General features: G+C 35.5%; 17 protein-coding genes and 1 pseudogene across 32 annotated transcripts in view; 11 read left to right on the top strand and 7 right to left on the bottom strand.

Annotated features, from left to right (window-relative positions):
• The first annotated feature begins 588 nt into the window (after positions 1–588).
• On the top strand, positions 589–11405 carry LOC114721808 (uncharacterized). The gene is made up of 11 exons (XM_028907677.1): positions 589–798; positions 2185–2274; positions 3646–3716; positions 3813–4055; positions 4258–6833; positions 6931–7073; positions 7399–9147; positions 9355–9403; positions 9501–9748; positions 9852–9956; positions 10804–11405. Exons 4-11 carry the CDS (start codon positions 3863–3865, stop codon positions 11036–11038), a joined length of 5298 nt encoding a protein of 1765 aa, XP_028763510.1. The 5' UTR covers positions 589–798; positions 2185–2274; positions 3646–3716; positions 3813–3862; the 3' UTR covers positions 11039–11405.
• A 2961-nt stretch (positions 11406–14366) lies between these two features.
• On the top strand, positions 14367–17884 carry LOC114721800 (protein Asterix). The gene is made up of 3 exons (XM_028907664.1): positions 14367–14604; positions 14689–14789; positions 17520–17884. The coding sequence occupies exons 1-3, from the start codon at positions 14449–14451 to the stop codon at positions 17581–17583; spliced, it is 321 nt and encodes a 106-aa protein (XP_028763497.1). The 5' UTR covers positions 14367–14448; the 3' UTR covers positions 17584–17884.
• A 928-nt stretch (positions 17885–18812) lies between these two features.
• LOC114721836 (plant intracellular Ras-group-related LRR protein 7-like) lies at positions 18813–24308 on the top strand. Its single transcript, XM_028907715.1, has 9 exons — positions 18813–19124; positions 19753–19822; positions 20016–20062; positions 21295–21403; positions 21545–21630; positions 21813–21903; positions 22393–22478; positions 23717–23803; positions 23902–24308. Exons 1-9 carry the CDS (start codon positions 19026–19028, stop codon positions 24010–24012), a joined length of 786 nt encoding a protein of 261 aa, XP_028763548.1. The 5' UTR covers positions 18813–19025; the 3' UTR covers positions 24013–24308.
• A 1337-nt stretch (positions 24309–25645) lies between these two features.
• LOC114721814 (uncharacterized) lies at positions 25646–29987 on the top strand. Its single transcript, XM_028907681.1, has 3 exons — positions 25646–26380; positions 27520–27670; positions 28160–29987. The coding sequence occupies exons 2-3, from the start codon at positions 27526–27528 to the stop codon at positions 29557–29559; spliced, it is 1545 nt and encodes a 514-aa protein (XP_028763514.1). The 5' UTR covers positions 25646–26380; positions 27520–27525; the 3' UTR covers positions 29560–29987.
• Positions 29988–33642: 3655 nt separating this feature from the next.
• LOC114721826 (zinc finger protein ZAT1-like) lies at positions 33643–35165 on the top strand. Its single transcript, XM_028907692.1, has one exon. It carries the CDS (start codon positions 33649–33651, stop codon positions 34966–34968), a length of 1320 nt encoding a protein of 439 aa, XP_028763525.1. The 5' UTR covers positions 33643–33648; the 3' UTR covers positions 34969–35165.
• Positions 35166–36843: 1678 nt separating this feature from the next.
• On the top strand, positions 36844–40574 carry LOC114721832 (SNAP25 homologous protein SNAP33-like). 6 transcript variants are annotated; one of them, XM_028907707.1, is made up of 7 exons: positions 37025–37504; positions 37820–37841; positions 37930–38441; positions 38604–38697; positions 38782–38912; positions 39985–40082; positions 40257–40574. In XM_028907707.1, exons 3-7 carry the CDS (start codon positions 37944–37946, stop codon positions 40354–40356), a joined length of 921 nt encoding a protein of 306 aa, XP_028763540.1. In that variant the 5' UTR covers positions 37025–37504; positions 37820–37841; positions 37930–37943; the 3' UTR covers positions 40357–40574. The 6 variants fall into 6 exon arrangements, with proteins under 6 accessions (XP_028763542.1, XP_028763538.1, XP_028763539.1 ...); XM_028907709.1 differs by lacking the exons at positions 37025–37504; positions 37820–37841 and adding an exon at positions 36844–36952; XM_028907705.1 differs by lacking the exon at positions 37025–37504 and adding an exon at positions 36844–36952 and having other exon boundaries at positions 37820–38441.
• Positions 40575–42867: 2293 nt separating this feature from the next.
• LOC114721838 (LYR motif-containing protein 4) lies at positions 42868–43410 on the bottom strand. Its single transcript, XM_028907717.1, has one exon. It carries the CDS (start codon positions 43397–43399, stop codon positions 43112–43114), a length of 288 nt encoding a protein of 95 aa, XP_028763550.1. The 5' UTR covers positions 43400–43410; the 3' UTR covers positions 42868–43111.
• A 1355-nt stretch (positions 43411–44765) lies between these two features.
• Positions 44766–46306, top strand: LOC114721821 (remorin 4.1-like). The gene is made up of 3 exons (XM_028907687.1): positions 44766–44772; positions 45688–45817; positions 45946–46306. Exons 1-3 carry the CDS (start codon positions 44766–44768, stop codon positions 46304–46306), a joined length of 498 nt encoding a protein of 165 aa, XP_028763520.1.
• Positions 46307–47209: 903 nt separating this feature from the next.
• On the bottom strand, positions 47210–50947 carry LOC114721829 (uncharacterized). 3 transcript variants are annotated; one of them, XM_028907695.1, is made up of 2 exons: positions 50593–50947; positions 47210–49529 (listed from the first exon to the last, which is right to left on the bottom strand). In XM_028907695.1, the coding sequence occupies exon 2, from the start codon at positions 49496–49498 to the stop codon at positions 47441–47443; it is 2058 nt and encodes a 685-aa protein (XP_028763528.1). In that variant the 5' UTR covers positions 49499–49529; positions 50593–50947; the 3' UTR covers positions 47210–47440. The 3 variants fall into 3 exon arrangements, with proteins under 3 accessions (XP_028763528.1, XP_028763526.1, XP_028763527.1); XM_028907693.1 differs by having other exon boundaries at positions 47210–49559; positions 50594–50947; XM_028907694.1 differs by having other exon boundaries at positions 47210–49549; positions 50594–50947.
• Positions 50948–54517: 3570 nt separating this feature from the next.
• On the bottom strand, positions 54518–59961 carry LOC114721831 (uncharacterized). Of its 7 annotated transcripts, none has more exons than XM_028907703.1 (5): positions 59766–59961; positions 58406–58489; positions 57976–58295; positions 56899–57358; positions 54518–56454 (listed from the first exon to the last, which is right to left on the bottom strand). In XM_028907703.1, exons 3-5 carry the CDS (start codon positions 58222–58224, stop codon positions 54833–54835), a joined length of 2331 nt encoding a protein of 776 aa, XP_028763536.1. In that variant the 5' UTR covers positions 58225–58295; positions 58406–58489; positions 59766–59961; the 3' UTR covers positions 54518–54832. The 7 variants fall into 7 exon arrangements, with proteins under 7 accessions (XP_028763536.1, XP_028763529.1, XP_028763531.1 ...); XM_028907696.1 differs by having other exon boundaries at positions 54518–56490; positions 59766–59959; XM_028907698.1 differs by lacking the exon at positions 59766–59961 and adding an exon at positions 59624–59730 and having other exon boundaries at positions 54518–56490.
• Positions 59962–62818: 2857 nt separating this feature from the next.
• On the bottom strand, positions 62819–63605 carry LOC114721791 (dCTP pyrophosphatase 1). The gene is made up of 2 exons (XM_028907650.1): positions 63460–63605; positions 62819–63272 (listed from the first exon to the last, which is right to left on the bottom strand). Exons 1-2 carry the CDS (start codon positions 63592–63594, stop codon positions 63024–63026), a joined length of 384 nt encoding a protein of 127 aa, XP_028763483.1. The 5' UTR covers positions 63595–63605; the 3' UTR covers positions 62819–63023.
• Positions 63606–66645: 3040 nt separating this feature from the next.
• LOC114721787 (UBP1-associated proteins 1C-like) lies at positions 66646–68438 on the bottom strand. Its single transcript, XM_028907646.1, has 2 exons — positions 67984–68438; positions 66646–67581 (listed from the first exon to the last, which is right to left on the bottom strand). The coding sequence occupies exons 1-2, from the start codon at positions 68059–68061 to the stop codon at positions 66904–66906; spliced, it is 756 nt and encodes a 251-aa protein (XP_028763479.1). The 5' UTR covers positions 68062–68438; the 3' UTR covers positions 66646–66903.
• A 184-nt stretch (positions 68439–68622) lies between these two features.
• On the bottom strand, positions 68623–72958 carry LOC114721785 (probable LRR receptor-like serine/threonine-protein kinase At1g74360). Its single transcript, XM_028907644.1, has 2 exons — positions 72324–72958; positions 68623–72007 (listed from the first exon to the last, which is right to left on the bottom strand). The coding sequence occupies exons 1-2, from the start codon at positions 72388–72390 to the stop codon at positions 68784–68786; spliced, it is 3291 nt and encodes a 1096-aa protein (XP_028763477.1). The 5' UTR covers positions 72391–72958; the 3' UTR covers positions 68623–68783.
• Positions 72959–79823: 6865 nt separating this feature from the next.
• On the bottom strand, positions 79824–81907 carry LOC114721786 (caldesmon-like). The gene is made up of 2 exons (XM_028907645.1): positions 81690–81907; positions 79824–81290 (listed from the first exon to the last, which is right to left on the bottom strand). Exons 1-2 carry the CDS (start codon positions 81789–81791, stop codon positions 80250–80252), a joined length of 1143 nt encoding a protein of 380 aa, XP_028763478.1. The 5' UTR covers positions 81792–81907; the 3' UTR covers positions 79824–80249.
• Positions 81908–85999: 4092 nt separating this feature from the next.
• On the top strand, positions 86000–87619 carry LOC114721792 (uncharacterized protein At5g01610-like; annotated as a pseudogene).
• A 1575-nt stretch (positions 87620–89194) lies between these two features.
• Positions 89195–90822, top strand: LOC114721790 (eukaryotic translation initiation factor 5A-2). Its single transcript, XM_028907649.1, has 5 exons — positions 89195–89409; positions 89807–89929; positions 90019–90075; positions 90167–90241; positions 90500–90822. Exons 1-5 carry the CDS (start codon positions 89287–89289, stop codon positions 90599–90601), a joined length of 480 nt encoding a protein of 159 aa, XP_028763482.1. The 5' UTR covers positions 89195–89286; the 3' UTR covers positions 90602–90822.
• A 1260-nt stretch (positions 90823–92082) lies between these two features.
• LOC114721788 (uncharacterized) lies at positions 92083–95286 on the top strand. 2 transcript variants are annotated; one of them, XM_028907648.1, is made up of 4 exons: positions 92083–92389; positions 93469–93591; positions 94119–94181; positions 94815–94895. In XM_028907648.1, exons 1-3 carry the CDS (start codon positions 92152–92154, stop codon positions 94178–94180), a joined length of 423 nt encoding a protein of 140 aa, XP_028763481.1. In that variant the 5' UTR covers positions 92083–92151; the 3' UTR covers position 94181; positions 94815–94895. The 2 variants fall into 2 exon arrangements, with proteins under 2 accessions (XP_028763481.1, XP_028763480.1); XM_028907647.1 differs by lacking the exon at positions 94119–94181 and having other exon boundaries at positions 92089–92389; positions 94815–95286.
• A 16730-nt stretch (positions 95287–112016) lies between these two features.
• Positions 112017–114148, top strand: part of LOC114721833 (protein IMPAIRED IN BABA-INDUCED STERILITY 1) — a 6002-nt gene continuing 3870 nt past the window's right edge. The window contains exons 1-3 of one of the 2 annotated variants that reach the window (XM_028907711.1): positions 112017–112848; positions 113467–113751; positions 113987–114148. The exon at positions 113987–114148 is cut by the window's right edge and continues 156 nt beyond it. In XM_028907711.1, coding sequence (XP_028763544.1) covers positions 112498–112848; positions 113467–113751; positions 113987–114148 — 798 coding nt within the window. In that variant the 5' untranslated portion in view covers positions 112017–112497. Of the gene's footprint in view, positions 112849–113038; positions 113318–113466; positions 113752–113986 lie in introns of those variants that run through there. The other variant, XM_028907712.1, reaches the window with a different exon arrangement.

Here is a 114148-nt window from a genome sequence, read left to right as displayed (position 1 = left end):
ATTTCTCATACTTATCATTTTTTAAAGCTAATTTACTTAGTTTACAAACTTATAGGTATACGCTAATGTTATATATGAGTATTTTATGGATATCTTCTTTTTATGTTCTTTCTTTGCATTTTTGTTTCTAGAAAAATTATGTCATATTTATTATAGTTAATTTATTAATTAATTTATTTTTTTAATTTATACAAATTAATTAAACAGATTTTATATTAAAAGACTGAAATCTAGAAGTCGCATATAATAAGTTGCAAAAGGGCAAAAAAGGATTCCGAGTTTATCACCAGAAAGTTTCACAAAAAAGGAAGGCTTTCTTTCTGAATTGCAATGGCATGATAAAAAAGGGAATAAAGACACAAAGGGAGGGTGAAAGAAAAATATTACACGTTTTCGTTTTTTTAATTGAAAAACTCCAAGTGGGCTCCACGCCGCGTGTCAAATTTCAAGTGGATGGTCACTTGATCTCCGATTTTTACCCCCAGCAAGGCTTGACGCGGCCACCCCCTTGCCCTCGGCTTATTTCATTGGAAACGCTTCCCAAATCCTATTAGCGACAGACGAGAGACGGTTCAGCTTCGGATCCAAAGCATCTTTGCTTCTGCCTCCGAACCTAAGTTGCGGACCGAGCCTCAGTTTTGTTCCTCTGTTCGTTGAAAATTTCGCACTATTTCGATCACTTTATCTGTCTGAGCAAGACGCCCATTTTCCCTTCTTCGCTGCAAACCCTAACGCTTGGCTATCCAACGAACTCCGAGGATCAGTTTTCAACTTCAATGGAGGCTTCCAAATGTCGCTGTGAGTACTTGGACTATGGTTCTATTCCTAATAAACCCTAGCTTTCTTTCCCCCGGAAACCTTGGTTTGGGGAAAAAGCAAATCTATGCTTGTGGGTCTGGTGTTTTGTGTTGGGCAGAATTTTCGAAAGTTCAATAAAGTTATTCTGTGTTGTCTAGTCATTTTAAATGCTGGTTTAGAGCTGGAATTATGCTTTGTTTCCGATCTCATGTCCTTTGGGAACAAATGTGAGATTTTGAAGTTATTTGCGGTTTTGGGACGAGCTGAGCTGCTGCAAAAACGAGGGAGAAGAATACTAATTGAATTTATGTTTTTTTTCCTCCTCTCATTTCTCACACCGAAAATTTTCAACTAGAGTAACTTAAACATATCTGATTAGATTTTATTTTTGGTCGTGGCTTCCTCTTTCGTCTCCTAGTATTTGCTTCGTACCTACCCTTTGTTTTTGGTTTCTGCAGTCCTGGGAAGAAAGTCTGAATTCTGACATCCAAAGTTTGATTCTTGTCTCGTGTACCTCTATCCTTCGTTTGTGTGATATTGTAAATGATTAAGAGGGTTTTCGGTCGCATGTATGCTAATTAGCACGCAGGATACGTAGGTATACAGGCATTTAGGGATCATTATGTGGATATTCGGATTTATTTGGGCTCTAGTTAAGTATTTATAAGGATTTAGTGGCAGGTGACAATAGCTGTCATGTTTTTCGTCATGGGAATGTGCTGAACAGACTGTTATGTTTTGAATTGTTGTCAACAACAATGCACACTTACTGAAACTAAACCTCGATTTTTCCTTAGTGATGTTGCATTCCTTTTTTCCAAAGTTATTTATCTTTGAATGCCAATTCGGTGCAGCCCCGAAGTGAGTGGTATGACAGATATATATGTGTCACTGCTTTGTTTGCTATTTTGCAGCATATTGTTGCTATAATTAAAGGAAATGCTATCTATAAATAAAAGTCTATTTATAAGCTTGTTTATTATATTTTTGTGATGTGTCATAGTGAAGAGAGCATACAGTTAAAAGGAATTATTTGAGAACATTTTTTTTTTCCTACCTTCATTCTTAACCAAAGTAGCGCTGTCTGTGTTTGTTAGTGCTTTAATTTTACAAAGTAACTGCATAATTCTATTGGAAATTTGTATTTTTTTCTTGTATTGGGTTATCAATGTCCCTTAGCTTCACTGTAGTCATGATCAATAATGGATATGATAATTATTAACCCCAGTGATGCTTATAACAATTAGCATTTAGAGATAGAATATATCAACCATGCAGTTTACTATTCATTGCATAGGCACACAAAACAAATGCACATGAAATATAACAAATCAAATTGATGTGTCTGCTTATTCAACAATATTAAAAAATCCTTTGATCCACCAGGTTTTTTGACACCTTTTAGACCATACCAAGGTTGAGGAAACGCCATAACTTATGCATTGTGGACTGTACGAGTGAATCAATACACAGCAGGTCACTCTCTCTCTCTCTCTCTCTCTCATTTACTTTTTAATTTTTTTGCCAGAGAATCTGTGCCATTTAAATGATTTATTTTATGACATTATGTTGGTTTTGTTGCTGAATTCTATGCTTGTGGATGCCAGACCAATCTGTAAGAAATATTCAAGGATTCTTTAATTTTTCAATAAGTTTACTTCATGGAACATTTCCTGGTTTTATAATGGAATGATGACTTTTTCGAGGGTCTCAATGATTCCAGGTTGACTTGAATATGGTGCATTTGTTGACTGTATTGACTTTAGGATGATAATTGATAAGCCGCTGATAAAACTGGGGGTTGTTAGCATAACAACAAAAATACTAATGTTGAATACAATTACTGGAACTGAATCTTCTTTACTAGAACAGGCATTAATCCGAGAGAGGCTTTGAGGTGGGTTTTGTCCGTCTTGCATGACTGTGGTTATGTCATTAATTCCACTTTGTGATTTATATGATTGAAGCTATTATTCTTGATGGGGTGGAATTTACTGTGATTTAGGGTGGGTTATCATGTCCAATTTTTTTGCTGAATACTATTTAATCGACCAGCTGTTGATGTAAAATATTTAGAGCTAGCTTGAAATTTGGGAGGATTGGAGGAAATTTCCAGTGACGATGGTTTGTAACGGATTAATATCCCATGTAAACTTTTTACCTACTTGATTTAATGCCACTGGTGCTGTTATGCATGTTTTGACTTGCAACTTTATGAGTATAATAGTTATAGCTGATCTTTTTAATGATAGAAATATTTTGAAAAACTGTTGTTGAATGCCGATTGCACTAAAAGATTGTTCAAATGAACTTTGATATAAAAAAGTTACTAGGCGTTGACAGCAGTTGGTTCAAGTGTTTTGGTGCTTGTTTTCCCTAGGTAATCTCTTGAGTTTGAGTTTTGTTTATGGGGAAAAAAATTGTGCTGGAAGAACTTTACATCCATTTGGTTTGAACTGGCTTGATTTCGATTAGTTAGGGTTCAGTGTAGCTGCTAAAAACCAATTGATATTACCTGAAAGTAAGAGGTTACTAGGCTGCCACTTGATTGATGACACCATTTTCCTGCATCGTTTAATTCAAATTGCCTACTTACGTGACTTGTTTGCATGTTTTGTGCTCTTGTGCTTGATTTGGTGCTTGAATGGGATTTATTTTAGTTCAATGTTTTAACTCCCTTTTCTGTACCATAACAAGAAGCATGGTGAATATTATGGCGTGTTTGGCTGTTTGCTTATTAATGCTTGAGTATGTTATACTGTGTGAAATGTCATTTCCTGTTATCCAGCCATTTCTTCTGACAGCTGATCTAGTGAATTGACACAAAAAGAATTCTTTTGCTTGCAGGATCTTTTATCACACCCCCGTCACCAAAAAAAGAAGTTAGAAGTCCTGGGATCAATGGTATTTGATGAGAGGTATGTTTCTGAACTGTACATCACATGAGAAGCTTTATGTGATCTCTTCATTCCGTAGGGCGTTACAAGTTTAAACTTTGTTTCATGATTTTGCAGGTAGTTTCTTTGTTATAAATAGTTTTTGATCAACGTGGGCTGGGTTATCTATGCCTGGAAACGAAGTAGGAGACAGGGTTCATAATTTTTTCGGCCAAGAAAACTTGTCCCAGGGCCAGTATCATTCCCAGCTTGTTGACGGGAACTGGTCAGGACTGAGTAGTAATCTGTGGTCCGGAGGCCAGAGGGCAGCCGGTGCTCCTTTTATTTCCAATTTGAAAAATTTCAATGTACAGCAATTAGGTAATAAATCTATTTATTCTTAGTTTACTAGTTTTTGATCCTTTATTTTTGACATTTTTGTCACTTTTAATTACAAATTTCTGCACTTGTATGTTCATCATTACATAACTACAATTGGGATTTAAAAGTTTGACTTTATAATGTAAAATTATAACGTGGTTTGATGTGTCATAGTCTACTAATACTACTTTTTCACTTAAAGATTCTGAGCAGGGACATGCAAGCTCTCCCCATTTGCGGCATGGTCTAAACTTGACACAATCAAATCTGAGGCCTGAGTCTGGCAGAAATCAACCCCAGAGCCAGCAAACAGCTGGGAATGGCTATATGCAGGGGCATCAGGTTTTCCAGACCAGGCAGAATGAAGCTAACATGTTGGGAGTGGATACAGAATCTGATTGGCATAACGTGTCAAACCTTCCAAGAGGTGTTTCAGTGCTAGAATCACAAGGGAGTGGTATTGATCTCTATAAGAAAAACTTGACAAGGAATGATGCTGCTGAATCTCCCGTCAACTTCGACTTTTTTGGCAATCAACAGCAAATGAGTGGCAGGCATCCTGGCATGATGCATTCTTTGGCTAGGCAGCAGTCAGGAATAAGTGACATGCAGCTATTGCAGCAGCAAGCAATGATCTCTCAGATTCAAGAACTTCAGAGGCAGCAGCATATTCAACAAATGGAAGCTAGGCAACAAAGTTCTATGACTCCGACATCCTCCATTTTAAAACAGACTGTTGGAAACCATTCTGCATCTCTTATCAATGGTATTCCCATCAACGAGGCATCTATGTGGCAGCCTGAAGTTATGGCAAATAATGCTAATTGGCTCCAGCGTGGTGCATCTCCTGTTATGCAAGGGTCCCCTAATGGACTTATGGTATCTCCTGAACAAGGACAGGCATTGCGTTTGATGGGTATGGTTCCTAATCCAGGCGATCAATCTCTTTATGGGCTACCAATATCTAGCTCACGGGGTACTCCGAACCTGTATTCTCATGTTCAAGTAGATAAATCACCAATGTCACAGGTGGCTGTCCCACACCAGTATTCTCATGTTCAAGGGGACAAGTCTACACTGCCAAACATATCAGCAGGTGGTGCCTCGTTTTCAGCTCATCAATATGCCACATTCTCAGATCAAACTAACGCAAATGATGGATCTTCAGCTTCAAGACAGGATATTCAAGAAAAAAGTGCGTTTGGTTCCCCTCCTCATGGTTTGAATATGGAGAACTTGCAGCAAGTAAACTCTGAACAAAGAAATGTGCCGATGCAAGAATTTCATGGGAGGCAAGAACTAGCTGGATCATCTGAGACATCACAGGACAAGATGGCAGTGCAGGTTCCTCCTTCACAGAATGTAGCTACGTTAGATCCAACTGAGGAGAAGATCTTGTTTGGTTCAGACGACAACCTTTGGGATGCATTTGGCAGGAACGCAGGTTTTAATATGCTGGATGGTGCAGATAGTTTTAATGGATTTCCATCCATCCAGAGTGGGAGTTGGAGTGCACTTATGCAGTCTGCTGTAGCAGAAACTTCTACCAGTGATATGGGCGTACAGGAGGAGTGGAGTGGTTTAAGTTTCCGGAATGCTGAGCGTTTGCCTGGAAATGAGCGGCCCTCAACTATTGATAACAGCAAACAGGTTCCAGTTTGGGCTGAAAATTTGCATTCATCTTCCAATATAAATTCAAGACCTTTTCTTCAGCCTGAAGATGTTAACAGGTCCAATAATAATGCAAACTTTTCTGGGGTGCCTGGATTTCATCAGTCAGGAGATGCGACGCATGAACAGCTTGACAGGTTACAGACTGGTTCTTCTCAGAGACCTGTTCCGCAATTTTTAGAAAGAGGCAAATGGTTGGATTGCAGCCCTCAACAAAAGGGTCATGCTGAAGGGAGCAATATTTATGGAAATGCTACTAATTCTCCTGGTGTAGAAATAAATGAAAGGAGTATATCAGGTTCTTGGAATCATCAACAGACCATGTCTTCTTGTAATAACAGTGCTGAGCTGTTCAATAGGCCAAATGGTTGGAATCTTGTTAAACCAGGGCTTCCTGATGGCAATGCTTCGCTGAAAACCCATGATAGTGAAAGCTCGTTGCAGACACATCGTGAGAAGACCTCACAAGAGGAGATGGGCCAGGTTGCTGGGATGTGGGTGCCTGATGGTACTAATGTATCTGTTGGATTGGAACGCATGAAGTCTGCAGGTAGTCTGCAGGGTTGTGAAGATTCTGGTGTAAGTGGCATTGCTGCGGTACCCAATTCAGGTGCCACGTGGGTTAACCGTCAAAGCAGTCAACAGCAGCCTAACAATTTTGATGTATGGAGAGATGCTGACTCCTCTGGAAGCTATAGAGGAAGTGAAGGCCCAGGAAAATATAGGCATCATATGGAGAAGAATGCCTTAATTTTGGAGTCACCCAAAAATGACAAGGGAGATGGTCAGACTCATGAGATTGAGAACCCTAATAGAAAAGATATGTCATCAGATGGTATTGGATCTACTCCTTACCATAGAGCAAGTAGTATGATGAGAGAAAATGCTTATTTTGATGGCAATGATCCACGTAGTCCTAAGTTACCTGCTCAGGTCAATCAAAGACCACCTGTAACTCGTAAATTTCAGTACCACCCAATGGGGGATGTGAGTGTCGATGTGCCAATCCACCAACAAACTTTTGGAGGGGTGAAAGGTCAAGACCAAAACTACACAGGACAGTCAAAATTCGGCCATAGTGATGGAGATCAAACTGAAATTGAGAAGGTGATTGTAAGACTTAGCCCTCTATAACTACTAATTCTTGAAGTTTCCTCTGTTTATTAAAGAACAAAAGTAGTTGACATTCTTTATGGCATGACAGGTGAATATAACTGCTTTCCAGGGTGATTTAAGAAGCTTGGATGATGCTTCAAAAAGCAAACTTCCTGGTCATATGCCTAAAACACTGACATCATTCGATAGAAGTGTTGGTAATTATGCCCCTAACAAGACTTCATCGCCCAGGTAGTTTAATATTTAAACATGATCCCTTTTTGTTTCAAGCTCAGATAATACTATATCATCATGTGGTAACCTTGCCATGCATATTGTCACACTTTCATTTGCTATCTTTTGTTTCATTGGTAGTGTGGTCTAGTTTGTTTCAACATTTACCCCTAGCGCTCTAATGTTTCATGACTTACATAATGATCTGTGCTCAGCTGTTTGCTTTTATTTTTATAAACTATTGTAGTCAAAATATTCTTGAGCTTCTTCATAAAGTGGATCAATCAAGGGAGCATGGCATTGCAACAAACACAAGATCTTCTAACCGCCATTTATCTTCCAGGGTGCCTGAAGCTGAAGCTTCTGATGGATCTGCTGCACAGGCTCTGCGGAATCAGAGTTCATTGTCTCAGGGCTTTGGTTTGCAGTTAGCTCCTCCTACTCAAAGGCTTCCCATGGCATCTTCTCATGGCTCATCTGAAGCGGGAGATAAGGGTCATATGTGGTTGGCTGCCTCTCAGGCTCTGCCTTCTCGAGAGTCATTACATGGGGAGCTTAGGAATAATATTTCTGGCTCCTCAGGACAAGTTCTTGATAAATCCTCTCAATTTAGTGTTCTGGGAAATGTTCCACAGGCTCTTGTATCAAGCTTTCCCTTCTCTAGATTTCATACTCAAAATCAGAATTTGGCTAATATCGGTGGATCATTAGAAAGTGCTCAGCGTGCTACTATGGCACATACTGATAGGGCTGCTTCCATGAATCAGCTCAATGAATATCGTGAAAGAGCTCAAACGAGTGAACCTGAATTGCCATCAGCTCCAGAGATATCCCAGCTGAGTGGTACGGATCAAATCCACCCAGGAGACCATGCCTCCCAAATTGTAGCCTCAGAGGCTGGTATGGCTTCTCAACCCACTTTTAACGGTGGCACATCTCAACATGGCACCCGTTCAAAAGTCTTGCCTAATGTATGGACCAGTGTTTCTAACAAGCAACATGCTTCAAAGATCCCGTCCCGTCTTCAACCAAGCCATGATTGTGAAATGTCAGCTTTGCCTAGGAAGCCAGGTGATGAAGATTCAGAAAAGGATGGCAACGACGTTTCTGGTGTTGGTCCTTCTTCTGTTTATTCTAACAGTTCTGGAGGTAAAGAACAGTTGCTTAAAGAAAGCTCTGGCCAGCAGATTCTACTTGAGAGTGTTGATTCTGCTGAAGAGGCTGTAAGTGCGTTACATGGAAAGGAACCTGTTGGGAAGTTTATGCCTGATGCATCTCATTCAAGTCCTGCTGCTGCCTCTAGGGATATTGAACAATTTGGTCGCTATTTAAGGCCTAACAATTCATTGAACCAAAATTTCTCATTGTTGCATCAAGTTCAGTCTATTAAAAGTGCAGAGATTGATTCTAGCAATCGAGATATCAAAAGATTTAAAGTTTCAGATAATATGTTAGACCCACAAGCAGCAACTTCCAACCATGGGCACTTGGCATATGGATACAATGCCATGATGAAGGATTTGTCTGGTAATCATCCTTCAGTGCCATCAGATCCTACAATGCTAAGCTTTTCTGCAAAGCCTGGTCATGGGTGTGACACCAATGCAGCTTCTCAGGAGGTTCTTGGATATGCTCAGAGTAATGCTATTAATGTCTCCACTGGGAACGCAGTGAGTTCTGTAAGAAGTGAGCACTCTTCAGTTAGTCCCCAGATGGCACCATCATGGTTTGAGCAATATGGAACCTTTAGAAATGACAAGTTATCACTAATGTATGATGGGAGGAAAATGACTCCTCCAAAGATTATGGACCAACCTTTGATTGTTCAGAACCAATCTGATAGTTTGCAAGTTCGTAGTTCGAGTGAGCAAGTTAATAGGCTTGGTGATACTGGTCAGCTTGGTAATGCTCAGCCAAGTTCAACCCCTGTTTCAGTTGCAAGTGAGCATGTAGCTTCTCAGATGTTGCCTCCTCCTGCAGTTGAACCTGATACGATTATTATGAGACAAAAGAAGCGTAAAAGCGACACGTCTGAACTGGTACCATGGCATAAAGAATTGACACAGGGTTCTGAAAGGCTTCGTAGTATCAGGTGATTGATATAACTAGGATGTTTAGTACATTCACTTTACTTTTGTTTCTATTACAGTAGGAAAAGACCCTGTAATGTCTTAATACAGCTGATATTTTTTTCAATTTCAGTTAATGTTTTCTTTCTGCATCTTTATTTTATTTTGTTATCTTCTTTCCAATTATTATTTATTCCCTTGCATGACTGATGCTCTTTGGTTCCTGGCAGTGCGGCAGAATTAGACTGGGCCCGAGCCACAAATAGATTGATTGAGAAGGTTGGTTTGTTCATAATTATATTAGGCTATGAACTGAGTCTGCAAATTCTTTTGTTAATGATAATGACGACTCCACTTTGAACCATATATATTTTAGGTTGACGATGATGCTGATGTAATTGAAGATGTACCACCAATTGTGAAGTCAAAAAGAAGACTTGTCTTGACTACGCAACTCGTACAGCAATTATTTAACCCTCCTCCAGCAGCAGTTCTCTCTGCAGATATCAAGTTGCACCACGAGAGTGTGGTCTACACAGTTGCTAGATTAGCATTAGGGGATTCGTGCAGTTCAGTTTCCTGGTCAGGACGTGATAAACTCGTGCATATGGGCAGCAGAAACATGTAAGATTCATGTTCTTTTGGATGGGGCCTGATATGTACTATGTATTTAATTTTTTTATTCCTTCATTTTGTAAAACTGAAACTTTTCATGATATACCTATAGCCTTTCCGAGAAGCTTAAATCGCCAGAGAGAATTGATCAGTATATGTTGAAGGTTATGGAAGACCTTGTTGGAAGAGCAAAGAAATTGGAAAATGAAATATTGAGGTAATACATGACTTTTCATTTAACACCTAATCCATTATGACGTTTCTCTTCACAGCTTTATGAAATAGTGAGGCCAGTTCATATACAGTAGAAAATTTCATGTAGCTTATATTGTGCATATATGGCGAATGCGAATGCACTTGCGCTTTGATACTCTCTTTAAAATGTTCCTAAGATATTTGTAATAGCTGTGTTGTCATCTATCTCAACGTTGTGGGGAAGAAGCCCAGTGAATTATTCCCTCAGCAAGCTAAAGTGGTGTTAAGATGGTATTTGCTGGGATCCCCCTTTTATTAATTGATTTCTGGCGGGCTTGCTTGTTATGGGATTAAACAGATGCAGATCTTGCGGGGCATAACTGGCCCATTTCAAATGTAGGTCGGGGCTCATGTTTAAATGGATTGAATAGATAGGAATAAGTTTTCTGCTGTTGGTGTTGCTTAGGTGCTGCTTTCTTTATTGAAGCACAACTGAGATGGATGATAATGGAGACTTTAGAAAGTGGTTTCTTGTAATCAGAACGTGCACCGTAAGTTGTGATAGATGTTAACATGGTAGACAGACAACCGGTTTAATATGCCTGGGACGTTGCAATAGATGTGAATCAATATAACAGGACGCCCCTGCTCTTTTCACCTAACTTCTAATTGTACATGTTAGTGATAGCATTTACTGTATCCCGTGGTTGGTGTAGGCAAAGATATAAATGTTGCTCCTTTTCATGTTTTCCATCTTTTTGTTGCTTGCTCCTGCTAGGTTATGTTATTTTCCCCCCCTTGTTGGTCACTTCAATTATCTGTACTCATTTGCCCCAACAAAATTTCTTGATTCTTTTATCATTATGCAGATTGGATAGCAGAGCCTCAATTTTAGACTTGAGAGTGGAATGTCAAGATTTAGAGCGATTTTCTGTCATCAATCGATTTGCCAAGTTCCATGGTCGGGGGCAGTATGATGGGGCGGAGACCTCATCATCCTCTGATGCAACTGCAAATGCTCAGAAATCATGTCCCCAGAAATATGTTACCGCACTTGCAATGCCTAGAAATCTCCCTGACAGGGTACAATGTCTTTCACTTTGATCATTAATTAATTCATTTTTCCATCTTTCTTGGTCAGTTGTCTCCACAACCACCTGTTTCTAGTCCTTTACTTTCAAGTTATATTATTGCACTTCATCGCAATAGAACCATACAACTGGCAATGTAGGAGAAGAATGGTACTAGATTGTCTCCTCAACCAACGGAGGCTGTTAGATCTTTGCAATTTATATATGTATGTATGTATGTATTTGTAGATCTTTGCAATCTAGTTATCTTTTTACTTTTGGTTTTCAGGTTCCAAGCCTTTTGTATATAGTAAGATTTATGCACTCTACTTGTTAGTTTTAACCATACCATTTGGCCAGGTTTCGTCTTATTAAATTGGTAGCATAAGCTGCTTCACTTATTGCTTCTTTTCTCTTAATTTCAAATCGTTTTCTTTATTTTGAGTATAGTCCTTTCGGATCTGTTTTGCCTAAGCCCCTCGCGTATCCTGCACCAAGGTATGATGCCCCTAATAAACTTGATATATAGTCCCATTCTGGTCCTGCCAGGTGTGATGCTTGAGTTAAACTTGGGTTCTCATTGGGCATTGTACCCTGTTGATGGAAAAGCAGGCTTGCTGTTTCCCTAACGTGTTTTAAGGGTTAACTTGTTTAATTTGGTCCATTTACTTAGGACACTACTTTAATCTGTACTTTTATAATACGCTTGTGACGACTAACTATTTTTATGCTTTTATGTATTTTATGAGAAAGACATCACTCGCACCCTACCATAGGTGCTTTGAAAGAAACTTTAAACAAATAGCAGTAGTTGAAAAAAAAAATGGTTATCCTTTTTCCACAAATAAACCTATTTTATTGAATCAAGTCCACTGAAGTACGTCTTTCTCCCTGTGGTGTCTTGTCTTAAAATCGGAAAGGAATTGTTTGATTACAACAAGTGCATGGCATCACTTTCCACTGATGATTTAATAATTGGCCAGACAGCTCCTGTTTTGTTATGATCCCCCTTTTCTTTCTGTTTTATCCTCTGCGTAATATGTCAGGCAATCTTTTATTATTTATTTACTGGTCCCGTATGAGACAAACACTCTGACATGGCCTGCCAATGAGATGAAACAAAAAAAGTGTCAAAGAATACGCAAGCGTATCTGTGTCAGGGAAGTACTCTTGGCTTTTTTGACGTTGACGCCATTGCTTTGTCCTTTGAGATCCATGCAATATTTGACTACTGCAGTAAACGACCTTTTTGTTTGACCATGATCAATTGTGTCTTTTCCTTAAGTCAACTACGAAAGAGCGGTCTCAAAAGGCCTTTGTTTTATCTTATTTTATTTTAAAATTGGCTTGAGCCTCGTGTAGTTTAAACCATCCAAAGGAAAAATTAGTAGTTGCTGTCACTTTTTTTTTTAATTTATTGAAAAAGAGTTCTTTAGAACAAAAATAGAATATGATCCTGTAAACAACTTTGATATGGATAATTAATTTGGTCTCGATCACGCATCCAAACGGCAGCAATAAAATGATTCTGTTGAAGATGATTTTCTTTTAAGAGATACGCAAATCTTTTAAATGTTTTCCGAATTCAGCTGCAAGTACATATAAAATTTTAAATAGTCATATGTAATGTTCCCGTGAAATTACTTCATTTGAATCCAGCGTGTGCACTGGGACCAAAAAAAAAAAAGGAAGATCAATATATTGGAATAAATAAATGGAGTCAGATAATATTAGAACCCGAAAAGACGATAAAGTCCCGTCAAAAAGGGTACCATAATCAAATAATTGTACTTTTACTTTATTATTCGTCACTTGAGATATTCTCCTATCAAAGTCAAGTCATCAATGTATGTGCCGCGTCAATTTTTCTCTCATGCAAAGATTAACCTCTAATTTATCGGAAAAGAATTAAAAGGATCGAATATTCACTGTCAAAACTTTTTCACACGGACAATACCCCCCCCCCCCAAAAAAAAAACACTTGGTGCTTGGATTAGCTTTTGTAAGTAATTTTACAGATTCTGAGATGAATATGAGAGACAGATTTTATCTTAATTTGAGTGAAAATATTTTTTAATTGCTTTTTATGGTTACCAAACGCGCCTTTAGTATGGCTTTAAATATGGGCCAACTCGAGTGGGCTGATGGAGCTAGCCCACCTTTATTCATATTTTCAAAATGATTAAATTGAATTATGGGCTGGTGGGCTGATGAACCAATTGTTATGCCCGAACTACCAATGCCCTCGCAATCATAATGGCCTATGGGGGAAAAAATATTAAGGTAAGTTGTCCATAATGACAATCAGATATATATAATTCATAAGTGTTTAATGTGCGTTGTTATTTTATAATCTCCATGTGATTACCTTTATTTTTAGTATTTATCGGAAAAAAAGAGACATTTGCATCTTTAAAAATTATGAGAAAAGTTCTGATAAAAAATATTTAAAGCTTTAGCACCCAAAATAAACGAAATATTAAGAGTTTCTTTTGTTAATATTAATAAAAAAAATAATAATTAAATATTCCTTCCAGTTTTAAATATAAGACGTGTAATTTATACTAATAGGTCTTATATTTAAAACAGACTAATTAATATGAGACGAGGGAGTAATGTCCATTAGACTTTGTTTTGTTCAACGGAAGGAAGGGGAGGAGAGGTTAATTAAAAGAAGGGGAGAGGAGGGAAGGGAGGTCATGATTTTGTTTGGTTGGAGGTCATGATTTTGTTTGGTTATAGGGGAGGGGAGGAGAGATTTCTTGTTTGGTTCATAAGAAGAAGGAGGGGAGGTAATTATAAATTGACAAATATGCCATTATCTCTGTATTTAGACTGATTTATTTTTTATTATAATATTTATATAAAAATTATTATTTCTTAATTTATCAATTAAAAAAAAACCAATTACCTCACTTACGTGATTAAAAAAATGACAAAACTAAAAAAATTAAAAATATGATAAAAAGTTTAACCTTCTATCTCATTAATTTTATAAATATATGTTATGATATGTATATATATTAATATATATGATATGTATATATTATATAATTATAATATTATATTATCATTATCAAATATTATTAGTGGCTAAAAAGAGAAAGAAGTGAAAAAAAAAAGATTTTTAATAAGATAGATAAATTTGGAATATTGAAAAGTTACTATAGATAGTTTGATCAATATTAGACACTATTTTTTTCTCTCTAAAGAACCCCAAATTTAAAAGGAGCATGAGAAGAGGAAGGGAGTGCTAAAAGACAAATTTCTTTCTTTTCCTTTGTTTTATTTTTTCCAACTAAACACATTTATCTCCTCCCCTCTCCTCCTCTCAGCAACGCTCCAACCAAACAGAGCCTTAAGTTCCCCAGGCAAAGCAAGCGGCCACAAGATCCAATTATCTGTGCCCATCGTCCAGCGGTCGGAGAGATCGGAGGGGTCAAGATGTCTTCGCACAATAACGCTTCGCCTGCTAACGATCCTCGGCAGCCGGCTGCGGCGAAGCCATACGTCGCTCCTGTGGTTGCACCGCAAGACATGCCGATCGATTATGCGGGTTTCATCGCCGTCATCTTTGGCGTCGCCGGTGTCATGTTCAGGGTTCGTATTACTTGTGTCTTGCCTGCTTTTCATTTATTCCAGTACGGGTCTCACAGTCCTTGCTTAAATTTTTCATTCAAGCAGTACAAGCTCTGCTCCTGGCTTGCTCTCATTTTCTGTGCCCAATCCCTGGCCAACATGAGGAATATGGAAAACGATCTTAAACAGGTTATGATGGCTATGATGTAAGTTTCTGTTGACTGTTATACATTTTTATGAGAATCTGTGCGTTTTAACATTCTTCTTGTTGAATTTCCCTTTGGTGATTTTCTGGGAGCTTTTTAAAATTCCCGTGAAGTACAAAACGGATGCATCAAGTTATATGAGTTATTATTTAAAAAAAATAGAAGTCTTCATTACACATAGGATTGTGATAGTGGAAGGAGCAACACTGGCTATCAATTTGGTAGTTTGTGAAAAATATCCAGAACCAAAAAAAGCTTTTTCATTTAGTTACGTCAGCTATTTTTTGAGTGTAGAAGGAGGGGGGAAGATTTTCACTACATACAGGATTCGCCCATTTATGATATTGGAAAGAGTTTCAGAACCACACTTTGGACTAGTACATATTTCAGAAGCGTGACCTGTGTTAACAAGTTAAAACTAGAAAAGAATAAGAACATGTTCCTGATCCTTAAGGACAAGGAAGCAATAGACTAAACCATGAAAAAAGAGGAAAAAAATCACAAAACCATTCAATTTCTATCCCACGACATATTTCTATAGCTTTCTTAATAATTCTTAGATCTTAATAATTCTTAGAGTCACATGTAGAAGACTTTATGTTTTTCCTTTAGAACTTATTTATCCTACACTTGTGCCTTATAATTCAGTGCAGGGGGAGAGGTAGCTTGAAGATCATAGTTTAATTGTTGGGTGTTGAAACAAGGAGTAAAATGGTCAGAAATTCCAGAATTATTGAATGCATATGATGGTATTTTTGTAACATGTAAAATATCTTAGGGGAAAAAGTACAAATTTCTCCAGTTTTTATTCATTCAGAAGCATATTCTTGGACTTGGGAAACCAAAAACATTCACTCAACTAGCTGCCTCAATGATTTGAACTCTCCTTTCCTTTTCCCCAATAATCTCACCAATGGAGATGCGACTGCGGATTCTGTCGTTTGTCATGCGACTCATGCATGACATTCTCATTCATATGAGAACAACAAACTATAGACTTTGAGGCGTCTTTTTCTTTAACTAGGACAATGGAAAAGTAGACAAACGAGTTTACATCCTCAAGGGTCATATTTTGGGCCCCCCGGGCCCGGGGGGGTCATTTCTAATTTTCAAAGATGAGGGTATTTGTAAATGACTCAAAGTTGAAGGGATTATTTGCATTTCCCCCTATGTTCTTACTAGCAGGGAGTTTTTAATGCATTGCATTCTAGGGTTTAGTAAAACAAACGTGGGAAATCTTATTAGTGTGAAGCAGTGGATTGACTTATGAACAGGGAATTAGTTTGATATGATTCATGATTGTATGGGAGTTCCCGGAAGATGCAAGGTTTTATGATTTTAGGATATTTTGGTGGTCTCGATAAAAATTTGGTAAATGCTGATTTAGGTGCAATGTCCATTGAGGATAGAAAGATGATGACTTCAAACAGGGTCACCAGGATGGCTTTAATGATGGTTGTAGTTGATTAAATGTGCTGAAGTGGTTCTTGATTTTATATTTATCTCAAAGATAATCTTCCTTCTATACATGCGTTCATTGCCAGGGGTGCAGAGTGTGTAGAATGTTCGTGCATGAATCTTTTCTCCCAGTTACTGAAGCATGCTTCAAGTTTGTTGTTTGCCTGTGCCTTTTTTTTAAAGCGAGTGTATGCATGCCATATATTTTATAGCATGAATTGAGCACGTTACGATGCTTTTTGGTCTTGAACATTTGGACAGACTCTATACCATCTTGTAATTCTGTTTTACTTTAGTCTCGATTGAATTCTCTGCATCCTATTAGACAATACGTCAAGGTCCCATACCTAATGGTTAGAATCTAAATCATGAGTATGTAAGTTTCGGGTGAACTCTACGAAGTGGATTAAGCTACTTTGGTGTAATGGACAATCCTCAAGCATAGTTAATAGAAAAAGCCTAACATGATATCAGATCCATGTAAATGTTAGGAAAGTTAGACACTATTAAAGGTCCCACATCCAATGTTTGGAACCTAATCAAGAACATTGTAAGTTTGAGGTGAATCTTACCATATGTTTTAATTTATATTGGTGTTCTAGACAATCAGTATAGTTAGCACACATCTATCAACAGAACTGGGGGCAAGGACAGACACGACTTTTGGTTGAGGTTTTGAATAGCATACAGATGATTAGCATATAGATAATTGATGTGGAGGACTTCTGTTGCATTTAAACATGAAGACAAATGATATGAGTCATGAGAGCATGGAAGAATAATAGACAGTTGTGTTTTTTTTTTTTTGTACTAACAAAGATGGTTTTGCTTCTTTTATTTTAGGGAGAAAGACATACAAGGACCATTGAAATATGGGAATCCCAAAATGGTCATTCCCGCGGGGTCGTCAGAAACTATTCTGGAATTGACTCTTTTTTTTTTTTTAAATGAAATGACTTAACTGTCCTCATGTATTAAAAAAAAAAATGGAAACTCCTCCCACTATTGAAGCTCTGGCCACCGACAGTTGGGGGGGGGGGATGTGAAGGCAATTAGATCGCTTCACCAAAAAAAAAAAAGTCACAATAGTTCCAAGGAATTTCATAAGAATTAAGCCGTTTTGAGAGTCCATTTTGAGATTCTCATATTTCGTTGGTCCTTATCGTATGTTCTTTTCCCTTTATTTTATGTCGTTCCAATCTGCGATTGGAAATGGCTGATTTCGTCCTCCCTTAACTGTTTGTTTATTGATGTTTTAAATCTTATTTTCAGGTTTTCTATCACGGGATTGATGACGAACTACTTTGGACCTCCTAGACCTGGCAAGCAAAGTTAAGATTCAAGTTTGATAAAACTGTGACATCATGTTCCCGCCTTTTCTTCAATTTGTTCTTCAGTCGACGTCATATCAGAGGCCTGGGAATGCTTGCTACTACGCATTTTTCCCCATTTTTATTTGTGAGCCATTAGGCATTAATATCATAGTTAAATTCATCTAACTCGTATGCGGCTATTAGCTATGGTGCTACATGACATCAATGTGTTTTCTTCTTTCAATGAGGATTTGGCCATATTTTTCTGAATATAAATAGTTTTAATTATTAATAAGGATGCGATTGAATTGATGATTGGAAAATGACAAGCGCATGGTGTAAAAACAAAATAGCAGCTTTGTAATTAATATATGAATGGAAAAGGATGAGAAGGGAACAGAATTGTTGGATATGTTTTATGGATAATTTAAATGCACGTTTGATATGGATAAAAATAAAATACTAAATGATGGCAATATCATTAACATGATTTTCATCATTAAAGATAAAAACAGATATGATATAAATCAAATCATTATTGAAAGTAGTTTTTTTTGAAATTCAAATGAATAAATCATAATCTAAAATCACATAAATTAAATTATTTTATGAAATTCAATTTAAAAATTAATAAATAAAATCATTTGAATAATTTTAAAAAATCAAAAATCAAAAAGCTTAAACAGGTCCGCCCTCGTCTAAGTCCTTGGCCTTGTAAGATTAGCCTGTTAGGCATGTTTGCAATTGGAAGAGAAATTTTAAATCTGGGTCTCGAGCCGGCTTGATTTTCCAGCTATGTACAGAGAAAAAAAAAAGATTATTTAGAAAAGGTTTATAAAAAAAGAAAATTGAGGGAAATAAATTTTATAGATCCGTTGATTGATTCTGAGTGACGTGAAACAAAAGGAATAAACGAGATGCAAAAGGTATCATATATGTATTATTATTGGCTCGTTTGGAGTTTTCCACTTTTTTTTTTGGCCTGAGAATTTTCCACTTTAGATCTACTCATCATTAATGGAAACAAATAAAGCAAATTCCAAGGTATAAAAGTGGATTTAAAATTTAAAAAATAAAGTTCAATTCAAATGCTGAATTAAAATAAAATAAATTAAGAGGAGCGAAGTGCTAGTATTAATTAATTTTTTCACAAAAAAATGACAACGTGTCATGACAAGACAGAGACCAGTCACCTCCGAAATTCCTCTGCCATGCTCGGTGCCACTACCAAAGACCGTAGAGAACGCGGTTTTTGGTCCCTGTGATTCATGGGCGTTTGACTCCCGCCTTCGGCCTCTAGCCTCAGCCCATTCTACAACAACAACGTTAATCTGATCCTTGCGATTAGGGAGTCTCCTTCGAATCGCCTGTAGGACACACTGAATAGAGGTGCCTGCAGGAAGAGCCGAAAATTCTACGATTTGCTTCTCTCTCTTTTATTTATCATTCTCCGATTTCTTAAAAAATGGGCTGTCCCGCTAGCAAACACGCTGATACGAAGGCTAATAGGATTGCGCGGTGGCGATCCACGGGCATTGTTGCTTTGCGCGACTCTAAATTGAAGGCATCCTCATCCTATTCCTCGCTTGTTTTAATTTGAACTTGATTCTCTTGTTTTTTATCTATTCTCTTCTTTTGGCTTATTTCATGATTATACCATTCGATATAACTACCCCGCTGTGTTCTTTTTTATTTATTGTCCCTCTGTTTTTAAAATTTATTTTCCCTGTATTAAAACTGCTAGAGTCTGTTTTGCTGAGGCTCATGATTAGATGTCAGCCGGAATGATCATTGGTATTACAAACAGCGCATTCTGTTCTTCAATTAGTTTACATTTCAAATTGGAATCTTGTACTTGAGATGACTGATGCGCGTGATTGGCACATATCACAAACTTAACTCATTTGCATGCCCAGATAATAGAAAGGAAAACCTATTAACTAATCACTGCATTATCATCTTATAGATACTGGACATCAATCATGCTCGCTGTATAGATACCTTCCATCAGATCATTATTGGGTGTGAGTAGCAATCATTTGGTATACTGGTTTCTGTTTTTGTTACTTTCCAGCTCACCTAGTTTGATTTGCTTCTTTTTGTGTTTGTTAATATATCATCGTATGCCTACCCCTGCTGTGATGATGCTACAAGCTTACCTTGGTATATTTTTCTCATTTCCTTCTCAACAGACATTTCCAGATGAAATTTTTGATCTGGACAGATCTGTGCGCACTCTTGATTTGACACATAATCGAATAGGTATGCTGTTTTATTTTCTTTAATTTCATTTTCTGTTTTCTAAAGAGCAGAATGAGGCCCTGTATGTTGGTCTTGAAGGGTCTTGGAGCCTTTTTCCTGAACTGATTGTACTATGTTGTCCTCTATACAATTTACCTGGTAGCTGTGTGAAAGGTTTTATTGTTGTTGATATTAATTAATTTCTTCACTGCAGCTGACATTCCCTTGGAGATGGGAAAATTAATCAACTTGCAGCGCCTGGTAAGAACTTCATGTTTTAGTTTATGCCTAAAGCCTGTTACTTGTACTGAACGCATAATTATTTTTTATAAATCTTTTCTACTTTATTTATTATGTATTGATTTTAAATTTTGAAGGAGCAATATATATGCTGTACAAAGTTTTGACATCAAAATCAGAAGCTCTCTTTTGCTTGAATTTACATGATGCAGTAATACAGTAATTATATGTTTTAGATAATGAAGTGTCTTCTTCAAAATGCATCAACTAATGGTATTTGAAGTCTATGTACCACAATATGTCTCATTTTCTGTTATATTCCCTCTGATCGTTATTGTAAGAGTTAGATAATTAATTTATAGAAATTAAAAAAATTAGTTAAGTTAGTTATTTGTGAAAAAAAAAGTGTGCTAATTTCTATAAAGTAGCCTTTTAATAATTTGCATTGGAAACTGTTCTAATTCATAATAACCCCCTTAACATGTGTAATCAATAGGGAGAGTTTAGGAAAAGAATTATAAATTTGAGAGACAAAGTGGATCAGGGTCTTATATTTATGACCAAAGTAAACCCCTCTACTAATTTTTACATTTAGGATTGGAGGGAGTAGAAACTTTTAATGTTCAATTCTCATATATCATCAAAATTGCTGTTCTGTTACCTCCAGAAGTTGATATCATAAGGCTCCCAAACCTCTGAAAGTTACTGGCATGAGGCTTTATGTTAATACCTAGAGGTGAAGCAATCGAAAATACCGGCTATTTACAATTCACAACCCACTGGCAACAAGATAGTTTAACTTGCCTGCTTATTTGGAGCTCCTAACTAGTTTGTGTACGTGCCTCTTGTAAGCCACATTTCAAATCTATCCAAAGAAAATAAGAAGTTTGAACTCAAAGTGTACTACCGTTAACCGTCAATCATTTTTGTGGCTATTGGGGACATCATTTCCTAGTAGGGCACATATATTATTGCCTCAATCCCAGCATAGCAATCGTTCCTTTAAAAATTTTGTTTCAACTTGCTTCTTCCACTCATTAATTCTGCAGAAGCGTGAAGTTCATTAATTTTGTAGTCATTTTAAAATTCTTTTGCTTTTCTAAACATGGGGCAGGACCCTAGACACAACGATACCTTGCTATTATTTTGACCAGCAAATAGCATGCCATGACAGCATTTGAATAAATCGTGGTTATGCAAGACAAGATTGGTTTAAACAATCTTTACTACTTTAAGTTTTACTAATCTTACAGGTATTAGCTGATAACCTCATTGAGAGTCTGTCAGTGCATTTGGGAAAACTACAATCTCTAAAAATCATGATCCTTGATGGGAATAGAATTACTTCCTTGCCTGATGAATGTAATTCTCTTCTCTAAATAAATAATTTAAAATCTTTTTTACTATTGGGAAAATGCATAATTTTAGTTGTTTCTATGACACATGCTCAATGTAAGTTTAATTTATTGCACTTTATAACTTAAGGTATATCTTTCTGTCCAGTGGGCCAGTTGGTGAAGCTTGAGCAGTTATCCATCTCAGGGAATTTGTTAACATGCTTGCCCATGACTATTGGCAGCTTGCGAAGTGTAAGTAAATATACATATTGAGAACTGAATGCGATGCAGCTTACCACTTCTGTGGTTTGGGCATATTTGGAGTATCATTGCTACATGATTGAAGAATATGAAGTGAAGATTTAGTTCCTGTTAAGTGTTAACATTGGTCTTAACTTGTCTTAGAAAAAATTGTTCTCCTTTTGGCATTTCAGCTGACGCTTTTAAATGTATCAAGCAACAAGTTAAAATATCTTCCTGAATCTATTGGAAGTTGTTTTTCTCTGGAAGAATTACAGGCCAATGGTATACTTCCTAATCCACTCTCTTTATACAAGCATTGCATGAACATGCTCATGGGGATATGCTTTTTACTTCTCTCTGTGTGTGAGCTCAATAGAGTGAGTTCTTCCTTGTATTGAAAGCAAAGAGCTTGGAGGCTTTGTAAATCTATGTTACATTGTAGGATGGTTTATCCTCCTTTTTGTACTCTTTTTTTTCATCCATCAAATTTATTTCCTGATGCATGCTTACTCAAGAATCTTGTGCTTCGCAATATTGCTCTCAGTCATAGTTGAAACTTCTGATTTTACACCAAATCATTCCAAATGAAGTGCCTAAGCTTTTCAGTTTCTTATGACTTTGCCTTAACTATAGGCCCCTAGGATTGATTCTTTGTGCTTGATCAATTCTTGATTATCTACTCTGGATCTGTAGAACAATGTGTCATCTATCTAATTTTTGGGTTTTGTGAGGTGGACTGAAGCTAACTTAGTAATTTTGTCAATTTATCAGATAATCTTATTGAAGATCTACCCTCTTCAGTGTGCAATCTCAGCCGCTTGAAGTCACTTTGCTTAGATAACAATGAAGTGGAGTTGGTATTGCTTTGCAATCTCAAGACTTTAGTTTGGTGGATTTTATCTGTGATTTAATGCTAAACATGATTAAACATTATTGTGTTGTATTGTATTGTTTCTCTTTATTTCTTTGGTTTCTCATTATTATTATTTTTTTGTATGGTCATATGTGGACATTTTGGCTTGCCCTCTCTCCCCTCGAGAAAATGACAGCTGACTGTACAATTCTAATGTAAAATTTGGAAATCGCTAAAAGATAATTACCAAGAATTTCAAACATCTAAGTGTGTCATAAAAAGTAGATAGATTTTACTCAATGATTATGGTGATAAATTGCCATGGGATTATGGTGAATTATAAATTATGAATCACACAAATCCATAGTTGTTATCCAGTTTCTTCTATTTTAGACAATTCTTAATTTGTTTTTTTAATCAATCACTATCCATTTTTCACTTACTCTCTAAGGAGTAACCAACACTTTAGAGGACTTATCCCTGTTAGATTATAATGTTAGCCTATAATGTGTTTGTATATATATTATTTTATCAGTATTGCATTCATTAGTCTCTTTCTGTTAACACTCTCATGGCTCACAGCTGCAGCATACGTGATTTAGCCTGTTAGTGCGTCTCAAAAATTTATGGTTATAGATTCTAAGAGAGGGACAGCTGTCACCTCATCGCATGTTATGTATTAACCACCTGATGTATGTAATGCTTGTATCTGGTCTTTGCCCAAGCACTTGAGCAAGAGGAGCTACGCCATCAGCAAGCTCTCTTCTTACTTATCCTTTCTTTGACTATCAGCTAAACTTTTTTCTTCCTTATCTTTTCTTGACTATCCCCTGCTCGCATAGGCCGCTTATATGAAACATTTTAAGAGGTGAATGCATGAAACAACAATTACCATGCTGATTATGGAAGTCAAAAAAAAAAAAAAAAGACCTTGCTGATTATGGAAGACATTAGTACTTAATATTTCCCTTATGTTCTGAATCTTATTCTTGACCGATCTGGAATAACATAAATTGTATAGCCACCACATTGGGATCTATGTTCTTGATAGTCGTTACTGACAGTCTCTAGTTTGAACTTTTCAGATGTTGATTAGATCTTTTATGCTGTAGACCTTGTTGCTGTGCAATTTTTGTATTATTTTCCCTTTTTCCCTCCCTTTCGTTCTTCATTCCCATACGTTTGGAACCATACCCTTGGATTGCAAATACCTACGTAACTCTATGGTCTGTTTTTGAACAGATACCGTTGAACCTATTAAAGGATTGTAAAGCTTTGCAGAACATATCTCTTCACAACAACCCTATATCAGTGGATCAGTTTCAGCAGGTATGGTTATGATCTCTTACATTCTGTTTTGGTCCCTGGCCTGAGAGGAATAGAGTTGTTCAAGAATTAATACAATCTAACTACGGTGAATACTGTAGATGGATGGTTTTGAAGAGTTTGAAGCGAGGAGGAGAAAGAAGTTTGACAAACAAATTGATTCAAATGTGATGATCAGTTCCAAAGGTCTTGATGAGGGTGTTGATGTATGAGATATTTTCTGCCTAGTTAAAGCCACTTTGCAAATCGAATGGGCTTTGGCAGCTGTATAGTCTTTTGAGTTTTGATGTAACTTGGAAAATCCCACGCATTTGCCTGCAAATTTGCTGGCTTCGGTACGATTCTACTCTCTGCCATTCAGCTGAATGCATATAGAGATTTTGAATCGAAGCCATTGTCATGATAATAAATCGTATCATCTTTTTTTCCCGGTGTCTTCAAATTTATAATTGATACTAAAATAATTTGTTGGAACATTGTTCTCCTTGAAACTCTGCTATTTGTGAAATACCGTTGTCATCTATCGATTTTTTTTTTTTGACCAGGCGTTGTCATCTATCGATTGTAAGAACGTAGCTCGTCTTGTATTTTGTTAAACAAAACACCTTAAGTTTTTGTTGTTGAGATATTTCCTCAATTTCAAGATGATATCAATTTTGTTGTTTAATTTGACCTCGCAAACGTATGAGAAAAAAAATCCTATGTACTCAAAAAAAGTAGTGAAAAAAAAATGCCATGCATTAAATGACAATTTTATGGTGAATATTAGTTTTGATAATGAATAATAGGTACAATTATCTTGCATTTTCATGAGAGAATAATTTGTTAGGAACAAGAGAAGCAACGACCAACCAAACTCCTGAATCCTATTTTTGAGCTGTGTTTTTTTTTTTAACATACATCTTGAATTGCTAAACCAATAAATAGAATCAAATCCTGACGTGCTTCCTAATAAAAAAATAAAACAAAACATATTTATGATAGTTAGATCTAATAAAAGAATATAATACTTGTTTGAAAAAAAATGTTCATATTTGACATTGAGCGGTGTCTGAAACTGAATTATCTTTTATAAACGAGTACTTATATATTTTTTATTTTATTATTCATATTACTTAATACTCCTCTTGTCCTTAATATAGGATCTAATTATTGAGTTGATTTTAGTCCTGAATATAAGATTTATTTCTCAAATTTATCAATTTTTTTAAATTATCCCTATGGATACTCTCTCAACCATAATCAAGTAAAAGAGGGAACGAGAATATTAAAGAAGATGATTATGGTGTTTTAGAGAAAACATATCATATTTCTTATAATTAACTAACTTACCTAATTTCTTTAATCTAATCAAATTAGTTAAATATGTGTTATATTAAGGATTGGAGGAGTATTATTTTTTGTAAATTAAACTAAAACTAATAAGATGGTACAACAGTATTGCAATCCAACTTTTGTATCTCATTAAATGTTAATTAGCAAAATCAAAATGAAATTCAACTCCTTTTTTTCCCCCTCAATAAACAAGCGAAATCGGACCTATGGGGCCGCATTTGAGTACTACGTGTTTTTACCTGATTGGCCAGATAAATAGTGTACAGTAACCTGTACAGAACATATTAGAATCTACCATCATTATTGCCTCCGAGATTCCCCACCCACAGAATTCACGTCGGGCCCCAAAAAGAGCGAAAACAAAACAATTCACACAATCTTCCCTCTTATCGCACGCCACGTGTCAGAACCTCCTCGCGCTATCATATGATTCAGAATCTGCCCTCAAATTCCCGTTCCAAACTGTCCCTTATATATCGCCCTAGCATTCTTCCCTCCTTCCTCAGAGTGATAAGGGCATTTCCCGTAATTAAGAGAAGATACGTGCCCTTTGTTTATTCGTCACGTCGTTTCCTTTTTCCGACCAAAAAAAAAAAGAGCTTTGCCCTTTTTGGTCTTTTGCCGCGTCTCCGTCCGATCTCGGTTTTGTTCTTGCTTGATTCGATCACTAAATTCGTTGTGGATTCTTGTAATTGAATACCAGCTTTCATCAGATCTTTTTTTTCTGCACCGATCGATTCCGATTTTCGCTTGTATCGGTTGTCTTATCCAATCTTAGGGTTTCGTTGTGGAATATTCTCGATCTGTCTTTACCATGCCGGATCTGAGAAACTCCTTTCATTTATGTTCGATTTGAGTTATGGATGTCTCTCATATCTTTGTATCGTTTCCGTTTTTGTAAATTACTTGCATCGCTTCGGACTTTCACGACTTATAGATATAGATCCGTTGATAGTTTGTTCGGATTATAAGATCCCACACTGCGTAGTCTGATTAACCATAATCGTGTATTTTTTTCAAACAATAAGGGTTGATTCCTTTTTCTTGATTTCCTTCGTGCCGTAATATTTAGATCTAGGGTTAGGGTTTTCTGAAATTGGGACTTCTACCTGTTTGAATAAATTTCCTTGGGGAAAGTTGAATTTCTGTCTGAAATTAGGGTTAACTTGCCTGACTACTCCGAACTAAAGCCATTATTGTCGGCTTCACGGTTAGCGATAAAGTTCTACGGGGGACTGGATAAAGGTATATATGGTTTCTCTTTTGGTAATTTCGTACAAATTGTACTTTTGTTGTTATGGTAATTTATTTTCAAATTGCTGGAGAAAGTTTTGGCAATCTAAGGACTATGTTGTTATTTGGGGAGGGTCATTGCGTATGCTTGCAAAATTGATGCTTTCCAGGCTCCATTAAGCAAGGTTGCCATGAGAAACGGGCCCACTATCTTGATGATATTAATTAATTATTAATATTATTAATATTAATAAACTAAATCCAGAGTCTTTGTTTCGTTGATTGCAATTTCCCCTTTTGGAGTTGGGAATTTTGTTTGATAATTAGCATGCTGCGTTCTACAGAGCTCAAGTTGCTTCTTTCTTTATCATTCCTCAGTTCTGATGTGATTGTTTATTCTTTCTTTTGCTTTCTTCCTTTATTGGCAACTAAAGTGTCGTCTGATATGAGTGCACGCGGGCGTCTGGTCTTGCTGTTTCAAGGGTTTACTTATTAAGAAAAGGAAGCATGGGATTTTCTAGTCATTTACTACCGCGTGTGTCTGTTATATTTATAACACTTTGATGTTTAGGAGAGTAACAGTGTATGTATGAGTGTGTATATGATATTTGACTGCTGTTAAATTGTTTTAGTAGCACTTTGGCATATGCTTCTTTGTTTTTTGTTATGGTTTGAACATGTGCTTGATTTTAGTTTAAGCATGGGGTGCTTAAATTCGTATTATCTTACTTTGGATAATATCTGGGGATGCGAATGCAACTATAGTTAGTGTTTTGCTCTTTCATTTGAGGTTGGATAATGGAACTTAGTAGTGTCCATGCTTAATCTATTTCGTTAATGTTAACTAGACAGTTCATATTGAGATAAAAAGGGGAAAGCAAGAATATGGGAACAGTTGTCCTGGAAAATCCTATAGAAATCGCATGGTTATAAATATTAGTGAGAGGAGTTTAGGGTTTAGGATTGATATTATTTGGTAATTTGCTGGCGAAGGTTGTTAAATGCCCCTATCCCTCTGAAAAAAACCTTCATTATCTATTAATGAGTTATCTTATTTGATCTTTTGATTCATTATTAGAAGACAAGTTACTTTGACAGTTATAAAGTGAGTCCAGCTTGCCTTCTTACTTGTTTTAAACTCTTTCCTGCAGGTAAACATGGTTCAGAAACGCCCTTTTGATGCTGAGGAAATGCTTGAGGTTCCTTTTAAACACCCAAAACAAGCTGGACCCAGCAATCAGCTTGTATCATTTTCAGAATCGGTATTTCCTGAGAATTCTTCCCAGCATCTTGAAACATCAGGTGTGGGTTTGGTTGGCGATCCCCCATGTTTAGAATTAAATTTGTTTTCTAAAAAATAAAGCTGGTGCTCATTTAGTGGATTGAAGTTTCAGATCAAGTAAATTTCTATTGCAACTTGTATTGATAAAATGTGGTTTAGTTGTCAACTAACTCTTACCTATAGATGAAGTTATTATTGTGTATATCTATTCCCTTTTTCTAACTCAGTTACTGTTTCTCTTTTAGGTTGTATTAACTTGGTACGAATCTTTTATTTCTGATGTTCTGCCTAACATATCTGTCATGGTATCTTTTTTTCCTTTAAAAAATTCCTAGTGGTAATAAGAGGCATTTGAGCATTATTGTCTTCTGATTCTGACTGTAACTAGCACTACCAGGAGATGGGTAAATCAGATGACAATATGATATTTGTTATATTTCCTCATAATGTATCCTCATCTAAAAAAAAAAAAGAAGCTTTTTGACCCGGTTTACTTTGTGATTGGTTAGAGTCTGGATGCAGACAAGTTAACAATGAAGGTGATGAGAAGCTTGCTAGTGATATTTTTGTTGAACATCCTGGAGGTGCTGGGGACATTGAAACAAGCTTTCCAGGAAGTATCTCTGTTTCTTCTTGGGCTCCTAGTACCAGTGAAGATGTCCGGTCAGATATTCCTGTCCATTTCTCTTTTTATCCTGAGTATTTTAGTCCAGAACGTCCGGTGAGGGCATTAACACGCTATGAGGACATCTATTCCATACTCCTTGAACACCCTCCGCGCAAACTTGTCCCCATTGGAGCTGATCATCAAGCTGATGTTCCAGCATGGGTCGTACCAGGTTCCACTAGTGGACTGGATACCTCTTCAAGTTCCATCTCTGTTGTTGGGGATAAATCTGAGGAAAGGTGGGCGGGAACATGTATAATCCCTATGCCTAATATGGAATTATCTACCTGTGATAGTAAAGTTGGAAGGGGCAGAACTGATTGTAGTTGTGAAGATAGGGGATCTGTGAGATGTGTAAGACAGCATATTGTAGAAGCAAGAGAGGAACTTGCAAAAACAATTGAACTAGCTAGATTTGCTGATTTGGGCCTGTGTGACGTGGGAGAGCAAGTGGCTGAAAAATGGAATGCAGAAGATGAACAACTCTTTCACGAGGTTGTCTTCAATTATCCGGCTTCCCTGGGCAAGAATTTCTGGAACACTTTCCCAATTGCATTTCCTTCACGATCTAGAAGGGAGATAGTGAGCTACTACTTTAACGTGTTCATGCTTCGAAAGCGGGCAGAGCAGAACAGAAATGACCATTTGAATGTCGACAGTGATAATGATGAATGGCAAGGTAGTGATGACAATGAAATTGCGACTCTAGGGGAAGACGAGGACTCTGTTGCTGAGTCCCCCTTCTATCAAGATGATACTGGTCATAGTAACTGTCAAGAAAATGATCTGCAAGATTATGATGAGTATGCTCAAGATGAAACCTGTGATACTAGTGGAGTTGTAGACTTTACCAAGAGAGACATTAGCGATGATTTAAAATATGATCCTGAAGAGATGCCGCGGTCCAACAGTTCCCCGCAGCATGTTCAGTCTCAGGATAAAATCATTTGTCAAGAGAGGTGTGAGGAAGAAGTACTGGATGGATCATGCACATCCTCGGAACTGGGAGTTAGTTCACAGGAGATCAAGGGGAAGACTGAGAATGATGATCTTTGCCCTGATAACCTCAACGGTATAAACCGTGGCTTTAGCCCAGGATATGTTACGGAATCTTGTGACACAAAAGCCTGGGATTCTGGTTTTATGTCTTGCGCAAAAGATAAAATTGATTTCTTACCTACTTGCAGCATGATTGAAGAGGTTTTTGGAGATGGGCTGAGGCAAGAAATGAGGAGAGTTTGAGCTCAGTATTGTGCTAGCTTAGACTCTTCCTCAATCACAATTTTGGGAATAATCGATGTCCGGGGCCTTTTATGTTGAGTCAATCTCAGCTAGCACTCTGGGCTAAGCATAATAAGAGTGATTCCAACTTGTCTTGTGTATATTTGACGTGAAATTGGCAATGTAACTATGTATAATATAGTTTTGGCAGATGAGTTTGGTTATCGAGTTGGGTCCCATTTATGTTGGTTATCGAGTTCTGTCAACTTTATTTTTCTCAAGCCCCCTTCGGAATTATGAAATTCCTTGTTTCTTAATTTTAGCGTAGTAGTGTACACTTAAGGTGGGGAGGAGAAGATGATTGGTAAACAATTGGGGTTGCAGTGTTGCTTTGTACTATCCAATCCGTGAAAGATCATTCTTACTCCAATGGCCGCTTTGGCATTTTATTGATGGTTCACTGGATCATTATTACTGGGAAAGCGAAGAGCCTGTCTCAAATAAAATGAGGAGTGCTGATATTTGATGCTGTTTTGTCAAATTGATCTTTCATAGTTTTATCTCGTTTCAATGGTCCATAGTAGATTTTTATATTTTATCAAAGGACAAAATTTGCATTCAAATCGAATTTTGAAGGGAAAATTGCATTAAGTTAGGTCTCATTCAAGAAATTTAAATTAAAAAAAAAGTCCTCATTGCAAGTCATCAAATTAATCTAAATTTTAAAGGATTTCATTGTAAGAGATTTTACTTGTTTAATTATTAAATTATTTTTATTTTTTAAAAAAATGCATTGACAAATGAAAAGGTAGTTATTAATTTAAAGCGCGACGATTAATAATTATCGGGGCGGACATTAAAAACTTATACATTAAATCTTTGTAATGTACTATGAAAATGTATTGTTAATACTTGTTGTGATAATTATTAATTGTTGCACAAGTTGTTAATGACTACTCTTTCAATTCTTAACACGTACTTAGAAAAAAAGTGAGGGTGGTTTAGTAATTGGACAAGTAAAATCTCTAGGGAGTTTAAATATAAATCCCATTTGGTGACATCTAAGTTATAATTTTTTTAATTTATCAAATTTTTACATTTAAAAGTAAGAGAATGAGGTTATTCTATTAACCATGAAAAATTTCGTAATTTTTTTTTGGCAATTTCAATTACTTAATCCTTCTCAAGGGAGTATAAATAGCTAAGATCAAATGACATATTCCCTCCTATTTGCTTAGAAATGGAAAAGTTAAATTACATTAAGGTCTCATCCAAGAATTAAATTAAAAAGAAAAAAAAAGACTAGCAGAGTATTTATTTATGAACCATGCATTGGATGGATTATATTTAAGGTAAGGTAGGTTGAACCAAGTTGGCTGCCAACGTGAGGCCTAACTCGTAGACTTTGTGAGGGGTGTATCTAGCTAGAGAGGCGTCGGGCCATCGTGCTTTTGAAGCTATCAGCTACCATGTTCTGATTCCCCTTAATGTGAAGGCGAGGGTGAGATTTAGGCATATGTTGTAACCCAGATAATTTCATTTAGTAAGCTTTTCTTCCATTCCAACAGCATGATTTTGACTCGGAGATTATTACCATAATTTTGTGGTGTCATCGTTCTAGACTTCAAGCGAACATCAAAATAAAACTGCTAACCAATTATAGCTTTCCAAGTTGGCGCATATACATACTAAAACAAAAACAAAATAAACTGATATGAAAGTATATATCAAAGCTATGTTATTTATAAACAATGGTGCCTGCAATTTTTCCCTTTCAATCTTTCTCTACATATCTGATCGGATATTAAAATTATTATTTATATCTACTTAGGATAAACAAAACAGAGCAGCTTCTTTTAACTGAAGTAGAAGTCATTGTCTCAGAATAATATGTGTAAGCAATTATATTGTAATATTCATAAATGGGTATTGTGGCCCATATAAATTGATCTCATATGGCCAGTTGCGTAAAATTTTTCTATAAGGAGAAGGTTACATATTCGATCTTGCTGGTAAACTCAGATTTTTTTTTTAATTCCAAAAAAAACGAAAAGAAAGATCCAATATTTATATATCATCATCTTCTTTTCCTGTCTTGCTTTACAAACATGAGAACTAGAGTTGGCATAAATGTTAGCCTTCCCATAGCATGATTGAACTTTGCTTTGCCTACATTGCAAGATTCAAGCTTTGGGAATTGAGTGTCCAGAAAGCATACCACTTACCAACTTTTCTAGCTTTATCCCAACTCACACCTAGTGAATTTGAGGCACCCAATTCTCTTTTTGTAATCACTTACCATCCCACAGCACTTTCACTTTCACTTTCTGTATCTTCATCCTAAACTTGCAACCCCATCACATTCAGTGTCACCCAAAACTGACCTTCCTATCTTATTGATTTACCTCGACAATCCATATATCTATTCCTTTGTTTTTTCCTGTTCCTAAGTACTTTATTCATGAGTTGCTGTCGCTTAAATTCTTAATCTTGAGCTCACCTATTAGTCTTATTGATTTCAGATGCTAAGGACCGGGGAGGGCATATCCAAGATCCACAGTGAAAGTGGTGAGTGGTAGCTGCTTTGGACACAACCTACAAAGTGGTCCCTTGTTAGGGTCACCACAAAATGAACAGTCGAATCACATATTCTCTGTTTTGGCTCTACTCGCTTTGCATCTTCCCAACTTCCTCTTGAAAATTCTAATCACATTACGACAAACCATAATCTGATACTCCCGCCGCCATGAGGGCAACAAACTAATAATCACACACTTCCTTCTCTTGTTTTTGTGTGATATAAGTGTGGCCGGCCTTGTCAATGAGCTTGCAAGGCTGGCCCATCTATGACCTTCTTAGTTGTACTATGCTATACAGTAAGCTGAACAACCAAAGCACCTCCTTTGTCTTCAAATAAAAAGTTTTGATTTGGCTAAGGAGTGCCAAGGTGTAAAAAGATTTCTTTTTTTATTTTCATCATAATCAAAGGACATAAACTTTGAATACTGCATATATTCTTATCATCTGAGCTAGTTCTAAATAGCATAATGTTCATCCAACATATCCCTGGGATTCCAAAACCATAATTGAAGCAATAAGTTTTTGGAGGAGCTTGTGACAGGAATAATACTGTAATTCACAGGAATTGGCGCTGCCCAATTGGTTGGTTTGCCACAACCCCTCTCTACCTCCCACTTAATTTGCCTTCCATACTTCCACGGAGGCTAACTCCAGGACCCACTTAAGGTTCATTTTCTAACAAATACTTGATATCTTATTCTATTAAAGTCAAGTGAATAAGATAATGTAATACATCCTCTACTATAAAATAGTTATATAAAGTTACACTTTATTCTCATATAAACTTCTGTGAAAGGCTAGTTTAGTTGAAGTGCACTATCCTGCTCATAATTTGTTTAGATGTCATTGAGCCGAATAGTAGTATTTTTAGAAGTAAATTATACAACAACTTCTAAATTTTGTAAATTATATATTTTCTATTTAAAAATAAATATAATTTTCCCTTGAAATACAGGAAAGCTTATAATAGACGCGCCATAGTGTTTTGTTAAATGACCTTAAAAAAATCAGGTTGAGGAATTAATTTTGTCTTTATAATTAACGCAATGTGGCAGGGAAGCTTTCAGTTGGAAAGCGTGGGAGAGAGAAGAAGAAAAGGAGTGAACAAGAACGAGCAAGGAAGGAAAGAATAGTTGTGGATTCAGTTATGTAGTTTCAAGATTACAAAGCTGTGATTCATTTTTATTATTACGATTGGCTTGTGCTTGCCGTTGGATTTTGTGAAGCCTCGCCGGACTCTCCTCTTATCGCTACACGTGCTTCTTTTCTATCCCCTCCCTCTTGCTTCCTCTTTGCTTACCTCCATGGATTTCTCTTCCATTTTTAGCTTCCTTTCTTCTTCCCCACCCCTATCACCAAACCTTTGATTTTTTCTCCCAACCCTATTAAGCTCTACTCTTATGCGCACACTTGGCTTGATCTGATTCTATGGCCTGATCCTCCTTACTCGATTTCACCTTCTTCATCTTTTCTACGGCTTCTGATCGATCGTCTTGTTACATCCTCGGTTTCTTCTGATCTGTGCGTTCAATGGAAGAATCCAAGCATGTGTGCAAGTTCTGCAGGAAAATCTTCCCGTGCGGAAGATCCTTGGGGGGTCACATGAGGTCCCACGTCTCCGGCAATCATTCAGCTGAAACAGAGGATTCACTTGCAGCGACGAAGCTCTCGCGTGTCGAGAAGGAGAATGGCGAAGCAGCGGCTTCTGCTACTGGCTATGATCTGAGAGAGCAGAGGAAGAAGACTTGGAGAGTCGCTGATTCGAGTGACGGCACTAAGGCATCAGAAAAGTTGTGCAAGCAGTGTGGTAAAGGGTTTCGCTCTTGGAAGGCTCTGTTTGGTCACATGAAATGTCACTCCCAGAAAGAAAGAGCTTCTGTTACTGATGATGATCATAATCATAATAGCTTGGAAGATCAAGATTCATGGACTGTCATGGATAGCCAGTCTGACAATGAACCTCCCAGGCCAAGAACAAGAATAAGATCCAAGAGAACAAGAACGACTACAACCTCGTCTCTGTCCTTCTCCAACCTTTCCTCTTCTGTTTCTGAAATTGAGCAAGAGCAAGAAGAGGTCGCTTTGAGCTTGATGATGCTTAGCAGGGGCGTGGCTTCACGGGGATCTCGAGAAATGGGGTCCGAGAAGAAACCAAAAAGATCAGAGCTTTTGACCCCTGATCACTTTCCAAGAAGTGGGTCTAGCAAGAGCAAGACAAGGATGATAGATTTTCAGTCTGCAATGGAGGATTCTGAGGAAGATGATAAAGAGCAAGGGAAGAGGAATTTCAAGTTCTTAGGTTCAGAATTGAACTCAAATCCTTCCAGGAGTTCTGACAGAAGAAGCAAGTTCGAGTGTGCTACTTGCAACAAGGTCTTCCGTTCTTACCAAGCTCTTGGTGGCCATAGAGCCAGCCATAAGAAGATCGCCAGAGACTGCTTTGTTCCAATAGATGAGACCAGTGATAACTCTATAAAACCTGATCTGTCTCACCATGAAGCAATTTCTGGTTCGGATCTTCATGAAGATGCAGAGTTGGACAAGAGCAAAGATCATGAACGCTCAATCAGCCTCAAGAGTTTTCCATCTGGGCAAGCAATGGATGGGCATAAAAGATCCCATTCAACTGAGGCACCTGAGAGTAGAAAAGCAGAAAGTACAGATTTGATTGAGGAACCAGTTGAGAAAATTAGGGATTTGATTGATCTTAATCTTCCAGCTGATGCGGATGCTGCAGAGGAAGAAGACAGCAACAATAATAGCAATTCTGAGTGTTACAGATCATCACCCTGGTGGGTGAGAAGCATCCACAACAAGCAGGAAGCTCTAGTAGGCCTATTGTCTAACTAATCATATCATACTTCCAGATTTCTCAGTGAAGATTCAAAATGTATAGAACAATGCTTCTTTTTTTTTTTTTTTGGGCTTCATTTCTTTGGTTAATTCTTTACGGGGTCCATGTCTGATGTTTTCTTCTGCTCATGTTCTTCAAGGAGCTTACAAGATGAACTTGAGATGATATGGTAGTTCATTAGTACTTTTCTCCTGAACAATTTGCTTCTCATTGAAAAAGCGAATCTACTTTTTGTTCTTTTTTGGTGGAGAATTCCAAAAGTGAAATGGAAGGGGGTGGTTCTTAGTGACGAGTGACTAGAAAGAGGTGAGGTTTGGTGGTTGTTTATTAGTCAACTACCAGAAAAAACAGAATAACACAAGTGGCGTGTTATCAAATCCTTCTCACTAATCTCTATGCGCCACTTTCAACAGCAATTAGCATATTAATTCTTTTTAATATAGAATTAATTATCATGATAATCACAGATAATACTAACATCATGAAACAGACTATGGGTATGACTGCCTCCACCGCTAACTTTTGAAAGCCAAAAACGGCAATTACAAGAGCGAATACTTTAATTAAGATATTTAATTAATTAGTTCATAATTAAATGATTATTTTTATATATAAAAGTTAAAAAAATTAAAATCCAAATTTCATAAATCAAATTTGCATCTGGTAAAATTATTAATTCAGATTAATGGTTTAAATACAAATTATAATTCTTCCTGCCATTGTTTTTTTAAGACTGCAGCTAACAGATAAAAATATATGCTCTTTGAGAGTCATTTATTATGGAACAAGCTCCATATTCTTATTTTCAAAAGATGTAGAGGAATGACGGTAGAGAGTTTGGCACAAGAGAATCTAAATTATGAACGGGAGACGCGTATTCACCTAAGAAAAAAACTAAATAAAAATTCAGCAAAATTATATTTAATATTTTTTTTAAAAAATCGAGGGTCAAATTTTTCTAATAGAATTAAAAATTGGTTTTTTTTTTTTTGCTAAAGCATAGGTATCCTCCTATTGGAGACAATCCCTATTCGAGACACTGTCGGGCACTAAATGTAAGTACCTCTCCCAACAGGAATTCAAATCTTGATTTGCCACGTTATAAGGGATTAACCTATTCTGTTAAACCCAATCTCAGTTGGTATTAAAAATTGGTTTTTGCTCAACGTGAATTGGCATTATCTCCGTGTGCTGTGTTGAAGCCCAGTATTTTTAACATTTCTTACCCACTTTTTATTGGGCCTCTAGCCCAACCCTTTTATGGCAGAGTGGTTTTCTCCACCGTCCTTTGGGGCCACATAATGAAACAGGACCTTGCCAAGCGGATCCTCTTAATTGGGAAATTTGATTAATTAGGTCGTTCATCTAAAGTTTATCTTTTTATTCAAAAAAAGAAAAAGTGATTTTGTCTTTATATGAAATATAAATAATCTTTAATTCATGATCAAAAGCTCTCTTACTTGTTTTTTAATTATACTTTCCTAAAAATTTATCCAAACACCCCATGCTTAAGATGTTCATAAATCAATTTAATAAGTTTTGTTTTGTCCAACAATAATTTAAATGCACTCAGAATATGTGGGGCTGCCCATGAAAGACATTATTAGAAATTAAAATATGAATATTTGGTCGGGATGTCATAATTGATTTTAATCAAACATTTATATTGGTGCACGTAAGTGAGTATTTTTCTCTCTTTATTTTTTATACAAATTTTTCCTCTGTATTATTCTATCCGTTCATTCATATGGAATAATTTGGATCTCTTTTTTTTTTTTTTGGGTCCAGCGGAATAATTGGGATGATGGTTGACTATGCGGGGCCGAGCGTCACATAAGTCGGAATCCGAGTGGTATGGGCGGAAAAGCAAAGTAAAGAACCAGAGATTGTCAAAATCGCAAGCTTTTTGGTCTGCAAAGGATCCCACCAAAGCGCTTCATCAACTCGGAAAAACAAAGCTGTCCCTATAGGGCGAAAGAGGTGCGAGAGCGTTCAGATCCTACTTTTTAAACTGCGTCTTGCATCTTCACTGTATTTTTCTCTTCCGTGCTCTCCTTGGTTTCCTTGCGGTTTCCACTTCTCTGACCTTTCTTAACGCTGTTTCGTTAGCTTTTACGGCTTCTAGTTCTTATATTTGGTCGTTGAAACAGCTCCGCTTGATCCCCACTTCATTTACTTTTCGGTTCTTTATATCAACTCGGACTTTTGAAAAGTCTATTGAATATTCCCCATTTTGTGGCTTTATCCAGGTACTAGCGTCCTTTATCTTCTACAATTATTTGATTTTGAGGGTTTTGTTAGGCGGTGAAGCACTTCATCCATCTTGGATTTCTGAGATTTACCCCTTTCTTGCTTGGTTTTCTGCATCTCTTGTGATCACCTAATGGTCAAGTTCACTACCATCTTCTCTCTATTGATGGGCGCTTCATCTATCCTTGGAGACCTCGTGTTCCTTTTGCTGTTAAGAGCCTAGGATTTGTTTTCCCCATTTTCTTGGCACCCAAACGACGCGATTCGGGTGTCTGCTTCAATGTAAACTTTTTTTATCCTGCGTTATAACGCCTTTTTTTTTTTTTTTCTGGTTTCTCATTAGCCTTGAAACGCGTCTCATGTAAACTGTGTGTTGTTTTGTAATGGTCGCTTTTGTTCATTCTCTACTTTAGGTTGTCTTATAACCATTTTCTCTAGAAGAGGCAATTTTATCGTAGTTTTTGAATTGATATATCTAGGGTTTCTTTCGGTGTTAGGAGAAGATTAATGAATCGTGACAAGTCCGCCACGAAATATTGGTTTTTGCTGGTTCGGCTATGTTAAACAGGGACTGAATAGTATTGCTTTCTTTTTCAGGAACAATTTGCTTTCTCTTCAGGTTATATAGGATTGTTGTCTCTTATTTATTTATCAGTTTACCTGCAATCCATCTGCACTGACTGAATTCCTCAATTTCGCCCGGTCAGCTTGAAGATAGAGAATGCTTGGTTTGAGGAAATCTCCCCTAAAATTTGTTAAACACAGTTCTGCTGAACCTGTCTATCCTGTTAAATCGGGATCAAATCCATTTGATTCTGATGATGATGAGCCAAAGGAAAACCCAAAAAATAATTCCTCGAATAGGACTCGTTCGGACCCTTCCCTAGTTTTACAGGGAGGAAAAACTAATCCCTTTGATGATGATGGAGGCGATAGGAACACTACTTCATCTTCTTATGCCCTTCAGTCAGCAAACCAAAACAACTATAGGAATGATTTTCGTGACTCAGGAGGAATAGAGAATCAATCAGTGCAAGAATTGGAGAATTATGCTGTTTACAAGGCTGAAGAGACTACAAAATCGGTCAAAAATTGTTTGAAGATAGCAGAGAACATAAGAGAGGAAGGTACCAAGACTTTGGTCACTCTACACCAACAGGGTGAGCAAATTACCAGGTCTCACCATGTTGCAGTTGACATCGACCAAGATCTTAGTCGGGTATTGATCATGTTTGTTAAGAGTTATCTAATACAGTTCTTTTACTATTCCTTGGAAAACATTCTGTCGCATCTTTCACTATGAAGCCCTCTATGAAGAACATCCAATTTTTATTATGGACTAAAAAAGATGAAGTTGTGACTTTTTTAATTCTGCTTACAGGGAGAAAAGCTTTTAGGAAGTCTTGGTGGTGTCTTCTCCAAAACTTGGAAACCAAAGAAGACACGATCAATTACAGGGCCTGTTATTGTTGGAGGTTAAATTTTTTTCTTCTTTTATCTCTTGTTATTTGGATTTTTCTTTCAGCACTATCATATGCATGATGGACTCCATAACACAGACGATCAGGTCCGAAGAAAGGGCAGCCACTTGGAGCAGAGAGAGAAATTGGGATTGACTTCTGCACCCAGAGGGAAGTCAAACATGCGAACATCGCCTCCTGAACCAACCAATGCTCTTGAAAAAGTTGAGGTTTGTATTTAATTAGGTGAACAATAGTTACGCCATTTAAAAATGCAAAAGTTGCTGTTTTGTATTGCCATTAGCAAGCGATTATGAGTTATAGTTTATCCCTAATTTTCAAATCACTGCTTGAGTTTTTTTTTAATTAATACATATATATATATATCTGTGGGTGACTGTCAATGGTATGCAATACCTTGTTAAAAGGCCTCTTAATCCTTGTTTGGAGTGCCCAGTGCGCTGTAGTTCCAACACTGAAGTGCGTTACACATTATTAAATGAACCAATATAACAACATTCTCAATTAAAACTAGCAGCATAGATGAAAAGCTTAAATAATGCTAAAATCATCAAGATCCATCTCAATAAATCATAAATTGTAGTTTTATCATATAATGTAATGAGTTGTGACAATAAAACTATGTTGAAAGAAATCTTGCAGGAACTTTTAATTGAAGGGATCTTTATCAGCAGATTCTTTGTAGGTCTTAGTTATTTGCAATCGGTACAGAGAAGTTTAAGCTGCTACTCTTTGAATTGTGTATCATGGAAATGTAAATTAGGCTGGTCTAGAGTTTTTGCCTTATTCTCATGTGCTGATTTAAATTTTGCAACGCCACAAGGTTTGCATGGCCCAACGTTCTTTCATCGCACCATACGCCATGGCATGCCATTAATAATTATGATCAACAATAATATTATATATACCTCAGCTAAGGTTTATTTCTTATTTTCTTCTATTTCACATAAACCTTTACCTTAAGGATAGGGAATTGTAGCTATTGCTATTTGTAGCTTTTGAAGCTCCAAATTCCAGTTCTTTACTCTCAGATAGTGAATGTTAAGAGGAAAAATGAGAAGGCTGGATTGACTTTTATGTGTGAATGTGTTGGCACACCAGATTACAATATCTTGATGTTTTCGCAACTCTCCATCTTTCTCTTTTTCCTGTTAAGCACATGTAGTCTCTAATAATTATCAATCCGACTCGGATATTGTAATTGTCATGTGATTTTCTCCATCTCTTCACATTGTGGTATATTTAATGCTTGATGTGGAATTTGGCTATTGTCCTGAACAGATTGAAAAGGGGAAACAAGATGATGCATTGTCAGATTTAAGCGATCTCTTGGGAGAGCTGAAACATATGGCTGTTGACATGGGATCTGAAATTGAGAGGTTAGTTGATTGGATTATATGTCTTTTAAGTTTAGCCTCAATAAATAACAAGTTGACTTGGGAATTGGAATTTGTTATCAAATTTTGCTTAGGACGAACTGATTGTGTAGTTATTGAGAACCACTTCATCTATTCAAATTTTCATAATTAATAGTGATTTTGGTAAAATTTCAGCCACAACAAGGCGCTGGGCCATATGTATAACGATGTGGACGAGCTGAATTACCGTGTGAAAGGGGCTAATCAACGTGGTCGCCGTTTACTGGGAAAATAAGTTTCACTAATTCCATTGAGCCATTCTCCTTCCTCATTTCAGGGTTGTTCTTACTTCTTATACAGTCAGGGAATGGGGGTTAATGCGTTGTTCTCCATTTGTATGACTCATTTTATAGTTCTATCACATAATTTTTATATTGGACCACCTTCAACAGTGGTCGTGTACGGCTGTGCTTGAAGAGAAGACCAATTCTTTATGGCTGTCCCATTTCAGAAGCTTGGTTCGCTTATGACCTTCTATAATCTATATGCTTGAAGGTCCGTGAATTAAAACGATTTACCCTTCTGGTTTAAAAAAAAAAGAGATTTACCCCTTCTCAACTGTACACCCACCGGCGCATAAGTTGTTGATTGTGTTAGCAGCGCTGCCTCTTCTCCTAGATATAAAAACCCAATTTATTTTATTTTTCATATTTATTATTTTTTAAGATAGTTTTTACAATGATTGGACATGGTAATTGTTTCATCGAATGCTAATTTTAACTAATTTATTGGATTAGTAATGGTATTTTTTAAAAAATAACATTTATTATAAATAATTAATTTAATTAATTTTTTTTAATCTACTTAAATTAATGGGTGTTTAGTAGCTTCTGTAAATGCTTTTCAAAAATATCTTTACACAAATTGAGATAATTGTTATCACATTTATTTAGAAAAATTGTAAATAAAGACCCTCCAAATATATATAAAATTATAATTTGGGATCCTGAATTTGAAAAATAGTAAATAAAGACCTGGTTTTATTTTTGTAAATATAAAATGTGAGTGAAATGTCTGAAATACCTCTCATTTAAATGATAAGTTGATTATAAGAAATGATAAGTTTAGTTTAGCAAATGACAACTTCAGTAGATTAAATCACAACTTGGCTGATGATATGTCAAATGACGAGTTGACTATGGGAAATGACAAGTTTATTTTAACGAATTACAACTTAAGTAGATCAAATTACAATTTGATTGAGGGACATTTCAGACATCTTACCACATTTCATATTTGCAAGAGTAAAACCAGTGCTTATTTGCTATTTTTCAAATTCAAGTTCCCAAATTATAATTTTACATATTCAGGGATTTTTATTTATAATTTCATATACCGTAAAATTATTTTTAAAAATCATAATTAGATTTTACCCAAACAACTCATATTAAAGAGGGAACATGCTAATATAATCAATCACCCAATGGGATGTTATAAAATATCATTCGCTCTCCAATTAAACTCAAGTATTGAAAAAAATAACTCGTCATTGAACCAATCAAACTATTAATTTACCATTGGCAATTGAATCAGTCATATTCAAAATTCAAATTAATATACGTTTGTTATATGCTAATTATTTTGGAGGAAAAGATTAAATATAGTACAAATATATAAAAATTAATTTCTAGCTAAGCAAGAGTAACATTTAAAAAAAAAAATAAATCCACTTTCCTTTCCCAGTTTCCAGTCACTATGCCACACGCAACAACAATAGAAGATCAAATCGAAAAAAAGATGAAACACTATCTCCGGTTTTTAATAAAAGTCTTTATTTAATTTTTATTTTGGTTCTAAATATGTTGTATGGTAGTGACTGTTAGGCAATAAAGGGAAAACAAGAGCACAAAGTTGGGGTGACAGAAATGAGGATGTTGAGATGGATGTGTGGTCATACAAAAAAAAAAAGGATTCGAAATGAAAATATCAGAATAAGAGTCAGTGTGACACCTATACAAGAGAAAATGGTTAAGAATCGCTTAAGATGATTTGGACATGTGCAGAGAAGGTCATTAGAGGCCCCGGTGAGGAGGATGGATCAGACAAGATGGAGTCCTATAAAAATGAACAGAGAAAGACCAAGAAGAACGCTTAATGAGGTCATTGAACGAAACCTCCTAGTCAACAATATATCTAAGAACTGGGTTGTTGACAAAATACGATGGTGTCGTGTGATTCATGTAGCCGACCCCACCTAGTGGGATAAGACTTGTTGTTGTTGTTGTATATAAAATTCTAATTCATTTTGTTTTTCATATTTATGCAATTTTTTTGAAAATAACCTTTCTAATAATTATAGTTTTAGCCAATACATTCGATTATTAAGGATATTTTAAGAAAGATAACACCTATTCATTACAAATAACTAATTTAATTTTTTTTTCATCTTATCAAATTATTTAACTGGTTCTTATAATTAGTAACAATTAGTAACAGAGCTAACCTCCCCAACAGACAGTAAGCTGCAGAGCCAGTGCAACGGAACATTGGCTATTGTCCTTTCGATCATGAAATCAGAAACCTCCAATTTTCAACGTCCATTCTGCCATTTGAGTATGAACCCATCACAATTATTACACGCTAGACTGCATTCTACGGAGGCCAACCCCGCCCCCCCTTCCCCCCTTCTTCCTATCTTTAAATTAGACAAACAAGAAACGGAGTCATGCTGAGATTTCATTCAGTCCTAGCAAAACGAAATGCTAACTTTGAAACCAGCCTACTCGCCTACTGGGCTACCAAAAAGTACCAATCCTAAAAAATGCTTTGAATTTGATCAGTCAGAAAAATGAAATCCATTGTAAAGGCTCAATCATAGAACAGAATGAAACAACAAAATAATACCTTATAGCCAAAATCAAGAACGAGAGTGCAAAACCAAGATACAGAAACCAATTATTATACAGGAATCCGCCTCTCAGAAACCCTAATCATGAATAGGAAGGAAAAAACCCTTGAAACCAAAAATGGAGAGCAACAAGAGCGGTGAATCATTGCTTTAAGTCCATGACGCTCTTGACCACAGGGGCGTAAAGCGATTGCACGATTGCCTGCCTCTTCGCAATCTCGAGCTGGGTCTTGCCTTCAGAATAAGCGGAAGCAATGGAAGCTTGGTCGGTGAGGTTTTGGTTGTGCCGAAAGGCGTCAATGGTTCGGCGCTTGGTGTATTCCCTGATGTTGTAATCGGGGAACTGGCGAGCCGTGCGGAGGAGAGAGCGGAAGAGACAAAGAAGTTGCGCTCTTGACGGAATATTCGCTGATAAACCCGCAGAAGCCATCTCCCCTCCCTCACCCACAAACCATAGCCTTAAAACCCTTTCTGTTTCAGTATTTTTGTTTTATACTGATCCGCAAACAGAGTCAAAGGGCGCGTTTGGTAAGAAAAAAATGTTATGAAAATGGAATGAGCGTGGTCAATGGCATTTTTTTAAAAAAAAATATATATACACAGTTACACACATACAATGTGCATTATTTACATTTGATTTGTTTTATGTTTTCATAGATAAATGACTTGATTGGCAAAAAAAAAATAGATACTACCTCTGATTCTAATTATACGAGCTAGTTGACTAATTTGAGGAGATTAAAGAAATAAGTTAAATTAGTTATTTGTAATAAATAGGTGTTGTCTTTTCTAAAATATTCTTGCTAGTCAAAAATTTATTGGCTAGAACTATCATTATTAGAGGGACTATTTTGGAAAATAATGTATAAATATAAGAGACAAAGTGGATTAGGATCTTATAATTAGAACCAACATAAAAATCAAACAAGGGCTTATATTAAGGACCAGAGGTAGTAAATGATTTGATTTGATGATTTAGTTTTTATTCTATTTTTAATTAGAAAACGTTCATGCTTGGAACTATTCGTTTTTACCTTACGTTTTTAAATTTCAGCACACAAAAAATTATACTTCTCAGTCCTAAATATAAGATCTTTCTTGTAGTGTAATTTATACTCTAAAAAAAGTCTTATATTTAGGACCGGAGAAGTATTATTTAAATCAAAGCATCCTTGGTCTAAATTTGTAAGAAAAGACAACAGGTATTGAGGAAAAAAAATACAACTATAACGCAAAGGAGTAACAGTTGCGTGTTGAATATGAATGAAGTGAAGGGGAGGAAACTTTGGTTCACTAAATTAATGGGTAGATGGAAATTAATACATTAATGGAAAATAATGCAGAGAAAGAAAAATTATTGGTAGTTTGTTTGCATTTGGACTTCCTTCTTTCATATCTCAATCTGTTGGCAACACAAACCACGATTCCTCTCCTAAAGAGGGAATAGCAACATATTAACTTCGTTTCTTAATATAAAAAAATTTGTTAGATTTTTATTTTGATCTTAAATATAAGACTCTAATTCATTTTGTTTCTCATATTTATCTGTTTTTCTAAAAATAGTCTTTATAATAATAGTAGTCCTAGCTAATATAATTGATTGGGAGGGATATTTTATGAAAGACAATATTTATTTATTAAAAATAATTAAATTAACTAGGTTTTTTAATATATACAAATTATTTAATTAACTCTTATATGAAGTACCGGAGGCCGTATTAAAAAACTGGTTTTTTTTTTTTTTGGGGTGTCAGACGTGTTTGCAGTTTGAAGTTAAGAAAGCCGGAAGGCAAACGATGGGTGGTAAGTTAATTGTTGAGATTAAGTGCATGTGGGTGTGGATATGTGATTGACAGAAACAGAGAGAGATGCTTTACGTGGTTTATAGGCAGCTTGTGAAGCAGATTTTGCTTTGCTTGTTTGCATTTTCTGTTCATAAAGTTTTAATCTTTTAGCTGCACTTTCAATTGTATATATAACATCTGATTCTGTTCATCTTCACATCAATCGTTCAAGTTAACCCACAAGTTTAGGACGGCACCAAATTGGCCACACATATTTCCGTTTCAAGTTATGGAAAATAGGCTCAAGCAAAGGTAGCCAACTTCCCAAACTGGATTTGTTTTATCCTTTTAATTTTAACGTTAATTATTCGTGTATTATAAAGGGGGTGTTTAGTTTAACTTCAATCTTGTGTTGTATGAGGTAAATATGTGGAAGCAGTTCTATTTCATAAAGGAAATGAATCCAAACCGCCATGTAGCATGTGACCTGTTTACACCAAAGTAATCTTGATTTTTGAACGCTAATGCAATCTGAATAATGAAACTGAAACAACATTTCAAAAGTTTTGCCCTCTTAATATTTACATAATTATTTTTAGCGTTTAAATAAACTAGACATGTCGTGTCATTGACTTGCTCATCGTTGGATAAAATTAATGTTGTGGGTTATTATGTGAAAATGGAGTAAGAGACGAGGAGCACACAACTGCAGTTGCTGCTGCTGCATTTGCCATTTATTCACTGTATCTCCGCAGCTTGAAAGAGGTTCCCATTTCTTCTTCCAGAAATATCACCATAAGACAAGATTCAACTCCCACTTACGGTAGCCATTCATCAATCTTCCCTCAAACATGTTTCTTTCTCAATGTACAACGATAGTATAAATAACAGAGAGATATAGACAAGTAACGTATTTGGCTGTCTGTGTGTCTAGCAAGAGAAAATGCTTTCTCCGTTAGACCCTCTCCTCAGAACCAGAGGACTCCAATTCCACCACCCCCCAATGATTTCAAAACCAGAGCTGATGTTTGGGAAAAGGCCAACCTGCAGAAGATTCACAGACGGTATGCATTAGACTTTACTAAAGAAAAATCTTACTTTTAATTAGAACTCTCACCGACGGTGGCTTTATTACTGAAATAAATCAAGTAGTACTTGACATGATCGCTTGAACTGTGAGAAAAATTTACAGGTATGAGAAGATAAAGTCCAAAATTCTTTCCTGGGAGACTGAGCAGAAGACGCAGGCCAAACTTCACTTGGAGAGGAAGGTTTGCGTCGGATCTTGGAAATCTGTTACGGTTTACCGTCTTATGAATATCATTATCTCATGGTTTATGGAACAACAGAACTTGATGGATCCCACCACGAGGGCAGTGGAACAACAACGTTACCAGAACAAAATAGCAAGGGTTGATATGATAGCACGAACAGCTAAAGCGCAGTTAGAGGAGAAGCGGAGGAAAGAAGAGTCTCAGGTCAGAGAAACAGCAAAACAAATCAGAGAGACAGGCAGGGTCCCCGTCAAATGTTTCTGCTGCTTCATATTTTAATCAGAACAAAATATTAAGTTTTACATGTGCTGGTTTCACCTTGTTTTCTAATCTTGATTTAGAAATTTAATAACTTTGTGCAAAACGAAGATTGGATATGTAATGCCACCGTAGTGTGCTGTTCAAATTGTTCATATTGCAATATACTTCACTTGCAAGATATTCTAGATAACTAGCCTCAGGCCTCAGCTTGTTGTTTGTTATATGCTACACACACACACACACACACAGGTAATGTAATGACAAGCTACTCAAGATGTTTGGCGTGTAAGTCACGTATTATTTGAGCAAGGATACCACTAAAATTATCGTCAAGCTTGCATTAGACCAAAAAAAAGATTATGCTAAGCCATTTACCTCAGAGTGCCAGTGCGCTCTCTGATAGATAATATTCTAATTTACCTTAGAGGATCATGTACCTTATTGCCTTCAAATTCAATATCAACTTAATTATTATATCATTATATGAGTCAAACTTAGCAAATTCTTGCCCGCTCCTCTGTCTAGTGTTTCCCCCTCTGTTTGGCTTTTGCTTGTTCAGATTAGCATAAATTCGTCTTGATCCCTCAAAAATCAGTGCACAAGATAAAATATATGGCAAGTGTTAAAATAATCGTAGCTATAAAAAGGTTTTGCAGACGAAAAAACTTGGCCGCAAAAGACAACGTCTATCTAATAATATAACTAATCCTGATCATCCCTTTAACTTTGGCCTTGCGCTTTGATGCTTGCGATGCCCTAAGTACAAGAGAACCCATCTTATGTGTTTGAACATGTCAAATGTCTCCCATCCCATATGATATAAGCCCCCTACGGTTAATTTTCATGGGACGGTTATCACAAGTATCCACAACTATTCAATACACATACAAGTTAGCAACGACTATTGAGAATGCTGACGCATGTGCCACCAACAAAATCTCCTCAATTTCCAAATATTCACACTTTAACATCAAGGTAAATACACGAAACAACATCAACAATCCGATCCACAACACTCACAGTTGCGTTTCAGAAAGCTTAAAAATAAAGCCATCACTTTCTGAACCGTGCTCTTCCTTCTAGTCTGATTCTCATACATAAATTTACCATTTTTTACATAAAAGTTATATTTTCAACATGCTCTGTTCTTATTTACGTGGGTGTGGCCTCCAGACCAGGAGAATCAAGAGATATTACTGTCTCAAATGCACCAACCAAAGCCTTGACCTTGCTCTGTCTGAGTTCAGCAAGCTTGGTTGCGGTCTCTTCAATCACATTATTGTATAAACGCCGGGTAACTTCCTTCCCAAGCAAATTTTGGTGTCTTAAAACAACTTGCTGAGATCCTGATGCTGAACCATCAATCTTGCTTCCGTCTACAACTTTTCTCCCAAAATTTCTCCTTTTATTTCTTTCCACAATTTGGACCCTGGGCATAACATTTTCAGATTTTGTTTTTGCATCATTTGATTCACCTTTGTCAGCTTCTTTCCATCTCCTGATCCATTTTCTACTTTCAATCTTTTCTCTTTCAGTGTCACTAAGCAAGCGTGCAGGACGAAATTTGAGTCTTCGAGGAACAGGAACATTGTCTTGAGGCTGAAGTTCAATCACCTTTCCCCTTCTGAAACTCAATTTACGGGCCGGAATTACTTTATCTCCTGCCCCACCTATTGCACTCATCTTCGGCCTGATTTTGAACCCAACCTTTACATTTTCACCTGGATACTGGTTTCCTCTTTTGCTGCTCTTAAAAGTGGCACCATTTTGTTTTCCAATGAAAGAGTTGGGTGCAGGAATAGATGATTCTGTTGCTGATGGCAATGATGAGGATGATGAAACACTATGTATTATATGCTGCATTCGTCTCTTGACTTTAACCCCCGAAGGCAGGGGAGAGGGTTTCAGAGATGTGGTTAGACGGTTTCCATTGTCAGCATGTTTAAAGGTCCTCCTTGAAGATCGTAACCGTGACAATGAAGATGGGTCTGATGAAGTATTATGCTTTGTATTCTGTGCCTTTCTATTGACTTCGATCCCAGAAACCGAAGGAAAAGAAGCTGTAGATTTAGTTTGATGATTTCCTTGGTCACCATGTCTGAAGATCCTCCTTGAAGATGCTGATTGTGACGGTGGTGATAAAGATGATGAGGCAAGGGTTGTTTTCTGCGTGTGTCTCTTGTCCTTAATCCCAGAAGATTGAGGATAGGGTGCCAGAGATTTAGTTGGATGAATTCCATGGGTAGCATGTTTAATGCTCTTCTTCGAAGATGCAGGAGATCCACACTCACTGATTTTCTCAGAGTCTTGCTCCGAGCTTTTTTCCCCAAGTGATGGTGAGACCAAAGACAGGTTAGGAGGATCACAAGCCAGAGTAGGCTCCATAGATTTCTCAACAGTGGTAGGCTCATCCACATTCAAAATTTTTTCTTGTGAATTATCGCTGCTGGTTGGCTCAGGTATGACTTCTTCAACATTCTTTTGAATTTTTAGATTAGCCCCTTCCTTCAGGTTCTTGGCAGTCTTAGAAGTTGTGCTTGAAGATTTCTTTACATAGCGCTTTGAAGATAAGGGGCTGCTAGTTGGTACTGATCTCCTATTGCCACCAACTGGAGATGCCCTTATCTCTTTGATTCTTCCTTCGCTTGTATTCTTGCTGCCAGAACCAAAAGGACTTCTGCTTTTCTCTACTTCCCTGCTCGTTTGACTCTTAGAAGATTCCTGCACTGGCAGAGCAGGTTGCCCTGATTGTTCTTTCTTTATATCAATGGGATTATGGTCCATGGAAACATTGGTTTCCACAAAGGACATTAATGTTTTATCTGCAGGGACAATTCCACCCTTTGGCAATTGATCCTTCATGGTTGTTTCAGGCTTTCCCAATTTTAAAGTTGGAGAATCATTCAAACCGCTTGCTGATTTCTTCATCCCTGCCACAGAAATAACGATTTCTTCAGAAGCTTTGGTTTTTCTACCACTGGCTATGAATTTTTTCCCTGCGGCACTCCGTGGCTTAGCTTCAGCAGAATGTTGGATGCCATATTTGCAATAATCATGGCAGGAAGGAATCCGACTACTTAGATAACGAGAAGGAATCTTGGGTGCACCTTTTACAACAACCGGCGTGTCGTTAGAATTTGCTATCTCATAACCATCTTCAACCCCATTTTTCTCACCATTGATTTGGGCATCAATACCTTCCGCCATCATTACTGATCAAGATGAAGAAACTTCAGAGCCCCTGCAACAGATGAAAGCCTTCTGAGAGATGTTAAAACAAAAGGGGGAGGGGGGAATTCTTGTCAGAACAACATGATACCACAACTTCTTTCTTATTTGATTTTACATCTAAGGTCAATGTTCATTGAGAAGCAAGGGAATCCAGTCCATTGGCACGGTGCGAAGTTCCTATTTCAATCTTGAGCCAGACCATCTATAAAGGAAATGATGGGGAAGAGGGAGGCAAAACTAGATTCTCATGACACATTGTGAGTGAGAGTGCTTGTTCAACAACCTAAAAAATTTCAAAGAGGATAACTTAGGTGTAGCACGCGTAATGGTTAATCTCCATGAAGAATCTTATCCGGTTTATTGAGAACTTCTAGTGAAACATAAACACTAGACAGCAATATGTATAAAAAGAAAAAAGAAAACATAAATGAGCCCCATTGATTCTTGATAAATACAAACCAAACTATTAAAAAAATGAAAATTTTACCCAGATCACAAGACGGATAATATCCTTGAAGCACACTTTTCTTGGCAAAGAATATCAATCGCATGTCAACGCAATGAATTTCGAAATAAGGACGCAGCTCAAATAGACTCCAAAGTTGATGACAAAGTGTAATACAAGGTTAATGTCATTATCAAATCATTGCAGAGGGTGAATTGTGTAAGAAAAACAAAAATAGAAGAAAGACTCGTCCGTACGAAATTAGAAAGTTTACAAACATCTCAAATACACCCAGAAGAAAAAAAATTTCTTTTTTTTTTTGGGGGGGTGGTTTGCGTGCTGGAGAAGAACCGATTTCTAAATGGAAGACAGAATTCAGTCTCACCCGGGAAAAGAATATGATCTCGGAAGAACACGAGACCAATGAACATAAGAGCACAAGCCTTTGGACTAGCCGATAAAATCAATAATTCTAATCAAGAGAAGGAACCAGAACATGCGCAGACGATATCATTAACATTCCAAAATCGGAAAGTCCGATAGAAATTGACCATGATATAGTTTGTCCAAGCAGAAAGCACGTTATATGGCGCGAAACAATCAGGAAAAAGGAGTGAAAGAGCGCATACCTTCTCTCTGGGATTGAAGAAAGAAAGAAAGAACAAAACAACGAAGGTCTGGGCGATTGGGCGTCTGAGAAATGGTCGGACGGAATTCAAAACTCAGAAGGAGGAATTCATTAGTTGGGTTGATCGTTGACTCGGAGCGCAAACGCGTTTGAAGCGACAAAGTAACCGACTGCCCAGGGGGAAGGGAGAGAGAGAGAGCCAGCGGGAAGAAAGAATAATAACAGTCTGTCTAGGGAACCATCATCCAACCATGCAACATGATTGCAAAGGCACAGCCACACTGGACCAGGGAAGAAGGAGGCACGTCAACATCCATATCCATCCCCCTTCCCACTTCACCTTTTTCTCTCTGCTTTCGCTTCTTTTTTCCTGCCACCAACTTTTCCCTCTTATTACAGTCATCGTCCCGCGAGCCACCATTGATTCCCAATCACATGCACGCAATCGACTTCAAAGGGCTGCTCCTTATATTCTTTTCGTCGGAAATTCAATAATTCTTTTTTTTTCCATTATTGGAAATTCAATAATTTACTGCTATGATATGAGTGGTTCATCATATTAATCATATATATAGGTCCAGGTCAAAAAAAAAAATCATATATATAGGGTTGTTATTAGAACAGTGCTTCTTAAGCACGTAAAGGTAAAATTATTTTGACTCTCTTATATAAAAACTTTTGTTCCTTATGTCTTGTGAGTAATTTTCATTTGCTAAAAATTGATAAATAAGGTGTTCACCCAAAAAAAAATTGATAAATAAGTTACTACATGTGTTTCTTAATATAACAGCTAGTTGACTAATTTAAATAGATTAATAAAGTTTATTAAGTTAGTTATTTGTAATAAATAAGTATTGTCTTTCTTAAAATATCTTTGCTAATCAAGTATATTGGTTAGAACTACAATTATTATAAGGACTGCCTTAAAAAAAAGGAAAAAGATAAGAGACAATGTGAATTGGGATCTTATATTTAAGATCAGAATAAAAATCAAACAAGTTCTTATATTAGGGTTGAAGGTAGCATTATATTAAGAATGCATAATTCGTTATATTTACACCAAGCTACTGTGAAAAACTAAAAATATGCACTATACAATACAAAATGTGCGATTGAATTAGTTGTGGAGAAATTATTATGGGAAAAAAATTTTATCCCATAAAATATAAAGGTAAATGACTTTTTTTCAGTTAATACAAACTTTGACTCTTTAAATTTATTTTTATTTTCGTTTTGATCCTTTTTCATTTAAAATATTAGTCATTATAATCTAATAAAAACTTAAACCATTTTGTTCATTAAAAAAGCAAGCCTATAGTTTGAAACGTTATAAACCAAAATCAAAATAAAAAAAATTTAAGAGATAAAAATTATATTAAATTTTTTTCCCAGTCATCCAATCTTGCCACCTTATGGCACATGGAAAAGCTATTGAAGATTAATATTTACTACATCCGGTCCTTATTATAAGACCCCGTTTGACTTTTTATTTGGTCCTAATTATAAGACCCCAATTCATTTTGTCTCTCATATTTATACATTTTTTTTCAAGATACTCCTTCTAATAATAATAGTTATAGCCAATATACTTAATTAGCAAGGATATTTTAGGAATGACAACACTTATTTATTACAAATAACTAACTTAGCTTACTTCCTTAATCTCCTCAAATAAGTTAACGGGGTCTTATAATTAGGACCGGAGGTAGTAATATCCATACTCTTTCTTTTGTTTTGTTGTTGCTGAGCGTAATGCTCTTAATGGGTTGCCATTCTCTTTAGTCCTTAGCCCTGTCATGTTAAAACTTTATGTAAATTGAGGCAACAAAATTTTCACAACTTATTATCTCATATTCTGATTAAAAAATTATTTATAAATTATTCCAAACAGATTTTAATTCCCAAGGATATGCTGTCATATTTACAAGCACGTTTGCTGCCATTATAGTGGTTTTAGCTGTCTAGCTTCTCCCATAATATTCATAATTTCATAAAGAAAATAGTTTGACTCAACTTTAGATTTTATTAACATTGTACTCCCTCGTCTTGCATATGGGAGTTAATTGTTGGCAACAAAAAATAAAGAGTTAATTGAGATATTTATTTTGATCATAGCTCTAAGGTCTTGATTCCATTTATCTCCAAACTTTATAATTTTTTCTTAAATTACATTCCTTGATTTCATGTATTAAAAATGTTTTTCTCGCTCATGTAATTTTCAATACACATAATTAAAGATTGTAATTTTTTTTGGTGAGGTTAAAGAGTGTATATAAAGAAACCTAACACATATTTTTTCATAAAATGGTTAATTTAACTAATTTTTCTAGTTTTTATAAATTATTTATTTAGCTCTTGGGAAAGAATATAATATATTTTTTTGAATACAATGTATACTACTTTTTTTTTTGGGTGAAACAGGGAACTGAAATAGAAAGTGAGTTTGGGCATAGAGTACGAAGAAACGAACTGTATTCATTTTCCTGGGCTGGGCCTATACTCATTCTGAGCTCTGTCTTCTTAATGGACCCACTCCCTCATTCTTCCCTTTGGGTTTTGCTTCCAATCTCCACTGCTATTTTCTTATTGGCCCATAATCTCAAATGCGTTATTGTTATTCGTTAATCTTCCTGTTTGGTGGGTTGGTTGTTTGATTTTGAATAAAAGTACAAGGGAAAATTAATTTGGAGGTCCTTATAGTTTTCTTTAATTTTGAATCAGGTCCTTGAGGTTTTTTGTCTTTTTATTAGGTCCTTTAACTTTTTATCATTAAATTTATGAGTCCTTGCCGTTAAAGAAAGCAAACACCGTTACATCTTTCTTCTCTGTCGTGCTTGAACTCACTGTTCCTGCTCAAAACCAAAGGAGCATCAAAAGCCAAGCAATCAATCCATTCATTTATAGCTCCTTCTAACTCGTATCTCTGGCATCCATATCCTTCCCGCCACTTCCAAGTTGGGCCTCTTCAGCTTCTCTCCTCCACTTTCCTCCGTAGAATCAGAAAGCATGGAGAGTTTGATAAGACCACATCAAACTAATCATGACTTTCACTACCAGACTCATCATCATCTTCAACAATATCATTAGTTTGATTCAAACTCTAGTTTCTCAAATGGATTTGGGACATGAGGGCTCTTGGACTGGCTCTCTTCATGCTCATTTTGTTCTCACCGTCGAGCTCCTTGGAGGCCATGAAAGTCCATCTCTCTCGTCTTTCTCTACTGATTCATTGTGTTGTCTCTTTTTCATGTGGGTTTGATGAACAAACTCGTTTCATAGTTAGAGTAATGAGCCTTCTTGCTTTTCAAGAGACGTGATATCGTAGAAGAACTGGGAAGCAACGATGAGATCACAGGACGTTGAAGGTGTAATGGCAATTTTTAACAGTGTTTGCTCTATTTAACAGCAAGGACCAATAGATCTAAAAGTAAAAAGTTAAAGGACCTAATAAAAAGGAAAAAAAAGCTCAAGGACCTGATTTAAAATTGAGAAAAACTATAAGGACCTCCAAATTAGTTTTTCCAAAGTACAATATAAACCCACAAGTAAGCAAATTAGGCATAAGTCAGATGTGAGGGGCGGGGGGAAAAACAAATCCAACTTCCACTGAGAGGGAAACAGTTCTAAAAAGGCTGCGGAATATCTCTATCATATCATGCAATGAATACTTGAACCTCCGAGATTTTCGTGGAGATGAAGCATTCCCAGAATGTGCCTGTGATTGATTGGTCCTGGACCGTCGGGCCAAGTGGAAGAGATCTCTGACATTCATCCTTAAATGGCTCCAAAACACGGAACTCGGTCGTTATTCTCTCAACAAGTACTTGCCGATATCAATTTAATGATATAAAATCTTCAACAAGCATATTTCTTCGTGATACAAATTTGGAACAGTATATTTCTTCAGATTCCGCACATGTGGGACTCATGGGGAAGAAGTTCATACAATTTCTTAATGTGTTCTTAGCAGTATAGTCTGAGAAATGCATTCAACGGCACAAACTGCAACATCCATCATGCAAGAAACTAAAATAAACAGAAGATAACTGTCATTTCTATTGGGAACAAAGAGGCCGGACTATCAGTTCCAACGATGTTTTCGTATACAAATTCACAACGATTCTTTCTCTATCCTACACATTGCCATGTATTACTGTTTAACAAAACAGTTATAAAACGATCCTGTAATTCATAAGGAATAAAACCCCCATTAAAAATCCATACACAGTTATGGAATCAATCATATACATACCCTTGAGAAAAACTCTGGGTTACTGGTTGGATATCTGTGCCCCCTTCTCTTCTTACATGTTCTCTCCCAACTCACTAGAAGGCCCCTTTTCTCAATTCTCAAATCAGTGTCATCAGTTAGATGCTTCAACAATGAGTCTGAAACCTTGGAAGCTAAAGTACGAGACCTCTTCCTCCCCCTACCTGCACTTCTTAGAGAAACCGTTTCCAAGTGAGTGCCAGCAGCGTCCATGAGACCTTCTATAATTTGAAGATCCTCTGTCACCTCACACCTTGACAATGCAGCAACGCTCGGAAGGATTTCGCTCCGAAAGTTCCTCTGCCGCCTACCCCTTTTAGTAGCTTGGCCCTTCCTTGGGTGGCTCAGTGAAGAGCCACCTTCTTTCCCATTTTGATCAGTGATCTTATTACAACAGCAATCTAGGTTCTCTGCCTCAGTCAACTTCAAGGTCATGGCCTCAAAGTAATCAATGCCAGCAGGCAGAAACTCCTCAAGATCATCAGCGGTCTTACCATTGCAATCCACCTTTGCCTCATTCTTGGGGTGATCCTTTATTGAAGAGACAATTTTGGCAAACCAGTGAAGAGGACCATCCCTGGAAGATTCAGACGGGCGGAAATCAGTCATTTGGGGATCATTAGGGACCACAAACGCTGATATAGAAACCAGAGCCTCTGCTGCAATTCTAACTTCATGCTCTTGCCCCTGTGGGTCCTCTTGCCCTGAAAATTGGTAAGGCATTTCAAGCTGCTTTTCATCAGATTCTCCCCTGGCTGGGGAACACTCACTGTTCTGCTGCAGACTCTGCGGTGCCTGGAAATGGTCATCTACTGGAATATCCACATCTTCATTCAAGCAAGAATTAAGATCAATGATTCTTGTCAGACAATTACGTTTCTTGTCATGTTCATTCTTCTTGTCACCCCCAGGCATCTGTCCTCCCAAGTCAGGCAGATTACAAGAACTATTTACACTAAGCACACAATCCCTCCCAATTTCCTCAATCTTTTGATTGTCAGATTGGATCTGACAGATGTTGGAAGGGGAGGCATGAGAAGAAGGTAGATCAAATGGAGTACAAGGCTTTCCATTAACAGGAATCACAAGAATCTTGTCCTTACACAAGTCACTTCCCCCAACTTTCTTAATCTCAAAACCATGTATACCTCCCAAATAATGTTTTAAAATGACAGGTTCCTGTTGGGTAGAAATTTTACTATCTTCTCCATCGAGTTGTCTCTTGGGTACAGGCTTTTCTAGAAGCCAGGGCAACCCCTGCCTTGAATCTTGAAACTTGTTCTGTTTATCATTAACCCAAATGCTTTGAAATGCCATTGTTTCAGAACAAACAGCTGGCGTAACATTCAAGTTAGTGTTCTTGGGATCCTCCACACCTTCAGAAACAGGTTGAGCACTGCTTGGTCCAGGCACCAAGCCATCCCTGCTAGGACCTTGAGTTCCTAGAGGTATCTTGTCAACAGAATTCTTTTCTTTACTCCAAGTTCCAAGGTTAATTTGATCTGATGAACGAAAGCCTGGAAGGTCATTAACATGTTCGGGCTTCTTATTTAATGCTTCACATTGAGAAAATATTTTATCTGCATCAACAACTTTAGCAACAGAATCCAAATCAGCACCACGCTTCTCTGAAAAAGGAGGGATTACCATATCAGAACAAAGGGTGACAAACATACTAAGAGTAAATTGCAAACAGCTCCACTGAGTTTTTTCCTTCCTTCTTTCTTTTTTTTTTTTAGGCCAAACTATGTGGAAAAAAAATATACATTCTTTCTTTATTATTATTTTCGCATATTGCATATAAAATCTACTTGTGTATGGTTTTATATATTTGGATATATATTACATATTAGTATTTAGATTAATGAAAGACTATTTAGCCAAAATATTTAAATTTGGACTTGAGAATATATTTTGAAAGTAGAAGTGTGTAATTGTAGAAATATAAAATATTCACGAAAGACTTGTGAAATTTACTTAAAAACTAAAAGTGAAAACAAGAAGCACTACAATAACCAGAATGCAAGTAATCTCACCATTTGAAGTATAAACTGACACCTCAGCCACTCTGGAAACCCTCTCGTCTTCCACAGAGTCACCTTCTTCACAATCAATGTACTCATCAGCAGGAAGTTCAAGATCCAAAATTTTTTTACCGACTTTCTTGTAGTTGCAATTTGATGGTTTGGGGTCTTTCAATAATCCTCCAACTAGAGATACACCAGGACCAGGATCAATGCATAATTGCCTGATCTTTTCTTGCACAGAACCCAAAGGCAACAGAGTGCTTTCAGCAACTAAAACAGATGATTCACCAGCTGCCAAAGCTAACTTCGGTGAGCAGCACCCCTTTGGGGCATTTTCAGATGATACATGAGACAAAGCACCCGACCATGATATCTCTATGCGTAAATTATTATGTTTATATAACTCATTCCTTCTAAGTTCATCCATTAATTCCCTCTGCTTCCGGTAAAGGCGGTGAAGCTCATGAATCTGAACAGCAATGTGCAGTTAACAGAAATAGAAAGTAATTAAGAACTTGATGATGGTACATGAATACTAATTAATTACTGCAAATGACAACTTACCCCAACTATAATTTACTATACATGAACTAAGAATACAATAATATTCAATCAAAGATATGAAATTTATAATTAAAATATTACCATTAATGGTGCTAATCTTTTATATATCTCATTCATTCAAATCAGTAAACTTGTCATCCGCTTTGTCAGTGTCATGAAGCAACATAAAAATCAGACCCAAATATTTGCTATGAGAAATTTTCTCTTACATCTCAATGTATTGTAGATTCCAATACATCCTCAGGATGCCAGCAAACAGCAGGTCCTTAAGACACTTGTCCCTCATGTTTATAAAAAGATAAATAAGAAGGATAAAGAAATTTGTCCATTTATTCAGACTATAGTCAACTCTTACACAGAAAGATATAGTACATGTAGAGTATAAAACAAGCATTTGAAGAAAACACAAAGCACAAGGTCTTCAAGACAGGCAGAAAGGATTAATACAGATAACACAGGAAGAACCAAGTTAATATTTGATATCATGAATCCTATGTATCCAGAAGTGAAAATGGAACATACTTGGTCCTTAAACATGGCTTCGTGCTTGAGTATTGTCTGTTTCACTAGTTCCTTGTCATATCCAAGAATGTGAGTGGGTGAAGGTACTGACAAGGAATAGTGGTGGTGACAATCATTAATCAGTTTGCCTTTACCATTAGAAGAGGTCCAATTGTTGCCTTCAGTACCAAAGATGAAATTCCTTGCGGAATAAAATCTGGAGGGGCACCCATTAGTTTGCACATTTGCACCCATTTCCAACAAGGCCATATAAGATAAATGTAGAGGTTGCAATTAACCAAAATATGGCATAATAAGCTCAGTTTCCATGGAAGGAAGGCCTGCAATCAGATCAAGAGTAGGTTACTTTTCTTAACTCTCTTTTTTTTTTTTTTGGGGGGGGGGGGTTATTCTGAAAAGTCCTTTCAAGCCACCAAAGAAAATAGGCCACCTGTTTGACAGACGCATGTATGCTTTGACACCAGAAATAAAAGACTGACAGTTATTATTAAAGCAATCCTTCAAGGTAAGGTATCTGTGTGCACAAAGAAACAAGTATCAATTAATTAATAAAATTGGATGATTCTTATCCATGACTGCCATACTTGCACAGCTAAACCAACACCGAATTTGCAATCAGGGCATAATTCAAGATCAACAGGACTTCGAAATGTAGAAATGCAAGTCAATCTGCATGACAACAAAATTAAAAGGGCAACATCCATCCACAACTTGCCAATCACAATCATTTGCCCAACTGATTTGTGCAAATATATTGCTGGAAAGCATCACTGCTTCAGGGCAGACGAGTCTATTATAGTTTTATCGAGAAACCTTAACAAACAAAAACAGCGAGATCATCAAGAGACTTTCATTCCAAGTAGTAAATAAAATGAGCATTGAAGTCCAAATGGACCAAATCCCGTCCTTCTGATTGTGGGGAGGGAGTCACTAAAAATAATAATAATAATAATAATAATAATATAGGAAAAAAATTTGACTGCCGTCAAGCCACTCGATAATCTCAGCAGAAAATCAATCTTCTCAATGAGAATCAGATATCTAAAAGTATGAAATCCTAGGCCAATCATCAAGCGAGGAAAAATGTCAGGAGTTATTCTCGCATTCTATGACAAAGGAATGTGCAGTATCTTTCACTGCCGACAGCTGAAAGAAGTTCAATCTTTTCATTTGATATCCAAAAGAATAACAGAACGAACGAAGGGAGGACTTGAGTACCGCATTCGTAGCTAGAATTTTCAGAGAACCCAAACGAATATCACAAATTGGGAGAAGCGAAGTACTCTACTCACTGACACAAACTGATACCGACCCTCAAAAACTATCCAAATACGATAAAGTATCGATTAAAACCATCAAAATCAACGATAATAAACTGATGAACTACGGAGAACAAGGAACATGAAAATCAACTAAACCCATTTCCAAACTGACAAAAATGTTCCACAAGAATGGCACCGATAGAAACATACACGAAGAAGAAAAAACTAACGCCCGCCACCCCAACAAAACCCGATGAAAGAATCGCTCATTGTTCGTCGACACTTGCTATGAGGCAGAACAGAGCAAAACAACAACCTGAAGAAAGCCAGAAGCCTGGAAAGGAAAACACAGTGACCCAGAAGAGTTGAAAAATCAAAAAGTAAACCTTTCCAAAGGACCAGTGAAAGAAGATAAAACGGGGATTTGGATCTACTGGGCCATTCTCTCAAGGACGATTTCAGAGGCAGAGAGAGATAGCAAGAGAAAAGACCCCAAGAATAAAATCCGAACGACGAAACGAGACTTACATGAAGAAAGGACATCAAAGTTGTCAACACCACTATCGTCTCTTGTTCGTCGCTTTCTCATTTACGTTTGTTTTTGGATTTCTTTTTCTTTTTTAATTTTTTGGGAGATTGAGATAATATGCATGTCTTTCATCCCCTAGATTCTCTCTCCCGATATTTGTTTCTGAATAAACATAGGAGTACTAAATAAATTTCGCAGCCAACAATCCAATAATTCCAAAATAAAAAACAGACAAGAAGTGCTGCTCGGTCCATACCCCGGACTTCCGCAGCGAGAATCAGAAAGTTCCACTTTTTAACCCACCTTGATGCTTCCAATTATTATTATTACTTATTTTATTTGGATTTGTCGTTAGGACAGTGATATGGGTCCCACTCCTGTAATTTCCACTCTCTTAACTGGTAAGTTTTCGTCTGAGGAAGCGTTTCCCCCATCTTGCCGCCCCATCAACGAGGCACCGTTTAATCCGTGAAGTGTGGTGAAGAGTGTTTTTCATTTTATAGCTTTTTGTTGGGATAATAGAAAGAAAAGCGTACCCAAAAACGTATAACTGATGGATTTTTTTTAAGTTAAAATTTTCACGTAAATAAATACTGCATCCGGTCCTAATTATAAGAGCTAGCTCACTAATTTAAAGAAATTAAAAAAAGTTAAATTAGCTATTTGTAATAAATAGGTGTTGTCTTTTCTAAAATATCTTTGCTAATCAAGTATATTGGTTAGAACTACTATTATTAAAAGGATTATCTTGAAAAAAATACATAAATATTAGAGACAAAGTGGATTGGAATCTCATATTTAGGATCAAAATAAAAGTCAAATAAACTCTTATACTACCTTCGGTCCTTAATATAAAACCCTGTTTGACTTTTATTTTGGTCCTAAATATAAGACCTCAATCCACTTTGTCTCTTATATTTATGCATTTTTTTCCAAGATAGTTCTTATAATAATTATAGTCCTAGCCAATATAGTTTATTAGTAATGATATTTTAGGAAAGACAACACCTATTTATTACAAATAACTAACTTAACTTCTTTTCTTAATCTCTTCAAATTAGTCAACTGGATCTTATAATTAGGATCGGAGGTAGTATTAAAATATTTTTATGTGGACTAGATAAAAATCCTCCCATTTTCAAGCAGGACCCGTATCATAATTTGTTTGTAAATATAAAATTTAATTATTATGCTATTATGAGTTGAGTTGTTAAGCTTCTCTAGAATTATATTAGAAGGACATTTTGAAAATCTAACAAACAATATTCTAAGCATGTCTTGACATCTGCCATATATCATATTCAAACGTGTCCTAGATATAAGATTCTGTCAATTCTCATACTAAACACGTGTAACTGTAATAAATATAGAATATGATTACATTAATTATATATTGCATATCATAATCACAATATATAAGAAAATTGCTAGTGCCGAGAATGTGGAAGCTTTTTTTTCCCCCCCCCCCTTCTTTTTTAAGCAAAATCATCCAATATTCTAAGTATGTCTTGAATTAGAAGATTTTCATCAAAACTGAAGCTAATCCAGATTTCAGTCAAGTTGGGGTCCTTTCAAGTAGAAAACTCTATACTAATGTTGCTACGTTTCTGAATTTAAATTAAAAAAATTCTGATTAAATTGGATTAACTCTCTTATATAGCAAATTTGGATGTGAAAATTCAAATTTGAGAGTAAAAGGGAAAAAAGTGTTGCATTGTTTTGTGGTAAGAAAATACAAGATATAGCCTCTCTTGGTTATGAGGAGATGTTTTTGTGAATAGTTTAATTGCTCATTTAGCTTCTACAAAATAAAGTGCAATCTTTTTCGTACTTGGATTTTTGTTTTTGGCCACACCTTTTCAGTTCCCACCCATCGTTAAAATTTATGATTTTTAATATAATATTTATTTATTTTTACAATTTCACACATGCATTTGTGCTCAGTATAATTTGGCTCATGCCGCAAAAAATATTTATGAAAGCTTACTTTTCATATGGGAAAAAAAATTAAATAATTACACTTGTGGGGGGGAAAACACGTTAGGTGTTATTGGAAAAAAATTGAGAGAATTTATCCAGCTTTTTAGAGAAAATAAATAACACTTAAAATATAGAACCATGATAAACAATATTCTATTTTACAACAGAGATGATGAAGCCTGCAAAATGCATCAGATATATTTCACCAGGAAAAAAAAAAAACATCAGACATAATCTGATGGCATAGCAGGCGTAAAATTTAAGCGATCAGATGAGGAAGATGGGATTTCACTGAACAAGGACTTTATATTAAGAAAATTTAGAACTGGCTTAAGAAAAGGCAAAATGAAAAATAATATTTTTATGGTATTTATTGTATTTTTTTTATAAGACTGTATTTATTATTTGGGTTAATATAATCTTTAGTCCATCAAGTTTGCGCTCATTTCGGTTTTAGTCAATCAAGTTTTAAATAATAGGTTTTGGTCTTTTAATAGGTAAAATAATCTAAATTTTTATTAGATTATAAGGACTAATGTTTTAAATGAAAAGAAACTTGAGGAATCAAAACATGTTGTTTGAGACCTTGGGGACCAAAATCAAAATGTAAGTAAATTTAAAAAAGCAAAGTTTGTATTAACCCTTATTATTTTTTGATATAACATATTAACAACACTGTTCATGTGACTCGTCTCAAGTTTATTTTTATGTATGAAAATGTCTGTTTGTTCTTAATTCAATGTTTCAAGAGTTGTTAAATTGAAGTGGACCACTCTTAATTTTGAATCTCTCCATCCAATGCATATTCCATTGTGCTAATTATACACTTAAACACTTTAAATTTTATATAGATAAATACTTCAGATCGATTTAATATGTTTCTAATTTAAAACAATTATTTCTAGGAAAAAATAGTGACATTGACAATTGAAAACTACTTTTATTTTTGTGTTTTAAAATTTTTTTGAAAATAAAATCATCAAAATATAAAAACAAATATATGCCAACTTAAATTTTTCTTACTTGAAGGGCTTCTTTCTGAATCAGCATCAACTTATTAACCAAAAAATACAATAATAAAATCAACCCATCAAGTTTACCTAGCTTTGAGAGAAAATATATAACACCTGAAGTATAAAACTAAAACCAGAATAAACAATCTTCTGGTATAAAACACAAAAGATGAAGCCTGCAAGATGCATCAGATACAATCTGATGCCTTAGCAGACCTAAAATTCTCGTAAACACAAGATGAAGAATATGGGATTTGAATGATTTCAGGTGGAAGAGGGTTTGGTGGCTGTGTAGGCAGTGACTGGGTATTTCTTAGCATTCTTGACAAGTTTTGTGAGAGCGGCTTGTCCAAGATCAAGCCCACACACATCAGCAAGACGCACTAAATACAACAAAACGTCTGAAAGCTCTTCTTCCAAATGCTCTTTATCATCACTGCTCCAATTTGGTAATCCCTTCCCCACTTCTCCTTTCCACTGAAATATCTCAGATAGCTCCCCCACCTCTCCCACCTGCATCATTAATACACCATCAGAAACAAATATCCATCTCCATTTCAGTTTGAGAAAGACAAGGAAACGAGTTTAAAGAATCTGGAAGCAGAATGGATGGTTAGGTGATGATTTCATTTTCTCTGAGATCTTCTCTTTTCCGATAATTACAAACACAGTGTTTAATAAGAGCTCACAGAGGGCTTACAAGAGCTAGAAGGAGATTTCTGGGACTGTGATATTGATCCCACCCTCTCACTTCAGCAAACTCAGCAAGCCTTTTGCTCAGTTCCTGAAGGGAAACATCCCTTGATGTCTTAGGGAATCTGTGAGGGCACTCCATATATCTGATTATTACGCTTCATCCACAGGCTCATGCATGTCCAATTTATAGACAACTTGTGAGGGGGAAGGGTTGTGATAGCGGCAGATAGCGATAACAAAAGAATCGAGATGATTCTATTTTTTGTTCTTCTTTTTAATAATTTTACTTTTCTTCCTTCTATCATATTTTGTCACTAATGCATGCACTAAAGTGTTATAGTGGACGGGCACTCGAGTGTTCTTGCTGTAGGACAATGATCATGTGGGTGTGTCTCTTTCTTTTCATTCATGACTTCAGGTCACTCACTAAGACCCACCTGAAATATTTTTGGACTATTATAGACATCCACTATTGGCCCCCATTCCCCAGATTTATTTAATACTCAACTGTAGACATAAATCTCTGCAGAATCCAGGTGTGCTTTCTCTCTAGAGAATCCAATCTTATTCCTTAGCCTATTGGGATGCATCTTCCTTCCACCAAGTTAGCAGAGAAGATTTGCAAAATCTAGCCTACCCCATCCACAAGAAAGCAAGCACCTAATGGAGGGACGTCACTTTTGCAGATTAAGTATATTGATTTGAACTCTAAATCTATACGTGTAAGAATTTGACAAAATGGGTCAAGAGTTTGGTATTAATGTAACAGAGTCTGTCAGGTGAAACCATAATTTCTGTACAGAAACAATTTGACAGAATGGGTTGAAGGTTTGATTCTTCTGGCCTCCATTTCTTTCTGCGTAAAGTATGATGTGCATATGTGTGGACTTTGCAATCCAAAGAACAAATATTGGATGTGTGAAAGATAATAATAAAGCACTTCATACAACTTGAAACTTTTGGGGTTATGCTTTGCATGTTGGCATGCACCTAGATGATTGTGCTTGTACTGACAGCCTCCCTAGCCTCCCCATCCATCATTTTCTTGGAACAATCAAACTTGATACAGTTGGATGAAGGGGTGTGCAGCTATCTCCTGCTACTTTCCACAATCATAAGGAGAGCAATAAAGTAAAAAAAGCTCACATGTAACCTTTATCAAGTCCTTATAATTTCCATTCCATCTGTCTGGCTCAGACAGTTTCACAGCTGTACAACTAAGCAATAATGAGGCTTAAACCAAGTGAACTGATGTAAGAAAAAGTATTCTGAGAATGCGGCATGAAAATTAAGCTTAAGCTATCTTATGTATCTATCTCTAAATTGAATACTAACCAATTTTGAAAGGAAAACAGTGAGTTGCTTGGGCTACAGGTTTGAGGTTATGCGGCCGGGGAAACCGACAGGTATCACAGAAGGCAGAGATAAATATAGCCTTTGCTGTATTGGAAAGAAATCTTTTTTAAAAGTTAAAAAGCATATTGCTTTCTTGAAAGAAATTTCTTACATGTAAGGGAAGTTTTATACTTTTATTCATTATAATGGGAAGTTATTTTTCTGCCCGATGTAAACTGCAAAGTAGTGTTTTCTAAAGTGTTTCAAATATTATAAATCAAACAAGACGCGGAGGCCCACATTTAATTATCACTAATTGCATCGCATAATTAAGAGCAAGAATGGAGAGATAACGAAGTGTGAAAGGAGCTTTAAAGGATCTGTAATGTAAGAGGTGGGGAACAGAGAAAGGAGAAAAGTACGGAACGGCCTCTACAGAGCATGCCTTCTTGTCGGTGTTTTACCTCTCATTTATTCATCCAACCTCATCATTGTCATCATCTTACCTTTTATATTCCTTGATCTCAGAAAACACTCAAATTCAACCAGGTTCAGATTCAACAGCCTCCCGAAACATGTGTAATCTTGTTTTTTTTAACTATTTGCAATTCTGTCCTTCGGCCAACAAAAAAAAACTATTTGCAATTCTGTCTTTTGATGTTTCAGTTCGCTTCATACGCTTTAAGTTAATGAAAAATCACTCTTCTTTCTCTGGCAGGTGCGTTCATTCATACATTCTTCCAAACTTATTCTTCAATCACCTGTATTGAATACGAATATGATTATAATAATACCCTGATTGTGTTTTAACTTTACATGCAAATTTTCATAATTAGACATCCATATAAGGCCAAAGAAAATAATATCATCCCGTAAAAAGCCATGCTAGAGTCATATTATCATCCCCTATAATGGGAATCTATATGAGCTAAAGAAAGCACCTTTGATAGCTATGCCTCCTCTTTTATGTTCAGTTCATACCTTTTTATTATAACCTCTCTGGTTCAGGCCATGTTATTACTGTACCACTATATCCTGCGAAGGAAGACGACAAGTAACATATCTGACTCTTAACCTGTGAAGACAAAAACGGTAAGATGTTGATATATATTCCTGGGCTGCACAGAAAAGCCATGCGTATCAATCCCAAGATTGAAGCTAATGAAGCAAAACTAGACACTAGACACTAGGCTCTAGAGCTAAGCCAAACCCTCATTTCTCATTTATCTCGGAATTCCTACAAGTAATTCTCGGAAAACCCCACATGCTTTCATGATGATGATCGTGAGGGCTTGCTAATAATGACTAATTCATAATGATTAGCCCGCCGTCCATCCATAGCCACAATCCCCATTTAGGCTCCGGAAACAGAGGAGGGGGAGTGTGTTCTAAAATTATATAATATTATCCAGCCTTTTACACCGCCGAATCTTTTTCATCTTTGGAAATTAAGAATCATGATGAATTTCCAATTCCAAAATAGCTTTTATTGTTATTGAAATATCATCCACATGAGACAGCATAATGTGAATAAATTGACTTAGAAAATGCTGTTTTTCCACGAAATGACACTGAGATATACTAGGTCCAACCTATACCTCACTATTTTAAGGCAATATGAGATGTTACACAAGTTCACACATCAGTAACAATAACCAGCATTGTATAATTTTAAACTTAAATCTTAATACCACTCTGTATTATTGGCTGCAGAACCAGCTTGTATTTGATATAAACAAACCGTATTTAATTATCTAATGGATGCCATTTTATTCTTCTCTATAGCCTGTGTCAAGAAAATAACAATACAGCAAAGAAATAGCCAATTTACGGGAGTTTTGCTAGCTGCTAATAAATCCCTTTCCTTGATCACAGAGTAACAGCCAAGTCTTGAGCATCAAGTACAGCCCACAACATATCAGAGACACAGAACATAACTAAATCATATAGAAACAACAATAAACGACAGTAAACAGTGAATGACAATTGCACAGACGAGAAAAGAGAGGATATCAGGGTAAAGAGAGAAAATGATTCAGGCAAGAAGACGTCAAAATTCTCCACTCCCATCTCAGTATAGCAAACCACGCACGCATATATAGCTATACATTCATTAATCTCTGGACTTAAATGACTTCTCCCGTACTCTGGTACTCCTCCGCAAAGCATATTGTGCTTGGTCCATATTTCTAGCCTCGTTCACCATCTCATCAGCGTGGGACCGAATGGAATTTGGCCGCAACATATCAGGACGTTCCTTATTCTTCTCCATAATATGCATTTGGAACAGGTGCTTTTTGCCTTCAAGATGCTGCTTGAAAGCAGACATATCAATGCACCATATTTTGCATAGCTCACACCATTTTCTCTGACTAGGGATCTCTCCACCTTTTTCCTTGCTCATTTCAAACTTCTGTAGTTCAGCCCTATGCTTTTTACCCTTAAAGTGCAGATTGAGCAAGTCTTCAGTCATGCATGGAACTTTACACAGGTCACACCATTTCATTTGATTCCTTCTCCCCTCCATTCCTTTCTTCTGATGATGTTCCGAATCTTGCTCTTTTAGCTTTGACTTGTGCTTTCGACCCATCAAGTGTTGTGTTAGATTGAAGGGACTTGAGCATGACAATTCGCAGATTTTGCAGTATAACTTATCTGGGTTCTGACATTCTAGTGGCAGATCATGTGGATTGACTAGTTCTTTTCGCTTGGTACCTGAAAGGCATGGACTTGAACTTAGAAGGCTTGATAATGGCGATTGCTGGAGAGTTTGAATTGAGGATGAAGTGACCTGAAAATGCAAGAGAGCATTCAGACAAACCCTAAACGTGCAAAAAAAAAAAAAATACAATACCATAACATGATTTTCAAGTTTTAGAGCATCCCATATTTGTCTCTGAACACAAAGGAGAATCCTCAACATGCCTAGCAGTTTTACTAGATGCAAAAACATGGCTAGTCTACTAAGTTTTATACGATACTCCAAAAAAATACTATTCACAAATATCAATAATAAAATAAAATTATATTTTCAAACATTTAGAAGACCACAAAAGAGAATAAAAAATTGAATTGAACAAAGATATGACAAAGCCAGAGTGGCCAAGGTATGACAAGATAACAGGCTAAATATCAAACTGCAGAGGAAGAGGCTCGTTAATGGAGTCATTATTAATTAGAACGCAGATGATACCTTCCTCCGATATATCAGCTCCTTCTGAATTGCAATCTCCAAGGGTATTGTTCTTTGCTCCTTCTCCCCACCACCCATATCTCGACGAGAGATTCTTCTTCTTCAATTAAAATATCATTGATATGGTATAAACATGCTTAACAGAACTGTTTAGAGAATGGAAGCCAAGCTAGAATTGGAAGAGACCCCATAGAAAGTCACTAGGCAATGAGCATCTGAAGAAACCCCTTAGTTCTTCTCTTCCTCCAATAAATTGATTCCAAATATGAAGAAAAAATCAAACAGAGCCCCAACGATGTCATTTAGCAATGTCTTGCCTGAAGCAAAACTGGTTGAAGAACATGTTTGAGTGTTGAGAGAAAGGTTCCTTGACAGTATAACAAGTGTCTATGAGGATTTTGGAGGAATATCACAGGAAAATCTGTTATGACTTACGAGTACCGAATCAAAATCGGTAGCTGGTGGGGGCATTTTAGTAAATGACCAAGCGTCCTTTACCGGGGTGAAAACCGCATGACAAGCTTTCATGTATAAAATTATTCCCGGAGTGAAAAAAAAATGTAATAATAATGAAGAAGAAGAAGAAGAAAGGCTATAAAAGTCGAACAAAAACTAGAATTTCAACGAACAGTGTAAACGGTAAAAGCATCAAAATTGAGCAGCTTCTTCAACGTTAGGAATGATACAAAAAGTTCACTTTTCTGTATACGAAAGAAAAATCACCTGTGCAATAACAACAAAAGTATTTCACACTAAACTATGCCCCACAATATACACATTTTTTTTATCATATTATTTTTTCATCCCCCTTTTGGGTTCAATGTGTTAACCAGCATAGACAAAACCTCCTTCATATTGGGCCTGGCCTGCGGTGCCTCCGCCGTGCACTTTATCCCTATCCGCAACAACTCACCCATCTCCTCCGCGCCCTCTCCGAGCCCGGAGCCCATCAACAAGACCGGTATGATGGGCCGACTTAGCCCAGGACCATGCCCATATCCATAGCCCGTGACTCGTCGAGCCCACTCCAACAGGCACTCCTCCCCGCCATCAACAGCCTTCCTCCCGGTGGCTAACTCCATAGCCACCACTCCAAAGCTGTACACATCACCTTTCGTTGTCGCCTTCCATGTCTGACCATACTCAGGTGCCACGTAGCCCACCGTCCCGGCGACCATGGTGGTCACGTGACTCACTCCATTTTCTACCACTCTTGCTAGCCCGAAGTCTGTGACTTTAGCCTTCCCGTGTTTATCCAAGAGCACGTTGCTAGCCTTGACGTCTCTGTGAACAATTGGAGGGAAGCATTCATGGTGCAAATAGACCAATGCTCGAGCCACGTCAATGGCGATCTCTAGCCTTCTCTTCCACGTGAGTCTTGTTCGGTCTGTAACAACATCTTCCAAGCTTCCTCCTTCCATGTATTCGTAAACTAGGATTTTCTCCGACCCGTTTAGGCACCACCCGTATAGCGTGACTAAATTCGGGTGTGGCCACCCGAAGCCGTATCCGCTTAGAACCTCCATTTCTGCTCTGAACTCTCTTTCTCCTTCCAGCCCTTCCCTTTGAAGCTTCTTCACTGCGACTTCTATTCCGTCGGGGAATACTCCTCTGTACACGGTGCCAAAACCGCCTTTTCCTATGACTCTGTTGTCAGAGAAGTTTCCGGTGGCTTTGAGAATGTCGTCGTGCGTGAATGCTATCTTGTTCAAATGGATAACCTTAATTAGTTCAGACGACCATCGTGACGAATTGTCGGAGTTATGTTGGTTTTTTGTGTCTTCCAATAGGTATCCTTCTGGGTCGTGTGAACGGGTTTTCGCTAATGAACATAATATGAAAGAGAGGAGCCCGAATACCAATAGAGCGAGTGTGACAGCTAGAAACGCCAAGAACATTGACAGTTTCTTGGGGTTTCTGTTTCTGATTTCGTGGTCTCTGCGAGAGGTCGTGTTTTCTGTGTCGTCTGGAACGCTATCGATGAAGCTTGGTAGGGTCAAGAGTGGGTCTCCCAAATACGAATCTTTATCGAATGTGGCTAATTGTCCTGTTGGTGGGATTGTCCCAGAAATAAAGGCGTTGTAAGAAATGTTGAATTTACTGAGCTCTGTCAAGTTGTTCAAGCTTGTCGGGAATGTCCCAGAGAAATTGTTGTAGGACAAATCCAGATTCCGAAGACATTTAAGGTTTCCAATGTCCCATGGAATCTCACCTGAAAAGTTGTTTCTTGTTATGTTCAACACCACAAGTGGCAGATCTCCTATCACCGCAGGGATTTTCCCGGAAAATTTGTTCAACCCCAAGTGCAGCATGCTGAAATTTTGCATGTTCCCAATTTCTGAAGGAACTTCTCCGATGAGATTATTCCCGCTTAACTGCACATACCCAGAAATCTCCTTTAAACGAAAAAAGGAACCTGATGAGCAAATCGGGAAAATTCCATACCCTTTGAGTAATCTATCCCAAATGCTTATGCAATTTTTCCTTGTGAGGATGCTGTACACAAAGCTAAAAGGAGGGTAATCGGCAGGTATCCATCTCTTCATTGCCAAACATTCAACAGAACCGGCAGGGATTCCATTGACTTCATTTCGATTCAATTCGAACGTGGCCGTGGCGTTTCTTCCAATGTTGGTCAATTCAGGAGGGAAATTCCCAGTGAGATTATTGTTTTCAAGGTTTAGCCACAGCAGGCTTGTGCATTTTCCGAGCTCTTTTGGGATTTCTCCGGTCAATGAATTGTTCGCAAGCATTAACCATAAGAGAGAACTCAAGTTTCCCAGGCTTGGTGGGATTGGCCCTGTTAAATTGTTGAAAGAGATATCAAGTGCTTGAAGCTGAGCCAAATTTCCAAACTCAGCAGGAATAGTACCGGTGAATTGATTATAGGCCAACATTAAGAACTTCAGAGAAGTCATCCTAGAGATTTCAATAGGTAATGGACCTGAAAAACTGTTGTTACTAAGGTCTAAGCGAGAGATGTTGGGTAATTTGAGAATCCCCGATGAATTTAATCCTCCTGTGTAAGCATTTGAATACGAGAGGAGGAACTTCACTTGCTTGAGCTTCCCTAGTGTGTCTTGTATCTCCCCCCCAAAACCGTTTCCGCTCAAATCCAAGAAATTTAGAGTTGTCAAGTTTAAAAGTGTCTCTGGGATGCTTCTTGAAAATGTATTGTTGGCTAAGTACAATGCTTGGAGGCCTGAGATGGATCCCAATTCAACGGGGATATCCCCAGAAAATTTGTTACTTGAAAGATTGAGAATCGCTAGATTCTTACATTTACTGACATTCTTCGGTGCATTTCCTGTAAACCCATTGTATGAAACATCGAGTACTTCGAGGTTACAGTTTTCTGGGAATGCTTGTTCATACAGGGGACCAGTGAGATAGTTCTCTGAAACTGAAAACTCCTTCAGCCTCGCAAATCCCATCCAAATACTCCCACTGAGATTGTTGGTGCTCAAATCCAAGTACTGCAATTTTAAGCACTGATCGAAACAATGATCGATCGAACCAGTGAAGTTATTCCCAGAAACATTCAAAGTAACTAAGTTATCACAAATGGCAGGAAAATTCAATCCTATATCCCCATGAAGCCTGTTTCCCGACAAGTCCAGCGTCTCTAACCTCGTCAATCCAGTTAAATCTATCTCCCCCTCGAGAAGATTATGGGAGAGATTGAGATGTACGAGGTTACTGCATCGCCTTAGATCCGCTGGGATTTCTCCGGTGATGGTGTTCGTGGAAAGGTCAAGGTGCGTGAGCTCGGTAAGCTGCGAGAAATTCTGGAAAATCTCGCCAGCGATGCTGCTGTCGGAAAGGTCTATGCCGACCACTCTCGCCGCCGAGGTTGTCCCCGTATGGCTGCATGAAATTCCTGGCCATTCACATAGACTTGTGCTGTTCGCGTTCCAGAGTCTGTATCTTCCTCGATCTGTTCGAGTTTGATTATCCAGATGAGTTCTCAGCTCCAGCAGAATTTGTCTCTCTGTGTCCAGAATATCTTGGGCAGCGATTTTACCTGTGGGATCGACGAAAGAAAAAGAGAGAGAATCAAATTTCGCCTTGGAAAATGAAGTAGGGAATAACAGCCTACTAGACAGAATCAATAAACTTCAAAAACCCAGAATAAAATAGTAGTCAAACTGTTCAGAGAATCTAAAAGCACACTGACAAAGGACAGGGATGATATAAATATAGTATGTTGTGTCAGCGGCCATGACTATAAAGTAGTTCTGATACAGATGAAGAAAAGGATTATGATGAGAATCTGGTATCATGCCAAAACCCAGACGGAGAATTGAACCCAAAACATTAGACCTTTTTTGAGCTAGTACCTGCAGAAAAAAGGACTAAGAAACAGACGATCATGAAGCCCCGTGAGTGGGTTTCCTGCTCTGACATTTATGTCGTCTTCGAACCTTTCCTCCTCCGCTTCTGCTGGTTGCTTTTTTTCCTTTTGCAAAATTCATACACAGATGTTTTCCAGGATAAGATAATATGAACAAGAGAGGAGCTTCAAAGTGAGGAGGAGGAGGAAGGAGAAGCCACCGGATGTGCGTTGGGAGTGATCATGCTGGCAGGAAGGAAATGTAAAGCAAGAATAGAAACAGAGTGGTTCACATCCTCGTTTTCCTGTTCTCTTTTGGACTTGAAGAAGGATTATAATAAATGAATCATTAATAGATGTTGCTTAAAGCTGTTTATATTCAAGAATGTCAAATCCTAGTGATGGGTTTCTACTTTGGGTGTACTTGTTTAATGGTTTTCAAAGTGTGCGCGAGAGAGAGAGGTTCAGAAGCAAGGGAAGTGTTGAGCCGCAGTTGCTGACCGGTTTAGTGCGAGGAAACTGAAGTGGCGTGAAGTCTCAAAGGTTTGATGTTTGTGTTACTTTCGGGGAAGATTGAGTTGCAGAAGAAAGAAGAGCAGGTTGCTTAGTTTGGAACATCGGGTTTTAAAATAGATTGACAGAGAGCAGGCAGGTTTTGGGAATCCAAGGAAAAACGAACACACTTGGACGGACACGGTTTTTGAATCTGCTGAGCCGAAGTTGGACCAAAATGCTTCTGTTTTCCGTTTCTTAATTTCTTACGAAACTTCATTAATAAAGTGGTTGCCGCCTTTTACCCGCTAAGTCACGCGAGCGGGGGAACATGATTTCCTTTAAATAAATGTGGTGGATTTTTAGGTCCCTCGTTATTTAATTGTTCTTCATTACTTATATAAATCGTAAATGTTGTCACATCTTTTAATATTGATTTTAGTCTTCATAGTTGATATTATCCTAATATAAAATATTTTAATTGGACATGATAATGATCGAATTTGATGCATTAGCTATTATATTAAAAAAATATTTTAATCCACACCAGGATTTTATACATTGCTTGGTAATTTTAAAATGCATATTATTTAAAAAAATAAATTATGGTAATTTGTTTTGAACTTATTAGCATAAAGCTATACATATCAGATGGGGAAACCAGAGTTTTTGACCAAGGAAAAGGAAAAAGAAAACAAACAAACAAACAAAGAAACGAGGGAGGGAGACAAAGTTAGAATACAAAAGGGCAAAGACGAAGACCACAAACAGCTTCTTTGCCCCTTGCCCTGCGCCAAATGGATTCACACCACATGCACACATTGGTCTACCATAGTTTAGTTGGGCCCTACAATTTATTAAAATTGCAACACTTAGGGTTTGGTTAAAATTGCGGTTGGAAGTTTTATTTTGGCCTACATGAATATGTTTATAAATAATTATCATAAGTCGTTTTAAACAAGTGTTCAATTCTTCTAAAACATACTTATATACTACCTCCGGTCCTAATTATAAGAGCTAGTTAACTAATTTGAAGAGATTAAAGAAAGAAATTAAATTAGTTATTTGTAATAAATAAGTATTATGTTTTCTAAAATATCCTTGCTAATTAAGTATATTGGTTATAACTACCACTGTTAAAAGGACTATCTTGAAAAAAATACATAAATATGAGAGACAACATGGATTGAGATCTTATATTTAAGACCAAAATAAAAGTCAAACAAGATCTTATATTAAAAACCGGGGGTAATATATATTACTCGTAAAAAAAAGGCATTTACAAATTATTTATTCATAATATTTTCATGCTAACATGAGATTATAGCCCACATTTTCGTAATGCATGGGTAAAGTCCTTATATTTTATATCAAACTTTATTGATTATACACACACACACGTTATTATAATACTAGTATATAGTGTATATGTGTGTATGGATGGTGCGTTTGAGGCGATGTTTGAAGACAAGTGATGCATATGAAAGAGGACATAATTAAAACTTGCCAATCAAATTGGTTGGCTTGCTAGGGACACTATTTAGACAACAATGTTTATAAATTTTGTTTTGTACGATCCATTAAAAACAAAAGATAAAGATTAGAAATATTGTAATTTTACGTATGAATTGAAGATTTACACAACACACAATTAAAAAAGGACTGCACCTGCTCAAAAACCAAAATCCCCAAACAAATTTTAGGTACTGTGAAGCAATAAATATTTCAATGGGGATCATTCCACAATTTCTCCTTAGAACACCCAAGATCATGAAGTTTAAGGGGGGAAGAAAGAAGCGTGAGTTAAAAGGAAAGACGGTCAAAGGAAAGTGATGTGTGCGGTTGGATTCCTTGATTTCCATTTTGCATTGGTTTGTTTGAGGGGGCACAAAATGCTATCTTGGCATATAATCAATCTCTCACTTTTCCGGTGGTCCCCACAGCACACACGCACGGACGCTTCGTATTTCTCTTTCACATTCGTCACCAATTATTAATGTAATCCTTTAGTTAAGTTAATTGATTAGCGCATCTTTGAACAAACCACCCCCCATGGTTGGTCACTAACGACACACGTGCCTCCTCAGTCCTCACCCTTCTTCCTTTTGTCTTCACCCCCCCGCCCAACCAAAATTTTTTGTCTTAATCAAATTGATTATTCATGTTATTTTTTAATTATTCATTTCATTTCTCGAATGGTTTTGATCTATTTAAAAAACAATTGCTCATGTTGTTTAATTAAATATCTCAACACTCAATTGACTTGATCTTTGCTGCTTGATTAATGAAATAAAGAACAAAAAAAAAAGGATTGAGATTGACCATGTCTGGTTTGGCCCCAAAAAAAATTGAGAATGTCTTTTCAGAGTTACATTATAAAGTTTTTTTCATAAATCATTAATAGCCAAGAGCATCAAGACTCCTGTTAGATTTCTTGCAAGTATGATTTTCGTCCGAACAGCCAAACAAATTTTGAAATGAATTGTGCGTATTTTTCAATTTAAAATTTTCAAAATTAATTTTTTGAAAACAGAAAAAGTCGGCCAAATCACTCTTGACGTTACATTTGTTTGTCTCTCCAATTGTTTTTCTCTGTACGGCACCATTTTTATTTCTATGATGTGTATATATAATTGAAAATCAATTATCATAACTTTAAAATGTTTATTGTATATCAAATACAATGCGACATTATGAATTAAGTATAAAAAATTCAACTTTTTTTTTTTAAAAAAAAGAGGAATAAAGTAAAACATAGACTCGGGGTGTTTGGTATCCAAAGAAGCATTTTTAAGTACTTTCACGTGATTTGAAATAAAAAAAATTTTTATATGCTTACTTCATATATTATAAAATTACTTTTAAAATTATAATTTTGTTTTCACCCAAACACTCCATTAGTTTTTTTTTTAAATTAAATCAAGCAGTTTCGTATACCTTCTTATAAGAACAAATAAAAAAAGGAGAATTATAATGAGATTCCAAAAAAATAAAATAATTACTAAAAAGTTTTATTCATAACATAAGCAGCTTGTAATGATAAGTTCTTAAATAAGAAATAACAATTTCTTAAACTTACTTTGTAATTATTTTTCTTTCTTATAATCTCATTTTAATTCTTCCAATAAAAAACGTGAGGATGATCAAAAGGTAAGTGACCTATTTATTATTTCTTCAACTCTAAATATAAGATCTTTATACATACTAATATAAGAGTTTTTATATTTAGAACTGAAGGAGTATTATGTACCGTCGATTTTTCTTAAATATCCCTTTTTTTGAAAGTCAAAGTAATAGGGTGAGGTTCGCCTGAAGTCTATGATTTATTAATGTATGGTTGAGATGTCCACATCTACAACTCTAGACTGTTGATTTGTTCTTATCGTTCACACACGCACATATAAATAAATATTCACATAACAATATTTACATGGAACCAGAAATCAATACATACACGTTTTAATATTGTTCTAAATTAAATGGAAGCTATTCAAAAGATAATGAGGTCACGTATTTGAATTATACACATATATATATAGTCACACTTGGAAAATTTTTTGCATTTCTACGCCGCGACGAGTTTTCGTTATCCTCAAGCCATCAATAAATCAAATCATAAAAGATACAAAATTAATGAAGTTTTAAATTTTAAAAAGGAGTAAAATTGAAAAAATATAATTAGCACGATGACCTATAATAATGCTCATTTATCTTTTTTTTTAAAGGTGTCTTATAATAAGAATACAAGGAAGTAATATATATCTTCAGTTACTTTGAAGTAGAGGAATCAAACACTAAGCCATATAATTTTAATTCAACATTTCAGTAGTTTGAATTGATTTATTTTTTTTTTGTTTTCATACCATTAACTGATTTAACTCTATCTTCTGAGCCAATGGTATATAATTACTTTACTTCTAACTCAGATGACCTTTTCAAAGATATATTATAGTTATACAATTCATTCTCACCGCATATACTGACGTACATCACACAACTATGAAAACATCGTAATTTAATCTAATCTAATTCATCCATTATTTCACGTCACTATAACCTTTAATATAAAATATATATCTACATTAACAACTTCAACATTATAATATTCCACTGCCTGCCCTTGGTGAACTCTTAAAAGTCAGATATATAGATGCCTTTTGCATACTCAGTGAATCCACCAACTGAAATAACAATCCAACCAAATATTTTCCTTTTTATCTTGCCTTTTTTAATTAAGTTTTTGTTTGAGTTGAGTGTATCCAGAGATAATCAAAGATTAGGATGGACTTGATAGCTCAAAAAGTACTTATCAACGCATTTATAAATTACCAATTACTACCTTAGTTCTTACTATAAAAATTAAATAATTAATTTGAAAAATTAAAAATGGGTTAATTTGAAATAAATATGTATTGACTTTTTTACACCATTCTACTACCTAATCATGATATGTTGAAACTATCCAAAAACTCCTTACAATTAATAAAGATATTTGAGAAAAAAACATCATAAATTTAAAAAATAAAATAGATTAAGATTTTATATTTATAATCAAATCTAATTTTTAATTTGTTCTTATAGTAAACTGGATCGTAATATATATACAAGGCACACGTTGTGTCTTTATCAATTAACCTGATCGATACTAACCGGCAACATTTGGCTTTTATTTATTTTTAATTCAGTGTGATAAAAAAGTTTTAATCTTCAAATCCAACACGTGTGCGTGATCCATTGATGAGTTAAGGGGAAGGCAGGCCAACGATTATGTGCCTAACCCAACTTTCAAGTGTAGCACTAGCACCAAACCCAACCATGACATCTTAAGTTGTGGGCCATCCCAGGTCCGCATATATTCCTGCAATTAGTTAATTCTTTTTCGGTTAACTAATAAAAATTATTGCTAAAAATCCGAGCTTTAAAAATTTTGGATTCTTTTTCCAACTTTGTACATTTTATTATGGCTAAATTATGCGAAATTTTCTGAATTTTATGTGGTGTGTAAATAATTGTTTTTTTTGGTCAAGTGTAAATAATTTGTATGATCGTTGAAACTCTGCAATAAATATCTATGAACTTCTACGTGTATGCAGAAATGCGTGTGCAGCTCAAGGGTTTATATGAATACAAAAATAAAATTTAAGAAGATACTCCTCTGGTCCTATTTATAAGGCAGGGAGAGACGACATTTTTTTTATCCTATTTATAGGGCATTGAGAAATTTTTTTTATATAGATGTACATAATGTATATTAAATAGGGATAAAATTAAAAAATTATTAAATTTTAAATAAAAGTTAATAAAGTTTAAAATTTTTATTAGTATGTATGAAACATACTGAAAGTGCTTTATAAATAGGACTAGAGAAAAATATAAGTTAAAAATTTGGAGGTTATCTATATATGAAAGAAATTTATTCTACGAAGCTAGATAAAGATTATAAACAATCACCACAAACGTAATGGATATGAGTACGGCTTCGTTATGGTCAGATATGGTCAGATATAGAAAAGTCTGTGATAAATGAGCATGGATCTATTTTACTTTGCCTCGCCATTTTTTATTGGGTTTGGCACTTTTAATGCCCGCCCTCTTTTTGTCGTGTCACAATCTCTTAATTGTTTTTTTTTCATTTTTTTAAGGATTATTAGTTTTTACCTAAAATGAGTTTTGATATTTTATGATAACAAAATGACACATTTTTACATTCTATACGTTTTTCAAAAAATACCGAAAATGCATAATTTTACACTTTTTGAAAAATCATATAAATTATAAACTGTATCGTTTCAGTATCACTATCATAAGACATGAAAATGTTTCTTATTTTATGTAGAATAAAATAAAAAAAAACAGAAAATTAAGACATTGTAAAAAAGTAGGATGTTAGAGATCCAAACTTTTGAGCTCTGTCGCTTGGCTGGTTAGAAAGGGCGCCCAAGGTGCGCGCCAGCCTCCAGGTCTCGGTTTTGACATCTCACACCATCTCGACTTAGAGGCAACTCCGGATTAGTCGGTCTCCTTTGGAGGGTCAGATACCGGAGGCCTTACACACAAAAAAAAGAGATCCAAACTTTTCTTTATTGGAGAAATGGGGACCAAAGACCACCAGGGCATGGAAGCACTTTTTGAGTGAGTTGCTTGAAACACCATTTTCCCCCCCTTAGCTCATCAAAGCACTTAACAAAAAGATTCCCCCAACAACACAGAAGCATGCAAATGCAATCCTCCACATATTTACATAATGGTAGTAAAGAAGGCTCCACACTTCAGAACCTGCCTTAAAGGACCAACATTGGATTTGCTTTGGTACCCAATTGAGCCAATTCCAATTTTGACCTACTTTCAACCGTCCTCTCCACCCCCTTTATGACCCCACTTTTATAACCCTCTCAAAGAAAGAGATTGCTCTATGTTGGCTGAGTTTTCAAGTCTTCAGTCCATGATTAAAGCACAAAGCATGGTACTTTATAAATGCTGAATTATACACAATTTTTAATTTTTAGTCATCAACAAAATAATTTATTTTAACTACTACCTCCGGTCCTTAATATAGGAATTAGTTTGATTTTTAATTTAGTTATAAATATAAGACTCAGATCTACTTTGTCTATCATATTTATCTATTTTTTTTAAAGCAGTTTTTGTAGTAGTTGTACATATTAAATGTTTTATCAAATGGTAGTTCTAACTAATACATATGTTTAGCAAAGTATTTTAGGAAAGATAATACCTATTTAGTATAAATAACTAACTTAATTAATTTTTTTAATTTTCTTTAATTAATCAACTAATTTTTATAAGTACGTGCAATTTCTAATTGCGTGGCAAATATGACTGGCAAATTCAAGTGTTACGTTTTAGGGGACAAAAGAAGGCAACGAAAAGCATTTTCACACAGCTAAAGCCTATCACAGGTTTTCAACAAGTCTGCAGCCCATTGGGCCATTGGGCTATAATTGATAAATCCTCAAAGAAAAACCCAAATCCTCAGCATCAGCCCCTCGGTACAGAATTCCAACACAATTCATCATCCATTATAGGCTTATAGCTCATGGATCAACCTGATATTTAAACAAAAAAAAAAAAAAAAACAAGAATAGCAGTGTTCTTCATAATTTACAACAACATAGTCTACACCCCTAATCCTCCTGCCTGCCGGATGGACACAGGCAAGAATGTAAATACATGCCATCATATTACTTACCAACCGACACACTAATCCTGGATTCAGTGCATATCAGAGGGACCTCTGAAACTTCAAATTGAGAACTTTATTCAACGGCTCACATATTTGGTATACTATAATATTACTTCCGGTTCTAATTATAAAACCTCGTTTGTAGTCTACAAACAAGATATTATAATTAGGACCGGAGGTAGTGTTATTGAACACCGACCAACTTGCTAATCCAAGATTTGGCGCATATTAAAAAGATATCTATAACTTCAAATTGAGAATCTTGCTCAACGGCTCATATACTTGAGGTGTTGCTCCAGAAGAAGAAGGACTAAATTGTGCGGGTGTGGATTCCTCTTCAAGTGCTGCCATAGCAGCCTTCCTTCTTTGCTGCTTATCACGATGTCTTTTCAGTTTTTGCTCTAAATCTGCTTTAGCTTTCTCTGCCAACTCAGCTCTGCTAAGAGCTTGTTCTGCACGAGCCCTGAGCTCCCCAATCTTTGCTGTTGCTGCTTCCAACTCTGTTTTCAACATTGCTGTTTCTGACAGGCTTCCACCTTCTGTCATTGATGCTTTAGCTTCATTTGCCTGTTCAACCTTCCTGATTAAGGACTCATATTCCTTCAATGGGATTGTGATATCATCAGTATTTTTCTCCTTGATCTTGTTCATTGCACCTGTGAGTGATTCAGCTTTCAGGCCATTTTCTTCTTTCTTTGCATTCACTAGTTCTTGTTTCAGCTTATTCAATTCAGTTTCCAGTGCTTCAACGTGTACAGTTTCGTCCATACTCTTTCTTTCCGTTTGTCCCTTGTCATTGTGATTCTCTCTTTGCTTCTCAACCTTGAGCTCCTCCAGTTGCTGTAAAATTTGTTGTTTCTCCTCCTTTTCAATGTTGAAGGCAATTTCCATCTCTTCTATTTTGGTCTGTGCCTTGAGCTCTGAATCTTTAGCAGCAAGAAGTTCGACTTCTTTGTTCAGCAGCATTCCCTCTCTGGTCTTCAATTCACTCAACAACCGTGAAATCTGCTCTCTGAACCTCGGATTCCCCAACTGATCATCTACCTCTTTCATCATGGATTCAAGCTCACCAATGCCAAACCCTCTGTCATTCCCTTCATTCATGTGCTTTTTTCTTTGGGAATCAAACTTCTTCAGCAGGCTGAACAACTCAGAGTTTAGCCTCTGATAATGTTCCCCCTTACGAAGTGCCTGCATATAAGCAGCATGTTTTGCTTCCAACTGTAACTTACAGCTCGCCGAGTCCTTCTTCAAGTCCTCAACCTCTTTTTCATACTCACGCTGGAGAACATGTATGGAAAGCAAAAACGATCACAGGAAAGCAATGGCTTTAGACATGTAATCTCTCCATTCAAGGAGGCCAAGACGAAAAAAACATCCAATTGATCACATGCTAGAAAGCATGAAGTAAAACTGAAAAAGAAATTCTATTTCCAACATCTGGCAATGACCCAGTTTTTATGAATTCATAAGTGGCCATTCGTATGCTCAATGTTTGTGGAAATCAGAACCAAGAGTTTCTCATCAATTCACAACTAGCATGTACTTTGAAGAATTGCTTTAGACTTTAAAGTGAATCCCAGGATAATTCAACCTCAAGAGCATGGATTGCTAATTCATGACACAACATTATTTAACCAGAAAAAAACTCTCAAGGTCTCTACTCCTCGGTTATCTTACCTTACTCCTCCGATGTTGATGTTTCTTCTGATGATCTTGTTCTCCAGACAAGGATATGCCACTCCAAACTGATTCAGATGCTGTTGTATGAGTCCCATCCATAGTTCTGTCCAATAAAAACCCCTAAAATCGGCGGCAAACAACCTGTCACATGGAAATCACCAAAAAATGATATCAGAGTCCGAATCCAGTTCGGGCATAATCACACTGAAGCAGTAATGTGCTTTCGCAGACAGGAGACATAAACGAAAGGCAAGTTTTTAACATGTAAGAAACAAAATGGTTCTAATTCCAAACCGTGTTCATTGATAACTGAAGCAGATTTTATATATAAAATATCAGTATGAACAAGATCGGAAAGATGCCTGTACTGAGAGGAAGAAGCAGAGAAAGTGGGATTGTAGAATATTTTGAAGACAAAGGAAGAAAGATGGCGTGAAAAATCATAGCGAAGGAAAGTAATGGGCATTAAGGAGGTGGTTTGAAGTGATTGCCTTCTTAGATATTAACGAGCATACGAAATTTGTCAGGTCGCTTGTGGATTGCTGCTATATAATCTCATTATATTCGCTTCTTCCTCGATGGGGTCGACGAAATTGGTTGAAAATCATATTCCCTCCTCTTTCTCATTTCTTTTTTTTTTTTCCTTTTTTAATATCATGTTATAGTTAAAAAAAAGGATTAAAAGGAGATAGATCATTTTTTATAGTCTTCGTATTCTATATATACGAGCTAATTAATATGTTTATTTTGATGTTAAAGATAAAACGTCAGTTACTCTGTCTCTCCCTCTCTCAATTCATAATGGTTAATGAAATATTTTAAAAAATTAATATACATATATTATAGATAATTAATTCAACTAATTTTTTTAAAACTCATAAATTAATTATTTAATTTTTATATTTAAAAACATAGAGGATCATATTGTTTGTGTTGCTGAATTCGTTAACAATTGAAATCAAATATTTGGACGCAAAATTCAAGTGAATACAACAAACGGATGAGTTGGCAATCCTCAAGTTCCTTTCTTATCTTTGGAAATATAGGACACTCGATAATAACACAAGTCATTTTTTATGGGGGAAAATTCCCCATGAGGCAGCGTGCTCTAAGCTCAGTCCTTGTAAAAAAAAAATTTCTACTAAATATAAGTGCTTCTCTTAGTAAGAATTTAAATATTAATTTATCACGTTATGAGAAATTAATTCCTTCCATTAGACTTAATCTTATTAGATTATTTGCAACTTCTACTTTTGAAACAGAAAAAAAGTCGGGTGAGGCAGATCAAGCATCATATTCATACAAACTTTTATTTCTTTTCCTTTTTTATAAAGGCAATCAATACATATGTTTTAAGATTTATTATACTTTTTTAAAATGTTTCATAATAATATATGTCATAGGCCAATATAGTTAAACCAAAAAAGTGTGTCTTCAATGAAATTTTTATGGTACTATATTGGTAGTTTTTTTAATTGGTGATTATTTAACACTAATAATCTGTTGCAATGTGTTTGAGAGCTTATTTAGAATCACTTTTAATTATAAGCATGTTTTATATAAATAAATAAAAAAAATTTCTCACATACTTATTTTTGTATTTCACAAATTATAATTGAAAAGCTGCTTTAAATTATTCCAAATGGCCCTTAGTATGTTGTTAGAAATTTATACTCATTTTCTATTGATTTATATTTATGAGATACTCTTCCGGTCTTCAATATAAGACTCTTTTTATAATATAATTTATATTATAAAAAAATATTACATTTAAAACCGAAAGAGTATTATATGTGCGCGCACGCAGTCCTCCTGTCTTCTGACAGAAGACGCCTAAATTAATTTGGGGATCAAGCTTGAAAACATCAGTAAAAATTGGGCCGTTGGGCCCATAAGTTTCGTTGGAATCGGGCTTTGCATTTTGTATTTTGGACTCCAGAGTACAGATTAGAGCCTGGCCCATAATCAATCATTGGGCTCTTTAATTTCGGCCCAGTTCTACCCTTGTGCTTAAGTTTTCCCCCTCTTCTGTTTGTTCAGATCTCAGACCCATCATTGTATCAAAAAAACAAAACTCAGAACTATCAAGCTAGGCGGATAGACTTACTGATCGATGGTTCAGACTAACGTTCAGTCAACTTATTAGCTTAAAAGCAGATTTTTTTTTATTTGAAAAAAGTGAAAAAAATGATATTGCGCTCATATAAAATAGAAAGAATTAAAATGACTCTCTGAGAAGGAAAAATAATTACAAAATAAGTATCAGAAATTGCTATTTTTATTCTGAAACTTATCATTACAAGCTGTTTAGGTTATTATTAGAATTTTTTAGTAATTATTTTTCTTCATTAGGATCTCATTATAATTCTCCTTATAAAATCAACAAAAGCCAGAACAGATACAAAAAAAGATGATCTGAAAAATATAATAGATCAATCTTAAAAAATTGTTAAATCTCCTACCCAACATTATTATATAGTACCTCAACTTCTTAATATAGAAGCTAATTAATTAATTTGAGTAGGTTAAAAAAGTTTGTTAAGTTACTTATTTATAATAAATAGTTGTTATTTTTCTTAAAATATCCTTACTAATCATGTGTATTAGCTAAAATTACTATTTAATAGAACTTTTAACATGTGTAACAGCTATAAGACTATTTTAAATATATATATATATATGAGAGATAAAATGTATTAAGTTCTTATATTTAGGAGAAAACTGAATATCAAAGTTAACTTTTATGTTAAAAACTTCAAATAGCACCTAATAGCATAAATCATATGCTTTTTTCTAGTTTGCATAAAAATATGCAGTCATACATAATCCATCAACTTTTATTTTCTCGATTCATACACTCGGGAAAGTGCCTCTTAATTTATTTTCGTCCATCTATCTGCACAAAATTGATTCAGTCATCACTTACGCAATCCAAAATTAACTTGCATGAGGTCGCCTTATTCTGAAAAACCATCTACCCCTTAAATTCTAATCCCTCCTTCTCCTTGGACTGACTTAAAATAGCTTTTGTTGCGTATAGTTCTACTCCTTAAATTCTAATCTATCCTTTTCATTGGACTGACTTAAAGTAGCTTTTGTTGCGTATAGTTATTTCCCCCCCCTTGGAGATCTAAATTATCTAATCCATCATGATTTTGTTTATATTAGAACAAATAACATTTACGTCCGCTACAAAAATAACATTCACCATATTTCTTATATCCTAATTTTAATGTGATGTAGTGGATTGGTTGTTAAAAAAAAGGAGTCACCACTTTTAATAATTCATGAATAATATAATTTATTAAGGTTGAAGGAAGGTACACGATGCTTTGTCAAAGGGGATGGGGTGTCATTGAAGGCTTGATGTAAGTTTATACCTCTAGCGTTAAAGCGTGATCATTGAAGTATCGCCCACATCTCTAACTAAATTGTCATCATAATAGAGACTCATATTTGGTTTACAAGTCAAGCTAACTGGCCAACCACATCCTTAAGTTAACCAGCCTACATATATATTGATATATTATGTGATTAAGCTAATTTTATGATCATATATATTGATATATTGTTTTATTATTCAGAGTTTAAATATTTTTTGGGATCACTGTAAAGGACTTGATGAGATTTTCTCCGTATCTCGCTGATGCCATTTCAAGCATGGTCTGAAACAATCCAAATATCCACGAATGCTCAAACAGGACTACCATTCTCTAAATAGGTTCAAGGCTTTGCCCATTCCTTACTTGCGTATTTTTCACCTTAATTATAATCATAATTCTTATATGTCAAGATCCCCCACATATTTTTATTGACTTAATTAATTATTGAATTATTGATTTTCCTATTGGACTTGGACAGTATTTCCCGATATTATATTGCCTCGTTGGCCGGGTTACTCAATGCGCGGAGCATGCTTATAGAATTGTCCAAGAGGAAATACTTAGTTTAACACAAACTTTGATATTACTTCCCACCAACAACATCCATTCAAAAACATAAAAGCTCTAAGATTAATTAATTTGTGAGAATTGTTTTGACGTGATTTGTGGACAACTGGTGGTAGGGTAGTAATTTTCCAATGTCCACATCAGTTTCTTTAACCTTTTTAGAAGAAATTACTTGTATATCGCAACGAGTCTATATATTCAGGATATTGACAACAAATATAATTAAAATATTGCATGGCCATGCTTAATGGTTATAGCATCACAATCAAGATAAAGTGTTAATTACAAAGATAATTAAAACCAATATCTCTAGAATAGGAAGTTGGAGTTGAAAAGATGGCTTTAATAAAGTGGAGATATGTAGGAAGAGAAAGTAGGAAGGAGGAGGACAGAAAATGGAGAAGGCTCTTACAACAGCGGGGAGCTTTTGGATCTCCAGGAAAGCCAAGCAAGAATTTTCCAATATCTCCCACGACATTTCTGTACGTTCCTCTCTCACTCTCTCTTTCTGAAAATCTGCATAATTTTTAGGCTCCCTTATGTTCTGGATCTTCTGTTTGCTTCTGAAATGCCAACATCATTACTGTCTCAGAATCATCCATCATAAATCTGGCTTTCTTGAACCTTCATTTAACTAACATGTATTTCCTCTCCATAGCATGACAAGCATTATCTCTTCTGAACGGGACTTGCTTGTTCTTCTTTCTTGCACTGATCACTGATATGCAGTTTCAACCTTATGGTGATGATTTGTTCCTGTTTCTCTTACTGTCGTTCTGAAATATCATGTGGTTGTAATTTCAGTCTCTCTCAAATTCTGTTGAAGACAAAGCAAAATGTTTACTCAACAAACTCAAAGGTATCTCTCTACCTTTAACTTTCACAACATTTCTAACGTCATAGTTTCAGTAGGAGTATTTTAAAACAACGTTCGGTATGTGTAAAGCTGTTTTTAAAAAGAAACTGGAAAATTGCGTTGCCCTACGAAACATTTTACATATTTGACTGCTGCTTCATGTTCCTGCTGCTTTAATTGATTAAAGAGGTATATTCCGGGCCTCAACGAGACATACAAGGCTAGAAGTGGGAAAGAAAAGAAGACAACATATAGCTAAACTGAAAAGTAATTATGGCAGATATATATGCCAAACCATTCAAATCACTTATCCCAATATATAGGACAAAATTAGCCATATGATTATGAAAGATTCACATGGGATGAAACACTAAACTGAGCCATTTTTTGCGGGGTAAATGAAATGAAAGGCAAATCAAAGAAGGAGATAGGAGATTCTGAGAGAGAACAATATACCAGGAGGAGTGTTTCCCAGCAACATAAAGTGTTACGAGTACGAGGAATCAAAGGGGAAGCTGACAGTGCATCTTCCCTATCCATGTGAGGTGTGTTTCAAGGACTCATCCCTTCTCAGGTACTCCACACGTGTGAAGGCCACCTTGTCGAGGGGCAAACTCACCGTTCTGGAGGGCATGAAGACGAAGCGTCTGGTTTGGGTGAAGGTGTCAAGTGTGAGCGTTGAAAGCTACAAGTCTGACAAAGTTTGCTTCACAGCTTCTGGTGTGAAGATAAGCAGACCCAGAGACGCCTATGACTTGCCTCGTCCAGCCATTCAAGTCCATGACTTTTGACTCCCTTTCAATAATAGTCTCACTCTAATCTCTCTGTTTCCTTTCAATCTTGTCCCTATTACCATATTAATAACCTGCCTAGCATGATCTCTTCGAACTTAACTTATTAGTATTTGCTGATGCCATATATCGTGGGAGGTTTGATGTTGGTTTTTACATTTTTCTGCACTGTTATGCTTAGACAGGAATTTGGTTAGTCCTTTTCAGCTCTTAACTACAATATGTGAGTCCTATTTGAGGATGTTTCTTTTTCTATTACCTTTCTTATGCATGTATATAAAGCCGAATCCATCCGATTTTTTAAACAGAGGGTTGGTAATCCTTAACCTTTAGAGGAATCCTCCATCAGTGACTGTAAATTAAATGACCACTTTTTCTCAATCAGTGGGTGGTTCGAGCATGAATCAAACTCTATTGAAATGTTTTGGTTGGCAATAAAATCAACATCATAATAATGATTTTGTTGTCTTCAGATATGGGCAATGATACCAGCATTAACATTTCATTCATTCTTATCTTTTTATCAGCAAGTCTGTATAATGGTGTGTTTCACCTTTGTGCATTTCAGAATGATGAATCCTACAATATTTTTTTCTATATCATTTCTCTTTTTTACTTGAGATATGATGCTAACTACTATTTCTGGTCATAAATATAAGAGTTAATTAGAGATTTAATTTAGTGTAAAATATAAAATCCCATCTCATTTTGTTTTCTATATTTATTTATTTTGCTCTAAAGTAATCCCTGTGATAAATGCACATATTGAAGGGTTTTCATTCTAATACACTTGATTAATAAAGTTATTTTAATGAAGACAACGATATTTATTATAAATAAATAATTTAATTAATTTTTCTAATGTTTGTAAGTTAATTTCTAGCTTTATATTAAGAATTATCAATTTCAATTGCCAAGCTCCTACAGCTATTATGAGATTCAAAAATCAACTTGAATAGCTAGTTAATTTCATCATCAATGTTAATTTTGATATATATATATATGTCGAATTCCCATTCTCTAAGCCAAAGGAAGACCATCTCATCTCTAAAACCCCACAGCTTAGTTTTCAGATTAGCTACAGCACAATATATATCCCTACAAGTAAGCCCAATCCTTTTTATGATTAATAGGCACAATAAACATTAAGATAAAATTTTATATGACCTAATTTGAGGGTTGATATTGAATCTATATATAAGATTTATTTCATATATTTATTAATTTTTTAAATTAACTTTATTAATATTCTTCTAATAATAGTCAACCAGGAGAGGAAGGGGGCAATTAAAGAAAATATTTGGGGTATTTTAAAAAAACATATCATATTTACTAATTTAACTAACATTCTTAATTTACATAAATTAGTTAATTGCATTTTACATTAAGGACCAAGAAGAGTACAATGAAACACTTACCCTTTTTATGATTAATAGGCACAATAAACATTAACTCAACACAACAAGTGGCTTATATTTAGGAATAAATTTTTTTCTTACAAATAATTTATATATAGGAATGATATGTAATTTATCATATATTTTAGTACTTCATTACCTTCATTAATCTACTGTTAAACGCAATTAATCAAACGAGCAATTAGATTCCTGAAGATAGGGCCAGAGCCAGCCGCTCAGCCAGGACCACGGAATATTTATGACAGAGGTCCGTAGTCCTTTTAGGCCCGAGCAGCGGCGTAATCAAGCGGTAGCTTTGCTTTGACGCTGTATCGTGTAAAAGGAATCCAATGGTCAGCGCACCGGTGAATCCTACGGTCAGAATGACTCTGGTCCCACTGCGAAGATATTCTCTGCCCAACTGGAAACCCTAGTTGGGTTTAGGATATCTCTCAAAGGCACCCCAATCTTACATGTATATATATCTTTGTCCGCCTCTTCCTCGTCCTCTCCGTCCCTCGGGCTCTGCAATTCTGCTTCCCCTTTGTGAGTCGGTCGAGTCTGATACGGTGCGTTTTGCTTAGGGCAACGAATCCCACCATGTCGGACGAGGAACACCACTTTGAGTCCAAGGCCGATGCCGGAGCCTCCAAGACTTATCCTCAACAAGCCGGCACCATCCGTAAGAACGGCTACATCGTCATCAAGAACCGCCCTTGCAAGGTGTCTCTCTTTTACATCGATTCATTTTCCCTTTTGCCCCCTCGCTTTGTTGCCCGTGAAATCCTTCGTGGAATGATTGAGGCATTGTGGAAATTGAAAGTTGACTTTGCTGGGTTGATTTTGATGCGTGCTTGATTTGACTTATGGTCGTCTAACTATTCACAAATCTAGTCCTGATTAATGGGATGGTTTGTTTAATTGTTTTACCCTTATTTATCTTATTCTGTTGTTTCCGGAAGTTGGAGGTGCGACTTTTATGATTTATTGACTTTGGCGCGGTTTATGTATGATTTATGGGTTTTAATTTCTTTAATCACTTCATCTAAATGTTGATTGACTTAACCCTTATAGACGCTGTTGTGAAGTTTTGTTTTACTTATGCGTTTCCTTGTTGCAGGTTGTTGAAGTGTCGACCTCCAAGACCGGTAAGCACGGTCATGCTAAGTGCCACTTTGTTGCAATTGATATCTTCACTGCTAAGAAGCTTGAAGATATTGTGCCCTCTTCCCACAACTGTGATGTACGAGCTTAATTTCAATTTTCAATATTTTGATCTCTTTTTAACAGTCTTCCCTAAAGGTGTCTCTGAACCGCAATTTTTCTTTTCAGGTTCCCCATGTGAATCGTACTGATTATCAACTAATTGATATTTCTGAGGATGGATTTGTGAGTTCCTTTATCTAAGGATACCCTTTGTTCATAAATTCATTTTGCTTCCATATTCTGAATGGATGTTTGCTACTGAATAATGTCATAGGTGAGTCTGCTTACCGAAAATGGAAATACCAAGGATGACTTGAGGCTTCCTACCGATGAAAATCTGCTTAATCAGGTTTGTTTCCGGCTCTGTTGCATGTTAGCATATACTATAAAAGAACTTTGAGCATTTTTTCGATTTATTAATTTAAAAATACATACATTTGATATTATTTTTGACCAAGCAACAAGTAAAATTTAAAGCTTCATTATTTGCTGTAACCGAAGATATTACAATGCCTTTTCTGTAGTCGAGTTGTTGGGAAACCCTTTAGTTTCATCATTGGTTTGTGTTGTTTTCTCTAATTGGTTATCCACTCACTTTCCTCTGCAGATAAAGGAAGGATTTGCTGAGGGAAAGGACCTTGTTGTTTCTGTCATGTCGGCTATGGGGGAGGAGCAGATTTGCGCCTTAAAGGATATTGGGCCAAAGTAGTTGCTTCCATTGTATGCTGGTCGTTTGTTATCATTTATTTAATCTCAGATATTTTTGTAAGCTTTTTTAGTCTTCTCGGCGGATGGTTTCTGATGGTTTTATGAATGTGTTCAGATAAACTATGGGTCACTTTTTATGGTTTGTCCAGAAATTTTCATGAGAAATAGGAGCCCATTATTTAACTTTCCAATTCATGAGAGAGCAGTAAGATTTTGATAAAATTTATGGCTTGGGTTGCGTCGAGGATAAATATTGGTTTATCGTTGCCCATCACGGATAAAACATGGATGCATCGTCTTTAGTTGTTGAGTTTTGACTTCCATTGCTTTGGAAGTGCTCTTCGCTTCTGATAAAAGACACAATCCTCATGAGGCGTGGCGGCCTGACTATTAAAGGTTTGATTTTGGGCAAGTAAATCAACCATGGGTCTTTATTCCTTCAGTGATCTACCTACAGTTTTGTTTGAGAAGGTTAATACACAGTTATTATAATTAATTAATTAAACTAATTTTTTTAATATTCTTAAATTAGTTATTTATAGTACTAAAATACTAAATGCCGTGAATAAAGAATTCGTGGTGAAGCTGGAAAATCGCCATGAAGCAAAGAAAGCAGTTCCAGAAGTTTGAGTGGACTCCGCAAGGAACTTTTTGTATCTATTTTGAAGAATTATTTGGAGTGGTGGGATCTCTGCTCAGGAACGATGCAATTAAAGTGAGTTGGGTGGTTGTTTTGTGGAGTAAACAAATGCAATCTTGTGGAATTCAGAGTTCTGAATACAAACGAGCATCTCAAAGCAATGGTAGTTGTGAATATATATGCCTCCCCTTAAAACAAAACATAAGTGAAGTATCTCGAAACAGTTCCAATAGTTTTCAGCTAAATATTCCCATTGAACTTTTTGTTGTCAACATTATTCCAATTAAACACGGGGAAGGCCAACCTTTATCCCTGAGAATTAGCCTAATACTGCTACAATTTAAGTCTTTTAACTTCTGGTGAGAATGGCAATCATTAAAAAAATAAAAATTTCAAAAATTAATTTTGTTCAAGAATATGGGAACAACTGAAAAAGTATCATCAGGGGTATCTAAAATTATCATATATATTCCTTAAAAAATAGTTGCTAATTAATCTTATATATCAGGTAAAAATTAAATTCTAAAGCTTATCATAACTTCCAGAAAAACTGATTTTAACATCAAGAAAGTAAAACGGTAATATTGAAGTATTCATTACAATTTTTTTAAATTATAAAAATATATTATTTTAAATTTTTTTATTTGTAATTATGACAGATTATAAATTCTGAACCATACTTTTCTCAAATTCATCTTTCCCCACCCTTTTTTTTTTAATCTTTTTTAGTTTTTTATGATTCACCCTTTATTTTTATTTTTTTTTACCAGCCCTCTTCATTCTTTTATCCGTTTTCATTCGTGCCTGGTACCCCTCGAATAAAGAAATGTCAAATTCCTTTGCTTTTCTCTCTCTTTACTTGTTTTCAAAGCAAAGCAATCGGTGAGTCCTTCGAACGAAAGAGAGGAGGGATGAGTTCGTCGCCACATCGCTCTCGCGGAGGAGGCGGCGGCGGCGGCGGCGATGATAGGCCCAGGTTCTTCGACTCAAAGGCCAAGAGCCTCTGCTGGGCAAAGGCTGATATTGTGCCCGGCCGTCATCCCGAGAGGTGGCGCAAAGACGCCGCCGGCAACATTGTTTGCAAGCGCTTCGGCAACTGTCACGGCTGCCTCTGCTTCGAGTACGATCACATCCTTCCCTTTTCCAAAGGTTCCCCCCTTCCCTTTTCAACATTATTATCTACGCCCTCACTTCGAGTTTTAAGCCATTAATTTTTCTCTACTTGCCAGTTCCATTTATTCTGGGTTTTTGTTTTTGGATGTTTTCTAATTTTCAAGTAGAAATGTAGCCTCTTAAAGACCATCTGGTATATAATTTTGATTGGTCTTAGGATTGCGGAAAAGCTGAAGCAGCCGCATTCGCGGGATAAAACCAAGTGCCAGTGAGTAAACAAAGGATATAGTAAAATTTTGAATTGACTGGTAATTAAAAGATGGGTTGGGGAGGCTTATATAAAAATAATGCTTTCGGTCAAGTTGCGCATGGCGTCAGCATTTTTACGTGGCAATGAATGGAAATTTTATTATCTTTCTGTAGATTTTATCCTTTCAAAAGTTGATCTTGGCTGAAAAATGAGTGTCCTTTGTAGCTAAGGAGGTGGACTTATTTGAGCAAGCATATACATGTGGATCTACAAGTGATAATACTCAATACTTTTCTTTGTGGCCAATAGAAACGAACAGATGAGGGATCCTTTTAAAGAAAATAATAACTCATCTGAATAAGATTGTTTAGTTCACAATTGCGACGGATGACTATATGCGTTGGCTCTAATGATGCGAATGATCATACCGTTAAAGTAGCGTTAAGAATGATAATGTGCAGAATATGATGGAATCATCAATTTCGGTGACTTCTGCAGGATGTTACTCCATGTTGTTTCTGCCATTTTGTTTCGGAAGGGAATTAATTGATCAATCACATCCTCTGATTGAGGTTGAGTTGATGAGAAATGTAGTTACAAAATAATGTTCAATGACACAAAATAACATTGATGCTATTTGATTTCATTAAAATTGTTCTTTGGGGTTTTGGTGCCATCTGTGGACAGAATGCTTCTTTTAGTTATTCATTGTGAGATAAGACCTGTTTTTGGTTATTCCCTCTTTACTTTTTGTAGAGAGCGATAGATGAGCAGAGCATACAAGCTTGTGTCTCTACTTGGCAGTTTGGTATTGGTATTGGTATTGTGATAATCATTTTATCTGAGATGTAAGGTGCTGTTCCAGGTGGTGAATCCACAGCAGATAATTGTCAAATACTACAAACTAGAGTGAACAGATTCAAGTCGGACAAGGATCAGGTTGATCCAGCTCAGCTGAAGGGCTACTCATGTGACATTACTTTTTCTGGTATAATTTCTTGATCACTGATCTGTCTTTATCTTGAGGGTCATGTGACTTTATCCCTTCACTCATTATGCATTTTCCTTATCATATTCCTCAAGTTTTTCATCCCTTATTTGGTCCTGCTCTCCAATGGAAGACAAAATGTTATTCAGTGTCATTCGAATCTGAATTCGCTTAGCTTCCTTTTCTTCTACCTTCCTTTGAAGTTCCTCTTAGATGGAGGATCCATAGTTTGAAACTTCATAAATAATAGTCTTGATTTATTTCAACTGCAAATTCTCCCATGTTAGGGATTTCATCTGTCAAGCAATATCTGCTATATACTTAGCTGTTAATCTTCCTTGCTCGTGTTTGATGATAAGTTTGCTAAAGGACAATGGATGAATTTTTTACTTATTTGTTGCTCGGCCTTTCTTTAAACAAACCACATAGGTATTTTTTCTAGCTTTTCCGAATGTCATAATTTAATTGAAGAACCTGACGGCTAATACCTACAGCTATACATCTAAGTTCTTTCGTTTTCTGAACAGGTTTCAAGTTCATGTGCCTCATAAAGAGAGGATTAACTTTAGCGTTTCAGCTGCATGCTTGATGTACTCTTGGAACCATTCCCTTCTCTTTTTTGCCCCTCTTTTCTTTTCTTTCTTTACTTTTGGCAAAATTGAGAAATACAGAGTTCTTGTTAGTACCTTTGCACGAAATAATTTAAACATCTAGCTAGTAGCTAAAATGGTATTCCCTTTTTCTTGCTTTATATGATTTCTTTTGTGAAAGAACTTTGTGCAAATCTCAGGCGCTGATAATTCCGAGATAGGATGAATCAAAGATGAACTGACAATTAACCGCACGTACAAGTTTCGGTCCCACTCCCTCTTGACTTTAAACGTGACAATTCTGAATTCTGACCATGATCATGAATTATTGTATTGTTTGGCCAGAGATGCATATACTCATAAATCCAGGAGAGCTAGACTCAAAGCCAATGTGTGAGAAATACATATTATGACTGCTTATAACGAGAATTTCGGATATCAATGACTGGCAATCTGTTCTAGATGAATATTAGGGTGTGATTAGAATGAGAAAGGTCCGTGTTGACCCATAACTGACTTGCATGCATGAGACATATCACGCATTGTTTTATTGTTTATAAAGAAAAACAAGATGGTGCTCAAATGTTTCCCTTGTTCGTCACATAATTTTAACACTTGTGGAACAATTGACAGATAAGGAGCTCGATATAATAGAGATGGCTGTTTATGGGGACGTGATTAGGCCAGGAAATGAGTGTCGTTGCAGAACAGTAGCTGAAATGCTTGGCGTATACAAATCTAAAGACAATACAGCTGCGTGCAAGCTGCCACAGACAGGGGAATGAATCTCCAATGGACAGAAAATCGTAAGTATCAATATCATATAATCCACTGCATGCAATTGTTGATTCAATCTTCCTTTTATCAGGATTTGAGATCCACGTGTCAGATTGTTAAAATTGAATTCTGACCATTATTTGGCCATACATTATATGGTAGCTGAGATTTTCTTGGAAGAAACAAGTCAGGTTCTTTACTCTCCTTGAGAATTGACATATCCAGGCACGCACTTGGATAAGGGCACTGCTTTAAGCTGTTGTCTTCTGCCGTTATGAACTGGACTTTCGCCTAATTTCGGTGTCACTGATGAACTCTTTGGTTTATCACCACTTATTTCTTCAAAACCATGAAACATCCAAGATTTCGATATTTGATATGACACTAGTTAAGTCCAGAGGCACGAGGTGCCACCCTTTTTAAAGGGAGAATCCCTACCTAATGCCACCAACAAATGATATGTCAAAGTTCTGATTGCATTGACAAAATAAACAAAATCAAATCAAATATTCCCTCCAGTCCTAAATATAAGGTTTATTTGAAGGATTGAGTTTGATTTTAAATATAAAGTCTAGTTCTTTCTTATTTCTCATATAAAATTTTATGTAATGTCACTATTGAGGGAGAACCTTCACAAAAAAAAAATAAATAAATAAAATTACTAACTTCTAAATGAGATTTGGTATCAGCATTTTGATAGGTTTTGATAATGCTGAACTGATAAATGACAATTTATTTTTGTAAAAATTTATTTGAGATTTAGTAATTTTAAATTTTTTTCCTTCCTACTATTCATTAAGGCACTTTTATGCCCAAGCATTAAAAAAGAGCCATATTGTTTAAAAATCACAGATAATTTGATTTGAGATTGATATACTATCCTCACTCTTTGGTATGAGATGTATTTAACTAATTTAAATTGATTAAAAAATTAGTTAAATTATTTATTTATTAAAAATATGTGTTGTTTTTTTTAATAATATCCACATAAATTATTTATATTGACATTATTTTTTTAATGCAAACTTTTTTAATATATACAATCAATAAAAATACTTAAGGGGGAAAAAATAAGTATGAAAGATAAAATAGTTTTTTTAAGAGATAAAATAAATTAAAATATTATATTTTACGTTAAATTTAACTCTTAATTAACTTTTATGAAGCGTATGTAGTATTTACAAAAGATACACGTACTAAATGGCTCTTGGATGCTCCACAAACCCGAAGGGGAGGGTGTGTGTAAACTGACACAGACAAGGTAGGAATAATACTGGCATAAGGCGGTAATCAAATTGTAAAAAAAGAGAATGGAGTGGAGAGTACCTACAACCTCGTTTTTTTTTTTTTTTATATAAGAGTTAGTTGATTCATTTAAGTAAATTAAAAAAATTTGTTAAATTAGTTATTAGTAATAAATAAACGTTGTCTTCCTAAAAATATCATTACTAACTATATGTATTAGTTAAAACTACCATTTGATTAAATCTTTAACATATACAACTATTACAAAGATTATTTTAAAAAAATAGATAAATATAAAAGATAAAATAAATTGAATAGAAAATCAAACTGGTTTTTATATTAAGAACCAGAGATAGTACTACCTCCGGTCCTAATTATAAGAGCCAGTTGACTAATTTGAGGAGATTAAGGAAGTAAGTTGAGTTAGTTATTTGTCCTAAATAAGTTTTGTCTTTCCTAAAATATCCTTGCTAATCAAATGTATTGATTAGAACTATAATTATTAAAAGAACTATCTTAGAAAAAATTGAGTAAATATGAGAGACAATATGGATTGGGGTCTTATATTTAGGACCAAAATAAAAGTCAAATAAAATCTTATATTAAGAACCGGAGGTAGTATATCATATGGGTTTGATATATTAATATTATCATGTTTGCTGGTATTCAGCGTTAAACCAACTTAAGTTGACTTAGGAAGCTTTGTCGTCTTCGTCTAATATCATATCATGTCATAATCCCAATCATGTGGGATTGCCTGCCTTTGACATTTGCCTTACACTTCGAAGCCTCCCAAACACGCACATTGGAGGAAACTTCATTTTAGCTGACATTCAGGAAAACAACCAGACAAGGCACATGAAATTTACTTGATAAAACCAATAAAGGTAAGCTCTCTTTCTCTCTTATGTCTTTTCCCTCTGTGTCTCAATTGAAGGCCGCATGTTGTCCTGCTCCGTCAGATTTAACCTACTAATTAAAAAGGTATTTAGATAGAAACTAAATCATAATTTTAAAAATATTTTTACGGTACATGAAGTAAATATATAGAAGAATTTATCTCGTTTTACAGAAAAAAAATTTTTAAAAATATTTTTTTCATGTTACCAAACACCTCCTAAATGGTTTATCCCACTCCCATCACTTTGTTCGTTTGGTTTTTGAAGTCTTCTTTCATAAGAAATGTGAATGGAAATCGATTAAATGCACACTTATGGCCAGGGTAAAGAAATTGACAGGTTCCTACATGTATAGTGAGAGTTCCCTGTTCCGAACAAGGCGCTAGATATTGTCAGATGGAGTCAAATGCCAGCAATATTGGGGCCCATTTCTTCAATATATCTATTTTTAAACATTTATTCACCTCATATTTTATTTCTGACCAAGGGTGAGACTAATATTTGGTTATAAGGGAGGTTAACATGTATACATTTCTTAGAAGGACAAAAAACATGTAATATCTACCCTATACTATACTCTCTCTTGTCCTTAATCAATTTGAATAGGTTGAACAGATGAAATAAATTAGTTAATTATAATAAATATAACTTGATTTCTGTTTTTCTTTAATCTTAGATTATATATTAGTTTATAAATTAGGTAAACTGGCTTGAAAAATAAAATAAATTAAAGTCTTATATATAAGGTATAATTGTGTTTGAACTTTGAATAATAACTATTGGTAGAATGAATAGTATTTTCACTATTGGTAAATAGTACAGTTTATTAGAAAATGGATGCTTGATACGGGTTTTTTTCTTTTTTTGACCTGATTGATACGGGTTAAGTTGCCGGAAAGTTTGGGGAAAACTTATTTCCAGCAAATTTTAAATATAATAGGGGGAAAGAGATAATAAAAATATTTAACTGTTTTTTTTTGTTAAAAGAATCTTCAAAGTCTTTGTATTTTGGAGCCCCCTTTAATTTTGGAGGATTTAGGGAAAAAAATCTTGATATTAATCTCTTTCGTCTGATTGTTTTGCTTGATTTTTTTTTTTTGGGTCTTACCCCATACTTGGGAACACAAAAACATTGTCAAATCCCAATTAAATAGCATATATTCACGGGACGGATCGGGACCGGGACAGGTCCGTCCCGATTCTGTTCCGGTGAACAGTAACGGGACAGATTTTTTGTCCCGTATCCCGGCCCGTCCCGGGGTTGTCCCGGTCCCGGTCGGGACGGGACGGATCCGGGACGGGATCGGGACGTCCCGAAATTATTATTTTTTAATTTTTTAATTTTTTTAATTTTTTTTAAAAAATCTGATTTTTTAATTATATTTTTTTGAGCTTAAATCTTATAAAAACATCTTTTTTATTTGTTTGGGCACTCTTAAACAAAAGCTCAAAATATTACATATAATAGTTATTAAAAACTCTAAACAAAAGTGTAACATCCTAAGTTTGATCAGGTTTTAATAGCCTCTTTTGGGTTGATTTTGAGGATAGATTAGTGATTTAATCTTGATCTTGGTGTTTGGGTTGGATTTGAGGTTGGTTGGAGGCATAGGTGAACGTACCCCTCTCAGGGTATGTTCGCCGCGGCGAAGTTTACTTCGCCGCGGCGCACCGGGAGTTTCAGAGGGGAGTGTCTTCTCGGGAAGGTTTGGCCGCGGCGAAGTTTAGGGGACGCCGCGGCGAAGTTGTTCAGGTGAGCGAGGCTTCCCTTTCGGGAAGGGCACGCCGCGGCGAAGGTAAGGGCACGCCGCGGCGAAGTTCTTCTGGGCGAGCGAGAGTTTCCTCTCGGGAAGCTTTCGCCGCGGCGAAGTCAGGTTTTCAGGCGAGTAATCCCTCTCGGGATTAGTTCGCCGCGGCGAAAGGTCGCGATTTTATATAATCGCTGGAGGGTTCAGTTGTGCGAAAATTAGAAAATCTGAAGGAGGAGAGAGGAGCTCTGCTAGGGTTTCGGTTTTAAGGCTTGGGGAAGACATTTCTAAGGATCCATTACCTCAAGTAAGTGATTTTAACCTCTAATCTTCTTTCTTTCTTGAAATTCCATGGAATTTATGAGGATTTTTGGTGGAACTCTAGGATTTTCTAGGTTGTGATGGAATTGAGGTTTTTGACCGATTGTTTTGAGTTTAATTGGTTGCATTTGGTTAGTTTAAGTTTTTAATCGGTGTGGTTTTCTTGGATTTAAAGAATCTTGAGTTTTGGAGTTAGGGTTTATGGAATTGGATGATTTGGGATTGAGGATGATAATGTAGAGATTGATTTTGAGTTTTGTGAATTGGGTTATGTTAAGGAGGGTTAAATTGGAGGTTTAATCGGTTTAGAATTGTTGTTGGAACCTTAATTGCTCAAATGGGATGTTGGAGGTTGAATTCCTATAGTGGATCCTTGAGGTTTGAACTCTAATTGATGCTTGGAAGGAGACTTGATGTTTTAATAGACTTTGAGGACTTTGGAGTGTTGTTTTGATAGTTATACCCTTTGAGTTGGGTAGAGTTTTGATGGGAGATAGGAATTTTGTGTCCCCAAGTGTTGTTTTGGCCACATTATTAGTTTGAAAGCTAATATATGATGGTTGTGTGTTTGTGTGCTTGTGTAGACCGGTTGTGAGTCTTGGCGGTGCACGGGGCCACATCTTGGTTTGTTGTTCCTTGCTCAGGCGAGAGGTAACCACTTTCCAATCCTTAGTACTTGCTTATGTGGTATTGTGAGTAGATTTGTGTTTTGTGCTCCAAATAGTAATTGTGTTCAAACTATATGTTGTATATAAAAAGGGAAAACCGTCTTGTGGGGTTTTGATTTATGATGAATGAATTTTGGAATTGTGAAAGATATGCCACTGAATGAGGTTTATTGTGAAATGATTGTTACTCTTGATTATGATTTGAGCATGATGCATAATTTGGGATTTGGTGAGAGTTTGATAGTTACTACCACGTGGTAAGGCCTCCATTAATGCATGATGGTTGGCTCTTTACGTCCCCCATAGTGAGGGATAGGCCTTCGGGCTCATTACGTCCCCCAGAGTGAGGGATAGGCCTTTATGGCTCCTTACGTCCCCCATAGTGAGGGATAGGCCGGGTTCGGCTCCTGAAAATCCCCCAAAGTGAGGGATTTGTTTGATGGGATTGCATCATTGCACTTGCATAAATTGTTGTGGCTATCAATATATATATATATATATAACTTGTGAACTGCCCCACTTGACACCTCACGAGCACCTTTTTAGTAGTACCTAGTATTGGAAAGGTTGGTTACTGGAACTTTGTCTCACCCCGTGGTTTACAATATTTTCAGGTGAAGGTTCTAGGCGTGCGCCTTCGGGAAGAGACGCAGAGGCTTGAGCTTGGTTAGCTTTAGGCCTCTAGCTTTAATTATGTATGGATAGTTGTATATTGCCACGTTTAGGGTCCTTTTAAACTATTTTGATTGCCCGGTTTATTCGTAAACTGGAGGAAGTGTATCTTCTTCTTATTTCAATTGGGCCGGAGGCCCCTTTTTATTGATTTTGTAAACTGGAGAATATATTATCTACTCATTTTGTTGGCCGGAGGCCATTCCTATTATTTTATGAAACTTTGTTATTCGTGGTTGAGATCTATTGGGATGGGCTGATTTTGATGTATGTCGTTACCCGGGCCGGAGGCTCGGAGGCCCAGTGATTGTGATTGAAAGATGATAGTTGCATGCAACTGCATTTGAGATGGAACCAAGTTTTAAATGTTAATTTTCTAAAATTACGCAATTTCTTTCTACTATGGTAGTTGTTGTGCATCTTTCCTTTTCTACCATAGTAGTGGTCTTATGAAGAGTTATAATGTTTTTGAGGTTAAGTCTCTTACAAAAAGCTTTTAACACAATAAAAACTTGCTAAAAATTCTAATCATCAATAATCTCAAATCATTAACAAATATAAAAACTCTAAATAAATATATCCATAGTTCCATACAATAGTCTCAAATCTTAAAAAAAAAATGAAAAAAATGATATTATATAAAAAATTAAAAAAATTAATTTTTTTTTTTAAAAAGGAACCGGGACGGGACGACCCCGTCCCGTGTCCCGTCCCGAAAAATTTCGGGACGGATCCGTCCCGTCCCAATAAGACCGGGACCGGGACGGGCCGGCCTTGAACACCCCTACATATAATGAGAAGTTTTAAGAAAAAATTCCAAAAAAAAAATGATTGTTGAATTTTAAAATTCCAAATCAGTATTAGTTACTACACTTGTAAAGAAAATGACTACATTCGAAAAGCAAATGACAACACATTTTTGTAGTAATTCTTGGTTTGGAATTTTAAAATTCAATAGTCATTTTTTTAAGGATTTTCCCAAGTTTTAATACAGGAAATAACATAAATTTTATGTTCTTTGCATGTTATTAGAATGTTTTAATTGTTATGTTTTTTAGTTGGGATCTCATAATGATTCTTCCTAAATCATTTCACTCTTAGAATTATACTTTATTGCTCATAATTTACTATCTTCGGTCTTAAAATAAAAGCTAGTTGACAAATTTGAATATATTTAAAAAAATTGTTAAGTTAGTTATTTATAATAAATAAGTATTGTCTTCTTTAGAATATCTTTGCTAGTCATTTGTATTAGCTATAACTACTATTTGATAAAATATTTAACATATACAACTATTATAAAGATTACCTTAAAAAAAATAAATATGAGAAACAAGATGGATTAGAATCTTAAATTTGAAACTAAATTGAAAATCAAACAAATTTTTGTATTAAAAACCAAAGATAGTATAAAAAAAAAAGGCAGAAATAGATGCAGATTGCATTGGGTAGCGTTTCAACACACGAAGATTAAATATTAATGAGTAGGTAATGTGTTTGCCAAAGTTGGTGCATAGACCATGTCACGGGTGATATTAAATGGTTTAATTGAGAGTGATGAGCTTTTCAAGAATCTAATGAACATATAAAGTAACATGTTACTAAGTTCTCCGCTTCCAAGGTATTAAGTTTCCTAAAATACTATCCAATTTGACTTAGGCAATTCATCATCACAACTTTGTTGAACCAAAAAAGGCATCTTCTAACATTGACTTCGCGGACTCTTGTAGCTTTTATTGACGCATGGCCAGTTTCACATGCGAAAGGGAAATTAATAAATGATAAATAAATAATTTTATAGATAAATAAAATAGTATCCATAGAAATAAAAATAAAGCCTGGTAATGATAAATATAATTGTAGTCACTAATTTTTTATTTGAGAGAATAAATATATTAACTACTCCCTCCACTCTATAATGTAAGTTACTTTTATAAGAATAGTTTAGTCTAAAATATAAGTCATTTGAAAAGTAGAGTAGTTGATATAATTTTTTTTCATTATTTTTCTCTCTTATTTATAATCCAAATTAACATAGGTAAAGTTGAAAAAAAAATTAATTTACAACAGACTTAACAACTGAAGTATTATCTCTAGTCCTTAATATAAAAATTAATTAAAAATCTAATTTGATTCTAAATATAAGACCTTAATTTATTTTGTCTCGTTAATTTGTAATTTACTCTCTAAAATAGTCATGTTGATTATACATATCTAAATGTTTTCATATAAAAATGGTTATAATTAAAAAGATATCTGAAACAGATAATTAATTTAATTAATTTTTTAATATACTCAACTTAGTTAAGTAGTAGTTCTTATATTAAAGAATAAAAGTAGTACTCATCCTGTCCTTAATATAAGACCTATTTAATTAATTTGATCAGATTAATGAAGTTAGATAAGTTAGTTAATTATAAAAAAAAATGACACATTTTTTCTATAACACCATAATCATCTTTCTTAATATCCCATTTTCCTTTTCTACTTAATTATGGTTGAGAGAGTATCTATAAAGGTAATTTAAAGAAAATTGATAAATATGAGAAATATGTTTTATATTTAGTATCAAAACAAACTTAATAATTGAGTCATATATTAAAAATAAGAGGAGTATTATTTATTGATTGTGGTGAATTAATTAAAACAACTTATACTATGTGGCGAGAGTACGTGAGATTATGAAGTGTAAACGGAGTGGAATTCGCAAGCCCCTCGTCACGAACCCATCCAAAACATTGATCTGAAAAAGCAGGGCCTGATAAATGTTGGTTGCCTCCGGTTTGAATTTGGCAAAGGGGGTCTAGCTAGAAGGCTACGAGGGTGAGTAAATAATAGGGCCTACTCCATTATTGGATTAAATAAATAAACTTGTGCTAAGTTGGCCAATTATTGAGGCAAGTACAAATATGAATGGGGAGGGCCTGCGAAGGTCGGGTCCGACTGGTCGCAAACGGGAACACAAGGCGCCTTCCCTATCACGTCATGGGCTTGATATCTGCGTGAGGCACCCTGGGATTAGTCTGGCCGATAAGCTGGGATATCCTGAGTTAGCGATACCATCCTACTAAAAAAAAAAATATATGAATGGGGGAGGGGACGCCATAATGGATAATGACTTGGCCACTTGGGGAGGGGTTGGCGAATGAATGTTTTGAATAATATTAGTATATCACTCACCACCATGGCTACTTAGGCTTAGTCGCCATTAGTCAACACACTAACAAACTTTTTTTTAATTTATTTATACAATTAAGACTTAATAATACAAAATAGCTTGAACAAGAGGTGTTTGGATGTAAATCCTTTTAAAAGTAATTTTACAGTATACGGAGTAAATTTGTAAAAAAAATTTGTCTCGATTTATAAAAAAGTACTTTTAGAATGCACTTTTAATGATATCCAAACATCCAATAATCAAATTAAATTAGCTTTCTTAAAACATCTTATGTTTCTAATTTATTTTAAAAGACTAGAACAGCTTAGTAAAAACTTCCACAATAATTTTCCACCTTAGTCCTCATACATCCAACATGTTTTACAGGTAATTAAAAAAATATTAAACCTTATTATCTCTATGTTGACATTTAATGACTTTTAACCATATTGTTTTACTTAATATATATATATATATATACATACCTGTAAATAAATTACCAGTCCGCAAAAAAAAAAAAGACCTGTATTAATGACAAAAGATACTTTTCCTTTTCCTCATCTGACTAGAAGCACTAAACATAAATAAAATATGATTAAAAATGAATATCACAAAAGTATCTAAGGGAGCCAAATATAACAGGAGCTATGAGGTGACGTGTGGTTTTAAATACCCCGAAGGGTAGCAATAATTAGCTAAGCTGGCCAACACAATTTGTCTTCGTGATGATTTGTAATTATATTCCTTTGTCAAGAGATCTCACTATAGACAACAAAATCAAAGTCAACATCACCATGGAATTGTATGCAAATGAGAAGCGAAGCCACCCAGTGGCTCTTTTCACGACAAAAATTGATTGCCAGTTATTAAAAATGAACGTTTATATTTCTGTATATCATGAATAATTTGCAACTTCTTTTAAATTCCATTTTCATTTTTATTCACAGTTATCTGCGTACAATTTTTTTAACTCCGTAATTTGATTACAGTGGGGAGAATTAATTCTAGTTTCACCGTATATGATGCAAAATATATACTATCTATTATGTTCTCGATATATTTTATTTTCATTAATTTGCTATGTTGATGTATAATATTATTTTCAATTCATAAAATTGATATGATCTTTAATATAAGAATTAGTATGTTGATAAAAAAAAAAGAGTTAACATTGAGGGTTAGATTTGGTTATAAGTATAATATCTCAATTTATTTTGTCTCTCAAATTTATAATTTTTTTTGTAAAATACTTTTATTTATTCTAAGAAGTTTTCACTGGGATGGTAGTTACAATACACAAGATTAAAGTGAATAATTTAGAAAAATTAACACATACTCATATCATTTTATTTATAAAGTACTCTTAACATGTTTCGCACAGACTAAAGAAAACCTTAGATTTTTTTAACTTTCATTTAAAATTCAATAACTTTATAACTTTATCTCTATTTAATATACAATGTACCTGATGTAAAAAAAGTTAACACAATAATAAATGAAGGGTCAAATTATACATCTATATAAAACATTTCTCTCAATGCCCTGTATATAGAATTAAAAAAAATATCTCCTTCCTCTGCTTTATAAATAGGACTAAAGAAATACTACTTCCTGTTATAGTTACAAGATATATAAACAAGGTGTTATAATTAGAATCAGAAATAGTATTTATTATAAGTAACTAATTTAATTAATTTTTTTACGTGTTCAAAATAGTGATTAAACTCTTCAGGATGGGAGGCAGTAGATTTTATTATTACGTTGTGTGATGCACGCTAAATGAAAACATCATTTTTCTCTCACTTTTGGGAAAGCAGAATTTCTGGTGCCGAATGAATGATCACACGCATTATTATTCCTGGAAAGGGTGTTCGGATCATTTGATAATTGACATTCCCCCTTTTTCATGGAACATGTCAACAATTTTAATTTTTAATTTTATGTTCCAGACATAATGCGCCATATAAATGTCATTACCCTGGGAGCTGACTTTTTTCCTAATATTATTAAATTAGAGTACTTCCTCTTTGTAATTATCTGAGGTAATTTAAATTGTTAAGAAAATAACTAAATAATTTTTTTTTGGAACAAAACTGAATTACACTAAGAAAACAAACGAAGCAAAAAGAAAACAAAACTCTAGTTGCCTTTATCAACCTCCTCTTGTAGCCTGGGAAATAACTTTATTTTGTAATATGATATATTAATATAATACTATGAAATAAGTATCAGGCATCAAATTTTAGCACTACGCGAATGAAAAAAAATAACATCATTAACAGAGCTACATTTTTGCCCATGGCACATGTTGGAAACTCGACAGGAAACATCACCTCACCAACTTTTGACCCACCTCACCCACCATATTTTCTTCATAATATTATTTCATAAGTTTTGAGAGAGATCGAGAAGGTTGATAAATGCTGGTCAAAAATAAAAAAAGAAGGTTGATAAATTACCCAAAAGTATTTATATTTATTATTTTTTAAAATTAATCTGTTACTCTTATAAATTAATATATAATTTTATGATGTATATAAGTATTTTAAAGGGATTATATAACATATATACTATAATTAAATAAGTTAGTAACTTTTTCAATCTTATCAAATTAGTTAACTGAACCGTATATAATGATCAGAGGTCATATTTCCTATTGTATGTGGAAAAAAAAAAATTATATTCACAGTTTTTAATATACCAATTAACCAAATTTTGAAAGTTATATTGAATCATTACTAATCTGAATTAAGTTATGTTAAACTCTATATATAAGTGTATAACTAAGGCTCTGTTTGGATAGCATCCCAAACCATGGTTTGGGGAAAATGCTACCCAAACAGCCTCTCCAAAAACCAAAACCATGGTTTTGGGTCAAAACCATGGTTTTGGAAAAAGCAAAATTTTTTTGCTTTTGGAGAAAAAAGGGAGAGTGTGAGGGCCTATATGATATGTATATTGTTATTTTTTTTATAAACATATTTTTTTATAAATATATTTAATCTTATATTTTATAAATATATATAGACATTAATTATTTATTAATTATATTATCTTATGTATTATTAATTATGTTGGTAAAAAACATATTATTAACAATTTTATTTCTTCAAATTAAAATATATCATAAAATCTATTTTTTCTGTAATTATCATATTAACTTATGTCTTTTTTTTAGTAATTTGTATATATAAAAAGTGCTTCTGATAACAACTATCCAAACACTCTCACTTCTCAGAATCACTTTTTTACAAAATCTATTCTTCACATAATCTATTTTTTCCAGAATCTATTCTCCAGAATCACTTTTTCAAACCACGGTTTGGTTTCATCCAAACACACCCTAAGTCCTATTTTCACATACAGAACTTATTTTAAGATGTTGGTTAAGGAGATGACGTGTGAAACCAAAAAGAGCAAGTGTCGTTGGTTTCGCGCGTAAATTGTCATATAATTATAGAAGACAATTAATAACTAGAAAATTATTTGTTGCGTGTTTGTTTAAATTCCAGTGATCATGTTTATAGGGGGCAAAAAAAGGATGATCATTGAATATGAACATCTGTGACATTTAATATTGGCTTTTAAATTATGAGATGAGATGGAGAAGGCCATTAATGGGAATCAAAATAGACCATCGATCGCATTTACTCTCCTGTCCCTCGTGAGATTTATTTCATATCTCAATTCAATTTCAGAAGCATTCCCTTGAAGTTTATAACTAAAAAAAAAGAAGAAAAAGTTGAAATTATTAGGATCATATAAAATGAATTAGAAATTAATGAGGGTTCAACCGGGAAAAGCAAAAGGTTAAAAGCAGCGAATTTATTATGATGGAGGCATGGAGCATTAAATCCAGGAAACACAGGAACGTGCCCAATCTGCTTTTGCTTTATAAAAGGAAGGGAGAAGTCGAGAACAGGCCAGCAGCTTGCTTCACGCTTTTGAACAGTGAGAGCGAAAAAACGGGGAAAAAAAAACACAGAGCTAAGTTGAAAAAAAAAATTAAGTGAAGAGAGAACCTTTTTTCCCCCGTCTCCAGTCTCCACTGCGTAACGTGACTTGGCACTGTTATTTTCTTTCTCTTTTTTTTTTTGGGTATGCTTCGTCCACTCCTTAATTTTAAATAATTAATTCATAAATACTAAATAATTAGTCAAAATTAGTTTAAAATAATAAATAGATTAAAAATAGACTTCTGTTTCTAAATATATTTTTATAATAAATGCAAAAAATAAGAAAAAATGTGTGAAAAATATAAGAAGAAAGAAATATTCAATAGTGACATTGAAAAAATACATTAAATGTTAAAAAAACTCAAATTAAAGCTTATAAAGTTGACCATATCCCTTTCTAAATTTGAAACTTATAAATAAAAATGAAAGAATTATGTGTGTGTGGGCATTTAAGAAAGGGAATATCCCAAAAAAAAAAATCACTTGAATATGAAAATTTCAAATCAGAAATTCATACTAAAATATATTATTATTTATTTTTCATTGTCAGTAAAATATAGAAAACAAGACTGATATGAAATTCTAAAATTTAAATAATACTTTTTGAAATTTTCGCTTTGAGAAGCATGGTGTAGGATAGTGACAAGTGCCTTACTCATATTTAGAAAATACTTATCATCTTCTGGTTGCATTCGTAAAGAAGGAAAAAAAGGATTTTTTTTTTTTTGGGTTCTTAACACAGGGGGTCTCAGTAAATTTATGGTATGAAATTAACGAGAGTCCTGGAAAAAAAAAAAAAGAGAGAGAGAGGAGGAAACAGGATGTGGGGTAAGAATAAATATTGAAATGAGAGTGGGAGGAAGCCATAATGGAAGGGGACTGCTCATTAATGATGAGATTGGTTTCCTTTTAGTTGCAGTGGTTAGGTATTGGCCTTGTGGTTGAAGAAGGCCCTATATATCCGCAGCCTATTCCATTTACATTATTACTCTCAAATTATTATCTTATCCCCTCCCATTACTCCTCCTTCCTAAACCATAACTGCATCATAATATTTTCGCCTTAATTTTGTTTTACACTAATTATAGTTGAAATATCAAAATCATATCCTCCGCCTGAAAGGTTATGGCTCATCTCATCCCTCGTACATCAGATAAAGTCCCACCTCTCCTCTCGCTATGTTTATTTTCTCTAAATCCAATATTTGTTTGCACTGTGTAGCTATACATTTATTTTATATTGATGACTTGGGAAAAAGTGTTTTATTTCTATAGCTCCAGTTTATATTTTCAACGGGTAAAAGCTTGTTTGGATTGTATTATAGAGATAATATTGGGAAAAAAATAGTTAATGATTCATATTATTTTATTTCATTGATACCTCGTTTTCTTTTTTTCTTTATTTATTTATTTCAGTTCATCCTGTCACCATGTATTTTAAGGGGCCTTCAAGGTTCAAATTGTTCATATTAGTTTTTCAATAAATTAAATTAATCTTAAAAATATATAAACTATTAGGGGGGCGGGTTAGACTTTAGAACTCTTGTTGACTTTTTCGAGTCCGTTCAGTTTAGGTTCCCATAACATCAAACTTAAATGATGAGAACAAATTGGTGAAGCAGCCACGAGTCTAGCCAAATAATTCTGACTTCCATAGTTTTCAGCAATTGCAGCTCCAAATTCACTAAATTAATGTGGCAAAATATAAACCGTTGTTTGATCAAAGGAAGAAAAAAAATTGTAAGTACTCTTACTCTTGACATCGCTTTTTTTTTTTCCTGTATAAAAAATATATAGAACATCTCTCAAATTTGAGATCTCGTTTACTATTTTCTTAGAAAGTCTTCTCATTTGTTAAAACTCCAAATTGCCAACAAATCCATACTTCTCGCAGAACACTGATTGATGTATAAAATCAAGGGGAAAAATTAAAAAAAAAAAAAAGTAAGCACAATGATATAAAATATCAGTAAAAGACGAAGAAAGTTTTTTTTTTTTGGTAAAAAAAATTCCCTTCCCCCGACGGAAATAAATATAATTGGATAAGGGGAGATCACTTGCAAGAACAAGGAAGCTCGCTAGACATGTTTAATGACATCTAAAATTCTAATTTGAGAAATTACGCTAAATAAAACCATGTATAACCAGAAAATTATGGGCAATAGTAAATTATGAGAGCTTAATAAATTGTAGATAAAACAATTACAAATTACGAAGTCTTGGTAGATTAGACAACAAAAACTTGGTTTTCAAATAATTCATTGTTGAGATTTCATAATTTATAGATACTTTGCATACAATTTATAACTATTTTTTTTATATAGTTTGGTAGTACCATTACGTTAAACACATTGTTCTTGGGTTATAAATGATTTATCATTGAGTTATCAAAACTTATGTACATTGTCCAAATCCAAACCAAATTTCCATAATTTACAAATGCCATGTCTGTGATTGGATAGATTATTTTATAATGTTTTTCTTCTTTGAGAATTACTTTGTTTGACAAAGGAAATTACATAAAGGATGATTGAGGTCCACATCTTAGTATGATGTCGCCCAAGGAAATGAAGTTTGGAGAGTAAGAAAACTGAGAGATTGGCAATTAGGGTCCAAAAAATGGGAGGAAATTTTGGGTCGAAATAATGGTTATCTTGGTCTAAATAATTTCGTGATCCAGTGACCTACAAGAAAAATTTTATCAATAAAAAACTGCAGACTCGATCCTATTTATAATTTCATGTAATTGGTGCATGCCTTTCAAATTAAAAAAATAATATGGAAAATCATTTTGAAGGAAGAAATGTAATTACCCAAAAATTACACAACAAGTAACAACATACAACCAACAAATAGTTAGTTTAACAGTATAAGACCTTGCTAGATCTCTTCTGGTCTCGAGTTTAAATCCTAGAGGAAACATTTTTTATAGAAAAGAAAGCCACGGGTCTTGAACTGAATTAGTCAATTGTTCAGATACCTGGTAATAGGATTTAGAAAAAACATCAGATACTAAACGATAATATAAAAAAATAAATAAAGTATTGGTACATGAAATGACAATCGATCCATGCTAGTAGTATTTATCTATTATGAGATTTTTTAATAATTACATTATTTTCTTGGTACCTCAGAGTAATTTTAACACAATAATAATGAGTTGGAGATAATGTAATGAAAATTGAGTGATGGGAGAAAAAGAGAAGGAGGAGGGTTGGGTCCGAAATAGAATAAAGCAAATAAGGCATTGTTGCCTTGTTGGTATTTTACTCTGCCCTCTGACGTACATGGTCCCAACATCTTAACCTAATAAGCACGCTTTCCTTTATTAGGCCACTCATTCATTTTTGAACTTCCATCCTCATTTCCATTTCTTTGACCATCCCTCAAGCATTCAAGAATGTTGCCAGTATGCAGAAAGCGGAGTCTCACAATTCAAACTTATAAAATTCATTGCCATTTTAAATATTTGAACATTTATCTTTTTAACTCGGAAACTTTCAATATTTATAATTTTTTTCCCTAAAATCTCTTGATGCTAGTAAAAAAAATAATTCGATCAATTCAAAATGATTCATTTATAATCAAATGGGTATAATTTGAATTTTTAACCCTCATATTGCATAACTTATTGTTTTTTTATATGCATAGATACTTATTTGAATTATGATCTCTCTGTGAATGAAGAAGGATCTTAGATTATTATTACTTTTGATTTAAATTATAAGACCTCATTTATAGACTATAAATAAGATTTTATAATTAGGAGCAGAGATAGTAATATTAAACAATATAGTTTCAAAGCTTTTTTTTGAGTACCGTTAAGGGCTTCCCCCAATTTGGTACATGTTTGGAAGCAGAAATTTCCAAATCATAATCTTAAAAATTTAAGCCTAAATAATTAAAAAAGAATAGGAAACATATTATTTTAAAAAAAAAAAAACTCAATACTAGCACGTCATTTCTCTTCTCTTTTTCCTTCTCATTGGATCAAATTTTCCACGAACAGTTGACGCGGATACGGTCCCTTTTATTGATATCTCCGTATCACGCGTTTGAACAGAACCATCTTCGAATTTTAAATTCAAACAAAGTGGAAATATTAAAAACACATTCAGACCCATTAGTCAAGATCACAACAACCCAATGCCAAGTGCGTAACGAATATTTAAACATCTCAACTAAAAAATGAGAGGGAGAGCCGGAAAAATTTTCTTAAAAAAAGAAAAAAAAAACCTCTGACGAGATCACGCGGCACACGCGCTTTTCAATTAGTCGTAATTGCCATTCCATTTCCCCTCCCGGCCAATTCCCCCGCCTGCACTGTTTCCTATTCTACTTGGCTTGGCTTAGCAATGGCGCACACAGTCACAAACAAACAAAGCTCATAATTAATGGCTTTCAAAACAAATTAGAAATCCAAAGTCCAAACAAAAACAGAGAATAAAAGGTCAGAAATCCAAAATGCCACTATCTTGATTTTGTGTTAAAATTTTCGTTTCTTCTCAAAAAGCCAGCATATAACAATTACACATTTCCATCTTTCCGTTGATTTCGCTCTTCTGTTTCCGGTTCAAACAAATCCCATTCAGCTTCATCTCCCGCAATTGCCGCTACAGAGGACGAAAACAAGCCAGAAAGCGAAAGAAAGCACTATAGAACATTCCAAATTTCCAATGCTTGCTCAATACGTAGTATAAAAACTCATTTCCTTCTACTGTTGTAATATTGCTCTGCAATTTTCAAACCAGCTGACTTGAGTCTGGAAGCGGCAGTCCCAGAATCTGAACGGATCTGGGCGGAACTCAGGTTCGTGCCTGGAAGTCGTCGCTGATCATATGCTTCTGCACTGCGGTGGCTGGTGACGCTGATTAATGGGTTGTGTGAATGCGAAGCAGGCGGTGTCGGTGACGCCTGCTATTGACCACTCCGGCGTGTTTCGTGGCAATGCTGGTACGGGTAATTCGGGAAGGAATTTAGGTGAGTCAGACAAGAAGAAGAAGAGCGAGTCAGTGGGGCTGAGTAGAAGCGAGGTGGGTGAGTCGGGAAGGGCGAGTTCAAATGGAGGTTGTGAGTCGTATAGTTTCAGATTGGGGAATCTGCAAAAGTATGTAGAAGGAGAGCAAGTAGCTGCGGGTTGGCCGGGTTGGCTTACCGCCGTCGCCGGTGAAGCCATTCAGGGTTGGGTGCCCCTCCGAGCTGATGCGTTTGAGAAACTTGAGAAGGTTGATTTGTTAATCCTATTCGCAATTCTGAGTTCGCTTCTGTTCTTTTTGTGGGTAGCGTTCTCAGATAAAATTTTATCCATAGAGTTTTTGTCTAGTAGTTGATTCGGAATATCCCCTTGTGGACTGTACGAAATAATTTTCAAGGATTCAATTTCTCAAGGTTGTCTGTATAATACTTCTCTTGTTATTTTCCAATACATCCACTTTTCTGTCCTGGTAAAGTAGAGAAAGAAGCTTCTGTGTTATGTATAAGAGGAATCACATTTACTGGTGTCGGAAAGTTAGGAGATTCGGCGGCGTCGTTATTGCACCTGTTATCGAAAAGGGAAAAATGATCATATGTCTACAAGAAATTGTTGTTTTGTGTAGATTTTTATGGATATAGATATACAATTAGTAAAGATGACTCCTCAGAATCAGTGTTAACTGAAAGAGTTATAGCCGACGGCTGATGAGGCTTTCTATGGTAAACTCCAGCAAAACTAAAGGATTTGCTTCCGTCATCTAAAGTTTGCTTCGATTTCTATTCAGACAATTGCATACTGTGTAACTGCTGGTTCTGCTACTTTTACTCATTTTTCTGACATTCATTGTATTTGCAAATTGCATGAATAGATCGGTCAAGGAACATACAGCAGTGTCTTCCGAGCGCGAGAACTTGAGACGGGGAAGATAGTAGCTCTGAAGAAGGTGCGGTTTGACAACTTTGAGCCGGAAAGCGTTCGGTTCATGGCTCGAGAAATTATGATTCTTAGAAGGCTTGATCATCCAAACATTATAAAATTGGAGGGCTTGATTACTTCAAAATTGTCCTGTAGCATATACCTTGTATTCGAGTATATGGAACATGACATTACGGGGCTCTTATCTTCCCCTGATATCAAGTTTAGTGAACCGCAGGTATGCCAACTTTCCGATATTATTCACCTGGAAATTCTATGGATGTGTCCGGAGACAAAAGGACTTCCTTATGTGTTTCTTTATTTATCATACATCATGTGAAGGATCAAGTGATCGTGACGTATTTACCATAAGCACATGGCCAACAAAATAAAAACGAAAATTATAAATGGAAAATTATGATTCAATCCTTTTGTTGCCTTATCTTATTGAACATGTCGTTTTGTCGGTACAGATTAAGTGCTACATGAAGCAGTTGTTATCTGGACTTGACCATTGTCATTCACGGGGTGTAATGCACCGTGACATCAAGGGATCTAATCTTCTAGTGAATAATGAAGGGATCCTAAAGGTGGCTGATTTTGGACTGGCGAACTTCTCAAATGCTGGGCACAGA

Source organism: Neltuma alba, unplaced genomic scaffold, assembly GCF_004799145.2.
Source record: "Neltuma alba isolate B1F8T4 unplaced genomic scaffold, ASM479914v2 tig00012070_pilon, whole genome shotgun sequence".
Lineage (NCBI taxonomy): Eukaryota > Viridiplantae > Streptophyta > Magnoliopsida > Fabales > Fabaceae > Neltuma > Neltuma alba.
This window is presented reverse-complemented; position numbering and strand designations above follow the sequence as displayed.

Bases quoted from the DNA above. Each gene is read 5' to 3' on its own strand.
- LOC114721831 (XM_028907696.1), bottom strand. From the start codon at position 58,224: ATGGCCTTGTTGGAAATGGGTGCAAATGTGCAAACTAATGGGTGCCCC. The intron at 57,359-57,975 runs GTATGTTCCATT...ATTGCTGTTCAG, and splicing joins AAGCCATGTTTAAGGACCAA to ATTCATGAGCTTCACCGCCT. The intron at 56,491-56,898 runs GTGAGATTACTT...CTCCTTTTTCAG, and splicing joins GTCAGTTTATACTTCAAATG to AGAAGCGTGGTGCTGATTTG.
- LOC114721826 (XM_028907692.1), top strand. From the start codon at position 33,649: ATGGAAGAATCCAAGCATGTGTGCAAGTTCTGCAGGAAAATCTTCCCG.
- LOC114721838 (XM_028907717.1), bottom strand. From the start codon at position 43,399: ATGGCTTCTGCGGGTTTATCAGCGAATATTCCGTCAAGAGCGCAACTT.
- LOC114721800 (XM_028907664.1), top strand. From the start codon at position 14,449: ATGTCTTCGCACAATAACGCTTCGCCTGCTAACGATCCTCGGCAGCCG. The intron at 14,605-14,688 runs GTTCGTATTACT...TCATTCAAGCAG, and splicing joins TCGCCGGTGTCATGTTCAGG to TACAAGCTCTGCTCCTGGCT. The intron at 14,790-17,519 runs GTAAGTTTCTGT...TCTTATTTTCAG, and splicing joins CAGGTTATGATGGCTATGAT to GTTTTCTATCACGGGATTGA.
- LOC114721821 (XM_028907687.1), top strand. The intron at 45,818-45,945 runs GTATGCATTAGA...AAAAATTTACAG, and splicing joins CTGCAGAAGATTCACAGACG to GTATGAGAAGATAAAGTCCA.
- LOC114721832 (XM_028907709.1), top strand. From the start codon at position 37,944: ATGCTTGGTTTGAGGAAATCTCCCCTAAAATTTGTTAAACACAGTTCT. The intron at 38,698-38,781 runs GTTAAATTTTTT...TCCATAACACAG, and splicing joins AGGGCCTGTTATTGTTGGAG to ACGATCAGGTCCGAAGAAAG. The intron at 38,913-39,984 runs GTTTGTATTTAA...TGTCCTGAACAG, and splicing joins ATGCTCTTGAAAAAGTTGAG to ATTGAAAAGGGGAAACAAGA.
- LOC114721836 (XM_028907715.1), top strand. From the start codon at position 19,026: ATGGGCTGTCCCGCTAGCAAACACGCTGATACGAAGGCTAATAGGATT. The intron at 20,063-21,294 runs GTAAGAACTTCA...CTAATCTTACAG, and splicing joins TAATCAACTTGCAGCGCCTG to GTATTAGCTGATAACCTCAT. The intron at 23,804-23,901 runs GTATGGTTATGA...TGAATACTGTAG, and splicing joins CAGTGGATCAGTTTCAGCAG to ATGGATGGTTTTGAAGAGTT.
- LOC114721786 (XM_028907645.1), bottom strand. From the start codon at position 81,791: ATGGATGGGACTCATACAACAGCATCTGAATCAGTTTGGAGTGGCATA. The intron at 81,291-81,689 runs GTAAGATAACCG...CATGTTCTCCAG, and splicing joins ATCAACATCGGAGGAGTAAG to CGTGAGTATGAAAAAGAGGT.
- LOC114721814 (XM_028907681.1), top strand. From the start codon at position 27,526: ATGGTTCAGAAACGCCCTTTTGATGCTGAGGAAATGCTTGAGGTTCCT. The intron at 27,671-28,159 runs GTGTGGGTTTGG...GTGATTGGTTAG, and splicing joins CCAGCATCTTGAAACATCAG to AGTCTGGATGCAGACAAGTT.
- LOC114721785 (XM_028907644.1), bottom strand. From the start codon at position 72,390: ATGTCAGAGCAGGAAACCCACTCACGGGGCTTCATGATCGTCTGTTTC. The intron at 72,008-72,323 runs GTACTAGCTCAA...TCGATCCCACAG, and splicing joins CTTAGTCCTTTTTTCTGCAG to GTAAAATCGCTGCCCAAGAT.
- LOC114721788 (XM_028907647.1), top strand. From the start codon at position 92,152: ATGAGTTCGTCGCCACATCGCTCTCGCGGAGGAGGCGGCGGCGGCGGC. The intron at 92,390-93,468 runs GTTCCCCCCTTC...GTGCTGTTCCAG, and splicing joins CATCCTTCCCTTTTCCAAAG to GTGGTGAATCCACAGCAGAT. The intron at 93,592-94,814 runs GTATAATTTCTT...AACAATTGACAG, and splicing joins ATGTGACATTACTTTTTCTG to ATAAGGAGCTCGATATAATA.
- LOC114721787 (XM_028907646.1), bottom strand. From the start codon at position 68,061: ATGGGTGGTGGGGAGAAGGAGCAAAGAACAATACCCTTGGAGATTGCA. The intron at 67,582-67,983 runs GTATCATCTGCG...TTGCATTTTCAG, and splicing joins AGCTGATATATCGGAGGAAG to GTCACTTCATCCTCAATTCA.
- LOC114721808 (XM_028907677.1), top strand. From the start codon at position 3,863: ATGCCTGGAAACGAAGTAGGAGACAGGGTTCATAATTTTTTCGGCCAA. The intron at 6,834-6,930 runs GTGATTGTAAGA...ATGGCATGACAG, and splicing joins ATCAAACTGAAATTGAGAAG to GTGAATATAACTGCTTTCCA. The intron at 9,148-9,354 runs GTGATTGATATA...GGTTCCTGGCAG, and splicing joins GAAAGGCTTCGTAGTATCAG to TGCGGCAGAATTAGACTGGG.
- LOC114721829 (XM_028907695.1), bottom strand. From the start codon at position 49,498: ATGATGGCGGAAGGTATTGATGCCCAAATCAATGGTGAGAAAAATGGG.
- LOC114721791 (XM_028907650.1), bottom strand. From the start codon at position 63,594: ATGGAGTGCCCTCACAGATTCCCTAAGACATCAAGGGATGTTTCCCTT. The intron at 63,273-63,459 runs GTAAGCCCTCTG...TTAATGATGCAG, and splicing joins GAAATCTCCTTCTAGCTCTT to GTGGGAGAGGTGGGGGAGCT.
- LOC114721790 (XM_028907649.1), top strand. From the start codon at position 89,287: ATGTCGGACGAGGAACACCACTTTGAGTCCAAGGCCGATGCCGGAGCC. The intron at 90,076-90,166 runs GTGAGTTCCTTT...ATAATGTCATAG, and splicing joins ATATTTCTGAGGATGGATTT to GTGAGTCTGCTTACCGAAAA. The intron at 90,242-90,499 runs GTTTGTTTCCGG...TTTCCTCTGCAG, and splicing joins ATGAAAATCTGCTTAATCAG to ATAAAGGAAGGATTTGCTGA.